This window comes from Girardinichthys multiradiatus, chromosome 10 (assembly GCF_021462225.1).
Source record: "Girardinichthys multiradiatus isolate DD_20200921_A chromosome 10, DD_fGirMul_XY1, whole genome shotgun sequence".
Lineage (NCBI taxonomy): Eukaryota > Metazoa > Chordata > Actinopteri > Cyprinodontiformes > Goodeidae > Girardinichthys > Girardinichthys multiradiatus.
Window position 1 is genome coordinate 34,716,045 of NC_061803.1, and position 141,347 is coordinate 34,857,391.

A 141,347-nucleotide genomic window follows, 5' to 3' on the forward strand; every position below is an offset into this window, starting at 1 on the left:
TCCTTCCCTCTTCTGATTCATGCAGCGTGTTGATTTATACTGTACCTTATATCAGATCCTGACAAAAACTATGAAAGGCTTGGTTCTGCAGGTTCTTTTTTCTCCCTTTGGGGAAGGAAAGGAAACCTAATCAGTTCTGTGCTGCACAGAAATATTAAAACACTTGTTGTTTTCTAAGATATAACCAGCTAAAACTTTTAAAACTTTGAGAGTAATTGGTTTTGTTAAACACATTTTCCTTGGTAAAACAAACCTTTAAAAGGAGAATTAAAAAATTTGATTATTTTTGAAGGTAAGAAAGATTCTGATTGGACAGTGGTACCACACAAAAATTAAACTAATCTTATGTTCCATAAAAGACTGCGTAGAAAAGGCCTTCAGAATCGTGGAGTTATTTTCCACCACAGTACTAAGTTTTTTTAAGCATGCTTTTTCTTTATTTTAAAACAGATCTGTGTTTTTTGTTTTTGGCTTTTTAGCATAATGATGTCTGAAGCTTCTTATGAACTGGGTTAGGAGCAAATATGATCTGAGGTAAATTAGGGGCTGTGAACTAGTGATTTTTAAATCTGATTATTGTCCAAGCACAAATAATACACTAACAGGTCTGGGGATATTTAGCCAATCCTTTAAGAGAGCTAACATCATTGTTCAATGCAGCATTACTCAACCTGTGGTTCCTGGACTCCTGAAGCCCATGAGCCATATATTTTGGGTCCATAAAATTATAATACTTAATTAAAGGTAAACCGATTACCTATTAAAATAGATCTAGGCCAATGATGAGTTCCAGTCATTTGGTGGCTTTGAAATGCAATAATACTCAAAATTTCTACTCTGGGGGACACAGATTGGGGTTGAAGAGTTTTGTTTTGGAACCAAGGTTAGGATTTCTATAACGGAATATAGAAAATCCTTCATTTTAGGAAAAGAAAAGAAATAAAGGTTCCTTGTTTGATTTCTTATGGTTTAAAGATTAAAAGAATAACTAGCAATACAACGTACACAAGGTAATTTCAGATTACTAAATCATAAAATATTGGAGCATTTATCAGCATTTGGATTATTAAAGAGGGGTTCTAGTAATAAGTTTCTCCCCAACTCTCAAAATTTAAATAGCCAAATTAGGGAAAATTATGTCTTCCCTTTGAAACACTATGAGGAAAAAAGTCCAGTTTGGAGTCAAGTTTATTATCTTAATTTCTGATTAAGTCAAACACTGCAGTTTTTGTTTTGTTTGGGTAGACCATAAAAATGTCAACGCCGGCTTAAAATACTTCTTTGCATTTAACCTGAGCAGAGAAATTCTTGAATGCAGCTGCGATCAAATTGAGCAAAACAAAAAGAGAATTATAACAATAACTCTCAGGATTGTAGTTATTATTATTTCAGAGTTATAGTACAAAGAATTAGCAAAAGGTTTCAGCATCAGTGAATTTGGATTCATTTAAGAGAAAACTGTTGCTGTGCTTCTAAATAGTTTGAGATCTCTTTGGACTATGTGCACTCATTTTTAAAAAAGGATCCTGAAGATTGTCATAACAAAATTGATCAATTATAGCATTAAAAGATATGGCTGAGAAAACATATTCTGAAAAGAGATTGTTAAAAATTTCTTTGAATTCTTGAAGCTTCAAATTTGGCCATTTGTTTGTCTTTGATGTTTTGTCTTTGTTTTGTTGGACTGAATGTTTGTTTATATGTTGCATGAAACAATAATCCATGTTTAGAATAATGTTTCTAAATCCCAGATTGATTAAACTTTGAGTTTTCAGGAGAGTTAAGAAGCAACTTGTTTCTGAGGTAGATGCATGTTAACAGTTTTGTAGTTTAAGGTTCACTAAGATGGGATGGGATGAAGAAACTGTGGGTCCCGCCCATAGGCTGTCAATCAGAGGTTAGTTCTGCCTGACTCCGCCCACCTACCAAGTTGGTTCATGCCTTTGCTGTCATGGTAACGCTCAGCACCTCCCTTCCTGAGTTTTAATACTGTTTATGAGACAATAGAATCAAAATGCTTGTAGTGATTGTTGCCTTAAAAACATGTTTTTTTGTATAATAATTAAGGATGTAGCATGACTTTTAGATTTATGTTTTACTATTAAAAGGTTAATGAAATAGTTTAAACTAGTTTGAAGAATTAGTTTTGCATACAGAATCATTGGTGATTTATTAGATTGAAAGTTTTCCCTGGTGCCATTAAGCTAACTGACAGTTCAAGATATGCCAAAAGTAAGGAATATATTTTTGATAAAGAATCTGAGTTATGATTTCATACTTGACAGGAATTATTTATTAGATTTAATTTGTAGTGTGTATGCATCAGAATTACATTAGATTTACATTAATCTAAAACTTATCTTCATGCAAGACAAATCAGGAGCTGGCAATCTTGACGGGGTTGCCACGCAACTGGAGCATCCATGGAAGTAAAAGAGATCCCACGTGGAGTCTTCATTTATTTCTCTCTCTCATTGGCCAACGAACAATTCATAACAGAGGTTTCTGGACTAGGAAGGCCAGAAATTTCACTTTGCTGATCGAAGACGTGAGTTTAACGGAGTTCGAGGAACGAACCGCCATCGTGTTTCACCCCTAGTCGACTGCTGATGGTCAGCTCCTATTTTTTTTCCTTTTTGTCAAGAAGACCAAAGGACGGGACTGACCGCTCTCTTGGAGTGTAACTGCGGACGCGCACAACGCTCAACCCCCCCCTTTTCCCTCCCACTCGCGGACCCAGAAGGAAACTTCGCCAAGTAAAACCCATCTTTTATTTAATCTTTTATTTCTTTATTAGAAGGCCTGGGCAGGGTCAGAGGTTGTAGAAGCGATCAGAATCGCTGGTTAGGATCTCATGTGTTCTGAATAATATGTGCATGTAACCTTGCTTATTGAAACTTTGATGTGTTATTTTGATATCGGGATCCGCCGCGGTCCTAGAGCTGCTTGTGTTTTACTATCTGAGTCAACGCGGGTGCGTTTTAAGACTGGACTGTTAAACGACCTCATGGTAAAATTCTCCATTTCCCCTTTGTCTTCAACCTCACTGTGTTAGATTGCCGCCAAAAGTTAGAATCCTTTGTGCTCAGGAGTTGGGGGGAAGTTTTATGATCAGGAGATCACTGAGGACAGTCGGAGCTGCGCTCCAACCCCCCCCATTCGCCACCACACCACTTTTCATATTCTTCTGTTTTTGCCATAAACTGCTGGTTGATTCAATACATACCCACTGCCGTTTGTTGAATTTTGTTTAGTTAGATGTGTTACCCCTGTGTTTGTAGAATTTTGCATGTTGAGTAGGTGAAGATTAATAAATATTCACATAGATAAAGAGAGAGCGTTTTGTGTTCATTGTGTGCAAAAGTGATTCGTCAGTCAAAATAAGGTTAACGTTCCACACGTTTCGGCAGAAACGGTCGATTAAACAGTGACATCTCCGGCAATAGTTATTAATTATTACGGAGTATTTAACGGTTGTAATTGTCAAAGGCGTTGAGCCGCAATTACAACACCAGAAACATCTCTGGTCTCAATTCATAAATGAGGATTTTGGTTAAGAAGTTGATTTTGTCAGATTATGATTTGTAATTACAATTATTGATTAAGATTAATCAATCAATAATCATAAACCCAACACCGATCACATGGTTGTTTAGAACTTTGACCTTTCTGCTTCCTCAAATTACTATAATGTTTGCAATTTTTAAAGAAGTAGTTGAAATCCATACTATTCTGAATCAATGTTGTGTTTTCCTTAAACAGGACCCGGATCACACGTATTACAGTGGCTGCTGAATGTAAAACAGTAAACATAAAATGGTTGACACCAGATAATATTTCACTTTTTAGTGGAAAGTATCAATATGATGCAACAAGCAAGATTCAAAAAAGCTGGTTGCATCATATTGGATATATAGGCTATAATTCTCCGCATTTAGGAGATTATTTAACTAAAGGTTCTAGATGCACCTGCAGAGAGAGAGGGTGGAAAGGCAAAAAGGGAGGGGAGAGATACTGAGCACAAAAAAGCTGATTGGATAAAATTCACCCAGTAGAATTTAAAGAATGAAAGCTTGGGACTGGAGGTAACCTGGGAAGGAGGACACGAGAAGGTAAGTACTCAGAACAAAATCACAAAGAGACTTGTTTTGGCCAGCTAGAGTTACCATTGTAGGTGGTAGAGGCAGAGCTGTTTAGTGGATATAAACAGCAAAGGTTAATAAGACAGGTTAGACACCTGGGAATACGAGAAGGAGGCTGCAGTGGATGCAGGAGAATTTGATCCCCGGGCACATTAGAAACCCTTCTGAGCATTGTGAGAGGAATATATAAGACAACTGTCAGCAGGCACCAGAGTTTTAGCTGCTGCCGTTGCTGCTGATTTGGAGTTGGACCGAGAAGAGCAAACAGTGGTGAGTCCTACAACTGCAACATAGGAGGACAGGACGTTGGTCAGGTGCAACACAATGTATTTTCTGAGATGCTTCAGCTGAAGGTTACTGAACCTTAATGCATGTCTAAAATTCTCCCTACAGTTCATTGTCAACCTGTGAATGAATACAAAACAAGCAACAAGCTTAGTTAATAACATACTTGACATGACTACATAAAAGATGTTGGTAAAACTGTAATGTCACTTAACAACTTGTATTTTTTAGCAAGCTGACTACTACAGCTTTAGTGTATGGTACTGAAATTAATACTATAGCTAGTTCAATTTAATGCATTAAAATTCCAAAAATTGGGTATCTACAGCATCCTAAAAGCATGTTTATATGCATTAGATGTGCTTTATTTAAAGGATAGATTCATTAAAAAAATTATACGTTTAAAACTGAGAGACATTATTTTCATAATTTTAAAGGTGCATGGTGCAGTTTTTAATTTTGCATTTTACATTAACAAATATGATTTTGTGTCTCCTTATTTTACCCGACCTATAACTTCTGCACGGCTTTAAAGTGTGGAATATTCTGTACAGGCAATGTACACACTCTCAATAATTAATAAGCTGCCAGAATAAATCTAATCACAAAGCTTATGAAGCAAGCATAAATATATTTTATACATTTTTAAAATGTATTTTTCAAAAGTATATTCACATTCAAACAGGCTTGAGTGGAATTTTTATGGGATCATGATATTAACCTACATACAACTGAGAGGTTAATCCATTGTGACACAAAAACAGATCCAGAGGAAACACCTAAAGCATGAGTTAGACCAAAGAAAATCAAATTTTTCCAAAGGAGAGTTCATTTGTGTTCATGTTCATAATTTACAAAGGTTTTCTTTTGCACATTACAGGACCAACATGTCACTCACCTCTATTCTATCAGCTGAGGCCATTGAAAATGCAATCAAGGACTGCGAAGGTACCTTACCCTTGAAATACATCCTCCTATTAGATTTAAACCTAAATCATTTTTGTAATTCAGCTAATTTTTTTCCTACAGGATCAAAATTAAGTTAGTCTAATACATACTTCAAAATATGTGTTGCCTCAGTACTTTGCACATCTTGAAAACAGTTTCCATCATATAGGTGTGTAATCTTCTCTACTGCTGCATTTTCCACTACATCCTCCCAGCTAAAGCCACTCTGTTTTATATCAGTATCTGAAAAAATGTATTTGGTTATAGCAAAGGGCATGTGTTTGTGGACTTTAAGAGATGAAAAACAGCAAAGCAGCCACATGCTGGTTTAATCCCCACAACAGCCTGCAACCAAGTGACTAATAGCAAACTCTCTACCTTTGCTTAATGTGTGTGTGTGTGTGTTTTGTGTGTGTATGTGTGTCTGTTTAAGCAGCTCCAGACTCGTTCTGCCATAAGAAGTTCTTCCAGCTATGTGGCCTGTCCTCAAAGACACCCAAGGAGGTGCGCGATGTGTTTCAATTCCTTGATGATGACAACAGTGGCTACATCGAGGAATCTGAGCTTAAGTGGGTAAAAAGAGAGAGCTAGATGTCACGTCATATGTAAGCATTAAAAGAAAAATACAAGAAGACACAGAAAATACCTTATTAAACAGTTTAAACATATAAAATTTATCAAACTCATCTTAAACATGTTCCAGGTAAAACTCTGGAAACTGGTGAAATTTGCTGAATGATACATTCAGTGACAAGACTAACTACTGCCAACAATAAAGGCAAAAAATACTGTTTTTCTCTGTATCTTGTACATTGAGTTGCTATGGCAACATGTTCACTAATGGAGATTTTCTAGTACTAGATACAAATTGTCAGAAATGCAAACAAACTGCTTTTTATAGCAACTATTACCTAATTCTAAATGCAAGGCAGCCATTTTGGAGGTCAAGGTCAGGGTTGGTGAGAAACCTCAGACTTTCCCAATCGGGATTCTGACTTTTAAGATGTTTCTGTTAATTTATTCAAACTAAATACTTGGACATTTTCAACCTCTGAGTAAAAATTTAATTGTTGATTAAACCACACCGTACAAACAATCAAAGACTGTCTGTGGATGAGAACGTTCCTCCTTCTTTTTGATGACAGAAAACTACATGCTGAAAATGTCCAAGTTCTGCTGCGATACTGTTTCAAACATGTCGGTCAAGGTACCATTTGCTGAGATGGTCCGTGTTATAAAAAGTTTCAGAACCAGTGCTTTCAACATTTTCTTGTGCATAAGTACAATTAGCTAAAAGATCGAAAACAAATCACACAGCAGTACTGTATAAATGGGCGACATGGCATCCTAATCCATCATGGATAAAATGTTTCTATTATATTTGTGTTATATAATTCACCTTGTGTGATGAGAACTCAAGCTGTGCCGACTGGTGTTTCAGTGTCATATATTTATCTGTGTGTGTTTGCAGGTTTTTCCTGAAGCGGTTCGTCCCAGGCGCACGGACCCTGACTGAAGCAGAAACCAAGAAATTCGTCTCAGCAGCTGACGATAACAGTGATGGCAGAATTGGAGTAGATGGTCAGTATCTCATTTCTCATCATCCAGGTTTAGAATGCCATCACAGGAAAAGCTAACTTGATTGAACTCTCCCATAGAGGAACTGAAAAACCTATGCTTACAAATATTATGTTACTAATTTAACACACTTTAATAACATTTTCACATTCTTAAAACCACAAACTTTTATTTGATTGTGATTTTATATTAGACCATTGCAAAGTAGCTCATAATTGTGAAGTGGAAGGAAAATGATACATGGTTTAGATGCGTTGAGCTAAATACAGGGCAATTTTAGAAGAAAACATTTTAGAGGTTGTAAAACATTTGAAACTGGACCAAATGTTCACATTCCAGTAAGACAACAACCCTAAATATACATCTAGAGCTTACACAGAATGGTTTAGATCAAAGTATATTCATATGTTAGAACGGCCTAGACAAAGATCAAAGATGTAAGTTTGTAAGCCCCTATTTTGCAAACCTATCAGTAAAGATGGTAATTAGATTAAAGAAAAATATTTATGAAAGTCTGGTGGTACATGTAGTGCAGTTATTGAATGCAACTGATTTTTAGTTAATTCAAAATGTTTAACTTTTCTCCAGAATTCCAGACAATGGTCCTGTCCTGAGTTCTCCCAACAAAAAGATGCCTTGGCCATTTCCCAACCATCTGGAGTCTTCTGATAACTCCTTCCATTCCCAGGAATATCAAACATTTTCATCTTACCTCACCATCCTCCATGGTGTCTTTCCTCTTGGTCCATGGTTTTTAGGCTATGCATATTCCACCTGAATGATTTAAATAAAGATCTGGAAACATTTATGAGTAGAGTATTCATTCATTTATTTATTCATTGATTCATTGTCTTGCTCATCCACCGAGTGTTGGGGCCCGTTCCAGCAGATGACAGTCGTATTGCACAGTACGTTATGGACAAATCAACAGAGCACCAATAACCTTGCAGGTTGTCCAACAGTATAAAAACATCATATCAGAATATGTTAAAGTTTCTTGAACCTTTTTAGGCATCTAGTAGCTTTTAGTATTTCAATGCAAGCCATGATATGTTTTTTTTCTAATTTTGTAAAATATGTTATTCAAAAATGAACATTTGACTAATTATCAAATGCTGCACATCTTAATATGCAGACACACCATAATTTGATCATAATCCCATGTGTGTGTACACATGTACACACATGCATGTGCACAAATATGGGAATTAGTAAAATTATGCAAGTAAATAAAGTAACAGCACAAGCATCTGGAAATTACATTCATTTTAAAGATCCCATCCAGTGGTGTTTTTTTTTTATTAACTAAAGTATACTGATAAAATAGTGAAGTATGAATTTCCCCTGCAGGATTTCACAAAATACAAGGCATTTCAAAGTTCAAAGAACAAAACTGCTAATTCTGCTCTGTGTGCTCACGTGGTATATAAAAATCAAACAGAACAGCTAGCATTATTAAGGACTATGACAGACAAGAAACGTTTGACTGACGTAGATTCTGATGCATTAAAGCTTTCTTCGGGGTTCAGCCTTATGTTTCTGGGCCAGAATTTGACTCTGATGACCCCCAAACCATTATTAAAGGTGCAGTGGATGAAGAAGCTGAAGCAAACTGTAATGATGAGAATAATAGACAGGACTTCAACTGTTATTAGTCTATTTGTACTCCTGCCTGAATTTTTCCTTTTGATTGGTTTCTGTGCATATTCATTCCACTTGCTCAGTCTGTATAACCTTAAATAGTTATGTGATTTCCCAGTACAGGGGGACTACATGCGGTTTAACTCAAAAATATTCTCTCTTTCTGACAGTTCAGCTTTACAGCCATTATTATGGAATGCATTAACCAGACCACACAGCGTTTAAAACAATTGGGTTTGAAATTTGGCCATTTCAGTCTGTCTTGTTCCTCTTCAGAAACCACTGTCATGTGTGTTATTCATGCAGTGGTTACAAACTTGCAGTAAGTCCCTTTAAGTCGAGAATTTGATTAAAAACGTGCAAACAAACAGGGAAAACATATATATATGAAGAAATAGAAAGTCCAATCTTGTACCTTCAGTAATGGCAATAGAGGCACTTTCCTCTTTCTTTCTCTGTACATATACATACATATATATATATATATATATATATATATATATGTACAGGGGTTGGACAATGAAACTGAAATACCTGTCGGTTTGCTGGTATTTTGGCCCTTTTTCTTCTGACAGAACCGGCGTAACTCTCATACATCGGTTCTGCCCATTCTTTTCAATGGGACTGAGTTCAGGGCTTTGTCATGGCCACTCCAAGACATTGTCCTTAAGACACTACGGAACTAATTCAGTCCACTTGGACTATGTAACTATGCTACTTGTCCACTTGAAAGACCTACAGGGGTTGGACAATGAAACTGAAACACCTGTCATTTTAGTGTGGGAGGTTTCATGGTTAAATTGGACCAGCCTGGTAGCCAGTGTTCATTGATTGTACATTGCACCAGTAAGAGTAGAGTGTGAAGGTTCAATTAGCAGGGTAAGAGCACAGTTTTGGTCAAAATATTGAAATGCACACAACATTATGGGTGACATACCAGAGTTCAAAAGAGGACAAATTGTTGGTGCACGTCTTGCTGGTGCATCTGTGACCAAGACAGCAAGTCTTTGTGATGTATCAAGAGCCACGATATCCAGGGTAATGTCAGCATACCACCAAGAAGGACGAACCACATCCAACAGGATTAACTGTGGATGCAAGAAGAAGCTGTCTGAAAGGGATGTTTGAGTGCTAACCCGGATTGTATCCAAAAAACAGAAAACCACGGCTGCCCAAATCACGGCAGAATTAAATGTGCACCTCAACTCTCCTGTTTCCACCAGAACTGTCCGTCGGGAGCTCCACAGGGTCAATATACACGGCCGGGTTGCTATAGCCAAACCTTTGGTCACTCATGCCAATGCCAAACGTTGGTTTCAATGGTGCAAGGAGCGCAAATCTTGGGCTGTGGACAATGTGAAACATGTATTGTTCTCTGATGAGTCCACCTATACTGTTTTCCCCACATCCGAGAGTTACGGTGTGGAGAAGCTATATATAAATCGGAACTTTGGTTATTTGGTAGTGGCTAATACCCGGACCGCTGTGCGTGTGACCCCGTGCTGTCAAGAAGCAGGAAGTGGACGATGGAAAGTAACATAATGTGAGCGGCATCTCTTTTCACTGAGTTATTTACGTACTTTTCCGCTTTATTTACTTAATAACAAGTGAACGAGTTGTTTTCATTGTCTGGAAGGTGAGTCCTTACGGTCATTTTGCTCTGAGTTATAAGTGTGCTAGAGAAACCCGGTTAGCCTGTTAGCTGGGTTCTGCTAGCTGTTTTGGTGGCTGAGCAACAGTTATTGGAAGACTTTGGAGTATTATCGTTGAGCTCCAAACTCTCTGACATCTTAATTCACTTTGCAATGTTTTACACCCACTGCTGGGGTTTAAAAGACGTTACGGATTTAAAAAAAAACCATATTTGGTTATTTTGTTTGTGAAATTTTGCCGGCTCGTCAGTTTCACTCCGTGTTAGACTTTACAACGGCATCAAACAGAGAACTAACTTCCTACTAGAAGCGATTAGCTCTTTTTAGAAGACAAGAATGGCTGTTTGGATTGTAAAGGGTTGTAAAGAGTGTAAACCCCTGGTGTAGAACAAGATCACGCCACATTTTCTGAGACAGGAAACCTTGTTATTGTGAACCCCTTAGAAACCCTGTGTAATTATTCGTCCTGCAGGCACACGGCATGGTAACCAAACTGTCACTGGAGGAAAGGAAACCCAGAGACAAGTTACACTAATGCTCATGATTAGGTAACAAGGATTCTATGATGATGTTGGTGTGACCTGAATGAAAATGAAGGCTTCTACATCTAAACGCTGTGTCTTTGTGCCTTTTCCAGTCCCAAAATGGCCTCAGGAGTACAAGAGAAACAGTACACGCCTTCTCTTCTCAGTTTTTTCATTTATAACCCTACGTTCGGACCACGGGAAGGAGAGGTGAGTAGGACTTTCAATGAAGGATGACTTTTTGACTTCTGCGCAGAACTGTGTTTTTGAATAAACTGCTAATTTCAAATATTCTCCCTCAGGAAGAGAAAAAGATTTTGTTTTACCACCCGAGTGAGGTTGAGAAGAATGAGAAGATCAGAAATGTGGGCCTTTGTGAAGCCATTGTTCAGTTCACCAGGTAAAGCACATTATTAACACATTATAGACAATGCCTTGGCAAATATATTCATAGCTATTGGTCACAGTAAAACCTCAAACTCCAGGGGAATTTATTGGGATTTTATGTGGTACACCAGCACAAAGTTGTGCATACATGTGAACTGGAAGATCATTTAGTTCAGTTCAGTTTTGGTCTTATCTAACCAAGGCCCGTCTCCCATGTTGGCATAAACTCTATATGGTTTTCTGTCAAACAAGCAACGCTTCTTATGTGTGGTTGCAGCATAACAGCTTTTTTTTTAAGTTGAAGTTATATGAATACTTTAGCAAGGGACTGTAGTTTTCTGATATTAGTTTAATAATTGCTTTTTTGTTTGCTGCATGGCTTCGTCTGAGCGTATTTGGGGTCTTTGTAAAAAAAAAAAAAAAAATTAACAGAATAAGGACATTTTGGACTAAGTGCCTGTATACATGCTGATGCATAACAAATCAAATAAAAAGCACAAAAGATCAGTTGGTTATCTTTTTTTTATGCATCCTCTTTTTCACACCCACTTCTTCTTTGTTTCAGGACTTTCTGTCCAACAAAACCAGCAAAATCCCTGCACACGCAGAAGAATCGGCAGTTTTTCTTTGAACCAGAGGAAAATTTCTGGATAGTTATGGTATACAACATTTACAAATTTCTCAATTGGTCCAAACTAATTTTGATCTGTATTTGGAGTAACTTTCTGTCTTATGTCGGATTTTCTTCTACACGTTTTCCTCAGGTGGTTCGAAATCCAATGATTGAGAAGCCAAAGAAAGATGGCAAACCTCCTACGATGGAGTATCAAGAAGAAGAAATACTTGTGAGTTAGTGAGGGGTACTTGTAGAAAGGCAAGGGTCAGTAATAGACTGAGAAAAATACCACAGTTCTACCTTATCGTAGATTAAACAAAACATGTAAAACATGATCTCATTACTTTTTGTAATGTCCAACTTATTGGTATTTAGACTAAAGCAAAAATATAAACACCAGTAAAATGTTGTAGTTTTCAGGTGCTTTTTGTGCAGAATATGTTTAACTTTTCATAGATTAACCACTAGTGGTTTAATTTGTATGTCAGATATGACTTCTTGTCCAGGGCGACCCAGCTTGAAGAGGGCACCCCAAGCACCCAGACAGTTCTGCCAAAAGCTTAACTTCTCTGAAATGGGGCAAATATCCAATAATATTGAAGATAACAGTGAAAGCTCTGTTATTATCAGCCATATTTACCATCTGTTAAACCAAACCCGCATGAGTACATAAGCAAATGAATTTATCACAGTCTTCATTGTCTTTTTTTTTTTTTGGCCAACTAGAAATTTAGGTGAAATTGCATATTTCAGAATCAGATTTATTGGCCAACTTTGTGCACAAACAAGGAATTTGGCTTCAGTTTCATGTTCTCACACACATTCAGTATAAATATATAAACTTTAGAGGAAATTAAATAAAGCAACAGTATGTATGTGTATGTACAGCCAATTTCAAAATTTCTGTAATATATTAAAAAAGAGAAACAAAGGCAGGTTGTGGTAGTGCAAATATGATTATTTAGTTTTCCAGCACAGTAGCTGACTGCTCAGGCTGTAAAGTTTGTTGATCAGAGAGACAGCCTGGGGGAAGAAGCCATCTCTTGGCAGATGATTACTGCAAATAGCACTCTATAGCGCCACCTGAAGGTCTAAACAGTTTGTGTTCAGGATATGTGGGCTCTGCAGAGATGTTAGCTGCCCTTTTCCTGACCCTAGACCTGTACAAGTCCTGCATAGAGGGAAGGTCAGCCCTAAGGATTTTCTGTGCAGTCCTGATTGTTTGTTGCAGTTTGGACCTGTCCTGTATTGTGGATGAGCCAAACCACACAGTGATGGACAAACACAGGACAGACTAAATAATGGCAATGTGGAATATGACTAGCAGCTCCTGTGGAAGGTTGTTTTTCTTGCTGCAGGAAATAACTTCTCTGCTGGGCCTGGTTTCTAAAAAGCAGAAGTGATCCACCATCCTCAACACAGTGTTGTTGAGCGGCTTATTGGTGTGGTTTAGTGTTTTCATTGCACATAAACAGATTTTTTATCACTGTCTGAAAAATTCTGAAATTAATCATCTCAATTTTAGGCCTTGAATTACCTTTGGATCTTAAATTTGTGTTTTGTGTTTGTCCAGTTCTTCCATTCTCTGGCCTAGTTTAGCCTCTTTAGGGAAATACATTTATAAAATGGTACTGGTAGATATTTACGACCAGGATCTTTTTTTAATGGAAAAATTAGTAATTTAAACAATATATATCAGGGATTTCGGCAGGTAACCAAAACACATCAATAATACAGTATATTTAGATTAAACATTACTTTCATTCAACCAAAAGGTTTGCTTCTGATAAGAAATGAGACAGGCATCTTTCAAAACATAATAAGGTAATACAGCATATTATTAACATTTGTATTTTGTGTAAAAGCACTGAAGTCACATGACAAAGCTAAGAAATATCACCTTCAGTTGATTTTTTTTTTTTTTTCTACCATATTCTCCTTGTAGGATACGGTTTATGGCGCAGTGGTACGGCAGTGCTACAGTATGTACAAGGTGAGGCGGGTTTGAGTAAAACAGTGTTTCTTTAAATCCTAATAAAGTGTACTCACAGTACTGCTTGTTAGTAGTTTTAACAATAATTAGTCATTTCTCCTGTTCTGTAGCTATTTAATGGAACGTTTGGTAGAGCGATGGAGGCAGGTGGAGTGGAGCTGCTCATCCAGAAGCTTGAGAAGTTCTTCTACAGGGTAAATATCTCTGCCATCTGTCTGATGAGCTGCTGTTTCCTGATGTTGTTGCTAGGTGTGTTTTAGTTTAGACTTGTTTTGGATTGTACATATTATCTTTGGCATAGTGAGTCAGATAAAGTCCAGCATTGCTTTTATAAAAAATCACCAGAGCCTGACGATGTTTTCATACGCATTGGGAGTGTTTGACCACCATTTCCAGTGGCTGCATTTGTGTCTGTGTAAACAGCTGGAAGACATTTGCAGTCGGGTTTTATTTCTTGGTCCTTACTGACCTGCATTAGTTGTGTTCACTTCTCAGGAGCAACATATCTCTGGGTTTAACCACTCTGTACAAAAGTTTAAAAAATTTATTTCTAATTAGGGAACACCTGAAGTTGATCCAGGCTTCCCTCTCCACTGTGTAACTTAAACATGGGGTGAAAGTAGATGCTGCGGTGTACTGTATCTGAAGTTCAGTATCGGTTCAGAGTCTTATCCTCTTAATGATGCAGAAACGTCCGCATCACACTGGTCAAGAACCTAAGTCTGATCTCTTTATTGCATTGTAAACAAGTACTTGTAAACTAATCCCTTTTTTGTCCTTTTCTTTGTCTCTGTATGTGCATGTGTGTTCACACTGGACTTTCCAGTATCTGCAGACGCTTCATTTGCAGTCCTGTGACCTGCTGGATGTATTTGGAGGCATCAGCTTCTTCCCGTTGGACAAGATGACCTACCTGAAGATTCAGTCTTTTGTCAACAGAGTGGAGGAGAGCCTCAGCCTGATCAAATACACAGCTTTCCTCTATAATGACCAGCTTATCTGGTACACACTGTTAAACCTTTGCACGCTTGTTTTACTAATCCACTCTGTCTAAATTGCCAACTCCCACTGCCTTAAAACAACACTCCACATATTTGCAGCTACTAGCAGTGGTAGAATCCTAATATTCTAGTGTGCAAACCCATAATTACATTCTGAATAAACAGAGGTGGTACTAAATCTGAATCCTCTTTGTGGTTCGACAAGCCTCGTTGATCAGTGGGTAAATACAAGGGTTGGACAATGAAACTGAAACACCTGGTTTTAGACCACAATCATTTATTAATATGGTGTAGGGCCTCCTTTTGCGGCCAATACAGCGTCAATTTGTCTTTGGAATGACATATACAAGTCCTGCACAGTGGTCAGAGGGATTTTAAGCCATTCTTCTTGCAGGATAGTGGCCAGGTCACTACGTGATACTGGTGGAGGAAAACGTCTCCTGACTTGCTCCTCCAAAACACCCCAAAGTGGCTCAATAATATTTAGATCTGGTGACTGTGCAGGCCATGGGAGATGTTCAACTTCACTTTCATGTTCATCAAACCAATCTTTCACCAGTCTTGCTGTGTGTATTGGTGCATTATCATCATGATACACGGCACCGCCTTCAGGATACAATGTTTGAACCATTGGATGCACATGGTCCTCAAGAATGGTTCGGTAGTCCTTGGCAGTGACGCGCCCATCTAGCACAAGTATTGGGCCAAGGGAATGCCATGATATGGCAGCCCAAACCATCACTGATCCACCCCCATGCTTCACTCTGGGCATGCAACAGTCTGAGTGGTACGCTTCTTTGGGGCTTCTCCACACCGTAACTCTCCCGGATGTGGGGAAAACAGTAAAGGTGGACTCATCAGAGAACAATACATGTTTCACATTGTCCACAGCCCAAGATTTGCGCTCCTTGCACCATTGAAACTGACGTTTGGCATTGGCATGATTGACCAAAGGTTTGGCTATAGCAGTCCGGCCGTGTATATTGACCCTGTGGAGCTCCCGACAGACAGTTCTGGTGGAAACAGGAGAGTTGAGGTGCACATTTAATTCTGCCGTGATTTGGGCAGCCGTGGTTTTATGTTTTTTGGATACAATCCGGGTTAGCACCCGAACATCCCTTTCAGACAGCTTCCTCTTGCGTCCACAGTTAATTCTGTTGGATGTGGTTCGTCCTTCTTGGTGGTATGCTGACATTACCCTGGATACCGTGGCTCTTGATACATCACAAAGACTTGCTGTCTTGGTCACAGATGCGCCAGCAAGACAGGCACCAACAATTTGTCCTCTTTTGAACTCTGGTATGTCACCCATAATGTTGTGTGCATTTCACTATTTTGAGCAAAACTGTGCTCTTACCCTGCTAATTGAACCTTCACACTCTGCTCTTACTGGTGCAATGTGCAATCAATGAAGACTGGCTACCAGGCTGATCCAATTTAGCCATGAAATCTCCCACACTAAAATGACAGGTGTTTTAGTTTCATTGTCCAACCTCTGTAGATGTCTGTTAACTAAATAAATTCAGAGCAAACAACCTACAGACAGGAATGGTGTTATTAACTTATAAACACTATTTTGTCTGTTCATGATGTCCGTTTCCCTCATGAGTTCCACTTACAAGAGAGAAAAGGTTTTAATGCATTTTTGATTATTTGTAATGGGTTTAAAAGTGTGATTTTTGTCCTCATGGTTGTGTGTTCAGGAGTGGGCTGGAACAGGATGACATGAGGATCCTCTACAAATATCTCACCACATCGCTGTTTCCCAGGCACTCGGAGCCCGAGGTAGATAGAAGTGTGTCTGGGGTGGTTTTTCAAAAGTCTTCCTACCTGTTGAACTTTTTCACGTTTTATGTTACAACCACTAAATATCAAGCAGAGAAGTTTCTTTCTGTGAGGATGCTTTTCACCATGGACATTGAATCTAGGACTATCCTGGAGGAAACCTGTTAGATACGGCAAACTTGAGACTGGGGCATCAGTTCACCTTCAGCACAACGACGACCCTAAACATACAGACAGAAATACAAAGAATGGTGAAGGTTAAATAATATTTAATGTCCAGCCCTACAGGTACATCTAAAAAAAAATTTTAAATATCAAGAAGCTCATAGATTCCATAGATTTCCATAGATTCATTACACAGAGTGAAATATTTCCAACCTCTATTTCTTGTAATTCTGTCTCAAAAAATCTTGATTATTACATTGGATCAATACAAAAGGAAATTATAAACAGAAATGTCAGGCTTCTGAAACTATGTTCATTTCTATGCTCTCAGTACATAGTTGGAGCCCCTTTTGCATGAATTATTGCATCAATGCAGTTTGGCATGGAGGAGATCAGCCTGTGGTTCTGCTGAAGTGTAATGGAAGCCCAGGATGCCTTCAGGTCATCTGCATTGTTGGTTCTGGTGTCTCTCATCATCTTCTTGACAATACTCCATAGATTCTCTACGGGGTTCTGGTCAGCCCCGTTTGATGGCCAATCAGGCGCAGTAACATCATGGTCACTGGACCAGCTTTTGGCTCCATTTGGCAGTGTGGGTCAGTACCATGTCCTGCTGGAAAATGAAATCAGCATCTCTATAAAACTGGTCAACAGAAGGATCATAAAGAGCTTTAAAATGTGGAGGGTGTTGATGATTGTCTTCTGAACATCTGTCCAATCAGCACTCTTCCCTATGATTGCGTCTCGTGCTGACCCAGACTGAGAGACCATTTAGAGGCTCAGGAAACCTGTGTTGGAGTTAATTAGCTGATTGGAGTGCGACACCATGAGTTTCCATTATTTACCTTTAACAATGTTCTAATATTATGAGACAGAATTTTGGGTTTTTATAATCTGCAGCAATCATCAAAATTATTAGAAATAAAGGCTTGAGATATTTCAGCCTATGTGTGATGAATCTATATAATATAAGTTTAACTTTCTGAAATGAGTGTAAAAATAACTTTTTCACGATATTTTAATGTTGTAAGATGTACTTATAGATCCAGTTGAGGATCTGTGGAGGTACTCGCAGACATTTCCCAAAAAACCTGCAGCTTTGTTTGCAGCACAAAGTGGTTCTACACCTCAGGGACCAAAATACATATACACTTTACAGATTTATGTTTGTAAAAATGTTTTTCAATCTTTATGTAATTTTCTCTCCACCAAACATGTTTTTAGTTGGTCTGTAATATCCCAATAAATACTTTGAGTTTTGTTGGAAGGCACTGTAGTAGAACCAATCAATAAATAGAATGATTAAATCTGATAAGGTATGAATTTATGTGAGGATTGTTTCACAGGATGCAGAGAAGAGGGTCACCGCTCTCTTTTCTCTGTAAGAAGTAGGATGTAACAATGGATTTCTTTGGTTGGTTCCTAAATGGTTTATTCTTGTATCAAGATCTTGAGCCTTTAGCAGGATTGTTCATGTTCTCTGCAGTAACATGATTTTGGTTATTTTGCCCATTTTTAAACTAAAATGATTTTTGTTTTTCCTGTCACTGCAGTTGGCTGGCAGGGACTCTCCTCTAAGGCCTGAAGTCACGGGAAATCTGTTGCATTATGGGAGGTAATTCACTGTTGTCTTTAACCCTAGCTTGTACAGAAGTGGAATCTGTTAGAAATAATAATTTGAATTTATCTGTTCAATGATATTCGGTAAAAAAAACAGTGGTTCCTAGACAGCCGGTCATCTTGGAGATGGTTTGTAATGGTGATAGGAATTTAAAGGAGAAAAAAATAATAACATTTCTTTAGGGATTGTTTGATTTTCCTTTTTATATCATATAAACGAGCATTGTTTTACTCACAACTCTTTCAGTTTGTCCTTCAGAAACAGAAACACTCTTCCCACTCTGTTCCCACATTTGTCTCTTTTCAGAGAAGCTCCTAAACCGTGATAGACAAGAAGACTGATACTCACTAGTTTTTGCTTGTAAAGTTTAAGACAAATGTTTGGGATCTCTAACGATCAGTCAGCATTTATATGAGGATCATAAACGTCTCTTCATGGTTTCAGAGTCGTCCATCCAACAGTTGGTGAAATGGAGTCTTACCTTTCCCTTGACCTGGGGTCCTCATTGTTTAAAAGTCAAAATCTCATTTTTAGGTTATGTAAAATATGTGGAACGACACATGATGAGCAAATCCCATTTAAAAGAATTGCCCCTTTATGCCTACAGTTATGTGTATTTGACACCTAATTGTTTCACTGTAAAGCATAAGAAAAAAAAATACAGAAATTTGATTAACTGGACAATTTGTTTCATGCTTCAACAAAGATCGTCTTTCTTTACTCACAAGAATAAACGAATAAACTAAACTTTAAATGCAGCAGTAAACTGTATCATCAAACTACGGTCAAAGTTACAATGGGGAGAACTAGTATTTGATACTCTGCCAATTTTGCAGGTTTTCCTTCTTGCAAAGCATGTAGAAGTCTTGTAATTTTTATCATAGGTACTCTTCAACTGTGAGAATCTAAAACAAAAATCCTGAAAATTACATTGTGTGATTTTCATTTTATTGCATAATATTTGGTACAGAAACCTTTGTTTGCAGTTCCAGATATCAGATGTTTTCTGTAGTTCTTGACAAGGTTTGCCCACACTGCAGCAGGGATTTTAGACCACTCTATACAGATCTTCTCCAGATCCTTCAGGTTTCAGGGCTGTCACTGGGCAATAAGGACTTTCAGGTCCCTCCAAAGATTTTCCATTCCAGGACCTTGAGATGCTTCTTATGGAGCCACTCCTTAGTTGCCCTGGCTGTGTGCTTCGGGTCATTGTCATGCTGGAAGACCCAGCCACGACCCATCTTCAACGCCCTTACTGAGGGAAGGAGGTTGTTGGTTAAGATCTCCTGATACATGGCCCCATCCATCCTCCCCTCATTACGGTGCAGTCGTCATGTCCCCTTTGCAGAAAAGCATCCCCAAAGAATGATGTTTCCACCTCTATGCTTCATGGTAGGGATGGTGTTCTTGGGGTTGTACTCATCCTTCTTCTACTTCCAAACACGGCGTGTGGAGTTTAGCCCAAAAAGCTCTATTTTTGTCTCATCAGACCACATGAACTTCTCCCATTCCTCCTCTGGATCATCCAGGTGGTCATTGGCAAACTTCAGATGGGTCTGGACATGCACTGGCTTGAGCAGGGGGACCTTGCTTCTGCTGCAGGATTTTAATCCATATGACAGCATAATGTGTTACTAACGGTCTTCTTTGAGACTGTGGTCCCAGCTCTCTTCAGGTCATTGCGATGCTAGGCTAACATCAGTTTGCTTCTTCACTGTTTTGATAAAACTTGTTAAAGCTCACGTTTCCTTTGCTGTTACAATTAATCATCTACGATAAAGTTATTCTCTTGTCTCATGAATGATGTGCCTTTCTTTGAATGTTATGCATGATGCTGCCTTCAGGTGTCTCCCACACAGTAGTAAATAAGACAGAGGCAGACTCTGGACTGACATGCTGTCCAGATCTGGTTCTAATTCTGGTCTAGTTAATAGTTAAAAAACACTGTATGTCTTTAAAAACTCTTAATTCATGTACAATTACAGAATCCCTTACATCCCTGTCTCCATGTGTCCTTGTAGGTTTTTGACTGGACCTTCTAACCTTAAAGATCCAGAGGCTAAATTCCGATTTCCAAAAATATTTGTCAGTGCAGAAGATGGCTACGAAGAGCTGCACCTGATTGTATATAAGGTGTGTTAAATTAAACCTGACTCTGTTCTATTTTCTCATCGATCCATTCATACTGTATGCTCATATTTTAACTGCGTCAGTCAGCAGGTTATTAATTTTCAGGATGATTTTCTGATCTAATCTGTAATAGAGGGGATTTTAGTTCTTGTTTATTATGTTAGATTTAGGATTAAATATTTTCCTCTCTATTGATGGATTTCTCTGGATTATATGGCTCAATTTTAAAATGAAGCACTTCCCCCATCGCTTGTCATCCGCTTAGTGTGAAATTTTGATCTAGCTTCTGCATGAAACCTGCACCGACTTGTTTTAATTTCGTTTGGGGTTTTTTCTTGCAGGCGATGAGCGCTGCAGCCTGTTTTATGATCAGTGGTAAGTTAAAAGCTACATTATTTATTGTTTTGGTATATTGTTGGATTCAAGCTATTTTTGTTCCTCACATTAAGCTAAAATAAGGCATTTTATCCTCTATGCCTCATTAAAGCAACTGAATGTCTTCTCTTCAGCCACTGTAGATCTGACGAGGGAGTTCTGTGAGCAGCTGGACAGCTTGGTGGGCCCCCAGCTTACTTTGCTGGCGTCAGATATATGTGAACAATTCACAATTAACCGCAGGATATCTGGGTCAGTGAAACTTTGCACATTGCAAAGTCTGTATTTTCTAGTTTCAGGCATCCTCTTCTAAGCCGCTTTGGCCAGCCGCATTGTACTCATGACATTTAGCATGATTAAAATTAGTCGTGCAAACTAGCAGAAACTGTCTTGAAAGCCTCAGTGTGATATAGAATAGAATATAAATCTCCGTTATTATCCCACAGTGGAGAAATTCAGGTGTGTCTGCAGCAATGTAAAAGTCAAATGGAAGCATGCAGGTACTCGCAAATGTAAAAACCTATTAAAATAAAGAAATAGGAGTAGACTGTACAGTAAAGGAAAATAAATTACTACATAATTAAAATGCATAATTGAAATGTGCAAAAGTAGGGTGATTTGAAAATGTGCCTAAAGCACATTCATATTTGTGCATGAGAAAATGACAAAATTACAGCAGGGATGTAAACACTTATTGAGCTTGTTGCGAGCAGTGATGGTTAGAAAGTCTAACAGCTACTGGGAGGAGGGACCTGTGATGATGCTCTACCTAGGATGCAGCGTCTGTCACTAAGGGGGATATCTCCAGTTCTGCAACAACTTCATGCACGAAGTGTGCAGCTGCAGAATGATGTCTTGATATCAGTGTTGACATAAAGCAGACCTGACCATATCAGTTTAAGTTCTGCAAACACAGATCAGTCGAATGTTTACATACACTCATCAAGGGGATCAATGTCATTAATTTGGGATTTTAAAGACAAATCTGAACTTTTATTCCATCAAAGAATGATAATACAACAAACAATTGCTATATTAACGAACCAAAAAGGTGATTATGCATTGTGGAAATTCTGTGTCAAAATTATAGATACAGTTTCAACTGCATGCATACACCCCTGCTGACATTGGGATAAATTTCCCTTGGCAGGTTGCAGACACAGAATGTTCAATGAAGCCATCAATAGTCTTCTAGAATAGCTCTGATTGGGTGCTTGTCCTAGGTGTTGCCTGTCACAGACCGTCTTTTGATGAGTCCAAACATTTTCAACAGTCTTGAGGTCAGGGCCATTCCAGAAGCAAAAGGTTTCTCTGCTTTATCACTTCCATAACTGGTTGAGACATTTATTTATATCTGAAAAAGAATTAAATGTCCTAAATGTCTATGTTAGTGTTTTGTTTTTGGCTTTAAAAGCAGAATTTTAGACCAGCTTCAGGTGATCAGTGTTTAAAATTAAAAAATACATCTGTTCACATCTGCCTTAATATTTTGTGGAAGAACCTTTTTCTGCCCAAACCTTAGCATGAAGCTGTGCAAGCCAAGCGTTTCTCTTTCTTCTCTCATTAGACATTCTCTTAATTATCACATTTTAATGAATTCTGTTTCAAGCTGGCCTGTTAGCTGATTAACAAATTCAATTCAATTCAAAAATACTTTATTAATCCCAAAGGGAAACTCTTTCTGTACAAATGTGTCTGCAGCCTATTAGCAAAAATCAAAAAGAAGACTACAGGTCCTTCTCAAAATATTAGCATATTGTGATAAAGTTTATTATTTTCCATAATGTCATGATGAAAATTTAACATTCATATATTTTAGATTCATTGCACACTAACTGAAATATTTCAGGTCTTTTATTGTCTTAATACAGATGATTTTGGCATACAGCTCATGAAAACCCAAAATTCCTATCTCACAAAATTAGCATATCATTAAAAGGGTCTCTAAACGAGCTATGAACCTAATCATCTGAATCAACAAGTTAACTCTAAACACCTGCAAAAGATTCCTGAGGCCTTTAAAACTCCCAGCCTGGTTCATCACTCAAAACCCCAATCATGGGTAAGACTGCCGACCTGACTGCTGTCCAGAAGGCCACTATTGACACCCTCAAGCAAGAGGGTAAGACACAGAAAGAATTTCTGAACGAATAGGCTGTTCCCAGAGTGCTGTATCAAGGCACCTCAGTGGGAAGTCTGTGGGAAGGAAAAAGTGTGGCAGAAAACGCTGCACAACGAGAAGAGGTAACCGGACCCTGAGGAAGATTGTGGAGAAGGGCCGATTCCAGACCTTGGGGGACCTGCGGAAGCAGTGGACTGAGTCTGGAGTAGAAACATCCAGAGCCACCGTGCACAGGCGTGTGCAGGAAATGGGCTACAGGTGCCGCATTCCCCAGACCTGGGCTACAGAGAAGCAGCACTGGACTGTTGCTCAGTGGTCCAAAGTACTTTTTTCGGATGAAAGCAAATTCTGCATGTCATTCGGAAATCAAGGTGCCAGAGTCTGGAGGAAGACTGGGGAGAAGGAAATGCCAAAATGCCAGAAGTCCAGTGTCAAGTACCCACAGTCAGTGATGGTCTGGGGTGCCGTGTCAGCTGCTGGTGTTGGTCCACTGTGTTTTATCAAGGGCAGGGTCAATGCAGCTATCTATCAGGAGATTTTGGAGCACTTCTTGCTTCCATCTGCTGAAAAGCTTTATGGAGATGAAGATTTCATTTTTCAGCACGACCTGGCACCTGCTCACAGTGCCAAAACCACTGGTAAATGGTTTACTGACCATGGTATCACTGTGCTCAATTGGCCTGCCAACTCTCCTGACCTGAACCCCATAGAGAATCTGTGGGATATTGTGAAGAGAACGTTGAGAGACTCAAGACCCAACACTCTGGATGAGCTAAAGGCCGCTATTGAAGCATCCTGGGCCTCCATAAGACCTCAGCAGTGCCACAGGCTGATTGCCTCCATGCCACGCCGCATTGAAGCAGTCATTTCTGCAAAAGGATTCCCGACCAAGTATTGAGTGAATAACTGTACATGATTATTTGAAGGTTGACGTTTTTTGTATTAAAAACACTTTTCTTTTATTGGTCGGATGAAATATGCTAATTTTGTGAGATAGGAATTTTGGGTTTTCATGAGCTGTATGCCACAATCATCTGTATTAAGACAATAAAAGACCTGAAATATTTCAGTTAGTGTGCAATGAATCTAAAATATATGAATGTTAAATTTTCATCATGACATTATGGAAAATAATGAACTTTATCACAATATGCTAATATTTTGAGAAGGACCTGTACATTAGGGTTGAAGAAATGTTGTCCTGGAATGAATAAGTAGCAGAGAGTTGACAATTCTGCTTTAAACTTTTAACAACTTTTTAACTTTTTGCTCCTGGTACTTTCAACATCAATGTGTATTTCTCAAAGTGGAGAGCTTTCTGTTTACAGTTGATAGTATCATCTGTCCTTGTTTGTCTGTTAACTCTGCCTAGCTGTCAGACACACACAGAACTCTATACTACTGCAGATCATCATGGCAGCACTTAGGGGAAACTCAAGATTTGCAGCATTAAGGACTAGCATCCTGGTCCATGTGCCTTTGACCCCAACAGTTAGCTCCAGATAAGTCCTGATCCGTAATCTTAGACTGGCCCTGGCAATTCGATGGGTTCCTTTTAATCAACTTAGTAAATAATGCGCTGAATAAATAATGAGGATCCAAATTCCTCGACTGGCTTACACATCTCCGTCCTGAATTTGGCCTGCTACTTCCACATATGACAGATGGAAATCTGTCTAAATATAGCAGGAAAATCATTGCAGTTTCAGAGGAGATATAAACCACTGCTGAAACCCACCTCTACATATTTACCAACATCTGGTCCCCTTTGTGTGTGGTTCCTGTAGGCCGGAGAAGGAGCCCCAGTTTAAGTTCATCTACTTCAACCACATGAATCTGGCGGAGAAGAGCACGATTCACATGAGAAAAACCGCCAGTGTGTGCCTAACCTCGGTCCACCCTGACCTCATGAAAATTCTGGGTGACATCAACTGTGACTTTGCACGGTACAGTAGATCCTGTTACTTCATTAAATGAAGCCTTAAGGTGTTGTTCTTAATGGCATGTTACTAATCTATGCTTTATCTGTAACCTCTCCTGGAACCATAAAGTGTTTGTGTGTCTGTAAGGGAATTATTTTCTTTTTTGTCATTAAAGTTTTTTACTTTCAATTTTATAAAAATACAAGTTCTGAACTAAAACATAGGCTTCGACAACTTCAACAGACAGTATACTCAGTTTATATACTAAAGAGTCCCAACTGAATAAAAAGGAATAACTGTAAGAAAGAAAAATCAAGAACAAAACATATTTTAGGACATAAACTATCTTGCACATGCAGATATATTTAAACAAAAAAAAAATGAGGCGACAATAGCGGAAAGATAAACCTCGATCTGCTTAGTCAAGTTGTCTAACTCTTATATACAGAAAATGTAGTTGCAGGTCTTACTGGAGTCTTCCTAATTATTAATCCTTGCCTTATACGTTTATAGGATGCAACCTCCGACAGGATTCCCAGCCATGTTTTAATCTCTGGGGTACATTGCTCTTCCATAATCTGAGTATTGTTTGGAGAGCTGTGATTGTTCCTTCTGTTAAAACCTTACAGTAAGATTTAGGCAAGCTTGGTAGTTCTGTTTGATCCCTCAAAATACACAGTCCTTGGTAGAGGAAATACCCCTCTGAGCCAATTACTCAAAGGATCCAGGACTTTCTACCAAAATGAATAAATCAGTTTGCATTCCCAGACTAAGTGCAGGAGTGTCCCAGTGTCAGTTCGACATTTCCAGCACAGGTTGTCTTTTATCAGACACATTCTGTGAAGACCATTAAATCATCTGTAAAATAAAGCAGCACGGTGCAATGTGATGAGGCAATGCAGAATTTGCATAAATGTTTTCCTATTGTAAATAAAATTTCCCTTTGTAAGACTCTCTTATTTGTAAATATTTCCAGAAGTTATCTTGATATTTAACATAAAGATCACTTGTTCTACGTATGTCTTTTACAAGCTATTGATTCCAGCACAGTTTTTTTTTTCCCCAAGTTGTACCACAGAGAGGCATATGGCTGTCTCACATGAGAAATGCCCTGTATCTTATGAATCTCGCTCCATACTGCTCTAGAGTAGGAAGTCACTGGGTTTGATAAATAGGCCTTATCCAGGTTCTTTGAGCTATGAGAGAGGACATCAATCAGTTGGTAAGTTCACGTTCAATCTTCATCTAGCTTAATTAGCTATCCTCTCCCTTCCAATGCTTTATCAATCTGGACATTTCAAATGATAAATTGTATAGGCGTACATTAGGTAATCCCATACCTCCTTTTTTCTTTGGTGACCACAAGTGCGGCGCTACTGTAACTAGTAATAACATGGAAACATAATTGAATTGTGGTGCAACCATCATTTTAATGATGATAATTTTCCCCAATAGCGTGAACTCTAGTGTTCCCCATTTATCCAAGTTCAACTTTATTTTTTGAAGGAGTACCTCCATATTGGAGATCATTATATCATCAAGATTTGTATTCAGATTAATTCCCAGATACTTCATGTTAGATGGTAAAAATTTAAAAGCATGTTTAGTGATATCTTCCAGATGACACGTTTGTGATATAGGCATAAATTGGGATTTGTAAGGCAATAATTTTCAAAAGATTTCTCTAGTTAAAGATTGTACGTTTTTACAGGTTTTACATCATTACTGATAAAAAATTTCTGATTTGTTTTCTTAAGGAACACAGTAACATTGTCAGGTCCTAGTTTTATACTGGGTGTAGACTGATGGTGCTTCCTTATCTTAAATGTCTGTTTTAATGTCAGTTTGAGATCATGATTATGTGTCATAACAGCTTTATTTGTCAGCTGAAAAATTACAGAACTTTTAGCATCACTAGGAAGACTTTAAACATTTCATAGTGGGTTTACTCAGCCAAAGGGTTGAGGCTTTATAACACAACAGTGAAAGAAAATGCTCACAGATTGTTTTTCTCATGTAAATAATTAATTAATCTTAACTGATTGCTTCTTAGTCTTTGGTCTGTTGGCATGCATATCTGTTGTGCAAATGGTCAGAAAAACCTTTACAAAGGAGGTCAAACTTAAATCTATGAACTTAATACCATTTACCTGCTTGTTTTTAGTGATGTGTCCTAAAGTAAATATGCAAAAACCAGCATGCAGGTTAATCTCAGTAAATTTGCTTATCACCAGAAATGAATCAATTTCAGTAAGTAAAGCTCGTATAGATTGATTCCATCCAGAGGGACATATTCCAGGTGTTTAGTTCTTTTCATTTTGATGATTACAACAGTTTGGATACTTGCTTTTCTCTCATATATTTGCTCATTTAGTTTAAACCCAGTGCTCCAACTCTTTAGTGCTCCAACTCTTTAGTTAGTGTCAAATTCTTATTCTTTGGTCAAACAGACAAAATAATAAAAAGAGGTTCACAGTGGTGAGATAATGCCTTTAAATTTGGTTTGTGACCTGCTAAAGTAAAGCCACCCATACAACACATTTAAAAACCTCAAACAAGTCTAGATGTATGTAAATGACGGTAAACATTAATTCTGCATTTAATTCCTCGTGCTTATTTCTACCAATCTGCCTCCTAGGGTTGATGAAGATGAGGAAATCATCGTAAAAGCTATGACAGACTACTGGGTTGTCGGAAAGAAGTCAGACCAGAGAGAGCTGTATGTAATCCTAAATCAAAAGAATGCCAATCTGATTGAAGTAAATGGTATGTGTCCAACATCAGGAAATCAAGTATATTTGTGTATTCATACCAGAATATGCTGCCATAATCTCAGCCTCTTCAATATCTTTTTTTGTTTCGTTTCAGAGGAAGTAAAGAGGCTTTGTGCGACACAGTTCAACAACATTTTCTTCTTAGATTGAGCAGACAGATGGAGACCGCCCACACTAAAAACTGTCAGCTTTGCAGGGTTTTAGCGACAGCATCAGCGTAATGCAATAATTGCATTGTAAAATAAACCATATCTTTGAAAGGCTTTCTCACCAAGTTTTTTATTTAACAGACAAACATTTTTATTTTATCTTGTAAATTACCGGTAAGAATACAGATTTGACTTTACATGTACTTCATCTCATTTTCTCTGTTTGTGGGGTTTTATCTGTTCCTTTTCACTTCCTGCACATCTACATTTTGTTTTATGAGATCATGATGACATCTCACTTTAATTTAAAAACTGACTTGTACCGATGTGTTCATTCCAGTTTTATTTGATGATCAGTGATAGCTTTAAGATGTCAGAACTATTGTGGGCTTTGTATACAACTGCACTAACTTGAAATAAATGAAGTAATATTCCTAACTGTATAAACTGCATTTACTCCTAGGTTTAGTTTTAAAGTACAAGGCAATAGTTATGGGAAACTATAAATCAATACATTCATATTACCATAAAAAAACATCAGGTGAGACTCGGTTTAAACAGGGATTTGCTGTAAGCAGTAGATAAATCTAGCGTTCCAGAAACGAACTTCTGCAACACATGCATCTGCTGACATCACAGAAAGCATAATCCAACTGAGCAGATAACTTCAATGGGTGATTTTTCTAATATTTCCTCTTCATCAGCAGTTTAAATCAAAATCCTCCTACAAAGGTAGTTGAAAACAGGAGGAGTCACAGGAATTATCAGAAAAACAGGGTTTTATTTTAACCCAAAAATTGAAATTGCAAAATGCTGAGCTCATAAGAGGTCAAAAAAACAAAGCTGAACTCAGGCAAAAATGTGAACAAACAGACTAGCTGCACAAACAAAACATAAGTTACCTAACAAAGGAATGACACAAAAGTATATCTGCTGGCTGATCAGCCATTAACACACAATAGGGGTAACTAAAGAGAACACAATCACTAACCAAACAGCACAGTACAGCTAAGTTTGTTAATAAACTAAACACCAAAAAATAGAAAGCAAAAGTCTTAAACTTTAAATACAAATATTCACTTAAATGGAAAAGCTTGTTTGACCAAAAAACTCGTAAGCCTCTCCAGCAGGAACTGGTGGTGCAGTCCAATCAGTCCATTGTGTTTAAGTGTGCTCAGCCCTGATCAGCATCTTTTGTCTGGCATCTTCCAGGGATCACAGCAGGTAAGTACCAGTAAAAGAAACAAGAATTAATCAGAAGCACAAAGATGAACCATGGGTTGAGAAAAACACAAGTAAACTAAATGTGCTGCGCTTACAAATAAAACAAATGTATTTAAACCAACCAATAAACATTTATTGCAAACTAAAGTGGTGTTGTGTTTGAATGAATAATAGTGCATAAGGGAGTTACTGACTTAAATGGAGTGTGGCCATGGGCTTGGTTCTGTAAGGCTGCAGCAAAACATTTCAGTTTGTGTGAGATTGCTGCATGGATTCAAAAAAAAAAAAAACCTGCAAACGGGTAATTTATTATTAAAACTATTCTATGATAATTTTAGCCAACATAACCCAAACATGGTCTAGTCAAAGTATTTAGATTATTTTCACATCCAAACATTTGTTGCAGAACTGCTGCATTAGACTTGTTGCTGAAAATGGTCAGCAGGCTTACAGACTTTGAATAAGCCTAGTCCTAACAGTTAGCCCCACCATAAATCCTCCTGTATTGCAACCCCACTGCTATCCCATGGCTCAGGAGGCAGAAAGAGATGTTTGGGTTTGCTAAAGTTTAGTGTAGCCAGCACTGCTGCACTGGAAAATCGCATATCTGCTCAAGGTGGGTATAACTAGAATATAACATTTACTCATTTGGTAAATGTGAATGTACACATAAGCCAATGAGATGGACAAATCTGACTTGGAACAAAGTGATAACTCGTGGTTATAAATATGAACAAACCGGATATGAGGACCTAGACTTCATTTAATTAAGTCATCAATCTTGAAATTGAAAGCCGTGTTTCTAACGCTGAGGCAAAACAATTATCCAGCAAAACCCAGCTTCTTATGCGCCGTTCTATTTAATTTAATAATTTTTTTATTTTAATTAATACATTTAAGGAAAAGCCAATGTTGTTGAAAACGTTTTCCTGTTTAGTAGGTGAAACAAAGAAGAAGAAAGAGCACCAATCAGAGGCCGATGTCCCTGTGGCAGGCAGCCAATCAGAGTCACCTTAGCCGTATTTTAAAAATTCAACCGCCATGATTGTTGTGTTTCTGATTTAGGCTGCGTTAAGTGTGTCTGTTGGATCTGTCCGGCTTTTAATTGGCTGTTTAGAAAAAAGAAAACGATTTTTCAGCTTTTTTCTTAGGGTGGAAAAAGGTAGGGTATTAATTTGTCCTGTATTTGTTTGTCGAAGTTGTTTAAAGGTGCAGGGAGTTTGTTATTAGTTTCTTATGCTCAGTCGGGTTGGAGTGAGCAGCTCAGCTAGATTTGGGTGAGTCAGTTAGGCCATCTTTGGTCGTTGACCACAAAAATAATTACAGCAACTTCGGTTCAGTAGTTTGTATTTATTTACTTAGTTATTACAGCAAGTTTCAGTGAATCCAGTATACTTAGTATATATATTATTCTGCTAAGTCTGTATGCGTTTAAAAAAACGTGTTAATGTAAATTTACTTAAATACAAGGGCGACAGTGAAAAGTGATTTTAATCTGAAAATGACAATGTTGACCTAGGGTTAGGTCACTCAGTTACTTTTTAGGATAGTGGATTGTAATTACAATCTATTTTTAGCTAACAGCAATCTCTTATATTTCAAGCTAAGGAAACGCAGCCAAAGTTTCTGACTTGTATCAAGCAACTGTAAGAAACCTCCTGCAGAACCGGACTCAGTGTGACAAACTTGGGATCTGAGAAGAAAGATCATACACACTGATTACCGTTCTTAATATCATCTGTCAATTTTTCTATTTTATTTGTAGTATAAGCTCCTTTAGTGGGTACATCTAGAACAGAAAGACAGATAAACTCTGAGCAAGTCTATGGGATGAAAGATTGTGCATAAAGTTATTTGCAGTAAAGCTCAGTCAATTTCTTTGTCTCTGAGAGACATGTTAACACAGAGACATTGACAAGTGAATCATCTGTAGTAAGAGAATCTCAGAGCTAAACATAAACCCCAGACCAGATGTAGCTTCCACAGTAAAAAACAGAACATAAAGTTAAAAGCTGAAATAACAGCTAATAATGTAAAAATGGAGAGCAGTAGTCTAGCAGGCTGAACATGTAGCACCATAACTACAGAGATAGATCAGGATAACCAAGAATCTTTGTATCCATTATGTTTGTTTTTTCATCCAGATAGACATTGTCCTTCCATTTCTTTTTCCATTATCCATCTATCACTATTTTTAGTCCTCTGCCATCCATAAATCCATTCATTAATTGTTCTTCCACTATCATTCAATTCATAAATACTTTAATCTCAAAGGAAAATTAATTATTGTAGATCATAATCTGCAGGTTTCTTTAAAGAGCTGTTGTAGATGCTTATGGCTGTGGGCAGGAAGGATCTCCTGTAGCGTCTGTCTTACAGCAGATCTGAAGAAGCCTCTGACTGAAGACATTGTTGTTGTACAACAGTCTCAAGAAGAGGATGCTCAGGGTTCTCCATAATGTTCTGCATTTTATGAAGAATCCTTCTTTCCACAATGATCTCCAGAGGAGTCCCCAGAACAGAACCAGCCTTCTTTATCAGCTTATTGAGCTTTTTTAAGTCGTTGGCTCTGATGCTGCTTCCCCAGCAGATGATGGCAGAAGAGATCACACTTTCCACAACAGACTTGTAGAAGATATTCAACATCTTGCTGCAAACACCAAAGGACCTAAGCTTCCTCAAGAAGTACAGTCTGCTCTGTCCCTTCTTGTAGATGGCTTCACAGTTGCATCTCCACTCTAGTCTGTTGTCCAGGTGAAGATTGAGGTATTTATACTCCTCCACCACCTCCACTTCTTCTCCCATGATAGAAATAGTTTTTGACTTATTCTTGTTTCTCTTAAAATCTACAATCATCTCCTTTGTTTTAGTCACGTGCAAAATGAGATGATTGTTTCCACACCATGCCACAAAGCGGTCCACCACCTTCCTGTACTCAGCTTCTTGTCCATCTCTGATCCACTGCAGAATCATCTGAGTATTTCTGCAGATGACAGGAGTCTGTCTTGTACTGGAAGTCTGAGGTGTACAGAGTGAAAAGGAATGGTGAGAGTACAGTCCCCTGTGGTGCTCCTGTGCTGCTGACTACCTGGTTAGACTCACAACCCTTCAGTCCCACAAACTGTGGTCTGTTTGTCAGGTAGTCTTTGATCCAGGAGATTGTTGAGGCCTCCACCTGAGTCTTCTGGAGTTTCTGACAAAGCAAATCAGGTTGGATTAAATGTTCTGGAGAAATCAGAGAACATGATCCTCACAGTGCTGCTGGCTTTGTCCAGATGACAGTGGGTTTGTTGAAGCAGGTGTGTGATGGCATCTTCAAATCCAACTCCACAGCAATAAGCAAACTGAAGGAGGTCCTGATGGTTCATTGTTTGCTTACTCAGGTGGGCCAACAGGAGTCTCTCCAGGACCATCATGATGTGGGATGTCAGGGCAACAGGTCTATAGTCATTGAGGACTGATGGGTTAGTTTTCTTAGATACCGGAACAATACAGGAGGTCTTCCACAACACTGGAACCTTCTTCTGGGCCAGGCTAAGGTTGAAGAGGTGAGAATCCCACAGACCTGCTCTGCACAGCCCTTCAGGACTCTAGGGCTGACATGATCTGTACCTGCAGCCTTATTCCGATTCAGTCTCTCCAGTTGTCTCTTCACCTGACTTCTTGAGACACACAGGTGCAAGGGGGAGGGAGCATCAGCATCTTCTGATATGGTTGAAGACAACATGTAGAAGCAGAAGGGTCTATGGCTGAGGTGGAAGATAAAACATTTGAGGTGTGACAGGAAAGCTGTGGGTCAAAGGAGGGTGGGATGTCTGTTTGGCTGTGAGAAGGAGAGGAGGATGCTGAGCTTGTTTCTGAACTGAACCTATTGAAGAATGTGTTCAGTTCATTGGCTCTGTCCAGACCTTCATTGGTCTGATCATCCTCCTGCTTGAAGCCTGTGATCTTCTTCATCCCTGACCACACATCTCTGATATTGTTTTGCTGGAGCTTGCTCTCCAGCTTCTTCTTGTACACCTCCTTCACCTCCTCCATAATTATTTGTCTCCCTCTCTGAAGGCTCTTTTATTCTTGTTAAGCAGGTCCTTCAGGTCACCGGTGATCCAAGGTTTGTTATTGGGGAAGTATCTCACGGTTCTGGTGGGGATGATGTTATCCACACAGAAGTTTATATAGTCGGTTACACACTCAGTCATGGCATTGATGTCCTCTCCATGTGGCTGGCACAGTGCGTCCCAGTCTGTAGCCTCAAAGCAACCTTGCAGAGCTTCGTCAGCTTCCTGTGACCATTTTCTCAGTCCTCTTTATTACAGGTTGCGTCAGAGCAGGGGGCTTATATTTTGAGCAGAGAAAAACAAGATTGTGATCTGATTTGCCTAGAGGAGGTCTTGCTGTAGAGATGTATGAGTCCTTGACATTTGCATAAAACAAATCCAATGTTTTGTTTTCTCTGGTAGGGCAGCTGATAAACTGTTGAAATGTTGGAAATGTAGCAGAGAGTGAAGCATGGTTAAAATCGCCAAATATTGCCACAAACCCATTGGGGTGTTGTGTCTGTAGCCTAGCAACAGATGACCTGATGACATCACATGCAGTGTCGGCAACAGCTAAAGGTGGAACGTAAACTGTTGCCAAAATAACACTGGTGAACTCTCTGGGTAAATAATATGGACGAAACCTTACTGCAAACAGTTCAATATCTGGACTGCAGAGACGACACTTCACAGTAACATGTCCTGGATTACACCATCTGTTGTTCACAAGTACTGCCAGTCCATCTCCTTTGCGTTTGCCACTGCTCTTTTAAATCTCTCTGTTCATTTGGTCAGAAAGCCTGGCAGAGAGACGCCGGAGTCAGGGATATGATCCTGCAGCCATGTCTCAGTAAAACACATAATACTGCATGCCCGGTACTCTGGCTGGGTCCTTTGTAGGACTTTGGGTTCATCCAACTTGATGTCACATTGCCCTTCATAATTGATGGAAGAGATGGTTTGAACTTCCTCCTTCTCTCTCTTCTCTTAGCTCCTGCTCGGCATCCACTCCTTTTCAATTCATCAGGGATTTGGGGTTTTAGTTGAAGTATTATTTTAGCTTTTGAGATATTAATCAGCTGCTCCTGTTGTAAAAAAAAAAAAAACAACCCCACAGCATCGAATACCAGAGAGAATAATCATCCCAAAAAATATATTTAATCTACCACAAGAGGAAACTGAGTTTAAAAAAAAAGAAGTAATAGGATTGAAAAGCAACAGAGCCATTTCAACCTGCTGCCACCTTGAGTGGTGCAATTCTAGAATCATCCATCCATAGGTCCACCTCTCTCTACCCCCATGTTTTTTTACCCATCTGTCTATTTAGTCCATGCTCCACTGTATACCGGTTAATCATAGTTTAAAAGAAAATAGTGTATTTTCTTTAACATTCATTGAACCAAAAGGTTATACATATTCTGTTTTAATTACTCCAGGTCTTTCAACATGGAGTCTCGGTTTGCTGACCTGCGGCGGCGGGATTCAAGTGTTTCTATGCTTAGGGTAAAGCAGTCTCGCAGGAGGTCTCAGTCCCAAAAGGAAAACCGTCAACGAACGGTGAACGCTCGCAGGCAGCTGGATAAACTCCCAGAGTTGGAAAACTCTTCCCTGGACACCTCCATGATGACAACCAATATGTCGACTATACAGGAAAAGATGCAGATTGATGCGCATCCTATTAAAAGTACGACATAATTTCTCTAAAGATAACATTCACCTTCTAGATACTTTGAAAATGTGCATTTCATTCTGTGAATACTTGGCTGATTGAATTGTATTAGGCTTCTTTGTCAATAATTTGTTCTTTATAAACTTGTTTTCCAGGAGCTACAGCACTAGATAGACTGAAACGGCTTCAGAGCTGGAAAGAACAGAAGGCCCTGAAGAAGGAGAAGGAAAGAAGAGAAAGGGAGTCTAAAGGAGTGTTTAAGATCGGGCTCTATCAACCGAAGGACACATTTACTGTTGTTCCGCTGCCTGTAGTCCAACCTGCCTCATCGAGACCTAAGGAGGTGGTGACCTATGTATTCCATATTTGCACTATGTTTATTCATTAGATGAACTGAACAAAAACATGCCTGCGTTTGTTGGGAAATAAAAAAAATTACGTAATGTTTGGTATCTTTCAGAAAAAGGTGAATACAGCTATATCCCAAAGCACCAGAGTCACACGGTCCATGAAACATCCCCAGCAGGAACCACAGAAGGTAAATCATTATTTTCTGATCCTGAGTATTTTCTCATGTCCAACCTCTCTACAATAATAAAAAAAAATATTAATAGAAATTTTGCTTTTCTTCTGCAAATATTCGTGTAGCCTTTGGCGATGCAGCATCCAAATACTCGGGCAAACAAAGGTAAATTAGGTGCAGACACCTCTTTTTAATATTATTATAAAACAAGTAAATCTTAGTGCATTAGAATATCATGAAGTGAATTTATTTCAGCAATTAAATCAATTTATCTGTATGCTCTGCACATAATGGTTGGCAGAGAATGTGTAGATTGATACTCGTAGACTGATATATTTCATGCATTTTGGGGCTTTTCAGACTATTACATAAGACCAATAGGAAAAGGATTTTTAATAAGAAAATATTTCTTATGGCCAACACAATAACATGGAACACTGCTGACAGTTGTTTAACAGGCTCTGCTAGGAGGGTACAACAGCTCACTGTTAAAGCTAGCCGTTTGCAGAGCTTTATCCAAGCATATTAATGGAAAGTTGGGAGGAAACGCTGGAAGTAAAAGATGCTGAGAGTAGGGGGAAGCAAAGCCAGTTTAAGGGTTCTGGGGAGATTCACAAGCCGTGCGCTGTGGGTTCAGGAGCCACCACACAGACATCTTAAAGACACAAGGAGAAATTGACGGCACTGTTGTTTAGTGGAATTCATTTGGAAATCAAGGTTCCAGAGTCTGGAAGAGTGGAGAGGCTCAGAAGGTGCTTAAGGTCCAATGTGAAGGTTTTACAGTCTGTGATGATGTGGACACATGGCATCCGCTGATGTTTGTTTTTTTATCAAGTCCAAAGTCAGCACAACTGTCTGCCAGGAAACTTTAGAAGACTTCATGCTTCCCTCTGCTTACAGGTTTTATGGAGATGCTGACTGCATTTTACAACAGGACCTGGCATCTGCCCCACACTGCCTCAAATGTCCATGCCTGCTTTAATGACCTGAATCACTGTGCTTGATTATCCAGCAAATTGATCTGAACCTCGAAATGAGTCTAAGATGAATTGTCAGAAAAAACGTTGAGACAGCAGAGCCAGTGATGTAGATGAGCTAAAGATCACTATTAGAGGTACCTGGGCTTCATGAGCACCTCAGCAGAGGCACCGCTCCATGCCATGCTGCATTGATGCAGTAATTCATGCAAAAGGAGCTCCAACCGTGTATGCAGGGCATATAGTGGACGTACTTTTCAGTTGGCTGATATTTCTATTAAAAATCCTTTTGATGAGAAACTGAATTTTAAGTTATTAAGTGGATTGCTCAAACTCTTCCATGATATTCTAATTTTAGATGTACCTGAACAGTTAACTGACAGCTTACCTCCCCCCTTCTTCCTTTTAGTTCAACCTTTTGTTGAAAGATCAACTAGGAGCCATCCAGCTCCTGTCAAACCTGCATCAGGTGCCGCTAAGACCACTGCAGGTAACTCTGGACAGAACCCTGACCTCAGCAGCAGCTATTGTGTTTCCATATTAGCATCTCAATCTGTGTCTGTGTGCCAGGTGGTCCTGCTGCATCAGGGCCAGGCAGGCGAGCTCTATCAAGCAGATCAGCCAACAGGCCTCCTGTTACCAAGGCTCCTGTGGTGAAAGACAATCCTAAGGCCAAAGTTGCAGGTACACATGATACAGTCCGAGGTTTTTTACTTGGTTTTAATAAGGTCTGGCTGCTTTGGTTGCTTTAGGGAACATATTTACTGTAAAGAAAAGGCTTCCTCTAAAAAAAAAAAAATGTTAAATCTACCTCTCTGTTCTCAGATGTAAGAACTACAAGGACCAGAGTAGTTGTCAACCCTCTGCCTCCTCCATCTGGAGCTGTAAGGAACTGTAAAGGTACATAATTCAGATCAGATCTGTGGCAAAATATTAAGTATTAATTTGAGTGTAAATTTTTGGGTTTACATCTCTGCAGCTGTGAGCATCACACCCCAGCCAGATGACCACCAGGTGAGTGTTTTATTCCAAGATTAAGTTTCGAATAAAATCTGAAACATCAGTTTGTTTGCAATCATTTTTCATTATTTACAGGAGGTTGAGCTCATGACGCCTCAGATCCTAGACCAAGAGAAAACAATTAGTCCTCCAAGCCCAACACATTGTCCTGAGGAGAAGGACGTGGTGGTAAACCCAGGTCCAGAGAAAGCTGCTCCTGGTGTGGATTCAGTTTTTCCTTCGTTTGCTCCGGAAGGTTTTGTCTTTCAGGCCCCTGCTGGCTTGTCGTCCTTCAAGTTCGAGCCTCTCACCCCTCGTTCAGCGGACGCCTTCCTCACACCAAGGTACTTCACCACCACAGTATTTTACTGCAGGAGATATTGGCATTAACACCTGCTGATGTATCGGTCCCAAAAGAGAAACTGGGCCAATAATAACAGCTAATGTTGCTTATATAAACTGTGAGAAGATATGTGGTCTGTAATGTCGGCTTATTTCTAATCTAAATGTTCTGCCGTGATTCTTTCCACCCAGGTCCAGTTTCAATCTTCCCCCAGCCCCAGTATTCAGTGGTGAGCCTCCAGCTGAGCCAGGGGATCCCACTCCCTCTTCTCCGTCTACCTCTCCAGCATTTTCCCCTTCAACCTCAGACGGTCCACAGGAGTCAAAGCATGATGTGCCTTACTTCAGGTAGTGCAAGTCCGGATTTTAAAATGTTTTCATCGTCGTCTTCTCATCCATTACATGGCTGAGAAAATTAAAGCCTTTCCTTCTGATTTGTTCAGATCAGAAATTTCCAACCAGACGGACAGACTAAAAAACCTTTGTCTCCACTGGGAATCCAAAGTGGAGGATGAGTCTATCCCAGAAGAAAGTGGGTGCCAGTAATTCACCAGACGCATTTCACTAACAGCCATTTTCACCGAGCACTATTTTTACTCTTGTGTAACAGTGAGAGACCGAATGCGTACAGCAGTAGGCCAAGCAGGGTTGCTGATGAAGGAGCGTTTCAACCAGTTCAGTGGTCTGGTGGATGACTGTGAACAGGGCCGTGGGGAGAAGATCACCACCTGCACCGACTTGCAGGGGTTCTGGGACATGGTTTATTTCCAGGTATGAATCGTTTGAATGGAGATAAAGTGGTTTCTGATTTCAAACGCAGAACCATAACTAGATGTGTTGTACTTTTCCCATTTTCAGGTGGAAGATGTCAACAAGAAGTTTGATGCTCTGAAAGAAGCGGAGGGCAGAGGCTGGGTGGAGGAACATCAACCCCCACCTCAAAAGAGGAAAGTGGTGAAGGTGAACACTCTTGAATGTATTTTTATTAAATTATTTTCTCTTAGAAAAACATTTAAATTGAGTGTCCTTGGCATCAAAATCTCTAAATAAAAAGTAGAATGGGTCAGAGGTATTTATCTAAATAAAATCAATCTAAAAAGGAACATTTGGTCCATTAGAAGACAGATTACAGCTGCCTAGCTCTATCTTACACCTGAATATGTAACAAAGACCACGTCATGAGATATTCTTTTTTTTCTTTCTACAAGATCATTTCAAAGTGTCCACCCACAGCCTCCAAATGTGAGAGGAATGAGCTCTGATTGGCTATGTTTTTAATTGTTAAAATATTTGTTTGTTTTATTGTAGTTTTACAGCCGCTTTTCTGTGGTGATCATTAATTATTCATCTCAGGAGCGGGGTGATGTCACACTGTGTGATGGGGGCAGTTTTGTTGCACAGCTCTGCAGTCAAACAGGATCTCACTAATATTTCAAAACAAAGAAAAAATGATTGAAGTTGACATTTAGGTTGTCCGTAACATCTTATTAACACTCAATCGGCTTTGTTTGTAAGCTTAGCAAAGCTTAGTGTGGATTTCCTGTAGAGGAAGCAGACTTTACCTGAGCTGTGAGATTTCCTGAAGATTGTCAACATTTCCTAATCTTCTTTCTTCCCTTATACAAAATTAGATGCAGCAGCTTGGCTTTATGTTTAGCTTCCTTTTTAATTTGCTTAAGTCTCATTCTTCTGCTGACTTTATTTTTAAACAGCTCTGATACTAAAACTGCGAAGTTTGAGTCTTTGTTTGGTACAAGAATCCACACTAAAGGGTGGTGTTACTGCGACCTGGTAGAACCTAGGGATGGTCGGGAAAAGATTGGATTTTTTTCTTAAAATGGTTGCATCTGTAGTACCAACCCAGCTGTAAACTTCTTCATTTGTATCCATCTCCCTTCCATGTTCATTTACGTAACCCTCAGTGTTGAAGATTTGGCTCAAACCAGTGAAAATCTACTTTTTCAGGTTTTTGATTTTCTTTGTTTTTAAGAAAACTTCTGCGGCTCCCGCCAAGCCAACAGGAAACAAAGCTGCAGCCAAGTCTCGTCTGGCTGCTGTGAAAGCTGCAATGAAAGCCCGGCAGCAGGAAGCGGAGGCAGAGAAAGCAGCGAAAGATGCTGCAAACCCAGATGACGCTGGTAGCCACGAGCCGCAGCCACAAGAAGACGGGCCAACTGTTGTCTTTGATGGAGGTTTCTTCCAGGTGGAGAGCCCAGCCAAACCATCAAGTGAGCACAAACAAAACTTCTCTTTATTCTTTCTCTTTTGATTCATTGTTACAATGGGTTCATGTCTGTTTTCAGTTCGCCGATCCAGCGTCCTAGCCATGCTGCCCCACGCCTCTCCTTGTGCAGGTTATCTTTCACCCAGAAGAGTCACTCGGCAGTCCCAGACATCTGTTCATGCTTATGCTTCCCCCGCTCAGCCGGTCCACTCTGTAGAGAAACTCTGCCTGACTCTTGAGCGAACTCCAGCACCGGAGTCCCAGCGAAGCACTCCTGAGGCCTTCCAGAAGAAGAACACAGTGAACCTCTCTCTTTGTGTTTACCCTGTGAAAGAAGTACTTTCAGATGAGGCCCAGTCAGACCAAAGTCCCAAGCAGCAATCAGAAAGCATCGCTAAACATGAAGAAGCTGCAACACAGATTCATGACCTTCCAACTATTTCTGTAGAAAGGGTGGACAACAAACCATCTGAAGTCATCAGTGAAGTTCACTCTCTTTCACCTAGATGTTCCTTGTCACCACGCAAAGCTCCTGTTTCAGTCCAGCAGACTCCTCAGCCTCCATCAGCCCTGAGTTTCACACTGTCACCTTGTGTAAGTCCTGGTCAACCAACCATCTCCTCTCCTGCTGAGCAGGTCCCAATGGAGACCCAGCTGTCTGTCTCTGCCACATCAGATGGTTCAGTCATTGAGGTACAATCTAAACATTGCTGCATTTATTAACTTAAATCCTGTTTATATATCGCAAATGATTTTAGTCTGAAAAGACCTGCTGGTGATTCTTTGAATGCAGGAAATGTCTTGTTTGGACTTTGAACGTTACCTCGAGCCATCAGAGAGATGTAGCCTGTCACCGAGGGCCACTGTTACCATAGAGATGTTGTCACCTATGGGAGCTGATGTAGAGATGGAGAGTCCTAAAGGACAACCAGAAGAACTGTTGACTCATCTAGAGCCCGGTATGAATACTGCCAAACAGCACATCGCTGAATGCACATTAACTACTGGGATTTATACGGGTTAAAGCCGGAATAAGCAGGAATCTACAGTCCTTGCAAAAGTACTCATACCCCTAACTTCTTTTGGGCTGTCTTCTACCCACAAACTTAAATGGATGAGATATTTATTAGTAGAAAATAAAACTGAACCACATGGATTATTTTCCTTCAACTTAAACAATGCCTTACTTAATCACATAAATCCTATAAGGTCCAAGTTTGTGGTTCTAACGCTACATGAAAAAGTTAAAGCCTTGTGAAATTGTTCATACAGCTGTTCTTTAAAATTAGTTTATTGTGAACAAAAGTCACAATTTAATAAATAGCTAAATTTTAACCCTTATTCCTGCTTGTTGCTGCCTGGCTGAAACACCAGTTTGTTCACGGTTTTTACTCATCTGTCACTACAGCTCTGTCAGCGGTGTCTTCAGTGTTCACTCCTCAATCATCACAGGTTACTCTTTCTTTTCTGTAGAAAACACTAAAATCAGCTTCCAACAGTTCTTTGTGCTGTAATTAATGAGCCATTCATCTGTTTTTTCCCAGTTTGAATACATTTTCTTTATTTTTAGGTGCGGACTGCAGAGTCGGCTCTGCTCCTCTTCACTCCGGACCCGAAGGACAGGATACGCCAATCCACCTGTCCAAGTGACCTTATGGTCTTCACCCCTCCTAACAAATAAAATGTCCAGTTTTGACTTTTTAAAATGTGTTAAATGTTTGTAAAAATATGGGTGGCTTTTAATTTTCAGTTTCAAATCAGTAGAAAATATCAGTTCTGTTTGACAAAGGGTTCTAATTAAAGATGCAATTGCAAACTGTCTCTAGTCTTAGTTAACACTGTCACATTGGGTCTTCTGTTTTCATACAGTTGATAGATGAAACTGCACAGAAGCCTTTATTTAGTGATGTCAGGTATTTGGTGGGTTTTACTGGCGACTGTGGCTCAGTAGGAAGAGTAGTCGTCTTGCAATCAGAAGGTTGTGGGTTCGATTCCAGCTTCCTCCTGCCATAGGTCGATGTGCCCCTGGGCAAGGCACTTAACCTCAAGTTGCCTACCGATCTGCGTATCAGTGTATGAATGTGTGAGCGTTAGTGAGTGCAATTGGGTGAATGTGGCTCTAGTGTAAAGCGCTTTGAGCGGTTTGTATGACTGGAAAAGCGCTATATAAGTTCAGACCATTACTGTTAGCTGTAGCATCTGCTTTTCATGGTTCTGGTCTCTGCAACATAAGACAAAATGAGCGTTGTTTAGTTTATAAGTATAGATCCAAACTACTTTATGCCCTGAATAGAAAAGAATTGTTTAGGATTTAGTGACATCTAGCTGCACAGTTGTGCAAGGTCAAATGTAAAAATGCAGGTAATGCTCGGTTTATTCTGAGATGCAGAAACATGGTGCAACTATCTGGATGAAGGGAGAGCTCTCTTCATCCAAGCCATATTCTAATATCTTGGTTTTTCAACATAATTTTTCAGATTGGTTAAAAGTTCTGTGTAGTACCCTGACTTTCTTTCAATAGATAATTAAACTACACACTAAAACTAAGAAAATTGTGTAATTGTACAACAGTTCATGAATATTGACATGCCTTGAATTTTTTTTCATATTTCCTCATAACCACAAACTCAAATATGTTAAATGGAATTTTATGATGGAACAACAGAAGGTAATGAAGAGGAAGAAAAATGGTTTATGGCTTTAAGTTTTTGCAATTAAAGCATGAAGGCATATGTATTTAGTCATCCATATTTTGATGGATGACTTTGACTGTAAATCCCTACAGTCGTTCCACAAAATGAATGGAATAAATTTACTCTGCAGAGAAGCACGAGCTCAGATTGAATTCTTGCCACAGATTATCTGTCAGATTTAGTTCTGGACTTTGGAAGAACACATGAATATGCTTTGATATAAACTGTTCCACTGCAGCACTGCTGCATGTTTGATGCTAAACTATTGGTATGTGTACAACAACCACCCCAGTCTCTTGCAGCCTCCAACAAGTTTTCATCTAGGACTACCCTCCATTTAGTTCAGTCTTCATCCACCTCTCTGTTGAAGGAAAGCATCCCCACAGCAGATGTTGCCACCATAATGTTTCAAGGTGGGGATGGTGTGTTTGGGATAATTTCAGTTCCTTTTTTGCATTGACGCCAAAAAGATAAATATTGCTTGCTTCCTGCAGTCTGGATTTGTGGCTGGATTTGCCAGACGGAAAGCTATACTGGCAACAGATTCTTACACCCGAGCTGTGGATCTTGCCGGCTCTTCCAGAGTTACAACGGATCTACTTGGCTGCTTCTCTAACAACCTAGTTTTGGTAGTTAATTTGATAATTGATAACTTCTACATTATCCACTGAATTTAAAGAATCTTGCAAATGTACACCTCATTTTTAGATTTTTTTTGGTAAACATCGAAAACTATGAATTCCTTTCAATTCGTAATTATACATTCTGTTCATTTATCACAAGACCAATGCAATTAGTTGTAATGTTATAAAATGTCAAAACATTTAATGAGGATAAATTCTTTTATGAGTAACTGAATACAACAAAGGTGTGACAACCCAAACCTAAAGTATTGAAGTTTTCTGACATTTAATGTCTGGATTTCGTTTTGAGATGAAACATCTGACAAGTAAGGCCTAACATTACTCAGATGTAGCTGCTCATCACAGTCTTATTTGAGCTTGACAGATCAAGAAGAAAACATCTTAGTTGAATTTTCAATAGAATGAGATACTTTGCCATCGTGGAGATCCTGGTCAAGTGTCCCCATATGCCTGGTAACCAACCAGTAATGGTCAACAGCAGGGAAGAAACAGTGGTTAAAAAACTGGTGGACAGCCAGGATGCTGCCCAAACCAGCAAGCTGTAGTTCCTTCAGGTCTTGATTTTTAAAGTCTTCATTCCCCACATCCTGAACAGTGACGCGTCTCTGTAACAGAATATAATTAGTTGTAGCTTATGCTTTTATTCTGTCCATACAGTGATGATGATGATCTGAGGTGTTCTTGAAGATAACATCCAGCAGTGGTCTTTCGCTTATAAACAGACCATAACAACACAGCTGGGTAATGATGTCTGGACTTCCACTGCAGGAGTTCACAAAATACGTTTAAAAAAAAAGTTCACTGAACATTTCTAGTTTGTGTTAATCTGGGATGATGACATCACAAGAGGCACCAGATTTAGGCCAACAGCAGACCAGCTGTTTCTGACAGATTTCACAGTTTCTGAAGCATTTGAGTAGTATGGGGTTCAACCTAACTTGTTTTAGAGGGAACCTTGCTTTTTAATGGGTAGATCTCGATTTATTTTGATTAAAATATGATTTCCAACAAAATACCAAAACAAATACAAACCCTGAGCATGACCTGTTTTAATGTAACTGTATCTAAAGTAGGTTTCATTCGTTTACAGGAAGGTCTGGCTAGTACCTTTTGTTGTTTCCTCATAAAGGTAAATCAGCTTTTAGAATCATGTTTTTAAGGAAATACTGGATGCTGGGCCTAAAATAACTGAACAGGTGCTGACCTTATCAACATTATTTAGACTAGTTAGGCTGCTTGGTGTCAAACTCTTGCCTCCTTCTAAAGACGTTTTATCATCCACACAAAAGTGTGTTAACTCTTATGTAGGAAAGATAAGACCACCTGGAAATATTTATTTGTAGTCTCCACTTTTTTCTCAACCTCAAGTGACTTCTCATGAGTGTGGCTGCGACGCCTGATCTGGACCAGGTTCTGTCCCAGAGCACCAGAAACCTGCTGAAACTTCAATTCTGCACAGCCCAGAAGTACTTCAAAAAATTCCAGGAACGAAATCTACAAAAGAGTGAAATTTGCTGGTTAGAAATCCAAAACAAACTTGAAATCCATCCACTGTCATTAGAGATTGATGGATGAGTTCACTGAAGAGGCAGACCTCCAGTTCCACACAGGAAGACTGGTTGTTGTTCTCTGCAGTGATGAGCTCCAGTAACTTTGTTGTGGTCAACTGGTGATCAAACAGTCCCAGATCCTGGGGAGGTAAGAATGAATTAAATAATTCAGTGCCTTAAATATGTTTTAGTGACATTGTAGAGTTGGCATTTATGAGATTAGCAGCAGCTGGGAACAATGCATTCACATTTTCTATATATCTCAAACTTTTTCACGTTTTGACTCATTATAACTTGAGATTGTATTTCACTGGGATTTTATGTGATAGAAAAAGTGGTGCATAATGAGGTGGAAGGAAAACGACACATTGTCCAATTTCAAACCTCAAATCTGATACCTCTTAATAAAATCATGTGCAACCAAAGTCACACCTGCAACCCTAGCAAGACAGGACGTCCACTGAAACTAACAGGCTGGGTAAGGAGATAATTAATCGGAGAAGCAGTTAGGTTGTCCCTTCTGACTCTGGAGGAGCTGCAGCTACAATAAGCTTTATGGAAGAGTGGCAAGAAGAAAGCCTTGGTTGAAAGAGAGTCATAAGAAGTCCAGTTTACAGTTTTCCACAAACCATGTAGAAAAACCAGGAACCACATGGAAGAAGGGGTTCTGTTGGATAAGACCAAATTTTTTTGGCCTACAGGTAAAACACTGTTGGAAAACTAACTGCACAACACTCTGAAAGCAACTGTGGTGATGTGGAGATGGATGGAGCTACAGAGCAGGTTAGAAGCTGCCAGGTACCTCAGACTGAGACAGAGGTTCATCTTCCAGCAGGACAATGTCTCCAAACATACAGCCGGAGCTACAATGAAATGGTTTAGATCACTGCATATTCATCTGTAAGAATGGCCCAGTCAAAACACATAATTAAATCTAATTTTAAATCTGTGGCAGGACTTAAATACTGCTGTTTTCAGAAGCTCTCCATCCACTCTGACAGAGCTTAAGTTGTTTTGCGAAGAATAGGCAAAAATGTCCATCTCTTGATTTACAAAGCCGTTAGATCAATATCCCAAAAGACTTGCAGCCATAAATGCAGTAAAAGGTGGTGCTACACAGTATTGATTCAGGGGTGCAAATTATAAATCCACAACACATGTTTTAGATTTTCATTTGTAAAACAAAGTTTGAAAACCAAGTTTCATTTTCCTCCACTTCACAGAAAACACTACTTTGTTTTGGTCAGAGAATTTAAGTACACCCTTTCATCAAACTTTTTGACAGGTGGGCGGGACTTCCGGTGAGGGCGGGACTTCCGGTCGGCGCCATGTGGGCGCCATGTGGGTGCCATGTGGGCGGGAGGTCACGTGGTCAAGCAGGTGGTGTGTCCAAGAGGGCGTAACCGTGGATGCTGATTGGTTGTCGTCATTAGGGGCGATACCTTAAATGAGTCAATTAAAACACAGGGGTGTGTTTAAGGGTGTTACGGGGAGGGCCTTAAATGAGCCAATTAAAACACACAGGGGTGTGTTTAAGGGTGTTATTAATAATCTGTATGTTTTTCAGGCGTTAATACATCTAAAAACAAAAAAGACATGCATCCTTTTATATTTTAAAGGTATAATCAACTTAATGTTGACCTATCACATGAAATCCTAATAAATGAACTGTGTAACCTGACAGAATTGTAAGTTCATTTTGCTTTTACAGCAGGACCTATTTGTTGAATATATGAGCCAGTCTAAATCAGTTCAAAATAGAAAAGACCTAAAAAGTAAATTAAAAGATTGTGCTTCACTACATCGATGGAACGAGAAAAACCTTCAGCTTCTGCGTCAACATACTGGAAAAGCAGCTGAAATAGGTAAGACGAATATCAGATTAACAGAAAAAAAAAAAAGAACTTCAGTATACTGTTTCCAAGTTATAAATTGACTCTAGCAATGATGTGTTTGTTTTTGAATCATGAGAGACTCCATTTTAGGAAAAAGGAATGATAATTTTAGTTACCTGTAGCTTTTCTAAAACATTTACTTTTTCATCTTAGAGTAAAAGGTTATTCAGGGAGTTACAGTTATTCTATATCCATCTGTTAGGGGCGATGTCAGGAAGGGCAGTTAGGTCTGTTCCTTAGATAACCATATCACCTTTGAACTCAAGAAGGGTTTTGGTCTTAAAACATAGTCTTTGCAGTTGAGATAACACTGTCATTTGGATTGCCTCTGAACCTCTGTGTTATTGGAGAAAGCTGCAAAAACCATTATCAGAAGTTTTGATGGTTAGGAAAATTCCACAGCAGATAACACTGTCATGTTCTGGTATAAATACTGTGTGTAAAATGTTGTTCGGGGGCTCTGTTTCATTGGCTAACCTCAGTGTCAGGGTCTTCAAATGCTGAATGTCTTTGAAACACAACACTTGTTACATTGAAAAATACCAGTACTGACAAGAAAAAATGTCGGTAAATATTTCAGGAAACCTGGAAATTGTGGCATCTATTTCTGATAATTCACAAAAGTACAATGACATCTTTAAAAGTAAGTAAGTGAGTTAGTATTCATCGTTAAGAAATCATTAAATGCATGTGAATGTTCTCTAATTTTGTTTATATATATTGTTTATATATATATATATTTGTTTCTTTGTCATAGAATCCACCGCTGATGACCTTGATGATTTCATCTTGACACAATCAGATTATGGTAAGTAAATGTTAAATGCAATAAAAATATATATATATATATTATAGTTAACCCTTGACAATGTTTCAATTTATAGATTTGATGAGAGAGGTAAACCCGAATGATCAAGTTGGAGGGTTCAGTGGCTGGAATCGACAGTCAAAATTGAGAAGGCGAATTATTTCCAAACAAGAAAAACCCCCAACAACATCTGAACTTTCTTCTAACACAGAAATTAAAACTGATTCTTTGAATACTCCTCCGCCAATTATCATAATTTCCCCTGAAGACACACCGGATAGGTTACCGGCACCTCCAGAAAGTTACCGACATTTTTTCTTGTCAGTACTGGTATTTTTCAATGTAACAAGTGTTGTGTTTCAAAGACATTCAGCATTTGAAGACCCTGACACTGAGGTTAGCCAATGAAACAGAGCCCCCGAACAACATTTTACACACAGTATTTATACCAGAACATGACAGTGTTATCTGCTGTGGAATTTTCCTAACCATCAAAACTTCTGATAATGGTTTTTGCAGCTTTCTCCAATAACACAGAGGTTCAGAGGCAATCCAAATGACAGTGTTATCTCAACTGCAAAGACTATGTTTTAAGACCAAAACCCTTCTTGAGTTCAAAGGTGATATGGTTATCTAAGGAACAGACCTAACTGCCCTTCCTGACATCGCCCCTAACAGATGGATATAGAATAACTGTAACTCCCTGAATAACCTTTTACTCTAAGATGAAAAAGTAAATGTTTTAGAAAAGCTACAGGTAACTAAAATTATCATTCCTTTTTCCTAAAATGGAGTCTCTCATGATTCAAAAACAAACACATCATTACTAGAGTCAATTTATAACTTGGAAACAGTATACTGAAGTTCTTTTTTTTTTTTCTGTTAATCTCATATTCGTCTTACCTCTTTCAGCTGCTTTTCCAGTATGTTGACGCAGAAGCTGAAGGTTTTTCTCGTTCCATCGATGTAGTGAAGCACAATCTTTTAATTTACTTTTTAGGTCTTTTCTATTTTGAACTGATTTAGACTGGCTCATATATTCAACAAATAGGTCCTGCTGTAAAAGCAAAATGAACTTACAATTCTGTCAGGTTACACAGTTCATTTATTAGGATTTCATGTGATAGGTCAACATTAAGTTGATTATACCTTTAAAATATAAAAGGATGCATGTCTTTTTTGTTTTTAGATGTATTAACGCCTGAAAAACATACAGATTATTAATAACACCCTTAAACACACCCCTGTGTGTTTTAATTGGCTCATTTAAGGCCCTCCCCGTAACATCCTTAAACACACCCCTGTGTTTTAATTGACTCATTTAAGGTATCGCCCCTAATGACGACAACCAATCAGCATCCACGGTTACGCCCTCTTGGACACACCACCTGCTTGACCACGTGACCTCCCGCCCACATGGCACCCACATGGCGCCCACATGGCGCCGACCGGAAGTCCCGCCCTCACCGGAAGTCCCGCCCACCTGTCAAAAAGTTTGATGAAAGGGTGTACTTAAATTCTCTCTTTGGTCTATCACAAAAAATCTCAAGTAAAGGAATTTCAGTTCGTTGTCGACAAACCATCAAAAGGTTCAAGGGGTGTGAATTCTTTTGCAACACTCTGTAGGTGACTTTCAGCCTCTTATGGACATGGTAGGAGGAGTTTGAACAGAATCTTAACGAGGAAGACAGGTTTAATGCTTTCGATAATTGAAATTTGATTAGAACCTGAAAGAAAACACTGTGACGTGTGGTATTTGTGTGTGTACAGCTTGTAACACCTTGAACATCCACAGCAGCTGTCTGCAGGTCATGGATTCATCATCTCTGTGGGTTAAGTAGACCCTGCAGAAGGTGTCAAAGATTTCCCAGCATCTGTTTGCAAACTTCAGAGCCTCCACTGTTATTTCTGGCTGCTTAAACAGGAAACCTGGATTAAAGCCGCTCTAGTTATAAATTCAGCTCAAAACGACAGAATTAACATGTAAAACATGGGAGTTACTTTATATTAGTGTGTTAAGGTATGCTGTCAAAGGGACATCTATTCCATATTATTCTACTCATGTATTCGATAAATTTATTTATTCACTTGTTCTTTATGGAGTCTATGAACATACGTAGAAAACATAGAAAAAAAGGGCTGATAAATATAAACATTAATATGCACCAGAAACATATCTAGTTCTATGTTTCTGTTTATACTTGTTTAGACATTTCTTTTATATAAAATGTAACAATAATCTTAAAGGCAATTCTGAAAACAATACCAAGAAAAATTATCAATTAAATAAAAACTGTTTTAATATTTCATGTTTATATATAAAAACTTTTTAAATTTTCTAGTTCACATTAAGCATTAGGTTTGAGTAAAATAAAGTCAGCACCTTTCACATTCCTCGCATTTGGGAGAACATCCTCCGTCATCAATCTGGACAGGCAGGCAGCCAACAGGTGCTTGTGTGAGCTGTAAATAGAGAAAATCCTAGGTTTTTATTTTCATTTTTTCTAAAGTTATTTCTACTTCATATCTTCCTCGTTTAATTCTTTAATTTCTAGAATAGCGCTGCTCGAGGTGGCAGCAGGATGGAGTAGCTGTGTTACTTTTGATTCTGATTTATTCTTTTTTGGGAACTATTCCTCTTGCGGTGGATACAGTTGATTTTTTTTGGACGACTGTCCTCTCTGGTGTCGGCTTGGAGGATTTTTCCTAATACATTTCTACTTTTGGACATTTGTTATGATGCATTGCCATGGCAACAGGGTTGTTTCTTACAACCGGGAGCAGCTGATTAATATCTCAAAATCTCAAATAATATTTCAACTTCAACCCCAAATCCCTGATGAATTGAAAAGTAGACCCCGTGGATGCCGAGCAGGAGCTAAGAGAAGAGAGAGAAGGAGGAAGTTCAAACAATCTCTTCCATTGATTATGATGGGCAATGTGAGATCGTTGGGAAACAAATTGGATGACCTCCAAGCCCTACAAAGGACCCAGCCAGAGTACCGGGAATGCAGTATTATGTGTTTTACTGAGACATGGCTGCAGGATCATATCCCCGTCTCCAGCGTCTCTCTACCGGGCTTTTTAACCATACGAGCAGACAGAGATTTAAAGAGGAGCAGCAAATGTAAAGGAGGTGGACTGGCAGTATTTGTGAACAACAGATGGTGTAATCCAGGACATGTTACTGTGAAGTGTCGTCTCTGCAGTCCAGATATTGAACTGTTGGCAGTAAGGTTTCGTCCATATTATTTACCCAGAGAGTTCACCAGTGTTATTTTGGCAACAGTTTACGTTCCACCTTTAGCTGTTGCCGACACTGCATGTGATGTCATCAGCTCAGTTGTTGCTAAGCTACAGACACAAAACCCCAATGCGTTTGTTGCAATTTCTGGTGATTTTAACCATGCTTCACTCTCTGCTACATTTCCAACATTTCAACAGTTTATTAGCTGCTCTACCAGAGAAAACAAAACATTGGATTTGTTTTATGCAAATGTCAAGGACTCATACATCTCTACAGCAAGACCTCCTCTAGGCAAATCAGATCACAATCTTGTTTTTCTCCGCTCGAAATATAAGCCCCTTGTTCAGAGGCAACCTGTAATAAAGAGGACTGTGAGAAAATGGTCACAAGAAGCTGAAGAAGCTCTGCAAGGTTGCTTTGAGGCTACAGACTGGGACGCACTGTGCCAGCCACATGGAGAGGACATCAATGCCATGACTGAGTGTGTAACCGACTATATAAACTTCTGTGTGGATAACATCATCCCCACCAGAACCGTGAGATGCTTCCCCAATAACAAACCTTGGATCACCGGTGACCTGAAGGACCTGCTTAACAAGAAAAAAAGAGCCTTCAGAGAGGGAGACAGAGAATTATTGCGGAGTATACAGAAGCAACTTAAAGTCAAGATAAGAGACATCAAGGAGGTGTACAAGAAGAAGCTGGAGAGCAGCTCCAGCAAAACAATATCAGAGATGTGTGGACAGGGATGAAGAAGATCACAGGCTTCAAGCAGGATGATCAGACCGATGGAGGTCTGGACAGAACGAATGAACTGAACACATTCTTCAATAGGTTCAGTTCAGAAACAAGGTCAGCATCATCCTCTCCTGCTCACAGCCAAACAGACATCCAACCCTCCTTTGACCCACAGCAGAAGGATGATCAGACCGATGGAGGTCTGGACAGAACGAATGAACTGAACACATTCTTCAATAGGTTCAGTTCAGAAACAAGGTCAGCATCATCCTCTCCTGCTCACAGCCAAACAGACATCCAACCCTCCTTTGACCCACAGGACCCACAGCTATCCAGTAACACCTCAAATGTTTTATCTTCCACCTCAACCCTAGACCCTTCTGCTTCTACATGTTTTCCTTCAACCATATCAGAAGATGCTGATGCTTCCTTTGCTTCCCCCTTCCACCTGTGTGTCTCAAGAAGTCAAGTGAAGATGCAACTGGAGAGACTGAATCGGAATCAGGCTGCAGGTCCAGATCATGTCAGTCCTAGAGTCCTGAAGGCCTGTGCAGAGCAGCTCTGTGGGATTTTGCAGCACCTCTTCAACCTTAGCCTGGCCCAGAAGAAGGTTCCAGTGTTGTGGAAGACCTGTCTTGTTCCGGTACCAAAGAAAACTCACCCATCAGTCCTCAATGACTATAGACCTGTTGCCCTGACATCCCATATCATGAAGGTCCTAGAGAGACTCCTGTTGGCCCACCTGAGTAAGCAAACAGTAAACCATCAGGACCTCCTTCAGTTTGCTTATCGCTGTGGAGTTGGAGTTGAAAATGCCATCATACACCTGCTTCAACAAACCCACTGTCATCTGGACAAAGCCAGCAGCACTGTGAGGATCATGTTCTCTGACTTCTCCAGTGCATTTAATCCAACCAGATTTGCTTTGTCAGAAACTCCAGAAGACTCAGGTGGAGGCCTCAACAATCTCCTGGATCAAAGACTACCTGACAAACAGACCACAGTTTGTGAGACTGAAGGGTTGTGAGTCTAACCAGGTAGTCAGCAGCACAGGAGCACCACAGGGGACTGTACTCTCACCATTCCTTTTTACTCTGCACACCTCAGACTTCCAGTACAATACAGACTCCTGTCACCCTGAGATGATTGTAGATTTTAAGAGAAACAGGAATAAGTCAAAAACTATTTCCATCATGGGAGAAGAAGTGGAGGTGGTGGAGGAGTATAAATACCTCGGTGTTCACCTGGACAACTGGACTGGAGTGGAGATGTGACTGTGAAGCCATCTACAAGAAGGGACAGAGCAGACTGTACTTCTTCATGAAGCTTAGATCCTTTGGTGTTTGCAGCAAGATGCTGCATATCTTCTTTAAGTCTGTTGTGGAAAGTGTGATCTCTTCTGCCATCATCTGCTGGGGAAGCAGCATCAGAGCCAGGGACTTAAAAAAGCTCAACCAGCTGATAAAGAGGGCTGGCTCTGTTCTGGGGACTCCTCTGGAGATCATTGTGGAAAGACGGATTCTTCATAAAATGAAGAACATTATGGAGAACCCTGAGCATCCTCTTTATGAGACTGTTGTACAACAACAGAGTGTCTTCAGTCAGAGGCTTCTTCAGATCTGCTGTAAGACGGAGCGCTACAGGAGATCCTTCCTGCCCACAGCCATCAGCATCTACAACGACTCTCTGAAGAAACCTGCATAAGATGAACTACAAGAACATTTAATTTCCCTTTGGGATTAATAAAGTATTTTTGAATTGAATTGAATTGACCCATTAAACTCAGTGGGTGGGATTAGGGCGTCTCCTCAGCAGACCCTGATGTTCGATTTAGCTGCTTCCCACAGCAGGTCAGGATATCGTCTAACACATTTGCTATGACTCTGAGCTTAATGTCTTCGCTGGAAAGTGCAAAAATAACTCTAATAACTTGAAGAAACTGTTCCAGTATTTTCTTTTTTTCAACGACTCTCTGAAGAAACCTGCATAATGAGCTACAACAACATTTAATTTCCCTTTGGATTAATAAAGTATTTTTGAATTTGAATTGAATTGTTTATGCAAAAACAAAAGCTATTAGAATTGTCCTTAAGTGAAACATATTGTATTGTACTGTAGTGCTTTGCTAAAGTATTCATACCTCTTGAACTTCTGAACACAGTGCAGATGTGGAAGAAAGGGCTGTGATCAGATGAAAATTAAATTAAACTCAGCCCACATGCAAAATACTACATTTGGAGGAAAACTAACCCTGAACACACAATCCCCACTGCAACACATTGTGGTGGCAGCATCATGGGGATCCTATTATTGAGCAAGGAAAGGGAAGAGTTTCCTTGTGAAATATCTTGAAACCACATATCCTTTTTCTCTTCACTTTAAAATATAACCTAATTTTGTTGGCATGTCAGATAAATTCCCCATAAAACACAATGAAGCTGAATGCTTTTACAAGGCACTATATCTACTGAAAGAAGTTTTTTCCTTACATCATATCTTTCTTGTAAATGTAGAGGGCCACAATCAACAGAGCCATGAGAAACTCATGACGCTGCATGGATGTGAAAGGAGAGTGAGTCTCTGCTAGACCTGCCTCTTCTGAAACACAGAATAAAAACAATAAAACAAACTACCTAAACATGTCATAGTTAATCAGTCAATTACATTCAGTGTTATTTATATAGCACCACTTCACAACACATGTCGTCTCAAGGCACTTTACAAAATCAATTCAACCAAATCATACAGATTTCAAGTCAAGTTCATACATTCCAATTAATCCTAATTATCAAACAGTGCAGTCGGATTCAGTTTATTATTCAAAGTGGTTAAAGTCTGGTATTATAAATGTTAAATAATAGCCTCTTTGACCTCTGATGAAACGGTCTATCTGGGTCAGAGTAACACCATGATGGTGGATGTAGCAGTCTTTGAGCAGGCGCCAGAACTGCAGGCGGGACAGCAGGAAGATGTTGTCAGGAGGATGGGAACAGCCAAGTCTGCTATAGAAACCATAAATGAGCCTCAGCTCCATGTGATGACTCAGCACCACAAACTCCACCTGAGACACAGCAGCCACAGTATCAAGGAAAGAACGCGAGGAAAATAACTTGTTCAATGCTGTGCAGAATGACCTAAGAGCTGACCTGCCTTCGCTCACTTTCACGATCTCTTTTTGGGGTCTTCTCCAGGATACATTCTATGTTGAGAGCCATGTCAGGTCCTAGTATAGATGAGTCACTTTCTGACAGTGGAAGGACACCTGATGAAATATTAAACTGTAGAAACTGTTAAATGTATTTTGACTGGACATTTAAATAAGATATTTTTTTTACCCAGAGGTGGCGGAGCTTTGTTTTCATTCAAGCCGGCTATCATCACATCTTCATCAAACTTGCATTCAAATACACGCCCACTCCCGGCAGTGAGTTTGCCCTAAAATCGGAGTTGGAAACATATTTTTACAAGGCTTAAAACTTTAAAAATTAAGGATTCCTTTAGATGTTTCAAAACCCAAGATAAAAACTGATCATTTCAATAGACTTAACTGCAGCTGTCAACAAGATAGCTTCTTCTAACATATGTATAGATATGGACCAATATCTACACTGAATTTGGGGTTTTCATAACTGTAAACCATAATTATCAAAATTACAAGAAATAAAGCCTTGCAATATTTCATTGTATGTGTAAAAATCAATGAGTTTTACTTTCTGAAATGAGAGATAAAAATATAGAACTTTTTCCAGATATTGTATTTTTTTTTTAGCTGTTCTTGTATTTTGACTTTTTGCTTCATGACTAATTCCCCTGGAGTGTTAAAAATCAGTTTTATTTGTTAAAAACAATTATTTCTTAATGTGTGTTTTTCTGCTACTAACTAAATAAAACAATATATAAGTTTGACATTATGCTACAGTAAAATCTGAACATGTACATGTGTTTGCCAGGAGGAACAACAAATTTGCCTGTGTCTGTATCTGATTTATGTTTCTCAGACAAACAGTACCGTATGACTGGCCAACCTTTCCATGTTTTTTATTGTTCCTCCATTCTCCTGTGTAGATCGCACCACCAGCATAATAGAAGGTTCCCTTCCCATGCCTCCGACCTTTAAAGAATTCCCCCTGGTACTGGTTGCTCTGAGCATACTGGGATCCATTAACGCGCTTTAAAATCCAGATATATGTGCCCAAACCATGCTGGAAGAAAGTACAGCCAGTGGAATTAAGAACCAACATGTCTGTTCAGTTGACATAAATAAACTGCAGGTTATTTCCATGTCGGCAGTTAGAGGGATATTACAACACTATATGCTCGCACAACAATGTCACTTTCATACCTGTATTCCATTTTTCCAGGTCCCGACATACTGCTGTCCTAGTTCCATCCAGTTCATGGTGCCTTCTCCATGTCTCAGATTGTTCCTCCACTCACCAGTGTAAATGTTTCCAGAGGGGTAACTGTTTTAAAACACGTTATCTGTGTAATATTAACTAAAAACTACAAACTGAGCACATGACACACTTACCACCTCTCTCCCTGTCCCTCTCTCTTGTTCATCACCCAGTCCCCTTTGTACCAAGAGGTCTCCTCCTCGTTATAATAAACTGTACCCTTAAAAAAAAGAGTTTGGGTCAAAGGTTTACATTCACCCATCATGGGAATAAGTGTAATATTAATGTTTAATTTGGGTTTTTAATGGTAAATGGCTTGTACTTGTATAGCGTTTATCAAGTCCACAGTGACCCGAAAGCGCTTCACACTACAGTCATCCACCCATTCATACACACATTCACACACTGACAGTGGTGAGCTAATGTAGCCACAGCTGCCCTATGGCACACTGACAGAAGTGATTTATGTGAAATGTTTTTTGTCCTATTTATCGTACAAAATACGAGGCTCAGACCTGGATTTTAAGCACAGTCGATACATTTTCTATGGGGTTGAGGTCATGGTCATTCCCAGAGATGGGTAGTAACCCCTTCTACCTTTAGTGGTACTTTTACTGCAACGTACTTTTAATTTGATTGTAGTAATATTATTTTGAAGTAACACTACTTTTACTTGAGTAAAACTTCTGGCTGCTCTATCCACCAATGAGGACCAAGCATGTTTTAATGGAGACAGTGTCATGGTGTATTTAAGGTAGGACCCAAATGCAGAGTATAAGAGTGGATGAAAAGGATTTAATGGGTTAACAAAACTCACAATTTGACCAAGTAAAGGACACAGTCAGGAAAGGGACATGAGCAGGATGATACAGGAGCATGGGAACAGAGGACATGGAACCAGGTAGCAAGCAGGGTAATTTCCAGGAGGGTCTCAGGATAACAAGCCAGGTAACAAACAGAATAATGCCCAGGTAGACATCAGGAGGATCCAGTGGCAAACAATGAAACGCAGAGAGTTTAAATACTGAGGGAAGTGGAGTGTCAGCCAATAACCTGGGAGAGGAGCTAATCAGAAGAATGTGAGACAGCTGGCGACCAGGGATGCAGGAGAACGTAAAAGTAAAATTATCCCCAAAAACACAACAAAACGTGTCTAAGAATGGGAAAAGCAGGTAAATATTGAGCTTCTAGAATGATCACAACCATATTGTAAATTTGAGTGTTTAAAAGCCTGGTCCATGCTAGGAAACCAGCTAATTTAAATGAGCTCCACAGATTCTGCAAAGAACAGCGGTCAAATATCCAACTAGGACCATATCAGAAGCTTGTTGATGGCTACAAAACATTAATCCAAATATTAGTGGGGGTGTATGTACATGTTTTAGTCGTTATATATGACTGACCCTGTATGGTGATAAAACAACATTTAAAAAGAGGAACAACTATATAAGAGTTAAATGAGTAAATCTTACCTTCCCATGCCTCTTACCCTGATGCCACTGCCCTTTGTAAGACACACCATGTTTGGCACATTTGTAGGTTCCCATCCTCTGCCTTATTCCTCTGTAGACCTCCCCCATGTAGGTGCTACCATCTAGCCATGTGTAGGTGCCCTGGCCCATTGGTACATTACACACAAAGTCCCCCTGTCAGATTCAAAATGTAAACTCACTCATTAACACATTAGGTGCAATAAATGCATCATTGATGTCAGTAATTCATCACTCAGGGACCCTACCTCATATTTTACACCGTTTGCCTGTGTGAAGGTGCCATGTCCATGCATGAGTCCTTTGGAGAAAATTCCCTTTACAAAACCATTTTTACATGAATATTAAATGAAATATGATAACAAATAAAGTTGCTTAATGTTGCATAGATAGATGCATTTAAATGTCAAACTTTTTGTGTGTCTCTAAACGCACCTTGTACTTGTGTCCTTCTTGAAAAGAAGCAACACCTTTTCCATGAAACTGTCCATCACTGGTTGCTCCGTCGTACCTGTCGCCATGGACAGACATATTTACTCTATTTAGTCAAATCAGATGGAAAAAAGTGAACTTTTCTACATTTAGATGGCATTTTTACTTCATTTATTGTTAAGTTTGTAATTATTTATGTTACCTTTGTATTTTCAGACAAATAATAGCAGGGAGTTGATAAATGCCTTCGCTCTGGGTTTGGTCTGAGTTCCGCTGCAGGATATCAGCCGCTTTTTCTGATGAATTTAACGAGCTTTCAGTTAAAGACTTGTAGCTTTCAGCGTCTGTCGTGTTGTTTTTCATTTCTGCATCTATACACGTCTCTTCGTTGCCCTGAAAATCTATCTGGCCGCGGTCATTTCCCCCGTTTTCCTTCTTTTTGTTTATGTATCTCACGCAACACGAAACATCACTATGGTAACGGAAGAGGAAGCTTCTACCTACGGCAGCCTAAGTTAGTCAAAAAGCAGAAAACATCTTTACAGCATCGACATCACTGATGAGAGCTAAAATAAATACAAGTTATTTTACTGAAATAAGAGTCTCAAATGACAGGTTCATTTATTAAAGGGAAAATGGCTTTCTAAACTTCACATAACTGGTTATGTCACCCTTGGCACCAACAACTGCTATCAAGAGTTTGCAAATTAGTCTCTTACATTGCTGTGGAGGTCTGACCCACTCTTCTTTGCAGAAATGTTTTAATCCAGCGGTGTTGGACAGTTTTCAAGCATGAACGACCCGTTTAAGGTTGTGTCATGTCTGGGCTATTTTGTGACCTCCAGGATTAGTTAAAGCACTCTTGGATTATTTTTGGTAGGCTGGCCACTCCTAGGAAGGTTCACCACTGTTACATGTTTTATTTGTGGATATTTGCTCTCACTGTGGTTTGCTGAGGTCCCAAAGCCTTATTAATGCCTCTGTATCCCTTTTCAGACTGTTGGATTTCAGTGACTTTATGTAAAAAAAATTATCATCTGATCACTGATTTTGAATTTGTTATTAAATTTGTTGGTGATCTGAAACATTTTTGCTTGCAGACCCACCTTTAGCAGCTATAACTTGAAGCAGTTATTTTCTATGTGAGTTTGTAAGTCTCACATTGTGTGGAGGAATATTACACAACACTGTTTTATTGTTGGTAATACCCAATTTCAGCCTGGCTACTGTTGGATAGATGGCCTCGCATTTGACTCAATAGTCAGCTCAATGGCTGCAAGGTGTTTGAGTCCTCTGCTGGTGCAACAGGCCCAAACCATCACCCTTCCACCACATTGCTTGAGAGATCCATTGGTGCCATCTGTACTGATACGTTTTGTTTGGTTTTTGTCAAACCTCTACTTTGTTCTCCCAGGTTTATAGAGAAGAGGCTTTCTACTGGCAATCTTTCCCGTCCACCCATGCTTATTCTTTTACTCACTCCCCTGTCAGTAACTTCAACATGCTAGCTGAGGGTTTTAGAACCTGGAATGTAGCTCTGTATTTTATGTAATGAATATGAGTGTTGCATTGTTGGACGTTGGGGATATTTTGCTCCATTGAAAATTGATAATCGTCTTGAAAGTTTTCCACTCATGAAGGATCAGTCACTGTGGAATGATTACATTATTACCTTTTCCAGGTTCAAGTCAGCAAAACATTCTCTCTGATCATCCCTGTTGTCTTCCTGCGCTGGTATAGCCATAAGCACACTGCTATTCACATTCTCTTTGAGAAATATGTGGTCAAATGGTTATCTTAGTTTAACAGAAACAGGACAAATGTTTTTGCTATGTACATCATTTATTGGAAATCACAAATAAAAACAATATGATTTTTTTTAATAATAGAAAAAATCTAACTATATCAGAACTGGCCTTAAAAAAAAGTGCATACCAGTAATTGAACTAATGTAAAAATCCTAAGGGTAATATATGACAGAACTGACTGACAGAGCATTGAAAGACACAGTAAAACGTCTTTTTTTATTTTTGGGGTCAGTCCTGTGAGATGATTTCCAGGTTGGCGAGGTGTCTCATGGTGGGCCTGCCGTGAGGACAGTTCCATGGATGCTTAATCTCACCCATGTGAATCACAAGCTTCTTCATCTCACTGACACTCAGAGCTGTGCCAATCATCACCTGAAGGTGGACACCAGAAGTTATACAATATATCAATAATGTACAAGAATATGTCAATTATAAACTGTGATAAAAATAACATCTATAAAAACTTCTAAATATTGTTAGATAACTGAAAAAATAATGGATTCTACTGTTTACTTATCACTTATTAAAAATGAACATATCTAGTGACCACCTAACAACCTTGCAACCACACTATATTCCCAAATGTATTTGCTCCACCTTCACATTGACTTGAGTGGCCTTCCATTCTAAATGATAGCTGAGGGCTATATCAGGTTGAGATTTTGAACTTTCCAAGTCAAGTCACACCAAACTCTCTATTCCATGATTTTATGGGTCGTACTTTGTGCAATGGTCCATGCACCTGCTGGGTCATTACCACAGCATGGAATTATCCAAATGAGCTCTGTATGCTGAAGCTTTAAGAGTTTCATGACTCCAGAGAACACATCACCAGTGCTCTAGAGTCCAGAGGTAGGGTGCTTCACACCACTGCATCCAGCGCTTTGCATAGTAGTTGGTGATATAAGGCTTGGATGCAGCTACTCAGCCATGGAAACACATCCCATGAAGTTCTCCACACATTGTTCTTGAGCTAATCTAAAGTCCATGTGAAGTTTGGTGCTTGATGTTTTACACGTCGCCTTGGAAGTGATCGGAACAAATGAACTCAATGATTTGGATGGATGAGCAAATAAGTTTGGCAATATAGTGTATTACAAATACGGTAATAATATTATAATTGTAATTTTAATAATATTAGTAATCCAAATAAAACATAAATGCTTATATTATTTTTTGACTTTGTTAAACAAGGAACTGATGAAAGAAAAGATGAAATGAGCTGGACTCAACTGATTTCCGACACGCTCTAGAAGCGAACATCTGCCTGACTCTTGACGGGTGGCACATGACGCCCGGGCTGTCACTCAGCATGAAGATCAGCTCTTCAATGTCGGCTGGGCCAAAGGTCCAGTTTTTACTGGTGGGCAAAGAGACCAGCTTCACTCTCTCCATCACCTGAGCTGGGGTCATATTTCACAGTGAGAATATGCAGAAACAATTATTCCTGCCTGGAGAGTACTGACAACAGTCCTACCATCTTCATCGATCAGAAACTCAAATCCATTCCTTTGGAAAATCTCCAGGTTCTCTATGAGCACGTTCTCGCTGACTGCAGTGAGGTGGAGTGGCTGTGGGCTGTAAGCGGAAAAGTATAATACACAAATGAGAGACTCTGGACACATTACACAATGCAGTGCAGTATTTTAACCACTTACACAATGAGTTTCTGTCCTTGGAGCACAGTGTGTTGCTGCAGCATCTCAAAGTTGTATTTCTCATCAGTGGCGTGTTGGTCAATCATAAAAATGTCCGAGTTCAGTTTGGTGATGATGAAGCCCAGGTTAAACTGACCGATGATCTCCATTTCTTTAAACATTTCCTTACTAAAAGTACAACAAATAATGTTTACTATTCAGCAAATTGTACGCTACCCCTGCTAAGTTTAAGGTTTTTTTTTTCAAGGGTTTCCCTGTATTCACCTCCATCCATCTTCATATCAAATCTGACCATCGTCCCCTGTCCCTGCTGTAGAAAAGCATCTCCATAGCATGATGCTGCCACCCCCATGTTTCATTACAGGGATGGTGTGTTTAGCGTTATGAGCAGTGTTCGTTTTTTTTCTCCACTAATAGAATTTTACATGTATGCCAAAATGTTCCTGACAGCTAATACAGTTTTTTTCTGGCCTTTCAAGTGTTGCTGGAATCTTCACCTGTAGAGCACCTTTTCCACATGTTTGCTGTGTCCCCTAAATGGATCGTGACAAACTGTAAATTGGACTTCTTATGGCTTTCATTCAGCAATGGTTTCTTTCCATAAAGACCAGATTCTCGCGCACCTGAGCTGTGGATCTCTGCAGCTCCCCTGAGTTATTATGGGCCTCTTGGCTGCTTCACAGATTTACAGGTCCTTCTCAAAATATTAGCATATTGTGATAAAGTTCATTATTTTCCTTTAATGTCATGATGAAAATTTAACATTCATATATTTTAGATTCATTGCACACTAACTGAAATATTTCAGGTCTTTTATTGTCTTAATACGGATGATTTTGGCATACAGCTCATGAAAACCCAAAATTCCTATCTCACAAAATTAGCATATTTCATCCGACCAATAAAATAAAAGTGTTTTTAATACAAAAAATGTCAACCTTCAAATAATCAGAATCAGAATCAGAATCAGAAAAGCTTTATTGCCAAGTACGTTTTTGGACGTACAAGGAATTTGTTTTGGCATAATCATGTACAGTTATGCACTCAATACTTGGTCGGGAATCCTTTGGCAGAAATGACTGCTTCAATGCGGCGTGGCATGGAGGCAATCAGCCAGTGGCACTGCTGAGGTCTTATGGAGGCCCAGGATGCTTCGATAGCGGCCTTTAGCTCATCCAGAGTGTTGGGTCTTGAGTCTCTCAACGTTCTCTTCACAATATCCCACAGATTCTCTATGGGGTTCAGGTCAGGAGAGTTGGCAGGCCAATTGAGCACAGTGATACCATGGTCAGTAAACCATTTACCAGTGGTTTTGGCACTGTGAGCAGGGGCCAGGTCGTGCTGAAAAATGAAATCTTCATCTCCATAAAGCTTTTCAGCAGATGGAAGCATGAAGTGCTCCAAAATCTCCTGATAGCTAGCTGCATTGACCCTGCCCTTGATAAAACACAGTGGACCAACACCAGCAGCTGACACGGCACCCCAGACCATCACTGACTGTGGGTACTTGACACTGGACTTCTGGCATTTTGGCATTTCCTTCTCCCCAGTCTTCCTCCAGACTCTGGCACCTTGATTTCCGAATGACATGCAGAATTTGCTTTCATCCGAAAAAAGTACTTTGGACCACTGAGCAACAGTCCAGTGCTGCTTCTCTGTAGCCCAGGTCAGGCGCTTCTGTCGCTGTTTCTGGTTCAAAAGTGGCTTGACCTGGGGAATGCGGCACCTGTAGCCCATTTCCTGCACACGCCTGTGCACGGTGGCTCTGGATGTTTCTAGTCCAGACTCAGTCCACTGCTTCCGCAGGTCCCCCAAGGTCTGGAATCGGCCCTTCTCCACAATCTTCCTCAGGGTCCGGTCACCTCTTCTCATTGTGCAGCGTTTTCTGCCACACTTTTTCCTTCCCACAGACTTCCCACTGAGGTGCCTTGATACAGCACTCTGGGAACAGCCTATTCGTTCAGAAATTTCTTTCTGTGTCTTACCCTCTTGCTTGAGGGTGTCAATAGTGGCCTTCTGGACAGCAGTCAGGTCGGCAGTCTTACCCATGATTGGGGTTTTGAGTGATGAACCAGGCTGGGAGTTTTAAAGGCCTCAGGAATCTTTTGCAGGTGTTTAGAGTTAACTCGTTGATTCAGATGATTAGGTTCATAACTCGTTTAGAGACCCTTTTAATGATATGCTAATTTTGTGAGATAGGAATTTTGGGTTTTCATGAGCTGTATGCCAAAATCATTCGTATTAAGACAATAAAAGACCTGAAATATTTCAGTTAGTGTGCAATGAATCTAAAATATATGAATGTTAAATTTTCATCATGACATTATGGAAAATAATAAACTTTATCACAATATGCTAATATTTTGAGAAGGACCTGTATACTTTCCTCGACTACGCAGTCAATTTAGGTGGACAGCCATGTCTTGGTAGGTTTGCAGTTCTGCCATACTTTCAGATGATGGACTGAACAGAGCTCTGTGATATGTTTAAAACTAGGGATATAGAGTTAGAATGTAACACTGGCTTTAAACTTAACCAAACCTTTCTCCCTGACCTGGTCTTTATGATGCCGTTTGTTCAGTAATGTTCTCTAACAAACCCCTGAGGCTTTGACAGAACAGCTGTACTGTGCATTAGTAAACTTTTACCTAATCTCTCTCCGGAGCTCGTCCTCAGCACTTTGGTTTTCTCCAGGGTTGATCTTGGCCCTGAATCGTCTGTAATGCAGCTTCTCCCCAGCCCTCTGCCTCTGCTGGTCCAGCAGCCTCTTCATGCTTGCTGCCAGGTCTTGCAGGGAGAAATGCAAAGGAATAGTCTTCCTCTGTAGACAGACAGGGACGTCTAACATGGAAGAAGGGGTATCTAAGTGTTTTGAAGTGGCATCAGATCGTTGTTCCGTAGTGAAACCTGGATTATCTATTCTGGCTCTTTTAGCTTCAGGGCTGATTATGGAGTCCTCAGTGGATGAACATGCTTTAGTCTGTAACTCTGTGTCCTCAGGGTGATTTTGGCTGACTGTGGAGTCATTATTTACACTTTCAACAACTGGTTCAGAGGAATCTGGTGATTCTACTGCAAAGTCACAACTGGCCAAAGAACTGTCTTTTTCAGACTCCTGATTGCTAATGGACATCCCTCCATACCTGAACCCATCGAGGACAGACCCTCCCCCTGAGCTGCATTTAACTGCCTCTGTTTTGAGTTGTACAGGTGACTTCATACATTGGGTGCTGGCAGATTTAACAGAGTCCTTAAAGAAACACTGCAGAGTTTTCTGGCTCGGCCCGCTGTTGGAAGCTTTTTCCATGCTTGACTTACTCCCAGAGGGGGCGCTGTTCTTGTTTGAAAAAGCAGCTTTGAGGGCGGCCAGGTTCATGGCTGACTTTAGGCTTGGAGTAGCAGGTTGGTTGTTCTCTACAGGTTCTGCCTTGTTGTCACCAGAAAAGAGAACGTCTTTAGATGCAGATGCTACAACTAGAAAGAAATATCAAAAGACAAACTTTCAAATTAAAAGAGGTCAAATAAAAAGAACAAGATAATTATGCAAAGATGCGTTCTCACTCGGTGCTGCTGTATAGTTCAGGCTGATCTTATTAACTCCAGCTTCATACATGGTGATGAGAGAGGCCTTTAGAATGGCAAGTAAGAGCTTCTCCTCTTGAAGGAAAACCTGTCGTTTGTCAGGGGTTACATTCACATCCACGCAGTCTGGCAACAAACAACAAAATATACATGATGGAATGATGGATCCAACTTTTACAGAATGTGATAAGAAAACATTTAGGTAATACAAGACTTTTTCGAAACTCAATTCCTATTTAACTAAATGTTCATATTCCTTTTAATTCTGAAAAAGTAGCAAACATCTTTCAATAAAATGTACTGAGTTAACCAAGGACAATTAAATATCAAAGTTTTTTTCCTGCCAACTACAAAGCACCAAACTCGTCTGATGTGGTTTTGTATCATCTATAGGTTTAGGCTGCTGGAGTACATACTTACAACTTTTCCCTACTTGGCTACTTTACCGTAGTACTCTCCAGTTATGCATCATCTGCAGTTATTGCTTCTTAGACATCACAACTGGCTCAGCATTACTTTACGCTTTCGGTTGAGCTTCTGCTGCCAATAACTTCCTGTCCTGTTTCTACACACTTGATCGTGTCTTTCTGGATTTAACCCAGTTTCTTTCCTAGACAAACCTGATGCAGGTGACTAACTTTCCATCCCGTAGATTCTTCTACAGGCTCAGAGCTGATCTGTTTGGCTGTGTGTCTCTCTTGAATGTAGCCTCTATAGGAGCCATTGCTACCATTAACTTTTTCCTTTTCCTTTAACATAGGAAGTACTCCTGGACCAGTGCTTCTGTATTTTTGAGGCTGATCACGCCGAGCCTGGTTCTGCTGGACGTTTACTCCTGTTAAAAGGTAGTTTTCCTGTCCACTGTCAGCACATGAATGCTTGATTCAAATTGAACTTGACTGCATAGGATGGAACTATATGTATGTAACTGATTTTGAATCTGTTTATATCATCAGACTGAAATGACCACATATTTCTGTATTTAAATCGGATATGATTGTTTTGTGTCTTGAAAAGACGTGTTGTAAATCAGCACCATCTAAAAAACTGATAAATAATTTTAACTGGAAAACGCTTTAATAAAACTACGGATTGCATCGGAACCCTAAATCCAACAATTCATTTTCAGGAAGAACTCCTATTTATCTGGTTTATTTTCTCACCTGAGGCAACAGCTATGTTCAGGGCAACGAAAGGATACTGGTGTCTGTTATACATGTGATAGACCTCATTTGTGAGTTTGCTGACCTACAAGGTAAGAAAAAAAAAGACATCAGGTGGAAAAAACAAACTCAAATTAATTGCATTCAACACAAATTACCTTAATGGGGTCACATGGGCGGCTGTTGATGAAGAAGAACTGCCTGTCTGAGACGCTCCGCCCTACGCCGTGGTCCACAGTGGACACAAAGCCTGTGATTCTGCCCAGAACATTGGTTTTAAAGCAACAACAAACGTAAAAGGAATAGTGCTATTTAATGAAATAATGCCACTCACGAAAAAAGTGGTTTGGGTAAATCACCATCCTTAAGTCCATATTCTTCCATAATATTCTCTGCAGGAGATACTTGCTGGAAAGGCAGAAGACTCTGAAGCTGCAGGAAAAAGAAATAAAACCAGTGACTTCTGGGATATTCTGATGCTGTTGTTTTAAATTAGAGTAAAATGAAAAGAAACAGAAACAAGTCAGAACCTGCTTTGGTCCAAATATGGCTCCGATGTTCTCTCTCATCGTGTTGCTGCCGCTGGTGCTGAGGACGGTGCTGCGCTTTCCCTGCCCGTTTTGGTTGGAGCAGGTAATACGCACCCCTGTAGAGATGATGCAGTAGGCCTGCAGGACATGTATCATCTTAGCATACTCCTGAAAACACAGCGATAACATGTTGGAGATTAGAGAGAAATACAACTGGGTTTCTATTTACTAGGACTCAAACTAGCACTCCCAAAGGGAAAATACATGTTGCTGTAAGTCATATTATACAGATTTCTTATAAGAGTTGATGTAGATGGTGATGGTTGTGGGCAAGAAGGATCTCCTGTAGAGGTCTCTATTACAGCAGATCTGAAGAAGCCTCTGACTGAAACACTTTGTTGTTGTATGACAGTCTCATGAAGAGGATGCTCAGGGTTGTTCATTCTATGAAGAATCCTTCTTTGCACAAGCATCTCCAGAGGTTCCAGAACATTTCCCAGAACAGAGTCATAGTGAATGTGCCCCTCATTGTGTTCTGCCTATCTGGAATAGGGTGGAGGAGTGAAACCCCACACTCCAGCTCTTCAAGGTGTATCCAAGTAATTCTTAGACCAAGAAGGGATATATAATCCCTGGAGCAAGTTCTTTATCTGCCCTGCAACTGGGATTTGCACAAAGAAAACTTTAGATTAAGGCACTGAAGCCTGTACCATCTCAACTGAGTCTTTTTGTTCTGGAGAAGCTTTATAGAGAGCTCACTCTGGAAAAAGGGAACTCCTCTGTATAAAAACACAAAGCCTCTCTACAACATTAGTTTGACCTGAGCTTAAACTGTTATTAAACTCCCACAGTGAAGCCAATCTGGAGCAAACAATCCTATTACATCATGCACATTTGATGTCCACACATCTATTACCTGAGGAGAAAATCTATCTCATTATTTCACATATCTAAGATGTTTTAAAAATACATTAGAAACGGTATTTATCAAACGTCTGGGTAAAGAGTTTCTGCAGGTAAAAACACCTTGGGTAACTCATTAGTTTTTGCCCATTATTTATTACCTGGGGGAAAAATAAAACCTCACATACTTCCACTTAAATGTAAAACAGTTAAAGTAGGAGTTTTTATACACAAATTCCAGACCAGCAGCCTGCTATAAAACTATTCCAACAAGGACATCCCATCAGAATCTATAAAATCCCCAAAGATCGTTTAACTGCTGACCTTCTTGATATTACGTTGGAACTCCTTGTGCCTAACTGGCAGCGTGTAGAAGAGCTGCTGCAGAGTGACCGTGGTGCCTGGCTGCCTGGGACAGGGGGACCGCTGCACAAGGTAGCCCTGATGGTCAAACACCAGTTTGGTGCCTACTTGGCTGGACTCATGGCATGTAATCACACTCAGGTCGCTGCAACCAGAAGGTAGGGCAAAGAGTAACTCATAATCTGACAATTACTGTTGGCTTTGTGAACAGAAGAAATGTGAACAGCAAAGACTTTACCTTAGAGCACACAAAGAGCTCAGGGCTTCACCTCGAAAGCCGAATGTTTCCACGTGGATAAGATCTGAGAAATCTCTCAGCTTTGAGGTGTGATGTTTTAGTGCTGTGGTAGAGGAGGAAGACATAGCCTGATGTTTACAGGGTTCCTAGACATTCTGTGTCAAAGTGTCCTACTTTTCCAAGCTCAAATTTCCAGAGTTCAGACCTTATTTAAAGTTTAAATACAGATGGATGGATGGATGGATGGATGGATGGTTGGATGGATGGATGGATGGATGGATGAATGAATGAATGGATGGATGGATGGTTGGATGGATGGATGGATGTTTGGATGGATGGATGGATGGATGGATGGATGAATGAATGAATGGATGGATGGATGGATGGTTGGATGGATGGATGGATGAATGAATGAATGGATGGATGGATGGATGGATGAATGAATGGATGGATGGATGGATGGTTGGATGAATGGATGGATGGATGGATGGATGGTTGGATGGATGGATGGATGAATGAATGAATGGATGGATGGATGGATGGTTGGATGGATGGATGGATGAATGAATGAATGGATGGATGGATGGATGGTTGGATGAATGGATGGATGGATGGATGGATGGTTGGATGGATGGATGGATGAATGAATGGATGGATGGTTGGATGGATGGATGGATGTTTGGATGGATGGATGGATGGATGGATGGATGTTTGGATGGTTGGATGGATGGATGGATGGATGGATGGATGGATGTTTGGATGGATGGATGGATGGATGGATGGATGTTTGGATGGATGGATGGATGGATGGATGAATGAATGAATGGATGGATGGATGGTTGGATGGATGGATGGATGGATGGATGGATGGATGGATGGATGAATGAATGAATGGATGGATGGATGGATGGTTGGATGGATGGATGGATGGATGGATGGATGGATGGATGAATGAATGAATGGATGGATGGATGGATGGTTGGATGGATGGATGGATGGATGGATGGATGGGTAAAGTGTCTGGAAAAACTAATATTTTTACATACTTATCCAGACTTAGAAAACACAGGGAACAAATTCCACACTATTCCAGATTTTTCTGAACAACATGGAAATTACAAAGATCTCACATACTGAGTGCTTCAAAGTTAGCCTCTTCGACACCTCTGCCATTGTCTGACACTTCTATTTGTTCAGCACCAGAGTCCTTCAGCTTGACATCTGGGAAAGAAAAAAAGGGATTTTAATTAGGAAAGACAAGCAAACATATGCAATATTAGTTTCTAAGCAATTTATTAATAATATTTAATAGTTTGGTAGAAATGTTGAGAATCAGGTATATAAATTAAAAGGTGAGTCTGAAAAGCTGAAACATAAAGCTGTTAATACATAGGGAGCTACATTCACTGAAGTAAAAAACAAGGCACAACACATTCATGACCTGTTTTGTTTTTCAGAAGTACCCTGTGTGCTCTGCCTACCGACGTTGGTTGCTCCCGCATCAATGCTGTTCTCCACCAGCTCTTTGACAGCTGTGGCCAAACTCAGAACTACTTGTCCTGAGCAGATCTGGTGTACTGAGTGTTTGTCAATGGCCCGTATGGCTCCAGCTGCCTCAGAAGTGCTGAGAAGAAAAGCAAAACTTTTTCTTCTGGTAATATGAGACTATTCCAACAGACAGAGTCCATCAACAATATTCATACACTTTTAAATGTTGTCATACACAAAACAGAAAGTTTAACCCCTTGAACTCTGATACTCCTAAATAACATATAATGCAACCGAATGCTTCAAACATCACCTAATTAGTCAACAGAGTTCTGCTGTATTTAATTTCAATTCTGTTTATACACAGCTATTCTGTGAAGACCCCAGTGGTTTGTTAGAGAACAGTAAACTAAGAGCATAAAGAAGACCAAACAACACACCGAACAACTCAAGAATAGAGGAGTGGAGAAGTTAATGCTGGGTTAGGTTATAAGACAATATCCCAAGCTTTTAACATCTTACAAGGCACTGTTTACTCTGTCTGAATTATAAAAATATAGCACAACTGCAACCCTATCATGGTCATCCTCCTGAGCTGACAGGCCGGGCAAGGAGAGCATAAATCAGAGACACAACCAAGAGGACCATGGTACCTTTTGTGAGGCTGCAGAGACCCACAGCTTATGTGGAAGAATGTGATGACAGGAAAACCTGTGCACTCCATACATTTGGCCTTTATCGAAGAGTGGTAAGAAAAAAGCAATGGCAGCTTGCCACAAGCCATGTAGGAGACACAACAAACATGTGGAAGAAGGTGCTCTGGTCAGATTCAGTTCAATTCAAAAATACTTTTGATGATGAGACCAAAATTCAACTACATGCAGAAGAAGGAAAACTAACATTGAACATTACCCTAAACAGACAAAACCCACACTAAAAACATTGTGGTGGCAACACCCCACTGTGGGGAAGCTTTTCTTTAGCAGGGACAAGGAAGCAGGTCTGAGTTGATGGGAAGAAGGATGGAGCTAAAAACAGGGCCCTCTTGGAAGAAAGCCTGGCAGACAGCAAGAGATTTGAGACTGGGGAAGAGGTTCACCTTCTAGCAAGACAAAGAGCCTAAAACATACACCAAGAGTTACGATGGAATGGTGATCCAAGCATAATCATGTGTATGTATGGCCCAGTCAAAGTCCAAACCTAAATCCAACTGAAAATATATGGCAAGCCTTGAAAACTGATTTATGCAGATGCCCTCCATCCGACCAGACAGAGCTGGAGCTGTCTTGCAAAGAAGGGCAGAAACTTCATTCTAGATTTACAGCAACTCATACATTCTCAAAAACAGGTTCGACATAGTATCTAATTCGGAGGCTGAATACAAACTCACCATATTTTTCAGGTTATTTTAGTGAAATAAATAAAACGTATAGGGTGTATATTCAAATCTCATTAAATTGTGTTTGTAATGAGAAATAGGTCAAACGGCAGGCAGTGTATACAAGATTAAGACAGCATTATAAAGTCCCCTCGACGTTTCAGCAATTCACTTTTGACTTAAAAAAAAGTGACTAATGATTCAAGTTAACTGATCAGTTATTCTGTGGTGAAAAACTAAAATGGCTATCTTACCAAACATCGGACATATTTCACAGCATTTCCAGTGGATCCCTGCTGGATCCCCACAGCTTGAAACCTTACACTAGACGGACCGGTACACTGGCAGATTATTCGCCTTATTCAAATGTAGGTGACTTGTTTTCACTCATTCTCGCCTCCCTGCGTGATAAGCACAAACATGAAGCTCTCCCGCGCCGTTTACGCAGAGTTCGTGAGCATTACTACTGCGCAACGCTGCGCAGCTTACAATTAGAAAACGTAAAAGCGTGTAAAAGTTAAGCTCTAAAGAAAAAAAAAATCCAACAAGTGTTATAGGAACAGAAATATAAAACAAAAAACACGTGCTATGTTACTTTTGTTAAAAACTGTTTCCTAAATCTCTGTTGGATTTCATCATCGAATCCGTCAGATGTTAGGGCTCATCTCTAATTATCTAACATCGTAAAAGACGAATACAATTGGGTTACCTAAATATTTGATACTAATTCTTTTAATATATGTATTTGTATATTTAATTAAACTCTTGCGTTTTTATTTGTTTCTTGTTTTGTAAAATAGTTGGGAAGGAACAAGTTGTCTGGTTGATATAATGCAGACTCTTTGTGACGGTTCCTTCAAACCGGCTGTTCTTCAAACATGGCCGCCAGTTGACGGAGAGGGTGAGGGACTTTTCCCAAGCCTTTAATTTTAGACACGTTCCTCCATGTAAAGGTTTTAAAAACGAAAATTTATTCATAGCCATTGGCTAAAATGAGGTTAGCTCTTGGGAATTTGGTAGCATTCTAGGAAAATGTTTTAATTTTATGCTGTCGTTGTTCACGTTTAAAATGTACAGTTCAACGCCGGACAACGGTCTGGTGCGTTCAGAGGAATGTTCTGGTAGCGGTAGCAACCTGTTGGTCCACCGCAGCCTCAGAGCGGTCCGGAGACAACAGAGCTTGTTAAGTTTGGCGAGCGAAGAGGACGAAGACGTACAGTTTGACAGTAAGCAGCTTAGCTTCTTTTACCTGAATGTTCATGGATTTTATTTTCATCCAACAATTTGTGACGTTTACATCATATTTTTGATGCATTGGTAGAGTAAAATATCCAAAATTTTCATTGAGGCAGTTCTCGCGAGGCTAACTGCATCTCGTTTCATGGAGACGTCACTACGACCTTATTTGAAAATACCAATTTCACATTATATGACAGTGTCTAGTTTGATGTATGTTGATATCACAAATTTTGAGCAATTTATCGTCGTCTAATTCATAATTCATCTTGTGAAAACGGTAAATAATCCTTGATTTAAATACCCAACGTTTATATTCCATCATCATCTTTTATAAGGTGCAAACTCTCAAAATCTTTAATTGTAAACTATAATCTAATGCGTTTGAGAAACTGTTAGCTGTATATTTCCAAATTAATTTAGCACTTCAGAGGTGAGAATTTGGAAAATAATCTGTTGGTTTGTGCACAAAAACTAAGTAAATGCAATAAGAGCAATAATCAATTGTCAAGCATGTTTCAATACTTTTTATTTTTTCAGGCCTTCATGAAGCACTTTGTCCTGTTTGTTTGTCTCACATCTTGGTATTGTTATTAAGCTCAGTCAGACGTGTGATCTCTGTCTAATGATGGACTTTAATGATGCTTTTTGTTATTCAGCCAAAGGTTATAGGTTACTCCAAACTAACGTTTAAGTAATATTTACTTGACATGAGCCGCAATGAGTGTCTCATAGTATGATAATATTCAACCAAAAATACCACTGTGTTATGGTATTTATACAATTTTAAAACAAAAATGTAAAACATTAGCTAGCACTTAATTTAAAGCAAAAAATCAGGTATCATTCCAAATGTGGCTATAACATTATGAAGACCTCGTTTAGTCTCAGGCTGCTGCATATTTTTTTACACAAATATGAAAATTTTCACATGATCTTAGTGTACATTTCTTGTATGATTATACATCTACGGTTTGTTCATAACTGTATAGTTTTCTGACTTGCATATTTGGCATTAATGTGCTGTCTCCTTTTTATTTTTGTTTATTCTTGCTTATTTTTTATGTCTGTGCACTTCTATTTACATATAACTTTGCTGCTAATACATTTACATTTCCCCATTCAGGGACAAAAAGATGATTATTCTATCCTATTCTTGAAGTGATAACATTTATTTGTTGTTTTGATTTTGTTACGTATCAAAAATGAATGACAGAAATTTAATATTTTAATATTTGTCCCTCAGTGGGAAAATCCCCTTTAGGAAAAGGGAAATCGAAGCACACAAATGCACATATTAAATAAAAAAATATCATTAAGTTAAAAGCTTTACAGTAAACCGTTATACAAAACTATACAGTAATGAATAAATGGAACATGTAAATCCTAAAATATGCAATAAAATGTTTCTGTACAAATTGTGCATTTTGTATCTGCAAAATAGGCTATGAAAAATACAGAAATCTGTTCAAAGAAACGCTGCTGAATGGAAACAGAATGGAAACAAATTTCTGGAGAGCACTGCTGCATTTCTTAGTTCTCTGTGAAGCAAAATATCCAGGCATTCCTGCACTTTCTCTGACATCTCCTCAGAAGAACCTTAAACTGAAGGACCTGTATCACCCCCCAACCCAGATGCATCAAGAGGGGACGAGGAGCAGGCCCCTCCTTCCTGCTTTGGCACACTGAACATCTCAGCTTACTTGTGGTGTGCGTCTGTGTGTGTTATGTTTAAGGGAGGGTGGGCCGGTCTGCTGGACATGGCAGATAAGGACGATTGCTTTGCGCACTCCCTAATGTAAAAACAAGATGAGTTAATTTCACGTACTGCAGTCGAAGGGAATGATCGTTATTAAACCTCGGAGCATTCTGCCTAAAGCGCTTTCATTCTCAAACATGAACCTAGGAGAAAAGAACATTGTTGAAATGATAGCAAAAGTAATTGAACAAGGTAAGCGGCTAAGCTCAAAAATACTTTATTAACCCAAACGGAAATTAAATGTTGTAGCTCATTATGAGGGTTTCTTCAAAGAGCTGTGGTAGATGCTGATGGCTGTGGGCAGGAAGGATCTCTCTCCTGTCTTACAGCAGATCTGAAGAAGCCTCTGACTGAAGACACTCTGTTGTTGTAGGACAGTCTGATGAAGAGGACGCTCAGGGTTCTCCATAATGTTCTTCATTTTATGAAGAATTATTCTTTGCACAATGATCTCCAGAGGTTCCAGAGGAGTCCCCAGAACAGAACCAGCCTTCTTTATCAGCTTGTTGAGCTTTTTTAAGTCTCTGGCTCTGATGCTGCTTCCCCAGGAGATGATGGCAGAATAAAATGTCCTCGTTAGCTTTATTGTACTGTATTCTAAATAATGACCAAAGAAAAGTGTTTTTTAAGAGCATTACTTGCTTCTGTTTATTCATTCTATGTGTTCTGTCTTTGTACGCTCAGCTTCAGATTCAGAGAGTAACTGTGAGCTGCTGATGGCCGGCAGGCATTACCCATCCATCCAAGAGTTTGCCTCAGCGATCCCCAACCACCTTCTCCTCGGGTCCCTGCTGGAGCACCTCTGCTGCGTCTACGAGAGCAATCCTGCACGCTCACGAATGCTGTTTAAAGGTAGTTGCTCAAAAGTGCCTGAATGTTTTAGAAGCTCTTTTAAACTCTGCACATATCTGGTATTCCCAGTGGATTTTATGATCATTATATGTTACACATAAGTTCTCTAATTTTGTGACAGTAATTGGGCAGCGTTTGGGAGCCATGAACCTTCTCTCACCTTTGGCCATAAGTGATGAATTCAGCACCATCAGACTACAGCACAACCGAGCTTTCACTGAGCTGCTTAATGCTGCCAGCGCCTCGCTCTGTCCACAGGTACCTAAATCACAACATACCCTGATCCCTTTCACATTTTATCTTATTACAGACAACAGACTTCAATGTATTTTACTGGAATTTTTGGAAATTCACCAACACAAAGTAGTGCACAATTATGAAGTGAAAAGGAATTGCTCCATTGTTTTCAAAGTAGTTTACAAAAAAAATGAAAAGGAAATTTGGGCATCCATTTTTATTCAGCACCTCTGAGTCGAGTCTTTGTAGAACCACCTGTTGCTGCAGTCATACCTGAAAGTGCTTTAGGAAATGTAACTTCAGTGATGTGATACTTTGTGTTAGTCTATCACGTTAAATCCCTATAAAATGAATTAAGAATTGTGGCTGTAATACGACCAAATGTGAAGAAGTTGAAATGGTGCTGCTTGATGAAGTCGTGGAGAGGTAGTTTAACAGTGGGGGTGAACAAAAAGGGGTTTTATTTGAACAAATGATTGAATTTACTTTTTGCTTTTGTTACTATCCCTTCGTTTGCAGGGCCAACAATGTCTTGGCACAAATGCGCACAATCCGGCTGCAAGGTAACGTGTTGTTTACAGTTGTTTCTTTTTACAAAAACTCTGTGCGTTCTAAAAGAGTGATCTGACAGCAGGCCGAAGGAGGGACTGTTTCAAGCACAGACGTCACGCTATCTTAGTGAGTTTGAAGAAATCTGTCGGCTTGGAAAAGGATCATATGGAAATGTTTTTAAGGTATTGCGTTGTTTTTAATCCGTTAGTTCTTTTAAAACTCTCACCTTGTTTAGACTGAATTTATTTAATATAACTGTGGTTTCTTCAACGTCGTTTTGTAGGTTGTGAACAAACTAGACGGCCAGTATTATGCTGTGAAGAAAATTCTCATCAAAAGAGTCTCAAAGGAGGACTGCATGAAGGTTAGTTTCCACTTCTTCATAACTTAAAACTTCAGATTTAAACTGCTGCCACTTATATAACCAACACTTCTATTAGTTTATACTATAAGAGCTTTCAGGCACAGTGTCGTCTTGGCCTTGAGAAATCAAAGTGAGATTATTTCAGGGCCCTTCTTAAAATACTTTGTCTCACTCAACAGAAAGAGATTTTTTCCTTTCTTTTTTATTGAAACATCCATGGGTTTGGTCATGTTCTTGCCTTTGGCATGGGATCCAGATGACATCCAGCTCAACAATGTTTGGCACCAGCCAGGACAATTATTGAACGTAAATATAAATTGTATCAAGTACCGGGTCATAATCGCTGTGTGCTGAATAAGTTTTTCAAATCATTGAAAGATTTTACATATTTTCACTCTACAGCAACAAACTTTAGCATATTTTATTACCGTTTATGTAGAGATCCAACAAAACAGTGCATGATTGTGACGTGGGAGGAATAAGATGTGGTTTTCTAAATTCACTTTGCTTTTCTTTGGAATGGGCAAAACTTTCAGGTTCTAGGTGTATAAAGCTGGTAGAGACATATCCCAGATGGCGGTTTTATAAAACACAGTTCCCTTCTCAGATTCATTTGGTGTAAAACGTTTTGGAAACCGTGTAACCTTCTCATTTCACCTCACAGTAAGGCACTATTTTGTGTGGGTCTCTCACAAAATATCTATAAAAATGTCAACGTCTGTTTGATGTCTGTGGTTTTGGTTGTTTTTTTTTTATTTCTCTTCTGGGGTGAGTGGATGGAGTTTTATTGTTTTTAAATTTCAGTAAAAATATTTGAGTTTAACATTTACTACAGATTTGTTCCAGACCCTCCATCTAACTGGGAAATGTAATGTATTCCAGGTCCTTAGGGAAGTCAAAGTGTTATCCAGCTTGCAGCATGTAAATATTGTGGGCTATCACACTGCATGGATGGAACATGTTCAACCAGCGGCCTGTAAGTATTTATTTGTTATATTGAAACAAGCTGACCTTAAAAAACGGAGGCCGTGTTAAAGAAGATTTCTAATAATCTGTGAAAACCGTTTGGTGTAAAAAACACGGTTGTTGCAGATCCTGAGTCACACCTTCCCGCTCTGGAATCACCTGGACAAAAAGAGGGGTATGATTATAGTCATGAATTACATTTTCACAATATCCTTCAACTTCATTAGCCTGTTTGGTCTAAAACTCTAAGTTTATCACATATACTGTATATCTTCATTCTTTTATTCATAGTTTTGACGACAGCCTTGACAACAGTAGCACCAGCTCTTCTATAGTTTTCCAAAGCCGTAGTCAAGCAGAGACAGGTGCTGATTCAAGTGCAAAAGGACCACCAAACACCCAGCTTAGGAGAGCTTTAGTTTCTAGGCCAGACTGCCAGACCGTGTGTCCCAAGACAGTCCAGCGCATGCCAGAGAACTACGTTCCCTGCGTGTTCCTTGGACAGGGTGAGCACGGGAGCAGCTCCAAATGTCCTGCCATGGGCTGGGACCGGTCGGCAATGTTGGACAAGAAGTCGTGCAGGAGTAGCATTGAGCTGAACAATAACTCTTACATCGACAAGGAGCATCAACAGCGGGCTGAAATCCACACAAGAAGACCCTCTAAAGATGTAGGTGTTTTAAAGTGGAAGTGTGAAGTTAGGTTTTTTGTTTTCCTTGAGCAAAACATAAATAAAAATCTTATCCTTTTATGTTTGGTTCCTCTATATGTGCAGGTTCAGTTCCACCTGATGCTCTACATCCAGATGCAGCTGTGTGAGCGCTCACTAAAGGACTGGATCTCTGAGAGGAACTCCGGGCCAAAAGAGGAACACATCTCAGGATGTAATTGTCTTAAACATTTCTCCATTCTTCTGCAAGGCCGTGTTGTCCCACTACAGACTCGGTGTCCTCATATTTGAAGAGCAGCTTTAAATTAGTTATCTGTTTTTAACATTTTACAAATTTCCATCTGTGAGCTGAAATGGTTTGCTTTATTTCAGTTGCCCTCTGGTTTAAACGTACGTCTTCTACTTGTGTATTTCATAGCTCCTTATGGTTGTGTTGATGCTGAACACACGTTAAACTTGCTCAGGAACATACTTGAAGGGGTGGAATACATTCACTCCAGAGGAATCATGCACCGAGACTTGAAGGTAACGTTTAAAGGTTCTTTATCAGCATTTCTGTGTAAACTTAGGTTTCTGCAACTTTTATGGCCTTACAAAAGTATTTGATTTGAATACTTTATGAATTTCTTCACGTTTTCTCATGTTATAACCACAGACTTCAAAATAAGTATATTTTTGGAAAGTTATGGTAGACCTAACATAAAGTAATACATTATTGTGAAGTGGAGGGAAAAGTATGTGGGCTGTGCATTTGTCTTCAGCTCTTCCAAGAACCAGTACTTTGCTGACCCACCTTTGGCTGCTGCAAGTCTTTTTGGCGTCTACCAGGTTTGCATATTTGTGCACTGAAATATTTGCCCATTCTTCTTGGCTCAAGAATAGCTCAAACTCGGATTGCATGAAGAGCCTCTGCGAAGATAAATTTTCAAGTCTTGTTGAAGGGTCCTAATTAGATTTAGCTTTAGACTTTGTCTGGATAGTTCTAACTGAAGCCAAACCATGCCCTACAGTGTCCCCGCAGTATGATGCTACCACCACCATGTTTTCACCATAGAATATTACTTAAGAACATCAGACAGTTGGATCCTGTCTGGTATGTAGAGGCAGTTTATTTCATAGTTTAGCGGCTACAACCGTGAACGCTCCATCACCTGTGTGGGCCAGCCTGGACCTTGGTGCAGCTAAAAGCAAGTGATCATTAGATCTAAAGGATCTGGAGGGAGCATAAGGCTGGTGGAGGTCAGACAGACCACAGACTTTTTTGAAGTCTGTGGTCTGACAGGTTTTTTTAAAGTTTAATTTTAAAATTACTTTTAAAATTAAACTTTAAAAGCAATTCTAAGTCCATAATTATTCATACCCCTGGCAGATGTGGGTTTAAAGTCATCTTTTTAATTTTACCAATATTTATCTACTGACAGCTGTAGAGATCCACAGCTCAGGTGGGAGAATATGTCAACAGGACAACTATTAGTTGTTCCCTCTACAAATCTGACATTTACGGAAACATGGATAGAAGAGTTCAAGGAAGAAGGCCATAAGATAGGAAATTAGACAGGCATCTTTCAAAAAATAATAAACAATGCAAAATATATTAATGACAAAAAAAGCTGCTGAAAAAGTTTTTTGATGGTTCCACCTTATTTTGCAGCCAAAATCAAGTGGCTGAGTCTCAGACTCTTTTTTGCTCGGCCTGTCAGGTGATCCCCATGTCCTGGTAGGGTTGCAGCTGTGCCATACTCTTTCCTATTTGGAACGATGGATTAACCGGAGCTCTGTCAGGTGTTTAAAGCTGTTTTGTTACCTAACCCTGCTGTCTTCTTTGGTCTTCATAAAGGGGACTGAATACAATTACACTCCACACTTTTCACATTTTATTTGTAAAATTTATGAAAAAAATACATTTTATTTTTCTGCCATTTTTCTATTATGTACAACTTTGTGTTGGTCAGCTGCATAAATTTCTAATAACATAAGAGGAAGTGTGTGGTTTTAATGTGACAGAAAGTGAAAAGATATGTCTAGTTTGAATAGTTAAAATCTTGTAGCAGTGGGTTGACACACGGATGTCAGCCAACTCTTCCTATACATTATGTTGTTTGAGGAAATCAAATCCATTCTCTGCCACAAAGGAAATGTTTTGGATCTCCCATTGGTTAAAGACAAAGTTAAACATGCGTTCAGGAAGGGCTTTTCTGAGCTGCTCCTTTCCTCCTCTAATATGTTTCAGATAAATATTACTTTTGCAAATATCCTGAAGTGTCTTTGGCTGCTGGGTTAGGTTGAACAGTTGCTCTCTCTGTTTAAAGAAACATGGCTGAGTCAGGGATGAAGGCGAGCTGCCGTTCTGGTTGCACACTGTGAGCGGGGAGCTCAGGCTGAGGAGTTTCTTCAGTAGAGAGTTGTTCCTCATGTTAGGCCTGTGGTCCAGGAACAGGAACAGACAGCTCTCTCCTCCTTTGCTCCGCTTATTGACGTTGCCTCCATATCTCAGCAGCAGATCCACCAGCTCCTCATTCCCCAGGCTGCATGCTTGGTGTAATGGTGACATCCCAGCCTTGTTTAGGATGTTTGGCTTTGCTCCGTGCTCCAGCAGCTCAGAGATGCAGCTGATGTCTTCCTCCAGGATTTTAGTTGTTTTTGTCATCACTGCAACTGCAGCGATGTGCAGGGGAGTGTTCCCAGAGTGCTGCATCCTCTTTAAAAAAAAGTTTACTATATAGATGAAAATGACATTCTTTAAGTCTTTGCCACATTTTAAACAATGTTGCAATACAGACCATGTTGACATCAGCTCCCTGGCTGATCAGACTAGCTGTAATGTTATGGAGGATCCCTGCTGCCATATGCAGAGGTGTCATTCTACTGCTGTCCACAGCGTTAACATCAGCGCCATAACTAGTCAGCGCTCTGTAACGCACTGATACATGAAGAGCCGTCTGCTGGCTTTTTCATCCATCTAGTAATAACAAAATAATCTGCATTTACAAAATTATATTTTAGAATAAATTTGATTGTATTTTTAACATTTAATGTTGTGTAAAAGCTCCTTACCTGAGCGTTGACGTTAACACCGTGCTCACAGAGGAGCCGTAAACAGGCTTCGCCCTTCCTGCCTGCGCTTGTCATCGTGGTCCAGAACTCGGAGTAAGGTTTTGGCCCGGTTGTCGGGATGATCGGCCAGTTAATTATGACCAAGTGTAGCGAAGTCCGACCCAGCTGGTCCCTGTGAAAGAAGGATTGTTGCTAAACATGAGGAGTGCATTTTGTGTTAAAGGGAACTAATGTCGTGCTTTTTTTCTTCCTGGTTTCCCTTTTAGCCGGAAGTGGAAAAATATCCCCAGATTTTGGTTGAAACATGTTTTACTATGAAAGCCCGAGTTTGTGCTGTTTTTACTCACTTGATTTCAGCATCAGCTCCTGCTGACAGCAAACTCTGCATGCTGCGTGCTCTTCTGTAAGAAGCAGCCAGATGAAGGGGAACGATGGCTTGGCACTAAAACAAGAGAACCATAAATGTATAAGTTCTGGTGGATGAGCCACTTTTTTATTTTTCATAACCTTTAAAATGGTTCTAAGCATGAACAGAGAAGCCTCCTGGATTTCTGTTGTTAGAAGGTAAGATTGTTAAGGTTTAGCTTAAACATTTTGCTAATAGAAGTAATTTCCAAAGAAGCTGATGTTGTTGCATTTACCTTCCAGAACAGTCCACCAGATGCAGCATCTTGTATCTCAATCTGACAGTTGGCCCCATTCTTCTGTACCATGCCTTCTATTCCTCTTATATCTTCATCCATCACCGCACTGTAAAATCCATTACTGTAAATCTTGTTAACCTTGCCTTTGCTTTGCTCCTCACACATGATGGGGTATTGTAAACACACTGCTTATAGTTTCTTCTTTAAGATGTTCAATGGTTTGAATGTAGTTATTCTGGTTTCTCATACAAACTAAAGAGTAAATATAGAAGTGATCATCAGCAACTTCCTTCTTCCTGGTTTGATGTTTTTAGAAAGTACTTCTGCTTCAAAGCTTTGTCTCTTACATCTAATTTGATCGTGTTGGGTCGTACTCGCCTATCTGATAACGCCTGGCTGCGTTTGGGGCCTGTTATGGGTACAGGAGGAGTCTCCCTGACTTGCTTCAGTGTTTGTGTTTGTATCTCTCTCTCTCTCGCTCTCTTTCTCACTCTCCCTCTCACTCGCTCTCTCTCACTCTCTGTGTCTGGATCCACCTTCAAAACTCGCTGAAATACACATGTATTGGCTTTAATGATGAGAACATCCTGAGCCTGGCCATGATTCTCCATTTTAAAATGTAGCTTATTTTGTTATTTTTTCAGGGACTTTAACATTTATCCTTATCTTTTTTAGCACATGTGCCAGTCATGGTTAGGCATGGTTCTGTGTATAACGTTCAGTAAAAACTAGATGGTTTGATGGTATGCATCATACTAAAACAAGAAATATATAGCATGAACTAATTGGTTTTATTTAAATCAGAAAAGCAACAATTAATCATATTGTTGCAAAATAATGTATCACTACTCTATGCTTGCTCTACAGCTGGAAAAAAAACTTCAGTCACTAATGGTTTTACAGCTATAATAACGTTATTTTTAACATTAAGTTATAGTTATCTTGAATATAAACACTGACTAAAGCAATAATTTCCCTTTTTTGTTCTACTATTCATAGACAAACATAAGTATAACAAGGTAATTGTAGCTGTTTATTACTCTATAACTTGCTAATTGTACTTTACAATATTTCTAACAGACAAATTTGTCTTCCCTTTGTGCATTGGAAAAGCATAGGAGCCTTTTCTTCAGCCAGCTGACCAACAGTGCCCAATAACAGTTAAAGATGCAGAATAGCATTACTCTGTACCAGAGTTCGGCATCTCGTAACTCTGAGAGTAATATTTTGCCTTAAACTACATTTGTTTAAAGCAACAAAAGCTACATGAACCTTCAAAAGAAAATGGCTTATTTTTACAATATTTTGATATTTACAGTAGGGATTTCATTTCAAATGACTCTACCCAGACTTTAAAAAGATACTTAGATTCTGTATTTTGGTTAAAACAAAAGAATTGTAAGTAAGGACAACACATTTGGCAGGGGGCTAAAATGGTTATGTACTGATGTTTTAAATGAGTTAATCTTAAATATGCAGATCTTTAAAAATGTACAGTAATTAACTATTGTTTAAAAGAAAAAACTAAAATAAATCAAGTACCGTTTTTTTTTTTTCTTGGCCAGATCGTAATTTCAAAAGGTCCACAACAATCATACGTGACATAATCTCACTCCTATTACATCATTTTTAAAATCTCCGTTTACCATGTTTCAATGGCTAGACTAAATATTTAATATTGAAATCTGTCACTTTTTCTCTCTCAAATAAATGCATCTTCCATGTGGACATGTGCAAACTCACCAAGCCATTTGTACACAGCAGCATAATAAAATGTTTTGCCCCTATGCTGTGTGACATGCAACCATTTTGGATTTCTCTACTCTTAAACTCAACGCACGTTAGACTAATCCTAACAGATTTTTGTTTTCTGTTGTTTTTCCAGCCAAGGAACATTTTCCTTCGTGGTCATGAATGCCATGTTCGGATTGGAGACTTTGGTTTGGCATGTAGGGATATGATAGTAGATGACCATAAAAGAACAATTTCTCCTGGTGATGGTAATTGTAAAACTCTTGGCTTATTACATTTTCATAACATGCCACTAAATGGCATAATTTACCCTGAATGGATCATATGTTTTGCAGATTTCACCCATACAACAGGTGTTGGCACATTTGTGTACGCTGCACCAGAACAACTGAAAGGCTCTCATTATGATTCAAAGGTAATTAATATTAAACACAACAGCTTAATTATCATTATCTTACAATATTTGTATTGTCTTGGTTAAGTTGTCTCATGAATGGACGAATTATGAAAATATTGTTATACATTAAGCACCTTCATCCCTGCATGTTGTTTTTGTAAAACTAACAGTATTAATATTTCTCTTGCAGTCAGACATGTACAGCATTGGGGTTCTGGCTCTTGAGCTGTTCCAGCCCTTCGGGACAGAGATGGAGCGAGTCCGAACCCTTGGGGACCTAAGAGAAGGGAAGATTCCAGACTCCTTCTGCCATAGATGGCCAGTTCTGACTAAATACATCATGAAGCTGACGAGCAGAGACCCCGGTCTTCGGCCATCAGCCAACCAGCTCCTAGGAAGTGAAATGTTCTACAATAAAGACATGGTAGATTGGGATAAATATTTGCATAATATTGTTCATTTAATTATTTCAAGTCTTAAAGTATCTAAATATAGTTTAGATACACATATTAAGGTATACCAAGGTTTTAAAATGGCATACATTTTCCGTCATACAGTTCCCTTTTTTTAAAGACCTTTTAATCAGATGCCAGAGAAATTGCTTGAGTGATCAGAGTTTACTCCTGCCTATAGAGCATATAGTAATACAGAATCACCCCTCCCCAAACTAATGCTGAACACTGAATGCCAGCTGGCTGAAAGGCTACTACACATTTCCCTCACAAAAAGACATTTATTCTTTGTTTGAGATATATTACTAAACAGCTGTTACCAGTAAATCTTATCAACATTATTGGCTCTACAGGAAAATATTACCTGACTATTATGAGCTTGTTACTTATGTTGCTCCTTAAAGAACCGAACAGCAAAACGGTATAAGATTCTGCACAATAGGCACTAGTAAACTACTACTAAATTTAGCATTTATGTTTTGCTTATACCCTAATTATGTTTTAGTGAAGATACTCTGCCTTGTAGACAGTGCTCAGAGAGAGAGTGCATCAAAAGTGACAACTATTTCACAGACAAGTCAGAATCTGATTTTCCAAAGAATTAGTTTCTTTTACTTGCACTTAAACCTGTATAACGTGTTTTTCAAAGAAGTAATGACTACAACAGCAGCCTGCATCTATGCATTCAGTAAATATTTGTTAGACAACATACTGTAAAAATCAATCTGTTTTTGCAGCTGTATGAGCAACAGTTGCTTTTTGTTTTAAATTACATCACCATTAAGATTGTTATAATTTGTTTTACATTTTAATGTAAATACAGAAAAACTATTATAATTTTACTTTTTTGTGTCACACAAACTGTGACACAATAAAGTTCCTCTCTTGTTTGGACCAACAGTGCTTTGTTTTACTTGGAGCTAAGGTGCCTATATTAACTACCACCCAGTTATAACATGTATTTTCTCCCCTTTCAGCTAATCCACGGTTTACAGAAAAGAGTCGAAGAGCAGGAGGAGGAAATCATGCAGCTGAGAATGCAGATCAGCCAACTTCAGAACTCAAAAGTCACTGTTAGCTTTACTGAACTGGACCAGACCTGAGCCTTAAAACATCAGATTGCCTAAACTTGATTTATTGAGCCAACATTTTACTCTGCTTGCCTTAGTACAAGCGGCTGCTTGTGTAAACATTTTGTCCTGTACATTTACATATAGTAGTGTTTTATTTTCAGCATTTGTTTTCATCCAGCTGCTAAATAAAACTTATGCAGGGGTTCAAAAACACTGATATTTGTTTACTGTGATTTTGTTTTTTTGCCTCATTGTAGGATGCTTTTTGCAACTTGTGTTTTCCTTTTGCAGCTGTCAATATAAAAAGTGATTTCATATTTCAAATCATACTTTTGATTATCTCGTGGCTCAGGTTTACTGTCTAACCTCATATTCAGAAAAATTGTAATGTTTTTCAGGCTTAATGTAATGCGATCTGCTCTGTACACTAAAGTTTTAGGAAAAGGTAATTTAATCGTGGTTCTGCTGAAATATTGGTGTTTGTAATACCTAATAGCTTGTGTTACTGTAGTTCTTAGGCACAATAAGGTCATAGTGAAGAACATGCGTCGGAGATTTCCGAAACACGTTCCTCACGGAGATCTGTCGGATGGACCTATCAGAGGCCTTGTTTCATGGCAGGTACCCGGATGTAGCCGTGGGGCAATTAGCTACGTCATTGTTCACCGGCGGACACCCGCTGGAAATAAGGAATGGATTTAAAACCGCTATTAACATGTTCATAAGAGACTCCAGGTGAGTGCTGGTTTGTTTTTACAGTCTAATGTTAGAAACCGTGATACGCTGAGGTCCATTAGTTTTCCCAAACTGCTGGGATTCGCTGTAGTATCCCTACACCGGTTCTGTATGTCATGTCGGCTGGCAACGCAGTGAGGGCACAGCCGCCGGTGTGGAGACCGGCCTTTTATAATCCTGCGTGCCTGTTTTTAAAGCCCACGGGGTTTAACGTCGATACAGTTTAAGACGAGGCCCATTAACGTGTCCTCAACATGCTACTTTATGGCTACGGGACTCTCCGTGGTGTTGACCAGCAACAACTATGACTGCTAGCTAGCTTACTCGTTAGCCGCATTAGCAGGAATTGTGCCGCTGCTGTGGTTTCCATTATTCGCCTCCTTTATGACAACCTTGTGTGGTAACCGATTGTTCGTCACAACTCGGCCTTTAGTCAACATGTACGAATTTTATGTGGGCCCCACCTCGTACATGAACTGCGTCTTACTGCGTGTTCTCTTTCGGGTTTAAATGCGCTGCGTGTTAAAGGCCTTGCTACCGTCTGTTAGCCAATGTAAGTCGGTCTGTTGGAGCAGGTGGGAGGGAACAGCTGCAGTTTAACGTGCTTCTAACGAGGAAATGTTTCTGTCTGGGTTGTGTAACTTGTACGGGTAGTTGAGGACATTTGCACAACTAAATGGAAGTAATACATTACAATTTTAGTAGATTTGGACACGTAACTATATTCTAATATTCACTTTTTGGTCTTGGATATGCTAAACTTTTAGATGGCTTTTTGGATTAAAGTTAGTGTCCCAAAGTTAGTATTTTAAATACGGCCGCTTAACTCATGATTCAATATTCAGAAGTAATCGTGTATAGTAATGTGGTTTTAAACGTGGAAATAGCGACCCGTGTGAAAGCTGCTAAATTATTCTCTAATCACTTTTTACTACATTCAAGTTCTGAATTTTTATTTATCTTATACTATCAAAAGTAACCTTCAATAACTTAAAGGTCTTATTTTCTGTTTGAGAAGCTCAGTAAACCACTTAAAGACTACTGCTCATCTGCCCATACCCATGTCATTGTACAGCAAACGGGTTTGACAATCGGCGTAGTCTTTACAGCGCTCTTAGAACACCACCTCTGTGAGAAAACTGTTTGTGGGTTTTAGCTTTGCCTTTAGCCCAGTTATCCCTCACAGACTGGGCATTATCATAGCATTAACACAAATTATTACAACAGAATCAAAATGATATATAATGTGCCTTTTGTTTAAAACAGAAAAGCAACAGATTTTGTGCTGCTGGTAAAATATTGGTTTTATTATTATATGTGCCACACATTTGTTACGTTTTCATATGTTGTCTTGAATAAGAATATTAGCAGTGAAGCCATCTGCAAGATGAGGCAGGACAGACTGTATTTCTTGAGGAAGCGTCGGTCCTTTGGTGTTTGCAGCAAGATGCTGCATATCTTCTATAAGTCTGTTGTGGAAAGTGTGATCTCTTCTGCCATCATCTGCTGGGGAAGCAGCATCAGAGCCAGGGACTTAAAAAAGCTCAACAAGCTGATAAAGAAGGTTGGCTCTGTTCTGGGACTTCTTCTGGAACTTCTGGAGATCATTGTGCAAAGATGGATTCTTCATAAAATGAAGAACATTATGGAGAACCCTGAGCATCCTCTTCATGAGACTGTCCTACAACAACAGAGTGTCTTCAGTCAGAGGCTTCTTCAGATCTGCTGTAAGACGGAGCGCTACAGGAGATCCTTCCTGCCCACAGCATCTACAACAGCTCTTTGAAGAAACCTGCATAAGATGAGCTACAAGAACATTTAATTTCCCTTTGAGATTAATAAAGTATCATTGAATTGAATTTGAGATGCACAAATGAATCGGCCAGATTGGCAGGTCAGATACTGTTCTCCCTCTCACCCATGGGAATAAAACACAACTTTTATCCTGAAGCTGCAAGCTCAGGTGTACACCTCTACCTTTTTCCCAGAAAAGAAGTTCTTATTATGGGCTAATGTCTGTTTTATTGTTTTATTATTAATATCTTTGACTTATTACATAAAAACAAAACTATTCTCTTTTAAAAGTATTGATTGTGGGATCTTGTTTGTTGTATAGTTCAAAGTTTCTTCTCTATTGCAGCTATGAACAATGACCATAGTTGACAGACTGTCTGAAAAATCTGACCACGAGTCAGTTGGATTTAACCGATCCTTCACCAGTGGAGAAGTGGGGATGGAGGGCAGTTGTTCCAGCAGCTGGGCAGTGGGTCCCAGCATGCCCGGTGACTCTCAGAGGCTCAAGTCTTCAGGAGGCTGCTTGGGTCCAACCCCCGGTGCTGCTGTCTATAACGGCACACCCCCCTCTTTGGACCGTCCCAAGGACCAAGGTAGAAGAAAAGACTTTTATCGGCTGCTGTTTTATGTCTGAATTGTGAGGAGATGAGGCATGTTTCACTTTTACTGATCAAGTCTTGCATAATTGATCCTTTCTATCTAATTCCACACACATCTCTGTCAGAGCCAACACTGAGGGGCTGTGCGACATATGTTGTCAAATACACATATACAAAAGGTACCTTTCAGAAAGGTGTATCTTGGTGTTGTTTTTACAAAACAAAGAACAATTGCTTGTATTATTACTTGAAATAATGTTAATTTCACTGTTTTAGGACAAGTGTGACAATTGTTTTTGTGGGTGTTTTGTTCTCCTGTGTTTTCATTCATCCAGTTACATAACACAGCTAGTTTAAAAGCTGGAGCACAATCAATCACTTAAGCTTGCGATGCAGTCAGTGGATTGAGATAAAATTAGAAACAAAGTAAACTTTAGTAATTTTAGATCTTGTTATGTTTGCCCAGTGATGAGCATTGAAGATGGTATCGACTCGCCCCAGAAGGTCCTATTTCCTCCAGAGCGGCTCAGTTTAAAGTGGATCCAGGTGCACCGTATTGGTGCTGGCCTGCAAAACATGGGAAACACGTGCTTTCTCAACTCAGCCCTGCAGTGTCTCACCTACACTCCACCATTAGCCAACTTCATGCTGTCAAGGGAGCACTCAAAAACCTGTAAGTGTGGTCTTTTGGTGCTTTATTGCGACAGTGATTTAAAATTAATTATATTGGTTTTCCTAAATAGTTCAGCAGCTTTTGTTGAATTTTTTATGAAGTTCTATTTATTAAGCTTATGTTAATTTCTTTTTCCTTTAGGTCATGAGCCTGGGTTCTGTATGATGTGCACCATGCAAAACCACATCATTCAGGTTTTTGCCAACTCTGGGAATGTCATTAAGCCCATCGGTGTCCTCAATGAGCTTAAAAGTAAGTAGTGGTGCAAAAACAGAAACTCACTGTAGAGATTTGCCTCAAATGAGATATAGGGGGCAGTGTTGCACTGTTCACTTGTTTATTTATGGAGGGGCATTTTCTGATTGGAATTTGTCTTTGCAGTGAGAAGAACTCAAGTCTTATATTTTTAGTGCTGTGTTTAATCACAGTCAGCCATGCTCTTGCATTTTGATGGGTTTTTTTTGTGTGTACTTTTTATTTTTTTCCCTCCCAGGAATTGCAAAGCACTTCCGCTACGGAAGCCAGGAGGATGCACATGAGTTCCTGCGGTACACAGTGGACGCTATGCAAAAGTCCTGCTTACCTGGAACCAAGTGAGTTTGATCGTACTCTTAATTGGCTAATTACAGTGTTGTAACAGTCTCAATTTTAGACTTTAGATAATTTTGAAGTTCTGTGTTTAGGACAAAGACGCCATTCATAAATTTCCCATTACTATTGAGGGCAAAGTCTTTCAAAATATTTACAAATGCAGTTTTTTTAAGTTACTGATTTCAGATAAAAACTTGTAAATATTTCCAGCCAAATAAAGCTGCTTCTTATTTCATTACGTTTATTACATTTTTTAAAGGATTATAAAAAGTAAAATAACATCTAAATTAAATCAGTTAGCTGTTCCTTAGTTGGTTGCTGGTTTTAGTTTTATTACGTTCTTCTTTATTTAAATCAATTTTTATTTTGGGTAATTCAGATTCCAGACAGTCACACATTGTTTATCATGATTTCTTTATAGTTTTGCTGTTCTTAATCCTTTAATTTACCTAAAACCCAAATATTTCCAAGCAACACAAGATGAACCTCCTCCTCCTCTTTCTGCTGTGTCAGAAATGTGGGTTTATGTGAAGCTCCACTACTTGTACCGAGGACATTCAGGGAACTTGTATCTACGTGGAGCTGTATTTATGTAGCCATAAATGTTTTTTAGGGGTGTGTCTATTAGACTGAAGCATTAGGTCTCAACACTCAACTCATTTAAGATTTTTACTCTTTTCTCTGTGTGGCAGATTGGACAGGCAAACGCAGGCCACCACCTTCATCCATCAAGTATTTGGAGGGTACCTCAGGTCCAGAGGTAGGTGATTAAAGCTCATTTGTTTTCCTGAAATGTATTTTTTTCTTCTTTGTCAGGTTATTTTATTCAGTTTCACGTTGTTATTGGGTTAACTTCCTAACATTTTGTTTTTCAGTGAAATGTCTGAACTGCAAATCAGTTTCTGATACATTTGATCCTTTTCTGGATATCACTCTGGAAATTAAGGTAATCTGACTGAATTAATGACACCTTTTGACAAAATAAGTCTATAATAATTCATCATTGCTTCTTGAGGCGGAATCTATAAAAAGTGTTTTTTTTATTTATTTCTCTTTCCATGTAGACGGCACCCAGTGTCTCCAAAGCTCTGGAGCAGTTTGTCAAACCAGAACAGCTGGATGGGGAAAATGCCTACAAATGCACCAAGTAACTCTTAAAGACAACAAGCGCAGGATTTATTTTTATATTTCTGTTTTTGTATCTGAATAGCATTATTAAAAATCACCTTTTTTTTAGGTGCAAAAAGATGGTTACAGCCTCAAAGAGATTTACAATCCACCGCAGTCCTAATGTGCTCACCCTTTCACTGAAACGATTTGCAAACTTCACTGGAGGAAAAATCACAAAGGTACAGAGATACAGCTTTATTATATCACCTACTGTCAAAATAACAGAAAGCATCAGCGACAATGACAATAAAGAGTCCCTCAAATAATTCTCCTTTCCAAACAAAAATAAACTCTTAAAGATACCATACCAACTTTATTTATAAAGCACTTTATACACCGACAGGACCAAAATGCTGTACACAATCATAAAACCAATGCAAAATGGAAAAAGATTGAATATAAAATACATATTAATGCACAGACACAATAAAACAAGTAAAAACATCTCAGATTTTGCCAAACGCCAAAGAAAAAAGATGGGTCTTAAGGAGTGACTTAAAAACAGTGAGTCAAGAGGCCTGTCTTATGCCCAAAGGAAGATCATTCCAAAGCTTGGGAGCTGCCACAGAAAAGCACGGTCCCCTCTGAGCTTACATTCTTACACACCGTCACGTTCCCTCAGGAACAACTGATCAACTGACCTGAGGGAACGTGACGGTGTGTAAGAACGTAACAGATAGGGAGGGGCAAGATCATAATGATCATTTAAAAAATGTAAATAGGAAAAAAAATCATCTCATCTATAATTTATATATGAAAATTAAATCAAAAGGTGTTAAAAATAATAAATAAAAAGGTACCTGGACCATCATGGATGCAGAGCAAAGTTCTGCACCAATGCAATGTAAACTGGATCCTAAAACAATTAATAGGATTAATCAATTATTGAAATAATTATTAAACTAATTGAGTAATGAATAACCCACTGAGAGCAGTAATTAGGCCAAAATTGTACAAAAACATATACATTTTGCATTTAAGATGTAAAACCTTCCTTGTCTGTAGATGTGTTCTATTCAGAACTCCTCAAGTGACCTAGGTTAAGCTATACCTCGTACAAATCCTGTTTAAAAATCTCCTATTAAACCCCTTTTGCTATCTAATTATAGATTGATAAATTGAAAAATAGTCGACAGATTAATTCATTAGCTAAACAATGATTACGGTAGTTGCAGCCCTACTTTATATTGCTTTTAGCTATAGTACACATAATTTTCATTAATAGTGTTCCTGATTAGCACAACAAGCCTAATTCCTTCATAACATTACGCTGTTGGTATGAAGCATCATCTGATGCTGCTTTATTGCTTTTCACTCCTTTAAATGACACATAGACTACCTTGCACAGCTGAAATGTGCTCGTGAACAACTATTTAATAGAACCGAGATTACGTGAAGGCTGACCTCCAATTTGCTTCTTGGCTTTTGCCCGCCTCTGTTCTGAATTTAATCAACTTTTTTGTCTTTGCCAGGATGTTAAATACCCAGAGTACCTAGACCTGCGGTCCTTCATGTCCCAGTCCCAAGGAGAACCCCAGATCTATGGCTTGTACGCCGTCCTGGTCCACTCTGGCTTCAGCTGTCATGCTGGACATTACTTCTGCTACATCAAGGTGAATATTACAAACCACCATTCTAATCTGTTACAGTGTTGATTCTGTTTTATAGACACACAATGAGTCAACATCTTGTTAGCAGTTTTACTACAGAGTTTGTTAAATCTTTAATGGACAACAGGCTTCTCTAGACTCAGGTTTACTTGGCAACATACAGAGCATAGGTACTAACAACAGGAACATAAGGAGATATTTCAGCATGAAGATCCCTGGTGTCATAGTTACACTTTAATGTGTGCTGAATGTTTAGGTTCTTTTATTACATTTAACATTTTCAGTCAATTTCCGAAACTGAATCAAATGGACTTTTCTCACAGGCTAGCAACGGTCAGTGGTACCAGATGAATGATTCCTCTGTGTCGGTGAGCGACATCCGCTCCGTCCTCAACCAACAGGCCTACGTCGTTTTCTACCTTAAGTAAGTAAACAATGACTCGGGACTGGAAATGGATAGAATTTTAACTGTAATTAAAATAAAGTTTGATAATATGATCCACCTTGCAAAAAATTAAGAAATTGAGAAGATGTTGATATTAGTGGCAGACGCTTAGGTGCTTTTATTTCTAAAAATATGAAGAGATGGCTATAAAGATTGTTGAAACAGATGAAGTTGGGATATTATTTATTTTGCTGGGTTGGGTACATGGAGGAGCATTGGTTGTACTTTTGACCATAATAGCAACACTGATGCTTGTGAAATGTAGTTATGTGCATCAGTGCTTAAAGTGTCCTCTAAAGACCTCCATGTATACAACTATGACTTTCACTCCACTGAGTAGGGATGCAACATACAGTTAATCCTAAAACTATTCAGAGCCCGGGCAGATTTAGATTTCAAGTTACTTTCATTGAACCAATAAACGTTTCTGATAGGAAACGAGATGGACACCTCTCCAAAAGATAATAAAACCGTGTAAAATATATCCATTTAAAACATTTTTTTATTCACATTTTATTAAAAAATGGCACGTCATCTTATTTTCTCAATCCTTTTTTTATTTGCATTACAGGTCCTTCTCAAAATATTAGCATATTGTGATGAAGTTCATTATTTTCCATAATGTCATGATGAAAATTTAACATTCATATATTTTAGATTCATTGCACACTAACTGAAATATTTCAGGTCTTTTATTGTCTTAATACGGATGATTTTGGCTTACAGCTCATGAAAACCCAAAATTCCTATCTCACAAAATTAGCATATCATTAAAAGGGTCTCTAAACGAGCTATGAACCTAATCATCTGAATCAACGAGTTAACTCTAAACACCTGCAAAAGATTCCTGAGGCCTTTAAAACTCCCAGCCTGGTTCATCACTCAAAACCCCAATCATGGGTAAGACTGCCGACCTGACTGCTGTCCAGAAGGCCACTATTGACACCCTCAAGCAAGAGGGTAAGACACAGAAAGAAATTTCTGAACGAATAGGCTGTTCTCAGAGTGCTGTATCAAGGCACCTCAGTGGGAAGTCTGTGGGAAGGAAAAAGTGTGGCAGAAAACACTGCACAACGAGAAGAGGTGACCGGACCCTGAGGAAGATTGTGGAGAAGGGCCGATTCCAGACCTTGGGGGACCTGCGGAAGCAGTGGACTGAGTCTGGATTAGAAACATCCAGAGCCACCGTGCACAGGCGTGTGCAGGAAATGGGCTACAGGTGCCGCATTCCCCAGACCTGGGCTACAGAGAAGCAGCACTGGACTGTTGCTCAGTGCTCCAAAGTACTTTTTTCGGATGAAAGCAAATTCTGCATGTCATTCGGAAATCAAGGTGCCAGAGTCTGGAGGAAGACTGGGGAGAAGGAAATGCCAAAATGCCAGAAGTCCAGTGTCAAGTACCCACAGTCAGTGATGGTCTGGGGTGCCGTGTCAGCTGCTGGTGTTGGTCCACTGTGTTTTATCAAGGGCAGGGTCAATGCAGCTAGCTATCAGGAGATTTTGGAGCACTTCATGCTTCCATCTGCTGAAAAGCTTATGGAGATGAAGATTTCATTTTTCAGCACGACCTGGCACCTGCTCACAGTGCCAAAACCACTGGTAAATGGTTTACTGACCATGGTATCACTGTGCTCAATTGGCCTGCCAACTCTCCTGACCTGAACCCCATAGAGAATCTGTGGGATATTGTGAAGAGAACGTTGAGAGACTCAAGACCCAACACTCTGGATGAGCTAAAGGCCGCTATCGAAGCATCCTGGGCCTCCATAAGACCTCAGCAGTGCCACAGGCTGATTGCCTCCATGCCACGCCGCATTGAAGCAGTCATTTCTGCAAAAGGATTCCCGACCAAGTATTGAGTGCATAACTGTACATGATTATTTGAAGGTTGACGTTGTTTGTATTAAAAACACTTTTCTTTTATTGGTCAGATGAAATATGCTAATTTTGTGAGATAGGAATTTTGGGTTTTCATGAGCTGTATGCCAAAATCATCCATATTAAGACAATAAAAGACCTGAAATATTTTAGTTAGTGTGCAATGAATCTAAAATATATGAATGTTAAATTTTCATCATGACATTATGGAAAATAATGAACTTTATCACAATATGCTAATATTTTGAGAAGGACCTGTACATTTGTCAAACCCTTCATATAATTATTGAGCAGCCTTTTGCATGTTTCCACTGTTATTCTGACTATTTATCTTTGGTGATGAGGTCAAGTCTTTACGATTGGAAGGTGTCCCCACCTTTACCCTAGTCATTTGCTCCCTCCACAGCTCCTCTATCAGATTCACATGCAGATTGTGGCTGGGCCACTTCAGAACCTTTATTTCACTTCCTCTCTGAGGACAGGAAGTGACCGCTGGAGATGAGCCCCAGCTCCCCCCGTAACCCTGTAGCGAAGAAGCAGGTATAGAAAATGGATGGATGGATCTGCCACTGGGAAGGAATAATTTTGGCCTTAACTTAATAAAAATATTGTATTATAATTATTGTGTTTAAATTCATCTTGGTTTATTTTCACAGCAAGCAGTTACATTGTTAAGAGTAGGTGGCAATAATCAGTTTTCTTTTACATTAAATATACATTAGTTTACCAATAATTTTTTAACAGTCTTATTTTTACACAAAGTCTTCTTGATTGCATTAAATCTATTGTTTACTAGAACAAAATGGTCTCAAGAAAAGTAAGAAAACAGATAAAAACAATAGAATATGTTCCAGATTTGTCCATAAGATTTTTAAGGCAGCAATTGTAATCTCAGTAGTTAAAAACTATGCCCTCTACACACACACACACACACACACACACATGTACTGCTGGATACACAGCAGTTTGGTGGAAGAAATAGGTAATTAAAAAAGATGATCACAAATGTACATATCAGTGGATTATTGTAGACAGATCCCACTCTCTTGAACTAGTTTTATAAGTTGTAATACACTAAAGGAGTTTTTTTTTTAATACAGTTATCATATTTTGTTGCAGTGAGAGATTCTAAGTAACTAAACTGGATATTTGTGTCATCAGAAGACATTAATAATAGGTTTTTCAGATATGAAATTTCAAATTCGCCAAAAATGGTCAATTAAATGTTTGTTGATGCATTTTTTTGTTGTTGTCAGATCATCTGATGTGAAGAAAACTGGGGAATACAGCACTCTGAGCCATAACCCAGGGATCTGTGGTCAGTCATCTCCCCGGCCGGCAGTAACCCAACGCATCCACACCACCATCCACCACAGCAACACTGGCTTCATAGGTCCCCAGCTACCACCACACATGACCAAGGTAAGGCTAAAAGGTTTACATTGATGTTGGAGTGTTATTTATTTGTAAAGATTCAAGCTTGTAATCTTATTTTGGTTATTTTCCTCTCAGAGCACTCTCCATGTTAATGGGAATGGATCTCTGAGGGACTATCCCAGCAATTCCAAGGCCAGCAGCAGTGCAGTTGGAAAACCTAGCCATGGATCGGCCTCTTCCTCAATCTCCCATTCAATCAGCCAACCCACATCAATTCCAGACCAAGAGAAGCGACAGAAACTTTCGTTTTTTATTGGACAGGGCAAACAGAACCGTCCATCTTCCTCGTCAGCTTACAGCCACCCATCCTCTGCTAGCAGCTCCTCTTCATCCAGCTCTTTATCTTCCTCGCAGTCTACCTCAGACATTCGCTTTGTTCCTCGTCAGTTAAACCATGTTAATGGCACGTCTTGCAGTAACGGGGATCAACCCGTTGGTGGCAGTGGATCTTCTTTCCTGGTGCCATACAGTCAAGAATCTTCGGAAGAATCGGATCAGGAGAACTGTACCGCTCAGGATATTGGCTGCTTGTCCAAGCCTCACACCAAGGGGAATAATGGAACAGGAGATGTCTGTGCCTCTTCTGAAAACACAAACGGTGAAATAGATGTGTATCATAACAGTGAAATGAATGGGTCAGCCTCTGAATTTACTAAAATGAAACAAAATGGACAATTTAATGGGTACCTCAAAGTTAATGGACAAAACTCACCTGGGAAGGTAAATTATGAGTTGTCTTTAAAAAATACCAAGAATCTGTTCCTGGTGTGGTTTAATTTCAGTAATGACCACGGCCTTTTGTGCTCCTCAGGTATCCATCCATAATCATGACAATTCATCTGTGAATGCTGTTGCCAATGGGCTTGGCAGCGACCATAATGAACCAAAGTAAGATTAATGTGCCTGATTGGAAAACTGCTTCATCTCTTTCACTGTGTTGTCAGTTTTAACATATAACCTTGCAAAAGTATTCATGCACCTTGAACAATCTCAAGTTTAATGCTTTTTTGGGGGGGATTTTTGTGGGAAAGGTGCCAAATAGGGACTGGTGGAAAAGGGGCGTAATCTGCATCAATCTAAACCTTTCCATTGGCGCTCTGATTGTGTTTAGGGATTTTGTCCCTCTCAAAGCTGAGCCTCTGCCTCTAACAGGTTTTCTTATAGGATTACCCTTTTTGTAGCTCCATCTTTCCCCACAGCATTTCACTGCCACCACCATGTTTCAACATGGGGATGTGTTTTTCTGATGCTGTTTGTTAACTAATTTTCTAACGAACCTCTAAAGGCCTTCACAGAAAACAGGTATTTATACTAAGATTTAATTACATGGGTGGACTGTACTATAGGCTACTTTGTTATGGTCTGTCACATAAAATACATTGAAGTTTGAATACCTTTGCAAGGTACTATAACGTCTGAAACCTTTTATTTACATTTGCATAATTTTCCCAATCTGTTTATTTTCCTTTCCTCATGTGCTGCTTCCTAAAGGTGCTGTTTGGACCATTAAGCTTTTCTCATTCAGCTCTGTTCTCTGTGTTCCCAGCAAAGAGATCCATGACTCGGCCTCTTCCCGGGCCAGTTCAGCTGAGAACATTCATCCTGCTGCTAATGAAAGCAAGCCCCTCCCTGCTGCTGATGAAAGGGCTAAAATGCTGTCTGAACCTCTTTCTCTATACGCATCATCCTCTGATGTTTGCTCTTCACCTTCAGCTACTACTTCGAGGACTCACTCTGTTGCATCTAGAGACTCTGCTAATTTAGGGTGTCCTAGGAACCTTTCAGCCTTACCCTCAGAACTAGCCTGCTGTCAGAAAGCTAATGGGATTTCTGCAGCTGCTCAGAGCGTTAGCAAAACTGAGGAAGCAGTTCAGGATTCCTTGCAGACTAATGGTCCATCAGCACGGACTGAAAGCAACACAGATAATAAGGGGCAGTGCCAGCCCAAGCCAGGTTCTAGAGACAATGACAGGGAGTCCTCCCATGACAAGGAGAGAGACATGCTTTACTCTGACTATAGCAGAGACAGAGAGAAACACTACAGGGAGAGAAGTCTGCCACGAGACAGTCACAGCGATCGCCATCGATATAGACGAGACTACAGAGATCACCATCGCTCATATCGAGAACGTTTTCCTGCTCCCGATCGTAGCTACAGGGACTGGGACTCCGACCGTCTCAAGGAACGAGTTGGCTTGCACTCTTGGGAGAAGGATCGAGAACGACACTCCTATCATTACAGCCATTACCGTCACAGGTTTGATGTGAGCCATGAGAGGAGGGGAAAGCCCCACCTTCAAGAGTCTCACAGTCGTTGGAGGTGGCAACAGGACTGCCGGGAATCCTGGGCAATGAAGGACAAGAGGAATGGGTGGGGCAGGGACTGTTACCAATCAAAAGAAAGGAGTTCCTCCCCTGCTGGTACTGATCTAGAATCAAACAGGTCCAAGGTCTCCCCCACTCGGGATCATCTCTGTAATTTTGACTCAGCTCATAAGAGGGATGATCAGAGTAAGAAGAGAACAGCTGCTCATCTAAGAAAGGAGAGAGATGACAGCTCAGAGGGACGCTCCTTGAAAAAACATAAAAAAAGCAAGAAAAAGAATAAGTCGAAGGATAAAGACAGACACCACGAGAGCAGGTAAGCCTTGACTGAAAGTCCTGCTCAGATCATGTTTGTTAACATGTGCTGTCTCATTCCAGAACCAACTTATTTTCACTGAACTGTAAAACATCAGTTTTTTCATCCTGTTTCTCCTGTGTAAGCTCAAATATCTGAAAAGTTCAACTTTCTAAAAGCAACAATTATTATAATTCTTCTTGCAGATTTGTGTGTCAGCAGTATGTTTGTTGTGTTGGGTGGACTGTTCCTGCACTCAGTTCTCACACTGGATGAATCCTTGTAGTGGCTTAGCTCACTCATGAAGAGTGATGCAGACATCGCAGTATTTAGCAACAAAACTGCAGTCTCATGCAGTCATAAACTCCTTCTTCAAGTGTTTGTAGTGGACAATATCGGACCTTTTCGTCGTCCAGATTTCTATTGTAACACTCTCACAAGATTTTATGTGCTGATTATTTAGTCAGGCTATCTTCTTGGGTTGAGGCTTCAGTCAACTACTTTTGTATATGGCGCGCCTGAGCCAGTTGAGCAGCAGTGTGCAGCAACCTTACTCTATTCTCCATACCGCCGGAGAAGACTGCTGTTTCTTAGTGGTTCACATCCAAATGAGTCTATGAATGTTAGATTGATTATTCCTGTATTTTTGTGTCTCTATATGAAGCACTGATCTGGATTCAGACAGAGTCACTGAAACCAGGAAGAAGAAAAAGAAGAAGAGGCGGCACAGGGACAGCGATTCAGATTTGGGACGAGGCCACACCAACAGAAGCAGCAAAGACAGGGAGAATCGAAAACGACGTCACTCTGACATGAAGGACTCAAGGTACGACAGAGATTCCTTACCGGAAAAACGCCACCGGGCAGACAGTGCCGACGGCGGCAGGGACCACCCATGCCCATCTCATCATAACCCTCTCTCAAACGATCCAATGCACCAACATCTCAATGGATACACAGGTACTTAAGATCTTTCACTTTCGGAACTGTTTGTTGAAATTAAAGATCTGTAAAAATGTATTTTAATGTGTATCATTTAGACTTGAAGAGTTTGCCCTGTTTCTCAGAGAAGGGTAGAACCAACGGTGACTTCAGTGGATGCTCCAGTGGCCTCAAGCAGTGACTTTGTGAGTAAAGATTCTGATTTAGTAGTTTGAGTTATAATTTAAGCTCAGATGTTTGACTGCATGTAAGGATAACTCTTGTTTATCTCTCTTTACAGACCGCCCCATTCACAACATTCGACAACAGCAGAGGAATGATCACAAAATTATTTGAAGTGGTGCTTCTTCACTGGGAAGAAAACGTGTTTTTTAACAGGACTAGGGTTTAAATGTGCAAAAATACAGCTTCTTTACAGTGTTCTTTTATTTCCGGTTATTCTCCTATGGTTAAAAACTAAATCACCTGTTAAACATTTACGATTAAAAAAATATATATATAGTTATTTAAGTACAAACATGCAAGTCTGGAGCTCAAACATCACAGTTGCTGCTCAGTGGAACTCAGGACTCAAACATGACATAAATCACTTATCCACATGGTTCAAGTCATCATGTTGTTTAGAAGATGTCACCATATCTACAGAGCTGCAATGTTTTTAGCTGTTTTTGTTTCTTGATGTGTTCAAACTAAAGGAGGGGAAGATATTTATGAATGAAGCGGATGAGCGCAGCGGTGCGAACATGGGTTTGTTGACCTATACCTCCATGTTAACCCTGGACAGACTTGAGTACATTTCTCTGCTGGTGTTTGTCTTTTGTTTTTTTTTGCAACTATATCCATGGACCTCCTAAGACTCCCTTTTTAAACCGTTTGAGTTTTCTCTCTTCCTAAGTTGCATTTCTCTCTCCTGTTTTCTTCATAGGCATTCAGAAAGAAAGCATTTTTTAAGCATTTATTTCACAGCTGTGGACCATTTGTTTAGTTTTTCAAAAAAAAAAGAAAAATACAGTTTGTGTCTTCTAACGTCATCAAATATACTGTGAAGTTAAGTTTGAACTGTACTATCAGTTATTTTTCTAAGTAAAAAGCCTGTATCAGGATCCTTGTGCTTTGTCTGTTGGAGGATTTGTTGATTTGGACCATATTCTCTGGACATTAGTCAGTACTGGTTATGGTTAGTTTTGGAGGGTGGGGGGGTTGTTTCTTTGTTTTTCAACTTTTGGAAGAAGTTGAGAAAAACTGCTGTTATACCTTTTAATTTAGCATGTCTGAATTTATACATTGTATGAGGTAAAAGCCTTAAATACACTTGTTAACGTCAGAAATTGTAATTTCTGTCCTTGGACTTTGTTTACAAGCTGTGTTGAATGACAAATGTTGACATGTTGGATTTATGTACCTTTTGTATTATAGAGAATTGATTGATTGTACTGAAGCCTTTTTGTTCAACAAACTAACACACACAAACTGTTTAGCTTACTTTGGTCAGTATTATGGCTGGAGTTTTCATATATGAAATAACCAAAGACTGGTTATGTTTGATCACTGAATTCACATGCACACTAAAGCTGTAAGCCTAATGAGCGTGTTCATTCATTTTATTCAGATTGTGCAACAGAGTACTTGGAGCCATTTCCCCAACTAACCTATAAGCAAGTTAAATGTAACTTCTGCACCAGTTGGGTTTTGGCTGTTTATCTGCTAAGTATTAATGTGTAATGAGGCTCATGCTCCAATAAGAGCTCCATAAAGTCCCTTTATTATAACATGTTAAACTATTGAACGGGTAATGCCTGAAGCCATGATTAGCACTTCATGACTATGACAGAAAAAACTGTACATAAAATACTATACACACTAAATGTAAGTGGGGGGCTCCTTTGTGAAAGAAAAAGACAAATATAAAATAAATGATCTTGATGGCAAATATGGATTCTCAATACAAAATAACACAGTAAAGTTATCACAAGTGTCATCTTAATGTCATCTCAAAGGCACTTAAGACAGATTGTATTTTAGTCTAAATGCACTTTTAATACATGAAGGGCATTCATTCCAGTGCAGTCCAGTTATGTACACTCCAATTTGGTTCATGAAATGCCTGTTGTAAAAGGTCTGCGTTAGCCCAGCGTTGAGGTATAGATTTCTAAAGCAATTCCTCATTTTGAACAAGCACAAGAGGACAGTGGAGAGGAACCCCAACTTTTTAACAGGACCGTAGCCGGTAGCAAAGGTGTGTGTTGTAAGGTAATCATACCTGATAAGCTGTGTGTTGCTTAGCAACGCTACTGGCTTGTGGGACAAGGCACGTAGAGAACGTCGGCGTTCAGCACGCATTCTCCGACGGGCTTCCAACATTATAAATGGAACGTCTCAAAGTCTGTGTTGACTGAGCTGCTCTTCACCCTCACAATAATATTGCAGCTGTAATAACGGCACAAATATGCAGAACAGAGGTGCTGCAGGCAGATGTTTTCCTAAATGTCCGGGTCTGTGCTCTGTCCCGCCTCCTTCATTTCTGTCCAATGATCGTCACCAGCGTGGCTTTGTTTACAAGTAATAGTTCACTTGCAAAAAGTACAATGTGAAAATAAACCGCACTAAATGAAAAAAATAAAGTTTGCTTTTGGTCCGGACCAAACAAACAGACAAAACGACTTTCCTGGTGTGAATAATAACACAACGCTGGATGGATCTGCAGCTGAAGGGAGGGATTCATTTGGAAATGAGACAAATAATCAGAGTTACCTGGCACCAATATTCTCTGAATCTTTTTCAGCTATTAGCCTATTCGAGGGAGGGCTGAAAACAAAATGTGGGTTGGGTTAGAGTCGCAGCCAACATAAAACTCACTGGCTTCGTGACCCTTCTGCAGTCTGGAGAGACGTTGCGCTTTATACTTCAGCTTCAGCACTTTCCCCCTCCACTCTTCCTGCGATGTCCGTCATGGCTGCAGGTGTGCACAGGTTGGTAAAAACAGCATTACTACTGCTGTCAGTCTTGTTGCTATCTGAAGCTCTACCAGCCCGCTGGCTGCCAGGAATCTCTGCAAACACCAAATCACATGCACTGAGGTTCCTCAGTGATTACAACAGTACTGCAGAGGAGGTGGTCTTCAACAGCGTGTCTGCCAGCTGGAACTACAACACCAACCTGACAGACCACAACTCCAGGCTGCTGGTAGGAGAACTTGTTGCTCGTCCTATTATTCCAGTTGTTGTTACTGTTTCGTGAAAAGGTAAAAGGCATCAAACCACTCTGCTCCGTCAAATTAGGCAGGCAAGTGAATCATAAAATATTGACTGGACGCACCTTCTGATTTTACAACAGGACTTCAATGTTGATCTCTGTGCATGTCTGGTCTGGAAGCGAACGCCACTGCTCTTCCACAACCTCAAATTTTTTTCACATGTGAAAAAAACTGAGGTGAAACTGAATGAACTCTCTCTCTCTAACTGTTTTTCTCTTCAACCCGCTCCTGATTGGGCAATATGTGTGCCATCGTCTATATTAGTAGAGGGGTGTAGGGTCAGGAGTTCTACACATTGAGACATTTTTTTTTGACATTGGGTGTGTACTGTGATGCAACACCATGAGCAAGGCTGGAGTTAGGAAGGTGTTCAATGTTAATGTCAGTGTGAGCTAATGGTTGCACAATGTATACAACACCGTGTTCAGCCTGAAATTGAAGCTTTCTGTTTTCTGGCCTCTTGATTTTGCTGCATTTTAAATTAAGTCATTTTCTGTTAATACTCATGATGTTGTTTGCGATAAATTAATTCAAGCAACAAAATTCCTAGGAACCTAAAGAGCTGCCTCTTTTACGTGAGCTGAGCCAAAAGAACAGTTTAGCTCAAAGGAGCTGGAGTTCCAATCACTAAAAAGTAATGAAACTTCACCTGAAAATGCCCCATTAAATAATACAATATACCATTTAATTATGAAATGCACAATTAAATTATTAAATGATGATGACATTATTGCTCCTGTGCAGCAGTGTCATCATGAAATAATTTAATACAATCCAACCTGATTTGCTTTGTCAGAAACTCCAGAAGACTCAGGTGGAGGCCTCAACAATCTACTGGATCAGAGACCACCTGACAAACAGACCACAGTTTGTGAGACTGAAGGGTTGTGAGTCTAACCAGGTAGTCAGCAGCACAGGAGCACCACAGGGGACTGTACTCTCACCATTCCTTTTTAGTCTGTACACCTCAGACTTCCAGTACAAGACAGACTCCTGTCATCTGCAGAAATACTCGGATGATTCTGCAGTCGTGAGGTGGATCAGAGATGGATAAGAAGCTGAGTACAGGAAGGTGGTGGACCGCTTTGTGGCATGGTGTGGAAACAAGTATAAATACCTCGGTGTTCACCTGGACAACAGACTAGAGTGGAGATGCAACTGTGAAGCCATCTACAAGAAGGGACAGAGCAGACTGTACTTCTTGAGGAAGCTTAGGTCCTTTGGTGTTTGCAGCAAGATGCTGCATATCTTCTTATAAATCTGTTGTGGAAAGTGTGATCTCTTCTGCCATCATCTCCTGGGGAAGCAGCATCAGAGCCAGGGACTTAAAAAAGCTCAACAAGCTGATGAAGAAGGCTGGCTCTGTTTTGGGGACTTCTCTGGAACCTCTGGAGATCATTGTGGAAAGACGAATTCTTCATAAAATGAAGAACATTATGGAGAACCCTGAGCATTGTCTTCATGAGACTGTCCTACAACAAGTGTTCAGTCAGAGGCTTCTTCAGATCTGCTGTAAGACGGAGCGCTACAGGAGATCCTTCCTTCCCACAGCCATCAGCATCTACAACGGCTCTTTGGAGAAACCCTCATAATGAGCAACAACAACATTTAATTTCCCTTTGGGATTAATAAAGTATTTTTGAATTGAATTGAATTGACCCATTAAACTCAGTGGGTGGGATTAGGGCGTCTCCTCAGCAGACCCTGATGTTCGATTTAGCTGCTTCCCACAGCAGGTCAGGATATCGTCTAACACATTTGCTATGACTCTGAGCTTAATGTCTTCGCTGGAAAGTGCAAAAATAACTCTAATAACTTAAAGAAACTGTTCCAGTATTTTCTTTTTTTCTTTTTTACCACAAACTCTGGGTGAGCAACTCCCGTTTTTATATCCATTACTAGCTCTAAAGAATTTCTAATCAGTTCACAAAAGAGCTAATCAAGGACCTACGTGGAGGAAGCTGTTTAGACATTAGACAATGGGTTTCACAGGATCAATGTTAGCCCCGCCCACTGAGTTTGATGGGTCAAGTAGGTATCTCTGAAAACGATGTGGGAGTATCTAAAGACATAGTATCTAAATTAAGGCGTTTCTCCAACACCAACCTTGATTGGATGAGTGAAATGAGCGAAATCAAGTACAGTACATGGCCCTGTCCCAATACCCACACTACACCCTACGCCCCTCTATGAAGTGTTTACTTTGTACAAGTGCATGTAAGGGTTGAAGTAGGGGTTACATCACTGACTTGCACCTCTGCACCGTAACTGCAACATCAAAAAGGGCGGGAACCAGCGCTGTTTTCACATTCTTGCTGCTAAAAAAATATTTAAAACTGCAACAAGCAATTGTTTTGAGGAGAAGGTGCAAGAAGCGAAGGAGGCTTTTACACCAGACTCTCGCCGCGCCAGTGTTTGTTTGAAAGGTAACTTCAGTGTTATGGCTATGGGGTAAGAACACTGTCAAAAACAATGTGTATGTAAAGATGGAAATGTGTGCATATTAGTCAATAGTTGTGCATAAGTAAAATCCAAAAGAGGTTTGTATATTTTCTCTATAAGAATACAAAATAAAATGTTACAGCTTCAAGAAATCACAAACACAAAGTTCAAGTTTACAGTTGTGGTTTATTCTTTATGAATACAATATGCTATAACAGTTTGTGAATACGATTTCTTTTCTATGAGAATACGAATTTACATCAGCGACTTGGTATCACGTGATCTCAGGCTGGTTAGTGGAGCACATAGTTAGTCGATTCGCGTTGCGCATGCGCTGTCACACTCTTCAGCGCCAGTAAACGTAGTGCCGGAATGGGAGATAATTCAGTCTAAAAGGAATATTAGGAACAGAGGGAAGATAGGGGGGGAATCAAGAGTATTATAAATAAAGCATTGTTCTTATTTTTATGAAATACAAAACTAAAACATAGAACATAGAATAGACTGCTGGAAATAGGCACCAGCTCCCCCACGACCCACTATGGAATAAGCGGTAGAAAATGACTGACTGACTGACAAAACTAAAACATAGAATATAGTGGGTGGAGTTATACAATGATGTACAGTAGGTGGCGGTATGCACCTCTGAATTTGTTGCGACCTGCCAGCAGAAGAAGAAGCAACAGCACTTTTACCATAAAAAAATAACAATAGTAATTAAAGTAGCCTGGAGACAAATGATGGTACCCATAACATTAGATTTTCTTGTTCAGTCATTTAGCTGTCACCGCAAATAAGTGGTTTCTGTCATTTTCTGAGATTTCTGCAGCTGGAGTAGATATCTTAGCTCACATCTCATTGGTAAACTGCTCTGTCTGTGCCAGGTTTGAAAGGTCACCTCTTCCCACTACATGTTTCAACTAAAACACAAGAGTCAATTGTTTTAACTTTTTGTTCTGGGTCATTATCTTGTTGGAGGACCCATGAAATTTGACTGAGACCAGGGTTTCTGACACTTAACAGCACATTTTGCTTTATATGGCTTGATATTTCATTTTACCAGATTCAAGCCAAGCTGTGCCAGATGTAACCTACAACCCCAGAACAGAAGTGAATCTTCTCATGTTTAACTGTAGATAAAATGCTGTTTCTTGGAAAGTTTCATTTGTACAAAGAGCTGGTGTAACTTGCCAGAAGATCCAGTCTTGTCTCATTTATTCATATGATAATGTCTCAGAAGCTCCAGAACTCCACCAGCATAAATGTGAAAGAAAAAGCCTCCCCACCAATCTACACACACAACTCTGATCTTAACATTGGTCTGCAATCCAATGCAAAGATGATCTGAACTCTCCTACATCTGCATATTCCTGTGTAGTTGTCAAATATGTTTATATATTGTAGTTTCTTTAAAAGCTTTGTGAAAATATATCTAAATGAAATCATGTGTTGTTTTCACTGGTTGCTCATACTAAATATTTTTCTTTTTGCAGTCCTTTTATTCTCCTATTAAAACTAACTACTACAGTAGAAAGCATTTCTACTTTAAGCTATTTATCAGCTGCTTGAAATGTTTAATAAGAACTATGTTTGGTCCATGTGGAAGACTTAGTTTGAATGTCTTTTTGTTTATTAAATATTTTTGCACACAAATGCACTTACTGCATCATGTACTTTGCTTAATGTCAGGGTAAAGGCAGATTATCTTTCAAATATATCTTCTAACTGTAGTAATGACCATACAGAACTGCCTCTTTTAATTAATGTGGTCGGTCGGTCGGTCGGTCTGTCTGTCTGTCTGTCTGTCTGTCTGTCTGTCTGTCTGTCTGTCTGTCTGTCTGTCTGTCTGTCTGTCTGTCTGTCTGTCTGTCTGTCTGTCTGTCTGTCTGTCTGTCTGTCTGTCTGTCTGTCTGTCTGTCTGTCTGTCTGTCTGTCTGTCTGTCTGTCTGTCTGTCTGTCTGTCTGTCTGTCTGTCTGTCTGTCTGTCTGTCTGTCTGTCTGTCTGTCTGTCTGTCTGTCTGTCTGTCACAACCCACATCAAAGGCAGCAATAAGAGACACAAAACGACATTAAAGATCTACTTTATTTCACAACATAAAGGATGGAGCAGTAAAAATACAATGGTATAAGTGCACATTTAGAGTACAAAACCACCCTTTTGGCCCTCTTGCCTATACAGAACTGCTTCTATGCTGCATGATCAGATGAGATTAGCGGCATTGGCAAAAATTTTGCTCTACAGTCACAATTTTTTGTCAGTTTGTAGGATCAGGTCTCTGCTTGCCCACAATGTTTTTGTAATTGCTCTAGGTCTCAAGTTTTTTGTCAAACCCGTCCCAATCACCGGGAGTTGAAGAATTCTGAATCCCTTTCTTGGGTATTTTCAATGACAGATTGACCAGGAATCCACAAGTGGCAAATTTTTTTTCCATTGTCCTCTCTTTTATTGTAAATAAAGTAGAGTTATGAAAGTCTCCATGACTAGGGATGGCTGTCACCCACAGTTTGAAAATATATTTCAAATACCATGCTCCGTTTTTGTACAGCGCTCAGTTGTTTGGCTTCTGATGGGCAGAAATTCAAGTGCAGCTGTTCACTCACACACACAGACAAGCTTGTGCTGTCAGTGGAGGAGCAGATCATCATAGCAACTGAACCCTACATCTGCTGAGAGAAGAGAAGGCCAAAGCTTGGCCCTTCAAGGTCAAAGTGACAGATACTGTACAGAATAACACTTCTACAGTTTTAGGCCACTTTACAGCAAAAGGAGGATTCACAATGATCCTAATGTCCTAAGGAGCTCAAACCAGCAGTGGATGACAAGATATGATTCATGCTATCAATATAAGTGTACCTGGTGCTATTTAAAATCTGAACGGTAGCTGTATACTTGTCAGATAATGACTATATAAGGTGTTCCTAGTGGTTCCACAACAGACCTCCACAGTTTCACAGTCATTAGGAGTTTCAAAATAAAGTTTAGAGAAAAAACTAAAAGCCTCAAATATTTACACAGTACATTACAGAGAAAGTAAGCTCTATATTACTAATGGAACTAAACCAGTCCTTCTAAGAAAGGGGTCTCAAACTCAAACAGGTGGGGGGCCGGTGCCAATGCCTTCCACAAAATAAAGGGCTACTTCAGTGTCAGAGTAGTACAAAAAAGCAGTGAAGGTCAAGCCTCCAGCAGGACTGGAATTGCTAAGAAACAACTATTGGAAGACCAATGCATTTTGGCCTGTGGCCTTTTTCAAGGTCATTAAAAAACAATTTTTTTTTCTGAAACAAGCACAAAAAGAACTGCAATAGTGTTTATTTCAAATAATACAATAAAATTAATATATCAGGTATTTTCCTCATTCCCTCAATCCTGGCTAATGGAAACCTTTAAAAAAAAAACAAATACATAAATTGATACCAAAAATGTGACGGACCCAAAAATTGTCACATTTTTATGCAAAAAATAATGATGCTTTGTATTTATATAAGCAACTGACAAATAGCTTTACTTAGAATTAACCTTCTTCCATTGAACAAAAACAGACAGTCCTAAACATATTTGTGTCTTCTGGTATGGTTTTTGAAGCTGCAAAAAAAAAAAAAATTGCCAAATCAATATCCTTTAATTATTTCAGTTTATATTAACGGTAAACTTTTTTGTAACTCCTGAAAGACATTTATACCTTGAAATTACCAAATAAAAATATTTTAATAAATTAAGTTTTAGTGAAAAAAAAGAGGTATTTGAACACAAACATTTTCTTCTGATAACTTATTTAAACCTTGGAAACACAACATGAAGTAGATGTATATATTTGCCGATGCATTTCAGAGTGTAAATGTTTTTCTTTTAAAGAATTTGAATTATTATTTCACTATACACTGCTTTCAATTTCTTGCCAGATACTTGGCAGCGTTTCTGATCACAAAGCTGAGCCACATTTACTCTGATGCATATGAAGTAAAACTTCAGGCTTTGTCCTGTAATTGTTCATAAATGTTAATTGACAGCCCACTAATTCTTTCTGCCACAGTGTTGGCTGACAGAGAAATGTTGAATAAGCTCCTCTTCTCAGAGCAGAGATTTTAAGCAACTCAAAACATGCAGTCTTTCAGAAATTCCCCTTCAGTGAATGGTTTTTTGCTTTAGTAATTAACTCACCAATAAAGTAACTTACTTGAACCACAGAATCAGCATCTTTACTGGACTTCTGGAAATGTTCTTGCTGGAATTGTTATCCTTTTTGGAACTGACCCACTTTTTTTATTCTGTCATCTCCCTTGTAGCTCTCATGACACTCGCCATGTTTAGTCGCATGATGACTCTTGAGATTATATTCCTTTAGAACAGCGATTTTCTCTTTACATATAAAGGCAAATCCCATTTCTGGCAAACTCAACAAAAAAAATACTGCAATGTCCATATGTCTTGAAATTGTCTGTGTTCATCATTAACTTCATCAGTAACGTCTTGGCCCGGGGGCCAGGAATTTGAGACTCCTGTTCTAAGACAGCAATGCTGGACAGCACACCAAAGCCTTCATGTTTTATACAACAGATCATTGCAGCCCTGGGCTTAACACTACTGCTGGGAATCCGCTGGTGTTCAAGGCGCTACATTGGCCTTTTCAAAAAAGGCTTACGAAAACTTTAAAAATAAAATCTTAATTTTTCTATTGTTACTATTCCAGTAGGTGATCCAGACTGTATTTACAAAACTAATTTCCCCCACTACTGGAAGAGTGTGCAGCCTTTATCCAGTCACAATGGCAGAAAATGGGGGTGACCTCACTTCTGTCGGTGTGCCCCAGGGCATCTGTGGCTACAATGTAGCTCACCACTGTCAGTGAGTGAATGTGTGAATGACTGAATGTAGTGTGAAGTGTTTTAGGGTCTCTGGGAATTGATAAAGCATTATACAAGTACAAGCCATTTACAATTTACCATTCAAAATGGAGTTTCCCACAGGACCCAATTCAGGTCTTGTTAATTATTAAATTGATATCAGATGCAGAAATGATCACTAGTATCATGGTCCTTAAACAAAATGAAGGGAAGCTTACTGCAGAAGCAAATATAAGAAGCCTAACTACTTTATACATTGCATGAAACCTATAAAGCAGATGGAGATTATTCAGTCCTTTTCATCTGTGGTTCTTCTAAATTTGTTTTTTCCCCTTCAGGTACTTTATTAGCAACATCCTGAAGTTCCAGGTTTATGAGAAACTCTGTGACGCAGCCAATCAGACCAGCCCTCTGCACACATGTGACATCTACCATTCTGTAGAAGCTGGAGCCATTTTGAAGTAGGATTGTATCATTATTTGCACAGTATAAATAAATGCATAAATGTAAGGTAAATCTACAATGTATTTCCTCTTCCCCAAGGAAAATTCTCGAAGCAGGTTCTTCATAGCCTTGGCCTGACGTGCTCGAGGAGGCCATAGGTACGCGTGAAATAAATGGCAACTCTTTATTAAGATACTTTGACCCCATAATAAAGTGGCTGGAAGAGCAAAACGTGAATGAGACCCTTGGATGGGCTGAATTCAACTGGGTTCCACCTATCCCCGAGGGTTACCCTGAGGATATTCATGCAGAATTAAAAGCCTCGACTGTATAGAAAGAACTGCATGTTGGAGGCTGGGGCATTCAGAAGGCATCGCTGGAAACCAGACTGCTTCCATTTTGGCTGCGGTGTTACAGTTGTCATCTTCTGGTTTTAATGCATGATTCTAATAAAAGCAGTTCTAAATTGTCTCATTGAATTGATGTCTGCCTCACCAAGCAGTGTCTACATGTGGATTCTATTGTTATGGTTGTGGAAACTGAACATTTTCACACAGCCTAATTATATGCTGTTAACAAAAACCACTCATATCTGGGTTGCAGTGGTTTTTTGTTGTCAGATGAGCTAAACCCCTACTTCCTAATTCTGATAGGGCTGCTCAAACCAGCTCTCCATCTAACGGGTCTGGCTCTCCCTAAACTTGAATCTTACTGATCAGGATAACTAAAGAATCTGTTTAAGCTGGTGTCAGGGCAATTTGCCTAGCCTCTTAATAGCCTAAATCCAGAAGTTACACCATTCTTCAACCAATGTGTTTGATGGACTGCGTAACCCCTGCAGTCAGCCAAATCACAACAGACACATCTGTTAACAGCTGCTCACTTTCCCAAGTTTAAAACTTGCAACTGTAACTGGGCTAGGTTTGTTTTAGTCACAGGTAAGACTTGAGTACAAAAGATCAGTCAATAGGTAGCAAACGCAGGCCTGGGGCCTCATGTACGAAGCGTACTTATGCACAAAAAGTTTGCTGCACAATGTTTTACGCACAACTTGGCATGTACAAAAATGAACGTTGTGTGAAAGTGTGTGTAAATCCACACAAACTTTTGACTTGCTGTAAAAAATATGCGGAAGCCACACAAAAGTTTCAATTGACAATAATAAACTACAGAAAACTAAAACTCACATAAATATACTGAAATGACTCCATTCAGCTTTATTTAATTCATGGAGAATCAAATCTGATGTTTTTCATGAGTTTGAGCTTTTATGGTTAAATCCAGAGCGATGAAACTGAATCACATTTAGCTTTATACAATAACGTAACACACCTCAAAAAAGTATGGAAACAACCTCAGTCGGATGTAAACTGTAAAACTTCCTGTTTCTGTCACCTGTAAATGTAAATGTGCATTGGTCTGTGCTCTGAGGAGCATAAAATGCATGTAAAACATCTCAGGGCACTTCATTCTCACTGAAAAGAAAATGGTGTCAGATCAGCAGATTAATTCTTAACAAGTGAGGTTTGATGATTCCTGATGTGGAAAAGCTGTAGACAATCACAAATGTCCATAAATAGCAGCGTGATGTTGGGCAAAATTGTGGAACATTGCTTATTCCAGTGTACTGTAACCTTTAGATGTTCCTCTGCTTCAACACACCTGAATCTAATAATTAGGTCATTAGCATAATTCTGGAGAACTTGACTGCATACTGAGGAGGTAATTTGGCCATAGATTCAGGTGTGTTGAAGCAGAGACAATTTTAAAGGTTGCAGGACATTGGCCCTCGAGGACTCAAGTTTGACACCTGTCTTCTAGCTGGATTAATCATGATGTAAACATTTATGGTCCTTTAGTTCAGTCAAAATAAAAGTTACTAAACACATTAAAAATGTTCTTCAGATCAGAACAGTGCATCTCAGAGACTAAATGTACATCCTTCAATCAAACGAGGTGTGAAAATTTTAACAGGTGGGCTGGACTTCCGGTGGCGGGACATCCTAGGGCAGGACTTTTGGTGGGGGGACCTCCGGTAGCGTAACCGGATATCGTCATTAACCGGATGTTGTCATCACAAGGGAGCGAATCTTTCTAATTGTATGTTTTTTAGATGTTTTTACATTAAAAAACATGTAGTTTCTCCACTTTAAAGGTCACTCAGGTTAATGCAGGCACATCACACAAAATTCTGATAAAAAGAGAACCTGACAGAATTGTAAATTCATTTTGTTTTATTGCGGAGGTTATTTAGATGGATGTTTTTACATCTAAAAAACAAGGAGACAAAAAGTAGATACAGAACGATTCTTCCTCTGCTCAAATGTTTGATCTGCACCAGCAACTTGTAGAGATGATCTAAAAACAGAAAAACAAACGAACTGAAAAAAATAGTTAAAAAGTAAGCCAAACATGGAATTATCTAAAATTTTATGAGTGCTCAGTACGCTGTTTCCAAATTAGAAATGGTTTCTACAGCTAAAAGACTTTGTTTGGAATCATGAGAGACTCCATTTGGTAAAATGGATGATAATTTTAGTTACCTTAAGCTTTTCTTTTTTCATTTTAGAGCAATAGTTATTGAGGATTTAGAGAAAACAGTTTTCTCCTCATCCCACGTGGGAGGCAGAGGTTGTAACCTGTATGTCTATGTAAAACGTCACAAGAAACTGAAAAAATAAAAAATAAAGGTTATGAAGTCCTCAGACATGTCACTGTTTATTGTGGATTGACTGTAGTCAAAGTAATTAAGACGACCGTGCTCCTTCCGGACTCAAAGTCTCGAGCATTGCCTCTGACAATTCACATCCACTGTCTATTGAATTAACACGTCTGCGGCTTTGCTGAAGTGTCTCGAGGGTGTGACCAAGGGGCGTAGCCCTGCATTGATCGGATTTTGTCATTGGAAACAGAGAAGGTAGCGTAGTCAGTCCCTCTGGTCCTATCGAGAGATACAACGCAATCTTTACGGGGAGATCGGCTTCAAATCTGGTAGCTAAACGTTTTTTGTTTTTTTTTACTTATTTTGCTGAAATATTGCTAGAAAATTGTAGAGAGAGAAAAAAAAATGTTGGAACATATTTCAGGAAACTAAGAAGGTGGTGAACATTCTGCTTCTATCGAGAAATGCAACACAATCTTCAGTAGTAAGTATTCAATTGTAAGAATTCCTTAAGTGCGTGTGAATGCTTGTTGGATAATAATAATGTTTAACTTATATTCTTTAGAACCCACGAGTGACGAGCTGGATGGTATCGTTTTTACACATTCTGACTATGGTAATTATTAACTGCAACAACATCTGGTTTAGTCAACTGGTGAATGCTATTTTGTGATTTAAAAAATAAATGAAATTAATTCTACTTACAGATTTAACAAGAGACGTATTCCTGAACGTCTGCCTCCAAAAAAATCAAAGTTGAGACTGAAACTTGTCTTTAAAAAAGACAATCCCACCCCAACTAAACATATCCATGAAGGAGAAGGTGAAGCCATTCATGCACCACAGTCCCCTGACCGTGCGCCGGAAAAATTAACAACTCTGGAAGAGGAGAGTAAGTAAAAAAAATATATATATATATATATATTTATATATTTTTTTCTATGCATATGTTTTCACAGGTCTATGCGATATTGCAGACTTGTTTTAACCCCTGAATAAATATTTTACAGATATATCGAATGATTTAATCCAGAACCCAAGCCTGGATAACATTCAGCAGAACTGTACCAGTTCAGTGCAGGAAGAGTTGGAACTGCCCGGAACCGTTCAAATACCCCGTGTACGGAGTAAGTTATAGTTATATTCAAATTCTGTTCTATCCAAACCTTCACAGAAACCAGATTTTTTTTTCAAAAGACCTGCATTGTAAGGTAACGTTATTTTGTTTCACAGAATATCTTAAATTGAGGAAAAGACGGTGACTCTGTGCTGTGTATAACAGGGCGAGGCTTGTTAGAGGTTTAATGAATGATATGTTTAATTCTTATTTTACCTACTGAATGAATTCGTATATTTCATTAATTTCTTTTTCTTTATCTTTCCAGAGGCAACGTTGATGGTGAAAGAGGTTTCATCGAGACCTGGACAGCAACAGCACAGACAGAGAGTTTCTCTATCGTTAAGTGACCGTTGTAAAAAAAGCATCAAGCTTAACGCTTCTGGCTGCATGTCAGACATTGTTACTGAAACATTGTGCTGATATCAAGGTAATTTAAACCGATCCCTGGGTTTTATTCTTCTTCTTCTTCTGATACTCATGTTAATATGGAAAGCCAGATCACACATGCGCTGAATGAGATAAGGAATGTTGTTGCTCAACTTAGTGAAATTCCTGTTAATGCTGATGTAGCAGATAACATCGGGTTAAATGCATCTCCTGCTAACAGTGAAAATGTAATAAATCAAAATCTGCACGGTGACTTTTAACGCTCATTAGAACAGGCTGTTGAAGATTTAAATAGAACACCGTCTCCATCCAGCATTCAGCAAAATGAATCAGCTGACTTACAAATTCCTTCAACGTCACACGCCGCTGATCATACTGGGCAGCATGGCGGTAATTTCAATCCAGAGGTTGCAGTCAACCCTGATCAGATTGAGGGAGATCCTCCTGTGACTGTTGAACGTGAACGTTTTAATAACATTGAAATAAGGAGACCTTTTACCATCCCGCTTCCCTGCCCTGGGAATGTCCCTGATCTCGCTGCAATCTATATAAACATCATGCGTATTCTCACTGAATTAGCCGATACTGCAAGATCTTTAGCCAGACGTAATGATGTTGTGCAATTAGTTGGGGAAAATCTGAACCGTAACGTCACGTTTACCATTAACGATGATGGAAATATGATTCTGCCTGCTTTTGAGGATTTTTTAGATGAGTTAGTACGGTCCAACGCTGAAATTCCTGCAGATAATAACCTGAAATTTGTTCTATAGGTAGTTAATGACCCTGCAGGAGGGTCGAAACGTAAGGTTAAAGGAACGTTAGACTGTGAACTGATTAATAAGAAAAAGCGTCACCTGTATATTGTAGATAATACCGGTAATCAGTTATGCTTTGCCATAAATCTTGCACACGTCTCTGACTCTAACCTTACTGATAATCAGGCTTTAGAGCTGGAGAGGGAGTGGCAACACAGGGCTGGTTTAGATGATCAGACAGCAGTAACTTTCAGCGACATTGGTAAATTTGAAAACATTCTAAAGAGAAAAATTGTAGTGTTTCACAGAACCGTTACAGACTCTGCAGCTCTGTGTAAATTTGAGACCAGTTTCCCTGATCGATCAAACCCTCTCTTTCTGCTGTTATTTCAAGGTCACTACTATGGGATTAAAAATCTCAGGGGTTTTATAGGATTGAGATACATCTGTGCATATTGTTACGGGAGCTATGAAAAGCCAGACACACACCATTGTGAAGGCTATTGTCCGGTGTGTCACTCATACCAGTGTATGCGTGAAATTAACGAACCTGTCGCCTGTGCAGGTTGTCACAGAATCTGTCGTAATTCTTCATGTTTCAGCAGACATAAGAAACCCCGCAAAAGACCTAGTGCTGATAATGCACGATAATGTAAAATGCCGTATTTGTGGTGAGAATATACCTCCTGATTTAGATGTGACGTGCGATGGTCATCTGTGTTACATTCAAACCGCCCAAGCCTGTAATCAGTTAGATGATAAACTGGTTTTTTATGATTTTGAATGCTTCATTGACGAGAACGGTGTGCACATCCCCTATCTGGTCTGTGTTAAAACGCTGAAAGGTGTGGAATGGCATGCTTATGGATTGAATTGCACCCAAAAATTTCTTCTCCATTTCAGGAGACTGATGTACACAGGTTTTACCTTAATAGCACACAACGCACGTGGGTATGACAGCTACCTGATTCTCACAGCTATGCTGCAGTTAGGCATTAAACCTCATCTCATCATGCAGGGAAGTAAAGTTCTCTGTTTAACCGACCCTGATTACAGGTTAAAATACATTGATAGTCTGTCCTTCATGTGTATGAAGCTTAGTGCGATGCCGAAAGCATTAGGTTTTAGTGATCAGACCAAAGGTTTTTTCCCCCACCTATTCTCCTCTGAACAACATCTCCAGTATGTGGGGTCTTTTCCTCCTCCATCCTCCTACGCTGTAGAACGCATGAGCCTTCAAGAACAACAGGTGTTCAACAGCTGGTACAGAGAAGCGAGCAAAGGAGTCTTTGACTTTGAGAAGAAAGCTCTTCGTTATTGTAAAAATGATGTGGACATTCTATTTCAAGGTTGTCTTAAATTCAGGGATGAGTTCTTTAAGGAGACAAGTGTGGATCCGCTTAAAAGCGTCACTATAGCCTCAGCCTGCATGAAGGTTTTTGTAACCAATTTCCTTCCTCCTAAAACCTTGGCCATCCCCTCACCTCTGGACTACAGGCGTAGCAGTAAGACGTTTTCCAGCACGTCCATTCAATGGCTTGGCTGGATTTCAGATAGCAGAAAAATTGACATCGAATATGCATTAAACATGGGGGAAAAGAAAATTGGTCCATATTCTGTGGATGGGTATGCAGAGATTAACTGTGTCAAAGTTGCGTTTGAATTTTATGGCTGTTTTTTCCACGGCTGTAAAAAGTGTTACATGCCTCATGACAAGTGTCCTTTGAGAGGGGTAGCATTTGAACAGTTTTATGCAGCCACTGTTGAGAGAAGCAAGGTGTTACAAACTGTGTACGGTCTTCGTCTCGAGGTCATCTGGGAGCATGAGTGGACTGAAATGAAAAAATCAGACCCGGGGGTGATCAGCTTTCTTGAGAAAGTTAATGCACCCGAACCGCTATCACCCCGAGATGCTCTGTATGGTGGACGCACCTGCCCTATGAGGTTGAGGTACACAGCGGGGCCAGGTGAAACTGTACACTATGTGGATTACACATCTCTGTACCCCTATGTAAATGCTAGCTGCGTCTTTCCCCTCGGTCACCCCACCATCATTTACAAAAATTTTGATGATCCCAGCAGCTACTTTGGCATCATCAAAGCTGTGGTCTACCCCCCACGAGGTCTCTTTTTCTCCATTTTGCCTTACAGAACATCCCAAGGTAAACTTGTGTTTACTCTCTGCCGCACATGTGCTGAAATAAATAACCAGTCAGGTCCCTGCAGGCATAATGATGAGGACAGAGCTCTGACAGGTGTGTGGGTGAGTGTAGAGTTTTGTAAAGCGTTGCAGTGTGGTTTTCATGTCTAGCATCATGCTCTACTTCACACACACACACACACACACACACACACACACACACACACACACACTGATATACATTTTAATTAGAATTTAAACAAAAATTTAGATTAGAAAAAAAAAATAGACAATTTAAATCCCATAACAATCCTGAAACATCTCCAAGGAGCATGCACTGTGAGTGAAAAATGCAGAACTCCGATTAATGACACATTTCTGGTATTTTTTTACAAAGTTAGATACCATTAAATCATTCTTAAACACATCTCCAGTGTATTTAGAGAACACTTGCTGCAGTGATAGACTGCATGATCTATGACAGAGGTAATAAATACAATGGTGACCGCACACTGTGGACAGAGTGTTTTGAAGCTGGTTATTGTGATACAATATTTTTGATAATCTGTCTTTTAAAAATGTTACAATGCTTGACGGGTAGAAATCAAAATTCGGAGGGAACCCATAAGAGTCAAAAAAGCTGGCTTCGTCATTCTCTTCCAGAGTCAGAGCTAACCAGTGTTCTCCTGGCATGTGTGAAGGATGTGTTCACTATAAAGTATGCAAGTCCTGTGAATGTGTCAGCGAGCAGCGGCAGCTGGTTGCACGCCCACACACCGTAAAACAAATCTCCCAGCAGATGATGCAGCAGGTTCTCAATTTCACGATTATTCATGTCTGATTAGATTAATAATAATCCACCAGCACACGCCTCTTTGAATCAATCTCTAAAATAGAGTCATAACAAGCGTAGATGATCAGCGTGGTGGTATGAGGCAATGGTTGCCTGAATCGCATTTCCAGTCTTAAATTCCCGCTGGAAAGTGGAGATAGAGCATCTGTGTCCTCACTTGGGTTAAGATTAAATGCGAATAGAGAGTATCCTTGATTAAATTCCTGACGTGTTATACTCAGCGGAAGATCTTTTAGATGTCGTCCTGTAGCCGTAAACAAGTTGTAATACTCTCTCACTGAATTGCCTTGGTTAAAATTGGGTTGGAAGGCCTTAGCAGGAATTTGTCTACCATCCTTGCATAAGACTAAATATTCCATATCAAAATGATTAAAGTCAAACGGATTGAGATTGCGTGTTCCTGTAAAAGCATCATGATCCAGTAAAGCAATCACCACATACTTGGGAAAGACACCTAAGAAAAGATTCTCTTGGTTGCATACCCTTGAATTTTCAGGGATGGAATATGTTTTTACATTCACACGTGAAAGTGGATAGAGAGCATTTGCTTTCATTAAAGCTGTAGTGTGACCCAGTCGTACAGCTGGAGAGACAGTAACGTTTTTGATGAAAAGAGATGCTCCTAATATCCTGAGTTTGAAAGTGGAGTCTCTTGCAGCCATGAGGCAAAAAGAATCGTTGGCTATTGTAAGTTTAATTTTGAGGTGAACAGAATTTAAAAGAAGTCTCTTGCAGAAAAATATCTGCATGCAAGGGTCCTAGAAGATGTACATCCCTGGAATTTGCCGTAAAGCCTGCTCTGCTGTTAAGACCTTGGTTAGGGCTGTTAGTTGTAACAATAGAGTTCAGAGCCCCGGCAGTGTCTTTGAAAAAAAGACTAGAGCTAAACTGGCTTTTTAAAGAATCCTCAGAAAAGTTTAACAATGTCTCAATCATGGCTCTATATGGATGTGTGGCTCTGGATTGTGAAATCAATCAATCTCCGAGAGTGACATTGCACTGACTGAAGATGGTGTTTATGAGCCCTACAGGTGCATCATTCGGCAGGTTTGTTCCATCCTCGTTAGTAATTTTCACTCTGCCAGCGTGCACTCTGATGATTTGTTATGTAAAAGAGCCATTATTTAAATTTATCAAAACTTGCAGAAGACTTCCATCCTCTTCGTTTGTCAGCTCCAACTGATGTTCTTTTTTGTGCTTGTCGTTGTTTTTTAACCATCCTTAAACAATCACCAGGGGATCTTGTTCTGGGTCTTCTGGATAAAACCATAATTCCTGAACCTTCCTGACTGTCGGCGCGTGTAGAACCACTCATTTTACTCACGGCCCTACCTATGACGTCCGAAGCGACATTTGATGCAGCCGTTTTCAGATGGGGTTTTGCAATAGCAAATCCTTTTTTAACCAGAGGGGATACAAAGTGGAATAATTTTGAAAATAATGATCCAATTCCGCGTCCGTACATGACCGGGGCCCCATAAAACCCTGGCAGATTACCGCCTGATTGACTTACATGGTAATTTACAAAGCGATTTGGATCACGTCTCAGACTTAGCTGTGCCATGTTCTCTCTTGCCTGCTTGATGCAGTGTTGAAGGACCAGGGGAATATGAATGATAATCAATCAGTCTTAGAGGTTATATATATCTCTGTTTATACAAATAAAATTGATCTCAGGCTACGTTGTGATGTCACCGGTTTGAAGTGTAGTCTTACGACGGTCTTTCCGTAGACGAAATTTCAATTTCAATTTCAATTCAAACATTGCAATCTTTAAAAAACAAAACAAAACAAACAAAAAAAAAAAACTGTTATATATGTATACCAGTAGAAAACCGGGAGAGAATACAGAAAAGACAAAACAAGTCATCAAACATCTGAGATCGGACTGTAGCACTCTGAAACAGAGTTAAGCTGCTTGAGACAGTCATTACCACTCATCTTATCGTACATATCAGTGATTGCACTATGGAAGCCATGTACCGATTTCAGTTCATATAAAACCGTCTCTGCAATCGTTTTCACTCTGAAGTCATCTGTTTGTGTGCGTCAGAAGTTTCAGAATAGCAAGAAGGAGCTTGGGGAGTGGTCGCACGATGCGTTGAAAGTTGATTTGATAATACTCCTCCTCCAATATCTCTAGGCACTGATGCTGTCGTTGGCTCGGGTGGTTCGTTATGCACCCGTAACAGGTTTCTTTGAGATAGATCAAACAGGTTATGTTGAATAAATGAAGTATCGCTGTTTTCACCGTATTGATGAGAGAGGTTGAGCTCTAGCCGTCAATTTCATCACCCTGATTACTCTCCTCCGTTGAAGGCTGAGGGGCAGGTATCGGGTCTGGAGTTTGTGGGGAGGGAGAGTAGCTGATGGTTGCCTCGTCCTCCACGACCACCCTCTTGTCTTCAGGTTGGATATCTGTGTGTACAGACTCAGCCACACATAGCGGTGAATAGAGGTCGGGAGAAGGCGGATGATACGATCTGAGGTTGTATCCTGTAGGAGTGCCTGGACTGAATAGGGACTCAAAGAGCTGCGACGATGAGGTGGCTGGTGAGTAGAGGTCTGGAAAAGGTGGATGATGCGGCCCGGTGTTGAAGCTTTCATTATGCTCAGGAGAGAAGAGGGTCTCTTCTTGCTGGTTGTAGAGGTCCCAGTATGGTGTTTTCCCATACACTCCATACATTCTCAAGGTCTGCTGCCCGCCATTGTGAAGAAGAGTCTGTGAGCTCGCAGTTAGACCCTGATATATAGCGCAGGAAGGCGGAGGGTCCTCAAAAAGGGGGGTGGGTCCTGAAAAGAGGGTGGGTCCTCAAAAGAGGGTGGGCTTTAGATCCACAACAGGGAACGTCAGCATTCTTTTCACTGACATAACATCAATCCAGCAGCGTGAGTTTCGGAAAAGGTTAGAAAGACGCTGTCCAATTTCATTCATCTTCTCAACCCAAGCATCATACGGTAGAGCCAGTACTGTCTTGAATACACCGCAGTTCTAATTGAATGCCTCCAACACAAACAGATCTTGCGTTTGCTTGCCTGAAAAGACCAGCGGCCATTTGCTGTGGGTTTTTTTTACCTCCACACTGCACTAAAGAGAGGTTCTCTCGCAGCTATTTCAACATCGGAAGGACTCATTCTCATCCTTTTTGCTGGTCGAGGAGAGCTTTCATCTTCATCCTCCCTCTCGTACACTGAGACTGATTCAGGGTTATCGTTAAGGTGTCGGATTGCCAGACGTAACACAGCCCAGTCGTTGTGGGTGAGAGTACACAGAGCCAGTCATCCATTAAATACCTCATCTTGATCCAATTGATACAGGCAGAGCTCTCCTATTTCGTACATGAAAATATACCCCCAACTACCACTCAGGCCATATGGTTCCAAAGACCACTCTTCCTGCAGAGTGTCGAACGGAGACCTTTGTACCTTGCATAGGTAATATGTTGATTTCTTTGGGGCATCCAATTCACGGCGCGTATGCCTGTAGACGGTTACTGGGGTTTCACACAGAAGAGACGTACGTCTTAGCTGACCTGAGGCCTGTTTTTCATCCATTGTTGGTGAAGTTGGATCATCATCTGCAGAGTATGTTACGATAGGAATTCTGATAGGTATCTCAGATGAGGAAATAGATGATGTAGATGGTTGCTCATCATCTTGGCACACATTGCTTTTCTCCCCGGTTTGATGAAAAACTCTCTTAACTCTAACCATTGTTCAACGAGTGTTCTTTTCCAGCAAATGCTGCAGGTAAATTGCTGCGTTTTCTGCTACTATTTAAAACGAACACTGAAGAACGCCCCTCTGTTTTTTTAATTCGTTGATTCTAGATTCGCCCCCTAATGACGAAATCCTATCAGCGCGCATAGTTACGCCCCTTGGTCACACCCCTCCGAGACACCTCAGCAACAGCACAGACGCATTAATTCAATAAACAGGAGATGTGAATTGTCAGTGGCAATGCTCGAGACTTTGGGCCAGGAAGGCGCACAGTCCTCTTAATTACTTTGACTACAGTCAGTGTGAAGACTTTGTCTGAGACAATACGCAAGAAACAGCTACGGATGTCTGAGGTCTGATCACCTATTCAATAAACAGTGGATGTGTATCGACTGAGACAATGCTCAACACTTTGGGTCAGGAAGGAGCACGGTTGTCTTAATTACTTTGACTACAGTTGGTGTGAAGACTTTGTCTGAGACAATACACAAGAAACAGCTCCGGATGTCTGCCTTAATTCAATAAACAGTGACATGTCTGAGGACTTTATAACTTTTATTTTTAATTTTTTCAGTTTCTTGTGACGTTTAACATAGACCACACCTACAGGATACAACCTCTGGCTCCCGCGTGGGATGATGAGAAAACTGTTTTCTCTAAATCCTCAATAACTATTGCTCTAAAATGAAAAAAGAAAAGCTTAAGGTAACTAAAATTATCATCAATTTTACCAAATGGAGTCTCTCATGATTCCAAACAAGGTCTTTTAGCTGTAGAATCCATTTCTAATTTGGAAACAGCGTACTGAGCACTCATAAAATTTTAGATAATTCCATGTTTGGCTTACTTTTTAACTATTTTTTTCAGTTCATTTGTTTCTCTGTTTTTAGATCATCTCTACAAGTTGCTGGTGCAGATCAAACATTTGAGCAGAGGAAGAATCGTTCTGTATCTACTTTTTGTCTTTCTTGTTTTTTAGATGTAAAAACATCCATCTAAATAACCCCTGTGTTAAAACAAAATGAATTTACAATTCTGTCAGGTTCTCTTTTTATCAGAATTTTGTGTGATGTGCCTACATTAACCTGAGTGACCTTTAAAGTGGAGAAACTACATGTTTTTTTTATGTAAAAACATTTAAAAAACATACAATTAGAAAGATTCGCTCCTTTGTGATGACAACATCCGGTTAATGACAATATCCGGTTAATGACGATATCCGGTTACGCTACCGGAAGTCCCCCACCGAAAGTCCTGCCCTAGGAGGTCCCGTCACCGGAAGTCCCGCCCACCTGTCAAAATTTTCACACCTCGTTTGATTGAAGGATGTACATTTAGTCTCTCATCTCATTGCTGCAGCCAGTCCTGTAGTCCAGTTCCACATGTAGAAAGAATAAATTGTTGCTGAATACACCAGGAAAATATCTACTGGTGCCACTGAGACATAGTAGAAAGTGTAAAAGTAAGCCTCTGGCTTCTTTTTTATATCTTCTGTGCTGATTCTAAACATTAGAATCTGGGTTGTTTAAAGGTGCAGTATGAGAAATAAAAATCATAGAAATTAATCACAGGTGTACCATTAACTATTTTTCTGAATAACACATGTGATATTATATAAACTAATTGAACAAGGATACAGGATTACTCAAGGCAATATATTCATACCATATGTATACATTTATTAATAACTGTAATATTAATACAAATAACAACAAAAGATGACAGTCCAAGAAAGGTCCAGTATGCGGCTCTATGTTATGTTTCAAACACCACAACTTCACACCCATTTCTCTCAGAAAGTGTTCAATAGTTGAAACTTAACTCATGGCTCACATGCTCAGTGGAGAACAACAGACTGTGCTGTAAATTTTTCATTTATTATTTTTGGCAACCAGATTTCTTCATAAGTGGAATTAAGGCCTGAGAAGATGGCAGTAAAACAGAACAGGTTCATGAAAGAAGGAACAATTTTAATGAAATGTTTGGATAGCTCTCAGCATAATTAAATTAAATAAAGGTGTTTTTAGGATCTTGCCATTTGACTAAGTTTTAAACAAGTCAACTTTATACCAGTTTCTTTTTTTTTTAATGTAAGAAATAACCACCATGGAGCCTTAGGAGTGAAACATTTTGATGGGAGTGTAATGTTTAAAAAGGTCATTTACATAGATGAGAAAAGATGCACATTTATTTAGCCCATAGTAAATATATCTAATAGATTAGATTAGGTTTTTCTCTAAATATAACAAAATGTGTCATTATCTACTTCTGCAAAATGTTTTTTAGTCAATCCTAAACTCTGTTTCTCATTTATTCAGCTTTTAATAAAAACTAAAAACCAATTAAAAGTATTGTAAACCTTCTTTGTTTGATTCACAATAACTTACATTCAATCAAAACCCGGCCTAGACAGAGAACTGATAAAACATGTTCTGTGTTATTTTAACCTTAAATGATTTAGAATCTGTTATGTTGGGTCTGGGCTGAAGCCCCCAATGTTTCAAGACCCTAAAAACACCCCTGCACAGGATGAAGGAATGATGGTTTCTGGTTTGGGGTTCTTCTTCTGTGGAAAACTGTCTAGAGAGAGCATCCGGTTAAATATTTTTAGAACCTGGTTGATGTTTGATGATAAAGTTGGAAACGTGAGAAGAATAAGTGCCAAAGTGACTGATGGGAGTTGAGTTGTTTGGCAGATTGAAGGTAGGCGCGGTTCTTTTGGTCAGTCCAAATGATGATGGGTTGCTCCATGCCCTCCAGCCAGTGTCTCCATTCTTCAAGGGCCAACTTAATAGCCAGAAGCTCTCTGTCTCCTATGTCATAGTTTTTCTCCGGAGGAGAGAAACATCTGGAGAAAAAGGCACAAGGGTGGAGAGGCAATGATCTTTGAGAGAGGACAGCTCCAAGCCCTGTGTCTGATGCATCTACCTCAAACAAATACTGGACCTTAGGATCTGGGTGGACAAGGATGGGTGCAGATGAGAAGCTTTCATTAAGTCTAAGAAAGGTCTTTTCACTGGCGTCGGACCAGGCGAAGGTTCTCTTGACGTAGCTGAGTGATGTCCGGGGAGAGGCAATGAGGCTGAAGTCTCTGATGAAACAGTTGGAAAATCAGAGGAAATCATTGGAGCTGCTTTCTGGTTGTGTGGCCTGGGCCACTCCTGAACAGCTTTAATTTTGCTGGGATCCGTCTTCACCTGTTCACCCTCAAAGACAGAACCAAGGATGGTTATAGAATGAACATGACATTTGCATTTCTCAGCTTTAACGCACAAACTGTTCTCCAGAAGATGTAGGATAACCATCCGCACATGCTGTCTGTGTTCCTTTAGGTATTTGGAGTAGATCAAGATGTCTTTGAGGTAGACAAAAACAAAATCATTGATTAAATCCCATAGGACATAGTTAACTAGAGCCTGGAAAACAGTTAGTGCACTGGTTAGACCAAAGGGCATCACTAAATACTCAAAGTCACCTATAGGAGTTTTGAATGCGGTTTTACACTCATCCCCTTCCCTGATGCGAACACGATGGTAGGTATTGCAAAGATCGAGTTTAGTGAAGACGGAGGCTCCCTGAACGGATCTAAGGCTGATGACATGAGAGAGAGAGAATATTTTTTTATGAATGTTATCTGATTTAACCCCCAGTAGTCGATACAGGGTCTTAGGAACTTGTCTGTCTTCTCAACAAAGAAACCTGCAGCAACTGGAGATGAAGATGGACAGATGATTCCTGCTGTGTCTGAGTCGTTAATGTATTGTTCCATCATTTTGTGTTCTGAATTAGAAATGTTGTAAACTCGGCCGGAAGGTAGCGGAGCTCCTGGAAGTAAATTGATGGTGCAGTTGTAAGGACGGAGCGGGGGAAGAGAAAGAGCAACGTCCTTACTGAACACCTTTTGGACGTTATAATATTTAGAAGGCACGCTAGTAAGGTCAGGGGTAGGAGGTTTGTGATATGGGGAACTGGATGAGGTGCTCGGCAGTGCTGATCGAAGACATGTTGCTAGGCAATAAGAGCTTCAGGCGTCAATGTGAGAGTCAGACCTGTTGATATGTGGATTATATTTCTTTAACCAGGGGTGACCTAAAATTACCTGGGATTACTTTGTGGGAAAAACAAAGAACGAGATAAATTTGTGATGATTGCCTGATGTTGTAAATTGGACGGGGTGTGTTTGTTGAGAGATGGCTTCTTATGAGCTACCACCATTCAAGGCGGTGGCTTTAATAGGGAATGACAAATCCTGGACTTGGATGTTTAGCTGATGGATGAAACTAGGATTAATGAAGTTCTGTTCTGAACCTAAATCTACCAGAGCTTGGGCGGGGATGCTGATTGATGCAAATAGTGGCGAATAGGGCAAGCAAGGCGGAAATAACCAGATGCACCGCAATAGAGACATTGCCATGAGAGTAAATATTTCTGCCTTTCTTCAGGAGATAAACGGGCTCTGCCAATCTGCATAGGCTCAGGAGAGTGCTGTTGGTTAACAGAGGTGTCTAAACTTGATGATGTCACAGTAGGTAATGGGTGTTTATGTTTGGGCAATAGAGAGACTGTGATCCTTGATCCCTGGCCCTCTGTCTTAGCCTTTTGTCAATGTGAATGGAAAGTTTATTAACTCATCTAAGGTTTTGGTTTCATCCCGGCACACTAGTTCATCCTTCAACTTGTCGTTTTAAGAATTAAGAAACACTCCTTTAAGAGCCTGAGTGTTCGAGCCAGACTCGGCTGCTAGGATGCGAAAATCTATTGCCATCTCAGCCAATGACATGTTGCCTTGTTTGTCCCTGCTGCCTCCTCGACACTGACACTGGGTGAGAACGTTTGTTTGAAGATTTCTAGAAAATCATCAGAAGAATAGAGATGAATAGACGTTTCATCAATTATGGCTTCTGGCCACCTTAAGGCCTTGTCACAGAGAAGTCCGATTATATATGAGATCTTGAGTCATTACTGAAAAATGAAGGAAAGCATTGGAATACCAGGTTACACTGAAGCAGAAAACCCCAACACTTTTCAATTTCTCCAGGAAATGGTGCTGGATTAGGGGAAGCAACTTCTCTGGCCGACGGGGCAGTGAATGCAACACCAATAGTGGGCTGAGCTGAGGAGGAAACAGATGGCATAGAGTTAGCTGGAGGTCCAGGGAGACTGGAGCTGACTTCTTGGAACTGATAAACAAGGTAATTCAGTGTGTGGATCATTTCTGACTGTTGCTGATTCATGGACTGCAGGAGCGACTCGCACTGACTGAGTAAAATGCCTTGGTGAGAGATTGTAATCCATAAATGTGCCCCAGGGTCAGTTTGGTCAGACCGTTCTGTCATAATGTTCAGCGATTAGACTCTGAGTGAGCAAAGATATGGAGGCAGGATGAAAGGTTTGACGGTGTTATTGAAAAACAGAGTAAATGGTTTGGCTGGTCATCGGGTGGTCTGAGGACAATCAGACTGGGCACTACGGAAGAGAGGTGAGATGTTATAATCTCAACAGCGGATGGATGGTGAGAGAATCTGCAGTTTAGTCATAAAAATAAAGAGACCCATTAAATGAGAAAGGCGTTCAAAAATGTTTGACCAGTAGTGTATCTCAAATAGATAAATATGATTTCAATATAATCTAAAAGCCTTAATTTATGACTTTAAGAATGAATTTAACAGGGTAATATATTCAAAATTTAAATCAAATACATACTAAAATCATCCACAATCTGTATTACTTTTTGCTGTCTGTGGTAAAAGGAACACTGGTTATAATTTGGGTAATAATTGGTTGGATATTTTGTCTTACCTTGGTGTTCATTCAATAAAATGGTTTCTCAATCTGCATTCCCTAAAATTGGAACTTGAATCTGGGAATGATCCCAAACTGACTAACAAACTGAACTAACTTAACCATGGTATAATGGTTTAATGACTTGTGAATTTAACTCATTGAGTGGCTAAGTGATCAGGCTAACGTAACTAGCAATACAAGATAATGATATTTCTCTGCATTTTGTACTTCAAACACTTTAGCAACAAGCTTTTGAAAGGAGGTTTTGTAGTAGCCAACAGTGTGTCAAATATCTTTTTACGGCAGCTATTACTTTTATTTTTACGTTTTTTCATGCAATTCAATTCAATTCAGTTTATTTATATAGCGCCAATTCACAACACGTCGTCTCAAGGCACTTCACAAACGTCAGGTACATACATTCCAATTAATCCTAACCATTGAACAGTACAGTCAGATTCAGTTATTTATTCAAATTGGATAAAAAGCTTTTCTATCTAAGGAAACCCACCAGATTGCATCGAGTCAGAGACTTGCAGCATTCACTCCTCCTGGATGAACATGTAGAGACAGCGGACAGTAACTGGCGTTGACTTTGCAGCAATCCCTCATACTGAGCATGCATGTAGCGACAGTGGAGAGGAAAAACTCCCTTTTAACAGGAAGAAACCTCCAGCAGAACCAGGCTCAGTGTGAGCGGCCATCTGCCACGACCGACTGGGGGTTTGAGAGAACAGAGCAGAGACACATAGAGAACACAGAAGCACTGATCCAGGAGTCCTTTCTATGGGAAGGAAAAGTAAATGTTAGTGGATGTGGCTCCTTTAGTCGTTACATCTAGAAAGAAAGAACAGATAAACTCTGAGCCAGTTTTCAAGGTTAGAGTCTGAAAGAGAGCACATAGAGTTAGTCACAGTAAAAGCTCAGTCAATTGCTATGTCTAGGAGAGAGAAAAGGTTAAACAATGAAAGACAGGGCCACGTGGATCATCGGTAGAGGGTGAGCATTAAGTTGTTGCCAGCAGAAGCTCGGACGATTCCCGCCCAGATAAACTAAGCCACTCTAACTATAAGCCTTATCAAAAAGGAAAGTTTTAAGCCTAGCCTTAAAAGTAGACAGGGTGTCTGCCTCACGGACTAAAACTGGGAGCTGGTTCCACAGGAGAGAAGCCTGATAACTAAAGGATCTGCCTCCCATTCTACTTCTAGAGACTCTAGGAACCACCAGTAAACCTGCAGTCTGAGAACAAAGTGCTCTGTTAGGAACACATGGAACAATCAGATCTCTGATGTATGATGGAGCTAGATCATTAAGGGCTTTATATGTTCGTTCGTTCGTCGTCTTCCGCTTATCCAGGACCGGGTCGCGGGGGCAGCAGACTCAGCAGAGACGCCCAGACGTCCCTCTCTCCAGACACCTCCTCCAGTTCCTCCAGGGGGAGCCCAAGGCGTTCCCAGGCCAGCCGAGAGACATAGTCCCTCCAGCGTGTCCTGGGCCGTCCCCTGGGCCTCCTCCCGGTGGGACGTGCCTGGAACACCTCCCGAGGAAGGCGTCCAGGAGGCATCCGGTATAGATGCCCGAGCCACCTCAACTGGCTCCTCTCGATGTGGAGGAGCAGCGGCTCTACTCCGAGCCCCTCCCGGATGGCCGAGCTCCTCACCCTATCTCTAAGGGAGTGCCCGGCCACCCTACGGAGGAAGCTCATTTCAGCCGCTTGTATCCGTGATCTCGTTCTTTCGGTCATGACCCAAAGTTCATGGCCATAGGTGAGGGTAGGAACGTAGACTGACCAGTAAATTGAGAGCTTTGCTTTTCGGCTCAGCTCTCTCTTCACCACAATGGACCGGCACAGCGCCCCCATTACTGTGGCAGCTGCACCGATCCGTCTGTCGATCTCCCGCTCCATTCTTCCCTCACTCGTGAACAAGACCCCGAGATACTTAAACTCCTCCACTTGAGGCAGGAACTCCCCTCCAACCTGAAGAGGACAAGCCACCCTTTTCCGGTCGAGTACCATGGCCTCGGACTTGGAGGAGCTGATCCTCATCCCAGCCGCTTCACACTCGGCTGCGAACCGCCACAGCGCATGCTGTAGGTCTTGGCTAGAGGGGGCCAGCAGGACCACGTCATCCGCAAAAAGAAGAGACGAAATCCACTGGTCCTCTTCAACATTGCGTGGCGGTCGGGGACAGTGCCTCTGGACTGGCAGACTGGGGTGGTGGTCCCCCTTTATAAGAAGGGGGACCGGAGGGTGTGTTCCAACTACAGGGGGATCACACTCCTCAGCCTCCCTGGTAAGGCCTACGCCAGGGTATTGGAGAGGAGAGTCCGACCGATAGTCGAACCTCGGCTTCAGGAGGAACAGTGTGGTTTTCGTCCCAGCCGTGGAACACTGGACCAGCTCTATACCCTCTACAGGGTGCTCGAGGGTTCATGGGAGTTTGCCCAACCGGTTCACATGTGTTTTGTGGACCTGGAGAAGGCATTCGACTGTGTCCCTCGTGATGCCCTGTGGGGGGTGCTCCAGGAGTATGGAATCGGGGGCCCTTTATTAGGGGCCATCCGGTCCCTGTACGAGCGGAGCAGGAGTTTGGTCCGCATTGCCGGCACTAAGTCGGACCTGTTCCCAGTGCACTTTGGACTCCGGCAGGGCTGCCCTTTGTCGCCGGTCCTGTTCATAACTTTTATGGACAGGATTTCTAGACGCAGCCAAGGGCCGGAGAGGGTGGTTGGCTTGTGGGACTCCTGAGGCGGCTGACGGGTACCGTGAGGCCAAGCGTGCTGCGGCCCGGGCTGTGGCAGAGGCAAAAACTCGGGCCTGGGAAGAGTTCGGTGAGGCCATGGAGAAGGACTACCGGTTGGCCTCGAAGCGATTCTGGCAAACCGTCCGACGCCTCAGGAGGGGGAAGCAGTGCTCTGCCAACACTGTTTATAGTGGGGGCGGGAGACTGCTGACCTCGACTGAGGACATTATCGGGCGGTGGAAGGAGTACTTCGAGGATCTCCTCAATCCTGCCATCACGCATTCCGTGGTGGAAACAGAGGCTGGGGACTCGGGGTTGGACTCTTTCATCACCCAGGCTGAAGTCACCGAGGTGGTTAAAAAGCTCCGCGGTGGCAAGGCTTCGGGGGTGGATGAGATCCGCCCTGAGTACCTCAAGTCTCTGGATGTTGTAGGGCTGTCATGGTTGACACGCCTCTTCAACATTGCGTGGCTTTATATGTGAGGAGGAGAATTTTAAATTCTATTCTGGATTTAACAGGGAGCCAATGAAGGGAAGCTAAAATAGGAGAAATATGTTCTCTCTTTTTAATTTTCATCAGAACTCTTGCTGCAGCATTTTGAATCAGCTGAAGGCTTTTAACTGCATTTTGTGGACATCCTGATAATAATGAATTACAATAGTCCAGCCTTGAAGTAACAAATGCATGGACTAGTTTTTCAGTGTCCTTCCTAGACAGGATATTTCTAATTTTGGCAATGTTCCGGAGATGAAAGAAGGAAATCCTACAAACCTGTTTAATATGGGATTTAAATTACATGTCCTGGTCAAAAATAACACCAAGGTTTTTTACATTATTACCGGATGTCAATTTAATGCCTTCCAGGTTAAGTGATTGACTAAGCAGTTTATTTTTTAAAGACTCCGGTCCAAAGATGACAACTTCTGTCTTGTCTGAATTTAGAAGCAAAAATTTTAAATCATCCAAGTTTTTATGTCTTCAAGACATTGTTGTAGTCTATCTAACTGGTTGGGCTTATCAGGATTCATGGATAAGTAAAGCTGAGTATCATCAGCGTAACAGTGAAAATTTATTTTATGCTGCCTGATAATTTTGCCTATTGGAAGCATATATATAGTAAAGAGAATTGGCCCAAGCACTGAACCAGCCTAGCGCTGTTCCCCTGATCCCTACAGCATATTTCAGCCTTTCTAAGAGAATATTGTGATCGACTGTATCAAATGCAGCACTGAGATCTAACAGGACAAGTACAGACACAAGTCCATTATCTGAGGCCATAAGTGACTTTAAGCAGAGCTGTTTCAGTGCTATGATGAGCTCTGAAACCTGACTGAAGCTCTTCAAACAGGTCATTGCTGTGTAAATGTTCACACATTTGATTAGCAACTATTTTCTCAAGAAGTTTAGATAAGAATGGAAGATTGGATATACAGGTCCTTCTCAAAATATTAGCATATTGTGATAAAGTTCATTATTTTCCATAATGTCATGATGAAAATTTAACATTCATATATTTTAGATTCATTGCACACTAACTGATATATTTCAGGTCTTTTATTGTCTTAATACGGATGATTTTGGCATACAGCTCATGAAAACCCAAAATTCCTATCTCACAAAATTAGCATATTTCATCCGACCAATAAAAGAAAAGTGTTTTTAATACAAAAAACGTCAACCTTCAAATAATCATGTACAGTTATGCACTCAATACTTGGTCGGGAATCCTTTGGCAGAAATGACTGCTTCAATGTGGCGTGGCATGGAGGCAATCAGCCTGTGGCACTGCTGAGGTCTTATGGAGGCCCAGGATGCTTCGATAGCGGCCTTTAGCTCATCCAGAGTGTTGGGTCTTGAGTCTCTCAACGTTCTCTTCACAATATCCCACAGATTCTCTATGGGGTTCGGGTCAGGAGAGTTGGCAGGCCAATTGAACACAGTGATACCATGGTCAGTAAACCATTCACCAGTGGTTTTGGCACTGTGAGCAGGTGCCAGGTCGTGCTGAAAAATGAAATCTTCATCTCCATGAAGCTTTTCAGCAGATGGAAGCAGGAAGTGCTCCAAAATCTCCTGATAGCTAGCTGCATTGACCCTGCCCTTGATAAAACACAGTGGACCAACACCAGCAGCTGACACGGCACCCCAGACCATCACTGACTGTGGGTACTTGACACTGGACTTCTAGCATTTTGGCATTTCCTTCTCCCCAGTCTTCCTCCAGACTCTGGCACCTTGATTTCCGAATGACATGCAGAATTTGCTTTCATCCGAAAAAAGTACTTTGGACCACTGAGCAACAGTCCAGTGCTGCTTCTCTGTAGCCCAGGTCAGGCGCTTCTGCCGCTGTTTCTGGTTCAAAAGTGGCTTGACCTGGGGAATGCAGCACCTGTAGCCCATTTCTTGCACACGCCTGTGCACGGTGGCTCTGGATGTTTCTACTCCAGACTCAGTCCACTGCTTCCGCAGGTCCCCCAAGGTCTGGAATCGGCCCTTCTCCACAATCTTCCTCAGGGTCCGGTCACCTCTTCTCGTTGTGCAGCGTTTTCTGCCACACTTTTTCCTTCCCACAGACTTCCCACTGAGGTGCCTTGATACAGCAATCTGGGAACAGCCTATTCGTTCAGAAATGTCTTTCTGTGTCTTAACCTCTTGCTTGAGGGTGTCAATAGTGGCCTTCTGGACAGCAGTCAGGTCGGCAGTCTTACCCATGATTGGGGTTTTGAGTGATGAACCAGGCTGGGAGTTTTAAAGGCCTCAGGAATCTTTTGCAGGTGTTTAGAGTTAACTCGTTGATTCAGATGATTAGGTTCATAGCTCATTTAGAGACCCTTTTAATGATATGCTAATTTTGTGAGATAGGAATTTTGGGTTTTCATTAGCTGTATGCCAAAATCATCCGTATTAAGACAATAAAAGACCTGAAATATTTCAGTTAGTGTGCAATGAATCTAAAATATATGAATGTTAAATTTTCATCATGACATTATGGAAAATAATTAACTTTATCACAAAATGCTAAAATTTTGAGAAGGACCTGTAGGTCTGTAATTTTTCAAATCATCTCGATCAAGCGAAGGTTTCTTAAGTAAAGGTTTAATTACAGCTACCTTAAAAGCTTGTGGTACATATCCATTTACTAAGGATAGGTTAATTATATCTAAAATAGGGCTGGTAATCAGAGGGAACACTTCCTTAAATAATTTGGTGGGATTGGGTCTAACTTACAAGTTGAAGGTTTAGATGAAGCTAATATTTCTGATAACTCAGGAAGATCCACAGGATCAAAACAGTCCAAACACAGATCAGGTTCTACAGTTATTTCCAATGTTGTCTCACTTGCTGAGGATGAAGTAATCATCTTCGGGAGTATGTCAAAGATTTTATTTTTAATAGAATCAATTTTATTTAAGAAGAATCCCATAAAGTCATGGCTGCTAACAGCTAAGGGAATGGATGACTCAACAGAGCTATGACTCTGTGTAAGTTTAGCAACTGTACTAAAGAGAAACATAGGATTATTCTTCTTATCTTCTATTAATGATGAGAAATAGGCTGTTCTAGCTTTGTGAAGTGTCTTTTTATACAACAGTAGGCTATTTTTCCAGATTAAGTAGGAATCCTCTAGGTGTGTAGGGTGCCATTTTCTCTCCAATTTTCTAACATTGTACTTTAAAGTACGTAGCTCTGAATTAAACCAAGGAGCTAGCCTCCTATGAATAATTACCTTCTTTTTCAAGGGGGCTGCATTGTCTAATGCACCACATTAGTCCACACAATGAGGAAGTAACACTATGAACAAGAGAATAAATTTATGAAGGGGAAGAAACAAAATGATTGCTCTCCACTGTGCTTTTCTGTGATAATGAGGAAATTAAAAGTGGAACAGATTCTTTAAAGGTTGTTACAGCATTGTCTGATAATGATCTACAGGGGTTGGACAATGAAACTGAAACACCTGTCATTTTAGTATGGGAGGTTTTATGGCTAAATTGGACCAACCTGGTAGCCAGTCTTCATTGATTGCACATTGCACCAGTAAGAGCAGAGTGTGAAGGTTCAATTAGCAGGGTAAGAGCACAGTTTTGCTCAAAATATTGAAATGCACACAACATTATGGGTGACATACCAGAGTTCAAAAGAGGACAAATTGTTGGTGCACGTCTTGCTGGTGCATCTGTGACCAAGACAGTAAGTGTTTGTGATGTATCAAGAGCCACGGTATCCAGGGTAATGTCAGCATACCACCAAGAAGGACGAACCACATCCAACAGGATTAACTGTGGACGCAAGAGGAAGATGTCTGAAAGGGAGCTAACCCGGATTGTATCCAAAAAACATAAAACCATGGCTGCCCAACTCATGGCAGAATTAAATGTGCACCTCAACTCTCCTGTTTCCACCAGAACTGTCCGTCGGGAGCTCCACAGGGTCAATATACATGGCCAGGCTGCTATAGCCAAACCTTTGGTCACTCATGCCAATGTCAAACGTCAGTTTCAATGGTGCAAGGAGCGCAAATCTTGGGCTGTGGACAATGTGAAACATGTATTGTTCTCTGATGAGTCCACCTTTACTGTTTTTCCCACATCCAGGAGAGTTACGGCGTGGAGAAGCCCCAAAGAAGCGTACCCCCCCAGACTGTTGCATGCCCGGAGTGAAGCATGGGGGTGGATCAGGGATGGTTTGGGCTGCCATATCATGGCATTCCCTTGGCCCAATACTTGTGCTAGATTGGCGCGTCACTGCCAAGGACTACCAAATCATTCTTGAGGACCATGTGCAACCAATGGTTCAAATATTGTATCCTGAAGGCGGTGCCGTGTATCAGGATGACAATGCACCAATACACACAGCAAGACTGGTGAAAGATTGGTTTGATGAACATGAAAGTGAAGTTGAACATCTCCCATGGCCTGCACAGTCATCAGATCTAAATATTATTGAGCCACTTTGGGGTGTTTTGGAGGAGCGAGTCAGGAAACGTTTTCCTCCACCAGTATCACGTAGTGACCTGGCCACTATCCTGCAAGAAGAATGGCTTAAAATCCCTCTGACCTCTGTGCAGGACTTGTATATGTCATTCCCAAGATGAATTGACGCTGTATTGGCCGCAAAAGGAGGCCCTACACCATACTAATAAATTATTGTGGTCTAAAACCAGGTGTTTCAGTTTCATTGTCCAACCCCTGTACTATAATGAAATGTTTTTTCAGGTGTGGAGTACTCGGTTAAATTAAACTCAAAGGTTATTAAAAAATGGTCAGACAGGACAGGGTTATGAGAAATTATTGTTATGTCTTTACACTCGATGCCATATGTCAGCACAAGGTCCAGAGAATGAAGACAAAGGTGGGTAGGTTTGTTAATGTTTTGAGCAAAGCCAATTGAGTCTAAGATAGCATTGATGGCTATATTTAGGCAAACACTTTCAGTGTCAACATGAATGTTAAAATCCCCCACTACAATAACCTTATCTGTATTTAACACTAAATCAGATAAAAGGTCTGAAAACTGATCTAAAAATTGAGAATAAGGGTCTGGTGGACGGTACAAAACAACAAACAGAAGTGGTTTTAGTGCTTTGCAATTTGGATGAGGAAAACTAAGGATTAAATTTTCAAAAGAGTTGTAGCTATTGATTGGTCTGGGACTAATAAATAAATCAGACTGAAAGATGGTTGCTACTCCTCCTCCTCGCCCAGTATTTCGAGGAATGTGAAAATTTAAATAATTAGTAGGAGTTGACTCATTTAAAGTAACATAATCATCTTGCTGCAGCCAGATTTCTGTGAGGCAAAATAAATAAATCTGATTGTCACAAATCAGGTCACTAACTAGCAAAGTCTTTAAAGAGAGAGATCTTATGTGCAGTAAGCCACATTTAATTGTTTTATTTTGAGTTGTGTTTACTTTTATTAGATTTTCCTGATTTCCTCGTTTTAGATTATTTTTTAATCTATTCAATTTTGGCTGTGGGCGAGACACTGTCTTAATAAGGTAATGGGTGGGTAGCAGTACAGAAGCTGCAGAGAGGAGTGTTAAACTACGACCCTGCTTCCTGGTCTGAACCCTGGGTTGTCAGAGATTTGGAGAACTAATAAATTCGGCCAGATTCCTAGAAAGAAGAGCTGCTCCATCCAAAGTGGGATGGATGCCGTCTCTCCGGATCAGACCAGGTTTGCCCCAAAATGTTCGCCAAGGTAGCCATGTTGGCTTTTGAGTTCTGTTGATTATAAACTTGAACTTCCTAATTTCTGAGTAAAAATGAAGAAAAAACTGTATCCTTCAACCAGTCATGCAGTGCCAAGAGTCTTTTTGTGTCTATAACTCAACATAACAAACTGTTTTAAAATGTCAGTCAAAATAGTTTTTAGTAAAACCAGGGATTCAGAGAGAAACGGACTCTAATTTTATATATTTCAGTGCATCATGTGTTGGTTTTTATTGCTATATTAGTAGTTTCTGTCGAATTTTAAAAATCTTATTATGTAAATGAACATTTCTGTGTGAACATCCGTAGGGGTCTAAAGCTGCCACATTTCAGATAAAACAATCCTTCAATAATTACGCAAGCTGGTTAAATAATTAAATAAAACTAGAACTTGATAGACAGTTTATTAAACATATATTTGATTAAACATTTTTTATAAAATGTGTATTTTAATTATGAAAAGCATTATTGTTTATGTATTATTTTACATAAACAGCAGATCAGACAAGATGGCTGTGGCTGTATGAACAGCTGAATGGAGAGGTTCATTAGGACACTAACAGGTAACAGTGCAGACCTCTTTGCTTCTGACAGGTGGACAGTTGCTAGAAAGTGGTCACTGCTTCTTTGCACTCAACATTTTAAGGTATATCCATGTTGTAGTCCTCAGCTCAGAAGAAGAACTTGGTGCTCTTTCCACAATACCAGATTGGGTCCCCACCACAAAGGTCCTTACTTGTAGACAGTTTCCATTAACTCCCCCTCCCATTGCTCACCGGTTGGTGATTTTAAATAGTGTTCATTTGGTCAAACCACTTCTAATTTTTTCTTTTCAAACCACTGGGCAGGTAATCACTTTGCAGCATTTTAAGCTTCTTACAACATTACTTTGATTTTTACTGGTTCTCGTAAGCGGCAATAAACCAAGTCACTTTAGGGATGCAACCAGTGCCCCGTAGCTAACCGGTGACCGACAGTCTTCTGACGTTGGATTTTTAGCTCGACTGAGCTCACATGGAACCCCGGCCAGGTGAAAAAAGAGCTGGTACCAAGTAACCGTTACTAACGGAAAAACCTCAATAACCAAGTAGACCCAAGTCGAACCATCAGTGGAAGAGGAGCTGCGGTGTGCTTGCCTGGCAAGGTGTGATTTAATTTTATATTTTGCAAGAGAGTTTTCTATGATGTAAGTCCTCGCTGGACACACTGTAGGTCTATGCTCGCACACAATCTTCAAGGTCCACTGTTAAGATTTATCTAGTTTTGGCAGAAAGCTGCACAGCTGTTGTGACATTTTGTTGCACTTTTCAAGCTTAAAACTTGGTGTAGTCTCATTTCCCAAGTGGGTGTGTCTATTGCAGAATGTGGTGTTGCAGTGGTTTTAAACTGGAATCCCCCATGAAAATGCACAACTTAAAAATCAGTTTTTTAGGCTTGTGTGTTGCTGAAGAGTTAGATGTATTCACCTGACCAGAATTTAAAAATCATGACTTAACTGCTTCTAGGATAAGAGGCTGGTTGGATTTTTATTTTTTATAAAGAGGACTTCCTGAAAAGTTGAAAGGCTCTTGGCTCCCTCTGATCTGACACTTGGATGAAAAGTGATAAATTAATTCATGAAAGATTTGTTGGGAAAATCCAGCACTGTTACCTGATTGGACTACAGGACTTTTAAAGTTGCAATAAACATTCCCCCTCCTTTTCCATAACCTCCAAATTCAGACTCGACTGTGACAGCTCCCATGGGTGTACCTACAGGACACTGAATTTCATTGAAAGTCCTGTTAAATTTGTAAATATGAAGTTTGCTTTTGAGTTGCATGATTTTTTCAGTGCTCAAAATTATGTTGACATTCCTGTGCATGTGCCTGATGGGATATTGTTCTCCATCTCGAAGAGCTCACAGTTTTCTGGACTAAATCCAGGAGCTACAAGATGCTGTTTACCTGGGAAAGCTGGCACAATGCATCAGGTGTGCCTGTTAAGAAGCCTTAGTCAAGATTTGTTGCACTTAACAACAAATCCACTTCAGGTGTTAGGGTCAGGGGTCAGGGGTAGCCACAGCGAATCACCCTTATTCATCTCACCCTATCTTTGCCTCTTAAATTGTTACACCAGCCATCTCCGTGACCCTTGGGGTCTTTAACTTTACTTTTCCCTTTCAAGGTATCCACTATATCTTCTGTTTAAACCATCTCAGCCATGCCTCTCGAGCTTTATCTCCAAACCACCCAACCTCTCTGTTCCTCTGATCTGCTCATTTCTAATCCTGTCCATCCTGGTTTCTCCTAATGTAAATTTCAGCAAAGTAGGTCTCACTACTCTCCCATAGACCTTTTAGTCTTTGAGATGTCCTTCTGTCACACATTAACACTCAGTCTGTCTGTAGAAACCAACCAGTTATGAGCAAAAGATACTTTACCAGTTCTTCAAAGAAAAGTGGTCAAACATTCAGAAAGAGTGATGCCAAGAGCCTGCTCGTGGCTGTGGTTGTTGAGGTGCATGGAACATTCATCCAAATGGTATTGGGGCTGAAGCGGTAAATGTTAGTTTTGTGCCTTCAATTTTTTGTGCTTTGTAATTGTAGCCATACATTTGGAACCTTTTCACATTTTGATGCAACAGACCAACACAAAGTAGCATTTATTTTAAAAGCAAAAGAAATTAAATGATGCATGAAAGCATAGTGTGCATATGTATTCAACCTCCCCAAGTTGCTAAATTAATACTTTGTAAAAGAAGCTTTCATTGCAATCTCAGCTACAGGTCTTAGGGTATGTTGGAACCACCTTTGCCCCTCTAGATACTGAAATTTGTGCCCATTGTTGTCTATAAAATGTCTCAACCTGAGTCAGATTGAATGGAGAGTGTCAAGGAACAGCAGTTTAAGTCTTACCTCATTGTTAATTGGATCTATGTATGGACTTTAACTAGGCCCTTCTAACACATGAATATGTTTTGACCTAAACCATTCTATTATAGCTCTGGTTGTATATAAAGTGTCATGATCCAGCTGCAAGATGAACCTCTGCTCTGGTTTCAAGTCTCTTGGAGCCTCTAACGGGTTTTCTTACAGGACTTACAGGACGTTTCTGCATTTAGCTCTGTTCATCTTCCCATCAACTGTTACCAGCTTCTCAGTCCCTGCTAAAGATAAATACCCTTGTGGCAAGATGCTTCCACCACCATGCTTTATGATGGAGGGTGTTCTCCCCATCAGAAAGCATGATGGGGAGATGCTTTATGAAGCTGTTTGTTCACTAAGGTTATCTAACAACCCTGAGGGCTTCACAAAACAAATTTATTTATACTGAGATTATAATACATTTAGCTGGGCTCTACTATTTTGGTGGCATTTAAGGGTGTCAAAGCAAAGGGGTCCAAAAACAAATATTTTTTCTTCTGCCTCAAGATTTTGTGTTACTTTGTGTTGGCCTGTCAAATAAGATTCCAATACCGTACCTGCATTGATGTTTGTCCTAATGTGAGGGTTCAAAGGGTGTGAATACTTTCACAGCTCACTGCATATGAAGACAAATGGTGTCGTATGTGGACATCTGTAGAAGGTGGAACCGTGTTCAATCATCATATGAGCACACTGTGGGGTAAATACACACCCAAAGTTTGCTGTAGCTTAAAGCTGGAAAATTGTGTGACGTGAAACAATCCGACAGCGATGCAAATTGTCGCCAGGAGAGGGCAGTGTTGCATAAGAAATGACTGGCTGCGGATGAGATGATATAGTTTAGAATAAGATTGAAAAGCACAAAAGGTATCTCAGCTGGCACTTGCAGTAAGAGATAAAGCCCCATGTATTTGTTTTATGGAGAAAGAAACGAGACTGGACACGTCATGTGTTGTAAATTGGTGCCATTTAAAACTGAAACTGAGTTACCAAATATGTTTGGCACTTCATACACAGGGAGGCGCTGTGCACCGTGATATTGACAGGTGAATCAGATGTGGATAAAAAGATTAAAAAAAATAATCAGTTTAAATAAAACTAGGAGTGATTGTATTACTATAATGAAGGGAGGATTGTCTCCTTTACATCTGTGTTATCCCTCTCAGTCCCGTTTGCTTCTAGCAGTGCTGATTTGCATGTCGACAGAGGCTAAAAGATGGATATAACAGAGGAATTCACCCTCAGGCTATATCAGTTGAACTAGTTTTTTAACCTTCTTCTTGTCCTATCTCTTCCATGGAGTTTTACATAAAGTTCACCGTCCGCTGGCACATTTAAATGACAAAAGTAGGTAGTGGGAGGCCGGCAGGCAGGCCTTCACTAGGCGTGATCTCTAGGCACTGTTAGGCAAACATTGCATAAAACATTAGGGAGACGGTCTGGCTGCAGGATCAGGCTACCATGCTGTAACTTCAAGATGCCCCACGGGGTTAAAACTCGGTTGTGACTTCTTTTTAATGTGTGGAGAACCTGCGTGATTCACAGGTAAATGTGGATAAAAATTATTGTGGGGGGGCATCTGCGCTCCTGGCTGAAGGCTGGGTTTCATTAAGGCTTCGCTCGAAGCGCAGAAGAAAGGGGGGGGGGGGGGGGGGTTCAGCCAATAGGAAGACGGAATGCTGCTCAGCTCTTTATAACTTTGTGCCACAGGGGCTGAGCAATGCCATTAGAACGTTTCTGCAGCTGGAAGAGTTTCAGTGGACT

The 141,347-nt window shown here is 40.0% G+C and overlaps 9 protein-coding genes and 1 long non-coding RNA gene across 20 annotated transcripts in view; 7 read left to right on the top strand and 3 right to left on the bottom strand.

Annotated features, from left to right (window-relative positions):
• The first annotated feature begins 4,044 nt into the window (after positions 1-4,044).
• Positions 4,045-7,761, top strand: pvalb9 (parvalbumin 9). 2 transcript variants are annotated; one of them, XM_047376512.1, is made up of 5 exons: positions 4,045-4,112; positions 5,308-5,375; positions 5,812-5,944; positions 6,847-6,956; positions 7,542-7,761. In XM_047376512.1, the coding sequence occupies exons 2-5, from the start codon at positions 5,315-5,317 to the stop codon at positions 7,565-7,567; spliced, it is 330 nt and encodes a 109-aa protein (XP_047232468.1). In that variant the 5' UTR covers positions 4,045-4,112; positions 5,308-5,314; the 3' UTR covers positions 7,568-7,761. The 2 variants fall into 2 exon arrangements, with proteins under 2 accessions (XP_047232468.1, XP_047232467.1); XM_047376511.1 differs by lacking the exon at positions 4,045-4,112 and adding an exon at positions 4,132-4,412.
• A 2,260-nt stretch (positions 7,762-10,021) lies between these two features.
• On the top strand, positions 10,022-28,248 carry ccz1 (CCZ1 homolog, vacuolar protein trafficking and biogenesis associated). 2 transcript variants are annotated; one of them, XM_047377216.1, is made up of 17 exons: positions 10,022-10,137; positions 10,719-10,794; positions 10,884-10,980; positions 11,073-11,170; positions 11,723-11,816; positions 11,922-12,002; positions 13,719-13,766; positions 13,877-13,960; positions 14,593-14,768; positions 16,471-16,552; positions 18,271-18,332; positions 20,360-20,471; positions 20,810-20,843; positions 20,978-21,095; positions 24,753-24,911; positions 27,526-27,653; positions 27,756-28,248. In XM_047377216.1, the coding sequence occupies exons 2-17, from the start codon at positions 10,781-10,783 to the stop codon at positions 27,809-27,811; spliced, it is 1,443 nt and encodes a 480-aa protein (XP_047233172.1). In that variant the 5' UTR covers positions 10,022-10,137; positions 10,719-10,780; the 3' UTR covers positions 27,812-28,248. The 2 variants fall into 2 exon arrangements, with proteins under 2 accessions (XP_047233172.1, XP_047233174.1); XM_047377218.1 differs by having other exon boundaries at positions 10,076-10,230.
• Positions 28,249-30,046: 1,798 nt separating this feature from the next.
• dlgap5 (discs, large (Drosophila) homolog-associated protein 5) lies at positions 30,047-41,621 on the top strand. Of its 2 annotated transcripts, XM_047377214.1 has the most exons (19): positions 30,047-30,196; positions 34,508-34,755; positions 34,896-35,083; positions 35,201-35,278; positions 35,389-35,428; positions 36,650-36,730; positions 36,811-36,924; positions 37,066-37,140; positions 37,220-37,254; positions 37,336-37,583; positions 37,774-37,929; positions 38,025-38,113; positions 38,192-38,352; positions 38,440-38,541; positions 39,572-39,809; positions 39,885-40,498; positions 40,599-40,764; positions 41,214-41,257; positions 41,376-41,621. In XM_047377214.1, exons 2-19 carry the CDS (start codon positions 34,518-34,520, stop codon positions 41,484-41,486), a joined length of 2,778 nt encoding a protein of 925 aa, XP_047233170.1. In that variant the 5' UTR covers positions 30,047-30,196; positions 34,508-34,517; the 3' UTR covers positions 41,487-41,621. The 2 variants fall into 2 exon arrangements, with proteins under 2 accessions (XP_047233170.1, XP_047233171.1); XM_047377215.1 differs by lacking the exon at positions 41,214-41,257.
• A 1,683-nt stretch (positions 41,622-43,304) lies between these two features.
• Positions 43,305-58,176, bottom strand: rsph10b (radial spoke head 10 homolog B). 5 transcript variants are annotated; one of them, XM_047376364.1, is made up of 16 exons: positions 57,902-58,176; positions 57,703-57,805; positions 57,516-57,584; positions 57,250-57,423; positions 55,912-55,997; positions 55,723-55,843; positions 55,406-55,582; positions 54,716-54,815; positions 54,527-54,624; positions 54,252-54,441; positions 53,870-53,978; positions 49,779-49,858; positions 49,176-49,324; positions 44,737-44,832; positions 44,466-44,636; positions 43,305-43,747 (listed from the first exon to the last, which is right to left on the bottom strand). In XM_047376364.1, exons 1-16 carry the CDS (start codon positions 58,060-58,062, stop codon positions 43,508-43,510), a joined length of 2,124 nt encoding a protein of 707 aa, XP_047232320.1. In that variant the 5' UTR covers positions 58,063-58,176; the 3' UTR covers positions 43,305-43,507. The 5 variants fall into 5 exon arrangements, with proteins under 5 accessions (XP_047232320.1, XP_047232319.1, XP_047232322.1 ...); XM_047376363.1 differs by having other exon boundaries at positions 43,307-43,747; positions 54,527-54,642; XM_047376366.1 differs by having other exon boundaries at positions 43,308-43,747; positions 54,527-54,642; positions 57,703-57,778.
• A 1,346-nt stretch (positions 58,177-59,522) lies between these two features.
• pms2 (PMS1 homolog 2, mismatch repair system component) lies at positions 59,523-71,203 on the bottom strand. The gene is made up of 15 exons (XM_047377875.1): positions 71,065-71,203; positions 69,426-69,568; positions 69,079-69,165; positions 67,945-68,047; positions 67,668-67,851; positions 66,441-66,608; positions 66,245-66,342; positions 66,069-66,168; positions 65,911-65,995; positions 64,727-64,873; positions 63,814-64,639; positions 61,166-61,333; positions 60,985-61,085; positions 60,741-60,910; positions 59,523-59,879 (listed from the first exon to the last, which is right to left on the bottom strand). The coding sequence occupies exons 1-15, from the start codon at positions 71,076-71,078 to the stop codon at positions 59,736-59,738; spliced, it is 2,538 nt and encodes an 845-aa protein (XP_047233831.1). The 5' UTR covers positions 71,079-71,203; the 3' UTR covers positions 59,523-59,735.
• Positions 71,204-71,552: 349 nt separating this feature from the next.
• Positions 71,553-85,035, top strand: eif2ak1 (eukaryotic translation initiation factor 2-alpha kinase 1). Of its 3 annotated transcripts, XM_047377878.1 has the most exons (16): positions 71,553-71,711; positions 71,888-72,036; positions 74,490-74,657; positions 74,779-74,915; positions 75,414-75,457; positions 75,529-75,628; positions 75,730-75,810; positions 76,693-76,786; positions 76,903-76,951; positions 77,068-77,446; positions 77,552-77,660; positions 77,865-77,971; positions 83,030-83,144; positions 83,232-83,311; positions 83,484-83,717; positions 84,723-85,035. In XM_047377878.1, exons 3-16 carry the CDS (start codon positions 74,522-74,524, stop codon positions 84,846-84,848), a joined length of 1,791 nt encoding a protein of 596 aa, XP_047233834.1. In that variant the 5' UTR covers positions 71,553-71,711; positions 71,888-72,036; positions 74,490-74,521; the 3' UTR covers positions 84,849-85,035. The 3 variants fall into 3 exon arrangements, with proteins under 3 accessions (XP_047233834.1, XP_047233832.1, XP_047233833.1); XM_047377876.1 differs by having other exon boundaries at positions 71,558-72,036; XM_047377877.1 differs by lacking the exons at positions 71,553-71,711; positions 71,888-72,036 and adding an exon at positions 73,858-73,997.
• Positions 79,308-83,023, bottom strand: LOC124875613 (ankyrin repeat domain-containing protein 61-like). Of its 2 annotated transcripts, XM_047377880.1 has the most exons (4): positions 81,142-83,023; positions 80,848-80,942; positions 80,501-80,672; positions 79,308-80,405 (listed from the first exon to the last, which is right to left on the bottom strand). In XM_047377880.1, the coding sequence occupies exons 1-4, from the start codon at positions 81,307-81,309 to the stop codon at positions 80,349-80,351; spliced, it is 492 nt and encodes a 163-aa protein (XP_047233836.1). In that variant the 5' UTR covers positions 81,310-83,023; the 3' UTR covers positions 79,308-80,348. The 2 variants fall into 2 exon arrangements, with proteins under 2 accessions (XP_047233836.1, XP_047233835.1); XM_047377879.1 differs by having other exon boundaries at positions 79,308-80,672.
• A 148-nt stretch (positions 85,036-85,183) lies between the features above and the next one.
• usp42 (ubiquitin specific peptidase 42) lies at positions 85,184-100,894 on the top strand. Its single transcript, XM_047377873.1, has 18 exons — positions 85,184-85,553; positions 87,694-87,940; positions 88,413-88,619; positions 88,761-88,871; positions 89,113-89,212; positions 89,903-89,970; positions 90,086-90,156; positions 90,275-90,357; positions 90,448-90,559; positions 91,853-91,993; positions 92,314-92,414; positions 95,569-95,734; positions 95,825-96,469; positions 96,561-96,637; positions 97,296-98,390; positions 99,034-99,329; positions 99,410-99,496; positions 99,592-100,894. Exons 2-17 carry the CDS (start codon positions 87,703-87,705, stop codon positions 99,490-99,492), a joined length of 3,594 nt encoding a protein of 1,197 aa, XP_047233829.1. The 5' UTR covers positions 85,184-85,553; positions 87,694-87,702; the 3' UTR covers positions 99,493-99,496; positions 99,592-100,894.
• A 1,274-nt stretch (positions 100,895-102,168) lies between these two features.
• Positions 102,169-110,766, top strand: LOC124875614. Its single transcript, XR_007040077.1, has 3 exons — positions 102,169-102,494; positions 110,190-110,312; positions 110,395-110,766. It is a non-coding gene; the product is annotated as an uncharacterized LOC124875614 (long non-coding RNA).
• A 30,527-nt stretch (positions 110,767-141,293) lies between these two features.
• Positions 141,294-141,347, top strand: part of dlx3b (distal-less homeobox 3b) — a 2,390-nt gene continuing 2,336 nt past the window's right edge. Inside the window, exon 1 of the mRNA XM_047377442.1 lies at positions 141,294-141,347. This exon is cut by the window's right edge and continues 471 nt beyond it. The gene's annotated coding sequence lies outside the window, so the exon portion shown is untranslated.

Excerpts from the sequence above, each read along its gene's own strand:
- pvalb9 (XM_047376512.1), top strand. The coding sequence starts at position 5,315 with ATGTCACTCACCTCTATTCTATCAGCTGAGGCCATTGAAAATGCAATC. Across the intron at positions 5,376-5,811 it reads TGCAATCAAGGACTGCGAAG|CTCCAGACTCGTTCTGCCAT; the intron begins GTACCTTACCCT and ends CTGTTTAAGCAG. Across the intron at positions 6,957-7,541 it reads TGGCAGAATTGGAGTAGATG|AATTCCAGACAATGGTCCTG; the intron begins GTCAGTATCTCA and ends ACTTTTCTCCAG.
- ccz1 (XM_047377216.1), top strand. Across the intron at positions 16,553-18,270 it reads CCAGGCACTCGGAGCCCGAG|TTGGCTGGCAGGGACTCTCC; the intron begins GTAGATAGAAGT and ends CTGTCACTGCAG. Across the intron at positions 24,912-27,525 it reads ATCAACTGTGACTTTGCACG|GGTTGATGAAGATGAGGAAA; the intron begins GTACAGTAGATC and ends TCTGCCTCCTAG.
- dlgap5 (XM_047377214.1), top strand. The coding sequence starts at position 34,518 with ATGGAGTCTCGGTTTGCTGACCTGCGGCGGCGGGATTCAAGTGTTTCT. Across the intron at positions 36,925-37,065 it reads TCCTAAGGCCAAAGTTGCAG|ATGTAAGAACTACAAGGACC; the intron begins GTACACATGATA and ends CTCTGTTCTCAG. Across the intron at positions 37,141-37,219 it reads AGCTGTAAGGAACTGTAAAG|CTGTGAGCATCACACCCCAG; the intron begins GTACATAATTCA and ends ACATCTCTGCAG.
- rsph10b (XM_047376363.1), bottom strand. The coding sequence starts at position 58,062 with ATGAAAAACAACACGACAGACGCTGAAAGCTACAAGTCTTTAACTGAA. Across the intron at positions 55,844-55,911 it reads GAGGGACAGGGAGAGAGGTG|TTACCCCTCTGGAAACATTT; the intron begins GTAAGTGTGTCA and ends GTTTTAAAACAG. Across the intron at positions 44,637-44,736 it reads CTTCCTGTGTGGAACTGGAG|ATTTCGTTCCTGGAATTTTT; the intron begins GTCTGCCTCTTC and ends ACTCTTTTGTAG.
- pms2 (XM_047377875.1), bottom strand. Across the intron at positions 66,169-66,244 it reads TTACCCAAACCACTTTTTTC|AATCACAGGCTTTGTGTCCA; the intron begins GTGAGTGGCATT and ends TGTTCTGGGCAG. Across the intron at positions 64,874-65,910 it reads GAACATAGCTGTTGCCTCAG|ACTGCGTGGATGTGAATGTA; the intron begins GTGAGAAAATAA and ends GTTTGTTGCCAG.
- eif2ak1 (XM_047377876.1), top strand. The coding sequence starts at position 71,856 with ATGCTGTCGTTGTTCACGTTTAAAATGTACAGTTCAACGCCGGACAAC. Across the intron at positions 75,629-75,729 it reads CATATGGAAATGTTTTTAAG|GTTGTGAACAAACTAGACGG; the intron begins GTATTGCGTTGT and ends GTCGTTTTGTAG. Across the intron at positions 77,661-77,864 it reads AGAGGAACACATCTCAGGAT|CTCCTTATGGTTGTGTTGAT; the intron begins GTAATTGTCTTA and ends TGTATTTCATAG.
- LOC124875613 (XM_047377879.1), bottom strand. The coding sequence starts at position 81,309 with ATGTGTGAGGAGCAAAGCAAAGGCAAGGTTAACAAGATTTACAGTAAT. Across the intron at positions 80,943-81,141 it reads CTGGTGGACTGTTCTGGAAG|TGCCAAGCCATCGTTCCCCT; the intron begins GTAAATGCAACA and ends CTCTTGTTTTAG. Across the intron at positions 80,673-80,847 it reads GGAGCTGATGCTGAAATCAA|GGACCAGCTGGGTCGGACTT; the intron begins GTGAGTAAAAAC and ends CTTCTTTCACAG.
- usp42 (XM_047377873.1), top strand. The coding sequence starts at position 87,703 with ATGACCATAGTTGACAGACTGTCTGAAAAATCTGACCACGAGTCAGTT. Across the intron at positions 90,560-91,852 it reads CTGGAGGAAAAATCACAAAG|GATGTTAAATACCCAGAGTA; the intron begins GTACAGAGATAC and ends TGTCTTTGCCAG. Across the intron at positions 98,391-99,033 it reads GACAGACACCACGAGAGCAG|CACTGATCTGGATTCAGACA; the intron begins GTAAGCCTTGAC and ends CTCTATATGAAG.